The sequence below is a fragment of the Lathamus discolor genome, chromosome 15, assembly GCF_037157495.1.
Source record: "Lathamus discolor isolate bLatDis1 chromosome 15, bLatDis1.hap1, whole genome shotgun sequence".
NCBI classification, from domain to species: Eukaryota; Metazoa; Chordata; class Aves; order Psittaciformes; family Psittacidae; genus Lathamus; species Lathamus discolor.
The window spans coordinates 1,418,212-1,559,142 of NC_088898.1; the positions used below are offsets into that span (position 1 = coordinate 1,418,212).

Sequence of the window (140,931 nt, forward strand, 5' to 3'; positions counted from 1 at the left end):
GTGGGTGCATGCAGCAGTTCAGGATTTGGCCTTTCCAGCTTTGTGCATATTTATACATCCTGTGCCTCTGATGTCCTGAATTTCCTTTTCATTAATGCTCCTCTCAGCCTCAGAAGAGGCAAACAAAGAGGCAGAACTCATCCGCTTCCTTCAGATTTCAAGCTTGACTGAAAACGCTTCATTAAATAAATAATAAGGGACTTAAAATTCCCTTGTCCTCCACCTCATAGTTTGTTTGATGAGATGACACCCTAGCTCCTGGCATTGGCCTGCTTAGTGGATAGGGGTTTTTTAGGCAAGGCTAGAGGGGACTGTCCTGACTTTGTGCTAATGTCACGTATGCTTTGCGTCCAAACAGCCAGCACCTCCTCTTCAGCAAAATCTCACTCTTTACCTCAGAGCACAATGACTGCTTGCACAGTGCCTGAGAAGCTTTTGAACTCAGCACGTTTCAAGCACAGACATTGGTGCATGTTCTAACAGAATCCTCCCTCATGCCAACCTCTTCCTCTGCCCTGGCATTGCTCTCTGAATGCTGCAGGCTAAGGGGAGCCTGGCCCAGCTTGCCCTGGCACTGGCCGCAGTGTGGGAGCGCAGGGGCTCAGCAAACACCCTCATCTTCCCCCTGGACTCAGAGCTGGTTGCTCTGTATCTCAGTTTGGCTTTGCCGCAGCCATGAATTCCCTGAGACCCCAATGGGCCTAAAGGGAGAACAGGGGCTGGCTGCACTGTCCAGGATGGATGATGGCTGATAACCAGCCAGGGGGACAAGAACAGCCTTGCTGTTATTAATTGCCTCTCACATGTGCCCCAGGCACCTCAGTGATGTCTGCAGCAAGCTGGACATGCTCAAGCAACACATGGAATTCTGCTTCCTCATGAGCTCTTGGTAAACTCCCATCCCTTCTCGCTGCTTGGGGGCATGTACTCCCACTGTTCCTGCAGGAGAACGAAGCCTGCACAGTGCCTGCCTGCTTCAGGAGATCCCTTAAGACTTCAACCAAAGCCCTGTGAGGGTGAAGGGACCCAGAAATATGCTGGCTTTTCATGGGCTTGGAAGACTTGGATGGCAGTAACAGAGAGCTTTTCCGGGAGCACTTTGCCAAAGCTTTACTGCTCAGGCAAATACTCCAGAGCTCCCTGTCAGGATCAGCTCCTATTTACAATGGTGGCAGTGGGTTTGTTTAACAGCTTCAATTTCCAACAGTCAACAGACAAAAACCCGATTTCTCCTGGTGGAAGTGTGGGAAAACCTCCTGTTAGCATTAACTGGAATAAGAAGCAATCTTTTGTTATACTTGAAAGCCCGGGGGAAAAACACACATTTTCCCCTTTGAAGGGGGCGTTATTTCCTTTTTAAGTCACAACTGTTGGCAATGCCATTAATGCCAAGCAAACGTGTTTGGGTTTGTTTTGAAACAGTTTCCCAATATTGACACTGTAATTGCGTTGTTTAGTCAGGCTTCTGTGAGTGTTTTTAAACAGCCATAACTGACAGGGTTGATTTCTGTTTAACTCAGAGCATGAGGAGGAGCAGGATGAGCTGGAGAAGTGACTGTCCCCAGCCCCACTACAGGGTGCCAGCGGCTGCTGCGCAGTAGCGGGTGCAGAGCCTCTCACGGTCCCCTTGCTGGCTCCCTATGACAGGAAGCACGTTCTGGTTAGCACCGAAGCTGTGCTCTAACCGCATAAGCCCAGGGCTCAACCCGTTGATTCCTTCATCAGCAATGAAAGCACATCAGCATCCACAGCTCTGCTCAGTGGCTATGGTAGATACACATTTTGTTTCCTACATTTCTTCCACTTGAAGACTGTTCTTGTTATTCTAATGAGCACGATATTATAGCAACTTTAAGCAGCATTTTCTAAAAGTAAGTTATTCTCTTTTTCGGACTGATAACAGGCACACAGCACACTCTCTGCACTATTAATGCTGAATTTTGAGCAAGTAACAGAACACAAGGAAAGTTTCAAAGGCCTGAAAAGAGACTAATAGTGAAATGAAACAGCTTAGTAACTTTAGCCTCTTTGTCTGGTACTGATGCCATGCTAATATGGGACACAGCCAAATGGGCCATGGAATGTCAATCCATTGCTCCAGAAAATTGCTCATCAAACAAGAAATCTTTCTTTTGAGGAGATTATGAATTCAGTTAATAAAGGTAATTCTGCTGACATAATAGATTCAGACTCCTGCAAAGCAGTTGACTTAATCCTGCATGACATCCTGTTAAAAACAGCACTCAACAAAATCAATGTGGCCTATATTAAATGGATGGAAAATTTGGTAACATCATCTAAAAGTAATTATCTGATGGAGGAATTCCTAGTGTGTCCAAAAGGATTTACTCTTGCTGCATATTATCCACTGCTTTTATCAATGATCCGGAGAGTAAGTATAAGGACATTACTGGTGAAGTCTGTGTTAAGAATGAAATCTAGAAGACAGTAATCTGTAAAACCACTCTTCTTGTTTTACTATTGACCACATTTATCTACTGATACTTGGTATTTTTACTGGCTTGGCAAACCCCAGCATCAGGCTGGGCATGGCAGTGGTGTTTCTAGTGCAGCACGTACTAGTATCGATCAGGCTGTGATTAACAACCTGCACCGCCTGGGGACAAAATGAATATTCACATTTGTTCAGTTGTCTATTGGGATCAGATATTTGTGTCTTTGGCTGATGCAGCCAGAAGACTGCCCTGGCCTCTTGGAAAAGAGCAGAGTCCTGATTCTGAGTGAGGTTTGCGACAGGCAAAGCAGAGTATTAGTCTACAATGCCATCCCCTCACTTTTCCTTGGAAAAGGAGAGGGAGTGAAGATGGTGGTGCTCCTCCTCTGAGCAGTGTCTACCTCCCTGCTGCTGCTTTTGGCTTTCACTTGAGAGCTGCTGGATGGCGTTGTCATAGAAACATGAAAGGGGGATCTGGGAACCCTCCAGTTGGGGCTATGCACAAGAGAGCACATTCCACCCCTATGTATCTCAGTCTCTACAAACTCAATGCCTTTCTACCAGACAGCACAATTAACCAAGTCCACTGTGGCGGCAGTCCTTGCTCACAGTGGCCCAGCCCTTAAGTAACCATCATTTCCAGGTGCCCAGGATCTGTTCTTTCCCTCAGGGAAGCAGCACAGCCACCAGCTTTGCTGCAAGCAAGTTAAAATCCTCAGGGACTTCTCTACTTACATAAACTGGGATAGCTGTTTACTGGCTCAGGGCCACACCACATCTGCAAAGGATTTAGCCCACAGACATACGCTGCGTTCATTCTCCACTGAGATGGCTATGCAGTCAGTGTCTGTTTTGCTTTGCATTCAGCTCCATATAGATTAATTTCATCAGTAATGAAGCAATATCTTTGCTGATTGACACTGGGTTTTTACATCGTTATCCACAGAGACAGGGAAAAACCAACCCAGTCAAACAAATTCCAGTCACAGTCATAAATGATCTTTGGTTAACTGAGCGTGCCTTTGAGCATCCCAGGGGATAGCAGCAATGGAACTCTTAGCAAACCTGAGGGCAACCTGACTTGACAGAGCATAACAAGGCAGGACACAGTCTGTTGTGTTAGGTTACTCTGCTGCTTCTCCCTTTTGGCTTGCCTGTTAGTGGTAAACCAAATGTAATCAAGGGGAAATCAAGTGAATTTAGTAACATAGGGTCAATGTCCCTAGGGACTGCTCTTAGGCAGTGGGATATATAAAGCTCTTCTGCTCTCATAACCTCTTACAATTGCCTATACTGGTGTAGATCAGCTCTGCTACAAGACAGATGTGCATCTAGATGAGTTGTGTGGCACATCTGCACACCCATCATTGCACTGCCCTGCTCAAGAACTTCCACCCAGGTGATTAGATAAGCTCCTCATGATGCCATCTGCAGATGATGCAGGTCTGAGATTAACGGGCTGCAAATTGCTGAGTAGATAAAAAGAACTGAAAGGAAGGAGGAGGGCTTTTGAAAGCCACTGAAGGTCCAAAAGAAGTGCTACAGAGAGGAAAAGAAGCAAACAAGGAGTGGAATAGTGGCTGGCAGCATCTGCTGTGTGGGTAGGACTTGATGGCAAAGGAAGAAGCAGCAGCAGAGGTAGGATGGGGGACCCAGTTTCTAGATTTTGATTGACTCTTTAGATTTTGAACATATAACTCTTTGTGAAGGAGGAGGCTGAGATCTTGCCATTCTTGAAAGCTGTTTGATGCTTTGTTGAAAGGTGGAAGCAGAACAAAGTAACAGTTGAGGGAAAAGCTGCAGAGCACAGTAGAACAAGCTTAAAGAGAGTACAGAGCTTGGAGTCTTTGCTGCCAAGTACTCTATTCTCCAGTTCAAAAAGTATTTCCTTTCTTATAATTGATGTAACAAGTACAGCCAGGTGTGTACTAACCTGCATGTTTCCATCCAGTCACACTAAGCCCAGGACACATGGTAAGTCAGAAGATTTTTGAGCTTTGTTACTAGATATGACAACAAGGTGACTTGCTTAAACCCAGGTGGTTGTGGAGGAGCTGATAACCACCCGGCCCTATGGAGTTAATGATGAAATGATTGAAAATAGTCACTTTTTCCTATGTTCTGGAAGAGAATGAAAACTCACTCAGCAAAATGTGCATCTAGTTCAAACCATTCTTTGGCACTAGTGTTTTTGGCAGAAAGTTGTCATTGATTCTGCCATTAAGTGACCATTTTGCAGAGCTACATGTATGAGAGATCAGCAGTGAGAAAAGAAAGCCTGTGAAAGCTGCATGGTGTTGAGATACTGGCCTGTCCTTCCTTAGACATTGGATAGAAGCTCTTCCCTGTGAGGGTGCTGAGGTGCTGGCCCAGGGTGCCCAGAGAAGCAGTGGCTGCCTCATCCCTGGCAGTGTTCAAGGCCAGGTTGGACACAGGGGCTTGCAGCAACCTGCTCCCCACCTTTTTCATTTCACATCACACACAGACCATGTGCAGGGAAATGTGCTGTTTTACCTGTAAACTGTTGATTTCAATGGCCTCTTCCCAGCCCGGTGCTATAAATCCTCTCATGCTGCTGGAGAGCCCATTTACTATGGCAGGTTTCCATGGCAACCTTGCAGGCAGGGTGCAGGCAGCCCCCACCTTCAGATTCACCTCTTGATAGGAAAGCCCCCAGTGGGCCTTGCATAGCTACTCCTACCCTAACGCACTTTCTCCCAGTAAGTGGATGTGTTTTAGCACATCAGAGAACAGTTGCCCTTTTCCAGACTTCATTTGGCATGCAACATGACAGTCAGATATTCTGTAGGTCTAGTTCTTTCCTGACACACATTTCTGTTGTTATTTTAGGACATCAATAGGAAAATGCAAGCTTAATATTTCCTTGTGGTTCTGGCTGTAATCACTGCAAAGGAAGTGTATCTCCTACTGCAGCAAATCCCTCCCTAGGCTTGGGGCAGCCTCCCACCTGCATTTGAGCTGTTCTCTGAGCAGCCCTCAGCACAGCTCGGTGACTGAGGAGATGACACAGGGCATGAGAGATGCATCTGCTTGTTCTAAACAACATGGGAAGAGCAGGAGCTGCTGGGATTAAAAATCAATACAAGAAATAAGATCAGTGGTAGCAGCAAAAACTGCAGCAGGAGTCTGACTCCTCCCTCTGCATCTCTGTTTTATGTTAATGTTATCTTACAACATTACCTGGGGATGAAGAAATTCATGTCTTATATCAGGAGCTGTGGCAAGACATAAGTGGGGGCAATATGTTCAGGTCAGTCTTATTATGCTGCTGATTTGAGAGATAAGAACCCTTAAGAATTACTTCAACATATTGTGGTCAATCTGATGCTCTGCAGGTTCAAATCAAAACCCCATTTATTAAATGTCTTTATCCTTGTCTCTTGTTCTGTCACAGATCCCAGGGGCACAGGATTGGGTGCTGGGCTCTCTGACTTCAGAGCAGTTCACTGTTTTTATCAGTTGCCTCTTCCCACCATATGCTTACTACAAAATTCCTGTCACATCCTGCTTGCAGTTGAAGTCTAGATTTGTGCTTTGATTGTTTGCTAACTGAGAATTGCTGTGAGGAGGGATTTACAATGTGAATTGCTTAGTCAGACAGTGTAAAAAAACCCCAACAAACAAGCACCATTTCCCTTCCTTTTAGCTGGATGAATTTTCCAAAAGCGAGGGAGCTCACAGCACCCTCACAAAGCAAAGCACCAGAGCAAACCAGCTAGAGAAAGAAAGGAGTGTGTCTGCCAGAGCTGCGAGCTATTGCCTGCAAGATCCTTGGGGTGTATGTGGAGGGTGTGAAAGCCCAGCTGTATCGTACACAGCTGCTTCCAAACACAGCCTGAGGAGGAATTTCTGGGCTTGGTTCATGTGCAGATGCACTTCCTGAATTCTGCTGGGCCCTGTGGGTTATTGGTTTAAATAAATAACCCCACCAGTGACAGTGCACAACAGCGGAGGCTGAAGCCTCTGGGAGGTGAGTCTGCTGCCTGGATGATGTCAAACCAAACTCCAAACAGCCTTGCACAGAGTTGAGTAGTCACCAAACCCACTTGCCTTTGCTTTGCCATCCACGCTGGAGCACGCTGAGTGCCATAGTGAGACAGGGCTGTGCACTTCTGGTCCCACTTCATCCTTGTGCACATAAAGGCAGCAGAAACTGCTGGCTGGGAAAAAGCAGAGACTCCTATCTGGACCGTATGCATCCTGTGGGACAATCCCATCGGATCAGTTAGCAGCATTACTCTTGGCAGATTCTTGGCTGCAAGAAATTTTGTAATATCCTTTCCAGAAAAAGCATAAAATGGGTTTGTAAAGCCCCCGCTGGGTATGCGATAGCCTGTAGTCTGGTTTGCTAAAAGAAGTAGGAGTAGTTTTGAGTACCTCTGTAGGAAAATCAGAGTGTGAGGGCTGATGCATCATAAGTGCCATATGAGTGAAAACACAGGGCTAATTCTGTCTCAGTTCCCCGTGATAGGAGCTGTGGAGTCAGCAGGCCAGAACCGTACATGACTGGCTCATTCTGCTCATACACATCTAAAACACCCATCTGAATGGATTTGTTCCTGTCTGCCTTGGCTTCACACACTGCAGAAGTGGGATTTGGTCCAGTGATAGGTTTCTCTTAATTTCTGGGCAGATTTGTGGGCTGACGCTCCAAGATGTGCAGCCTAACATGCTGGCAATCTGTCACTCTCCTGGCTCTTGTCAGCTCCAACAGCTTGCTGGGAAAACACGCTGCCAGAAGAGATGCCAGTGTGATCTGAGGGACTAGGGAAGCTCTGCCTGTCAGCACGTGCGTCCCTGCTCCACTTGGCTCCTCTGTCAACCCATCCAGCTGGGACCAGCCCTAGGCTTTCCTGGTGACTGTCACAGCTTCCCATCTTCCCAGATCTTCACCGGAAGTTGCCTTCCCACTGCTGAGCTCTCACATTACTGCTCTCTCCTCTCTCTGGTGGACCAGTTCACTTGGCATGGTGGCTGCCTGTGAAGCCCGAGGCTGTATTTAGGGCTCTTATCGCTTGCAGACCCTGAATAGCTGTGGCTCCCCTCTTGGACAAGCTCTGCGTTCCTGGCACTGAAACCTCTAATCAGGCCAAAATGGTGGCTTGGTACAGCTTGAAACAAGAACTTTGTGACTCCAGTCTGGAGCTCAGGAATTCCTTGTTTGGTTAGGCTTGAAAAGCTGAACTGCTGGGGATATCTGACCTTTATTAGATTAGCCTGAGTCTGCTGCTTCAGGAGAGCTTCTCTAGAGACCACAGGGATCTGTGTGCATGAGAGGATGTGGTATCAGTGTCTTGCCTCACCAGCAGTACTTTCCAGCTATAATGAACACTTACAATCCTGACATTGCTGCTTAAAGCAAATCTGTAGGATTATAAAGCATGAACAAATGACTGAGGACATAAACCAGAAAAAAAGAGCTCAATTCAATATAGACCAATATGCTGCTGAAACATCAGTCTTTGTTCTGCAGTGCAGTGGGACCTGGAGGATACAGGGCCTCTTCTTGGGGTACTTGCTGGAATCCAGCCCCCAGCAGTATGAAGAATGAGAACGAAGAGGAGAGTGAATCACTGCTCTAGCAGGAGTTTTGCTGCTGCTGCCCACTCCAGGCTCCGATCAAAGTGGCAATGGCAGCTCTGGTTTGTCCTGGCAGAACCTGCTGTCCGGAGCCTCCCTGGGTTTCCTCTCCTGTCTGCGAGCTGAGCTTGCCCTCTGCTGTTTCCTAAGTGAACTGTTCCCTTTCGTTAAAACTGAGGTAAGAGCAGCGAGACCTGAAGAACCGGAGGGGTTGCCCCCAGATTTCAAATACTGAAACTTCAAAATCGTGACACGTCAAAACCTGACACCCACAAAGGGGGAAAAGCCTCATCAGAGACTTCAGCGCATGCTTACTTTATGTTCTCAAGCTTTTCTTTTTCATCACAAAGACCAGAACCCCTTTTCATTTCCCCCTAAATAAAAGCCAGTATTCAGATCTAAGTTCTGTGCTCTCTGGAGACCAGGCATCCAGGTGTGACTGAGTCCTCCTGAGAGCAGGACCAAAGGCAGGATGAGCCCACACTGGGAGATGTGAGGAGAGTTGCCTTGGGACAAGAGGTGTTCTGCAGTGAGGACTCAGGTAGGTCTGGTTTCTCTCCTGCTCTGCACCATACCCTCTCTCCATCCCAGAACCTCAGAGCTGCTTCCACCCGGGCCCCAGGTTGGTCACACTGCTTCTCTGTTGCCCTCTCCTTTGCAGCCAGCCAGCCAGCCCTAGGAACGGTCATGTCCAGGATGTGAGACGCCCTGGAGAGGACTCGAGGGCTTGTCAAGAGAGCTGCTGGCACCTTGCTGCATGTTTGCAAGCTGAGCTGGGTGCTCAGGCCTCTCTTGTTGCTGTTTGTTTTCTCCTCTGCTCATAACAGCCTCTCCCTGACCTGTTGCTCTCACCCTGCACAAAGGGGCTCAAACAAAGGTGTGGTGATGGTTGATGTTCTCCTGGGCTTGTGGGACTCCTCTGGACATCATCCTGCTCCTCCCAGCACTTACGGGCAGGGCAGGGACCGACCTGATGCTGGTCTTATATGAACTTTTGTGTTCCCAGCTGGTACCAGGGAGCTGGTGCCTGTGGATGGTTCAGTCCGGGGAAGGAGCAGTAAATGGGATGTTCAGTGTTCAGATCTTGCTCACACCTCCCTTTGGAAGTGGCTCCTGGGATTAGCCAGCATAGAAAGACTGTAGCCATCCCACGGATCATCTCTAAAGTGCTTTTCTATGTGACTTTGCACAGCTCTTAAGTGAAGACTTTGTTCCATGCATGGGTGACACTTCAAAAGGTAAGTGTTAACTGGGCAGTAACAGGATGGCATAGGAAGGAGTTGTCTGACTGGTCAGAGTCAAAAAGTCATTGCCTCAAGGGAGCGCATTAGACTCACGAGCTCCCAGGGCAGCTCTTCAAGTGCATTGAGCCAGAGCAGGGCTTTTACCAAGGGGTCATATCCCTGTCCCTCCCCAAGATCCATCACAAGGCTGAGAAATTAAATAACAACGGGTCACATTCACAAACGCCACAGATGTGAATGGTGAAGGGGCTTTATTGGCAGTCAGCAATGGTAGATGAGAAAAAGTATATATTTATAGGCATAAAAGTGCCCTCAGCTGTTCTCCAAAGGCAACAATGACCAGTCCTTTCGCATGGTTATTTCAGTCATGGGTATCAAGGAAGCAGAGATATAGCACAGCTGAAAGATGGGACACAGTTTTGCACCTGAGGAATCAGTTTCTCCAGCAATGGGCAATGAGCTGCCATTTTCCTCTGTGTGGTCATAGCAGAGATTTGGGTAACTTGATTTTAAACTGAGGATTTATCACTATTGAAATAATTTAGCACTTGGTTTAATCTGGATTTTTCAAACACAATGGAGCAACTATTTTGAAGTCTGGAGAGTGCTGGATGGTTTTGTAACAGTGTTTGTGGCTCTTACAGCAACACCAAAACTCCCCTTTTCACACTGCTTTCTACAGAAACTTGCTCTATGAATCTTCCCCAGCCTGAAGTTATCAAGATTCAGTTACTGCTCATTGTATGCAATAAGTTCCCATCAAGGCCTTCTCTGTATCTGACGTGTTCCTTTGGTTTTTCTGTAGAAGACATACAGATTTTTACTCTCACATCTTATCCTGTGTGTTGGGTGGTTTTAAAGTAACTGCCAAATAGGACTAACCAGCTAATAGCAGTGAGGATTTTGCTGAATAAGCACTAACATAGCTCAAAGAGCATCAGCTCTGCCAGAATCAAGCACACACTGGAAACAAGCTGTGTGTAAAAGCAGTGCAGAGAGTTTTCAGGAGCAGTTCTGTGTTTCAGCCGCCAGCTCTCTAACCAGTTCTGCCTTGGGCGTGAGGGGAAATTGCCTATAGCAAAGACATGTGAGAACTGATGCTAAAACATGTCTTTGGTCTCTTGCTTCTGCAGATGTGGCCTTGGCTTGGAAGAGTCTCCAGAAAGCCAAAGCAGTGGTATGTGTGCTTTGAGGAACACTTGCTGTCACCTTTATCACTGTATCACCTGCCTGTGCATCACTTCCACAGAGGTTTCTTTCATGGATGTAAACTTGCCATTCAGTTTGTTCTTTTGCAAGGAACATACAACCTCTTTACTCATTTACTAAGTGATAAAAAGAGGGTAAGGGGAAGAGCAAGAAGTATTACCCAATTTCATAACGCTTTTCCACACTAATGACAAGGACAGGTCAAGGTTTGCTTTGCTTGTGGCTGAAGCCCTGAGCAGAGCAATAGCTGACACTCACTGAGCTGGGACATCCTCTCAACTCCTGTCCTACTGTCCGCCTAGTAGGAAACATAATAATGTTTCTGTCAGGCCCAGCAGCTGCAATCCTGGCAGAGGATTTGCTTGGATGAATGCACAATGGTACCCAGCTGCATGACACTGGTATCATGCTGCTGGAGTTGCTGTTGGCTGGGGTACTTCCAGTTTAATGCTGGGTTTAACACCAGAGCAGCTCTGGTACAAATCTGAGGCACACATAGCTGCAGAGTGTAAATAATGGAGAGAGTTTATTTCACCTCTTATCTTCCCAGTGAATTGCATTCTTTCCAACGGTAGGAAATACCGCACGGAACATGCTCAGACATGCCAGTATTTACAGAGTCACTAGGAGCTGCAAAATTAATCAGAACAGTAGCGTGTGCCAGCAAGGGACCATAGAAATAAAACATATGTCTCTCTTCAAAAGAAAAATCTGTCTTTTCACAGCTACAAAAGATTGAAAACAAATTCTATCATCAGACATGGAGATGTGCCAAATCCCAGGCAGCCAGGAGAAAGCTTTGGCATGAAAAAAGCTTTGGTGAGTTCTGAGTTACTGGAAAACTGCTGGGACAGGGGGGACTGTTTTGGTGCTGGAGGGAAGGGAAGGTGGCAAGCGATAGTGAAAGCCCCTCTTTACTGAGGGAAGAGCGTATTTTTATCAGCTTTCTAATATTCCCAGAGGAATGTCACAATGCATGAGGAGTCACCTTGCTGGAAAGAGCTCAGGCAAAGATGCAACATTAATACCCACCAGCTACAGCAAAGCAAAAGCTACTTGTCCTTAGGGTATTTTTTCCTAGAGTTAACTGAAGTGATGTAAAGACAGCAGGTTTTGTTCACTGTCACAGGAAATACAAATGTGTTTAAATTCATCTCTAAGAGACAAAGTGGGATAAGAAAAAAGCAGGAAATTTAACCAGATTCCAGAAGACTCTTAAAAACTAATGACAAGGATAGGCTTCACTTGTTATTTTTGCATCTATTGGGTGTTTATTTGTGAGCTGGTTATTGGCTGGGAGCAGTTTAAACTGCCAGGCTTTGATGTGTATGGATGCTCTTCCCTCCAGAGCAACAGAGCTTTGTACCATGCCCATGGTACACTCACATGGCTCACTGCCTGGGCCCTGCTCTGGGTAACAAGGAGAGCAAGAGAAGTGTGTCGAGTGCATCTGCCAGAAGCTTTGCTGGAGCCTGTGGTTTCACATGTGAATCTCTTTTCTTGCTCCCAAGCCATTTGAATCAGGGAAGGAAAGAGGAGTTGGATGCTTGTAACTGGGTTTAAGTGACAAGGGCACAGTGTGACCTGGTGGAACACACTTCAATACCCAGGGTACCCAAGTAGCTGGGACACAGGATGCTAAAGGTAGCATGGGTTTCTGTGCAAGGTACTAACCAAATGGTCTGTGCTAGTAATCAACCACTGGGTCTGACCTGCAGGACTGGGTGACATGGAGACAGTGTGCACAGGGATTTCTACATCAAAGACTGAACTCTTACTCTTCTCTCCCAGAACTGCAGTGCTGGCAGGCTTTTTACCAAGCAGGAATGAAATTGTACCCAAGTGTCCAAAGGGCCATTTGGTTGGGGATAGTCCCCAGTGAAAACAACCATTTTAATTTAATGGTTAAGGAATATTTTGGACATTTACACGATTTTGCTATGCTGCAGATGGCGAGAGGAACAAAGATGAAACTGCTTTGAATGAGAAAAGCAATGAGATTCCTTCAGCCTACAGGTAAATAACCACCTCAGTGTTCAGCACTTAGGGGATGAAGAGGTGAAGGCACCTAAAGGGATTTGAAATTCTGCGATGCAGGACTTCAGGAAAAGTTTAGCATCTTCCTATTTATTAGAAAAAATTAAAAGTCTCCAAACAATGTCCCCTTGGCAATGTTGGCCAATGAGCCAGAGGAACAAGCCCTTTGACATCAATCCTCTGTATTAGTCTATCTGCCAATGCCTGCAATATCTTATCAAACCACAGTTTGCTTTGTGATTTCCCAGTGTTACCTGTTTGCCAGACTGCTGGCAACTGGTAAAATGCTGATCCTGTGGAGACGCTGAGAGCACCATCAGAACATGCTGTAGGAGCTCAGCTGCCATTCCTATCAGCAGTGTATTGATCAGTTTAATAATACACCCTACGTACTCAGTCATGGTTTTCTCTTTTCTTAAGAAAGGGAAGCTGTATTGCTCTCTGCCCTGCTCAGTCACAGATCTGTTTCCATGAGAGCCCTTCTGTGAGCTCTGGTCCATCCAGCATGACCCCCATGGAGGAATCAAGCTCAGCACCTTGCAGCTCTGCTGGGGAGGAGAATGTGGATGCTGAAGGCACAGCTGGGACATGGTCTTCTGCAAAGTGCTTGTTCAGACCAAGAAGGGACCATTTCAGGGAGCAGACAGATTCAAGAGGTCACACAATACAAAAGAAAACATCTCCCTGCTCTCTGTGTCACCCACCTCAGTGCCCTGCAAAGAGCAGTCCATGCTCAGCTGTCCAAAGTGGCAGCTGGAACAATGTCCTGATTCCTGCATGCCACCTTCCATCAGGCCGCAAGCCCAGTGCTGAGAAGCTGGAAGACTTGTGGAAAAAATCACCCCAGAACAAGTTAGAGCAACTCAAGAAGAGAATCCAGGAGCAGAAGCAAAAGCAGGAAGCAGCACCGCAGGAGAAACGCCTAGTTTCTGCCTACGCTAAAGAGCCACTGCAAAAAAGAGGCCTGAAGAGAAAGGTGTGCAAAGTGATGTCTGCTCCTCCTGCTCCAGCTCACAGAGGTCAGTAGCAGTGTGGCACCTATGGAGAAAGGCTGAAGCTGTGTATTACCCAGCAGTGCTTTGGCACAGCTGAATAACAGACCCCACAGCTCCCACCCCACACTTTGGTGTATGCTGGGCAGCACCATGTTCACATGATAAATTCATTTACTCGTGCAGCCCCTGGGGGAGCTGTGAACCACCCTGCTCTATAGCTATGAACTTGATTCCTGGATTTGCTCCTCCACTGGATTTACTCCCCCGAATGCACAAATTTATACATCTCTTTCCACAAAATAGGAAAGAATTTGTTGCAAATATATATTCTATATCAAGCATGAAATACCAAAGAGCAGCACAGTAGTGTGGAGAGGCATCACAGGTATTTAAAGCAGGAATTGTGGAGTTCAGAGGCGTTAGAGTGGATTTAACAGTTCATTCAGTGGAAATTGTGTTGATCCGGAAGCAAATATTATTAGACTTCCTCATTCTGCTTTGCTGCTAAGTTTGGGCCTGAAGGAGCATCCATCTACAGCTGTCACTTCAGTTTAGAGTGATTTAAGGTCTGAGATTGCTGGGACTAACATGCAGACTCGATAGCAAGGGCTACCCTGTCAGCAGGGGATTACTGCGGGTGTATTAGACTAGAGAGGACAAGCTGCAAAGCTGTGCATAACAAATCTTGTTGCTGTAATAGCCTTAGTGTTAATTCATAGGGCATTATGATCCCTGTCACACAGCACCAGCTTCCACAGGCATTTCCCTTAAGTTTGCTCCAAGTCACCTTTACGGTGGTGTCTGGAGGTATTTGGTGGGTCTGTGGCAGTGCAGGTCTGTGCTGCCATCTCCCATTTTCAGCTGATTCAGGCAGTGCTTTCTGTCACCAATGTGCAGTTACCCCCACCCCTGCTAACGCCCAGCAGCCAAAGCTGCAATCCCCACTGAGCCTCTTTCCAACATACCCTTGGGGAAGGCTGCTTTTGTCTGGGTTTAACCAGGGTCATTTTACACAACTGAGTTAGGGAAGTACCAGGCAAACAGGCAAACAATTCCACTTGCAGAGCAGAGGCAGCCTCTGAGGCTGCACATTAGCAGCTCCAGATGCTCGGCTCAGACACAGTTCAGTTTGTGTGACTGGACTCCACCATGAAACGTGTCCTAGTTGCTTTGCCAGGTATTTCCTCTCATAATACCAGTGGTCTGGCCTAGGAAACCTGCTCCTGCTCTTCACACATACAGGAGCTTGGTGCTATCGTATACTGGCCTTTGCACTGCTCCTGGTAGCCTAACATGTCTCAAGTACCTGTTTGTTCAGGTTTTAGTGTTGTGAACTTGGGGTTTGCCCTCTCCTTGTCTGATGAAGAGCACAGAATACCAGGCAGAGAAGAATTTGCCATCCCTGGACAAGGGAGGGGGTTATAAAAAAGCCCCCCCCCCCCCTCCCCGATCCAGGTTAGCAATGCTGCATCTTAACAGTTTGCTACCTGCACCTTGCCCTAGCATGCGGGGTTTGTGTACTCTGTACAGAAGGTTAGTCTGGATCTCCAGAGAGACATGGAAGGGAAGGTGTCCCATTGCACCCACATTGCCAGTTGGGTTCCATCTGCACAGTTCACTGTTGCACACACAGACAGAGTCACAGATGTAACCCCAGGGATGTAACCAGGCCAGTGCTTGCTTTGCCAGGACATCTGCAGTACCACAAAGAGTTCGGTGACCAGTGTCACTAAAGAGACTTTCACTTTTGTGTTCCAAGTGAACAGAACTGAGTTTGGTTTGGTGGTGACAGCAGTTGTATCTAAAGTTTGATTTTAGGTGCACACCAATTCTTTCCTGTGCTTTTGTTGTTTTGTTTTTTTTCCCTTCTGATTAAAGACCAAAGAGAGAGAAGCTCAGCATGGAGAGTTCGAACACAAAGCCAGAGGCAGCCTTCACCCAAGTCCTCTGCACTCGAGAGAGCAGCAACAGGTAAAGGTAAGGATGAAAAGCATGAGCAATTACATGGATTGATGCACCAAACTGCTAGAGGTCAGTGTCATCCGGGCACCCACCTGCCAAAATCTTTAGCTGGGTGTTAAACCAAATCCCACTGTCAAAGACCAGAGCCAAGTTATACCAAGCAGGTAACAAAGAAAACCACCGAGGGTTATGGTGGTTCTTTCCTGTGAGGGTGGTGGGGCCCTGGCACAGGTTGACCAGAGAAGCTGTGACTGCCCCATCCCTATTCAGTTCTGTGTTCCCCACTGAATTAAGAGTGCCCTCAAAATGCAGGGATTTCCTGGCCTGCAAAATAGGGATTAAACCAAAGTAGTCAGATTAATTATTCCCAGCCTTACTGCAAAGTCAACAGCAGGAGCAGTAGTCCCAGTCCCACATTCTCAGGTTTCTTTGACCAGTATGCTAGCTGCATGTTTGAATTACTGCAGTAATTTACCCATTAAATGCTATTACTTTACATAGGAAATGGTTGTGTTCAAACTTAGTGGGGAGCCAGGCAAAGTAGTGGAAGTGCTGTGGGTGCTGCTCCCTCAAAGTTGTTGTATTTTACACCAGCCAAGGTACCAGGTATGTAACCTGTGTGAACCAGAAAGAAAAAAACCCAAGCTATCTAATCCCATGCAGGTGAAATTATGAACACAGTGGCACCATGTGCTCAACTACCTAAAGATAATATAAAATGCATGAAATATGTAATAATTTCCTCTCCCTCCTCTTTACTTTTTTTTTTTGTTTTAATGGATTGTTTGAAAAATGGCTCCATCTTCCTCCAAGAGAGGGTCATAATAAGAGCATGGCACATGAAGCATTCATCATTGTAACTGCCAGTGTCATGGTGTCTTTATTGGCTATTAGTTTCTGTCAGTGCAAGAGCCAAGGCAGGGCTAGAGGAGATGAATGAGGGGCAGGGGTCAGAGCCAGAGCACTCAGGAATTTGATGAATTAGAAATTTGCTGTAGTTAACAAAAAATTAAGTCACAACAGCTATAAAATATTCATCCGTTCATAGGTAGAAAAACCCCCAGAGGAATATTAAAATCAAAAGATGTTCTTCTAGTGACTGTTTGCATCAGAAATGCAGCTGCTCTTGAACTTTAGCAAAGGAGTTTCTGTAGTTAATAAACACTGCGTAGATAAAAAAGATTTAATTGGAATCGGACAACATGGGAAGTGAAGATTGTGAGATCTGCATTCGGGGAAGCTGAGGCAGCATGCAAAATAAACACTTCCTGCATCGCTAGTTCTGCTAAATTAGAAACCAAAGTAATAGAGCAAGGTGTTCAATAAAGACACTGATGGATCTCGGCCTTCTTCAGCCCACCAGATTCTGGCAATTCCATCCATAGTTACTGCTGTCAGGCACAGGTCTAGTGTATAAGTCCTCTGAAGGGTTCCAGAGTAAATCCACATGATCATAGGGAGTGACTTCAGCTGCTCAGAGTGAAGCTCTTCCTTGTCTTAAAAACTTCATTCTCTTTGTGACATGACCTAAACTGCACGATCAAGATGTGCCTCAGAGCATCTTAGAGTCTGCTGCCAATCCTGCTGCTGTGAGCAGCTGTGACTCTGTCAGGGGCCATGGTCCAGATCCTAGGGCTGTTGGCTGAGATGCTGCTTTACTCCAAGCAATGGGGATCTCAAGATGATCCCACTGACCAGTCTCTGAAGCTGCTCTGTGTTCAGCAGGTGATTCTCAGAGGTGCTGCACACAGCTCAGCTCATGGACAAGTTTACTGAGCAGAAGATAGAAAAGCCTGACTCGGTGACTCAGTACTGAACCACATCTTTGAACTGAGACCGATATTGATTTAAGAGTAAGGTCTGTTCTGTAAAAAATAAGCTTGAATATTTTCAATGGGGAGAATTTCCATGCAAAACCCAAACAAGTACCTGTTTAGTCACCTACAACTGCTGAAGTGTTTGCAATAAATACATGATTATGCCAGTGCAAGTATTGGCATGCTGTGAATGCAGTCTGAAATGCTGAAGCAAAACAGTGATAAATGTCTATTATGTGACACCACCTATTAAGCAGGAAAAATTTGTGCTGCATGATGCATCATTCATTTTTGCATTATACATTGTCCCTCATTCTGTATTGTTCATTGATTCTTCCCCGCTGCATCCTGCTGATTCTCACCAGTTTCAAAATGATTTAGTTTACTCCAGCAAGTTTGAAGTAATCACAGATACCCAGTAAGGACCAGCTGTCTGCGGCTGCCATCAGGGAAGGATGCTCTCAGACACCTGCAGGTTGATGTCCCTACCTCTTAGTATTCCTGAGGGCTCTGGGGGGGGTTCAATGGTTTCTGAATAAAACTTGTAAGAACTATGTGTGTATGCTACAAGTGCTAAATTATATAGATGCTAATGGTAAAGCCTTTGGAAATCACTGAACCTTCATGTGCTGCCCTCATTTGATTCACGAACCAACTCTCTGTCAGCTGGTGAACAGATGTGAGCAGAGTAACAGCCTCCACAGCTAGAGTGCTTTAAAACCTTCTTGTTGCCCAAGCATCAACTCTTTTTGTAAAACCTGCCCTGAAACTTTTTAGATCCGGCAAAATCCCCATTAAAAAGACATACTAGAGTTGCAAACTCCTTACAAAGAACATGTGAGAGTTTAACAGTTAAATACAAATCCCTTGTTTCAGGTGCAAAGCTGCCTGGTGCTTCTGCCTGGAGAGAAGGTCAGAAGTTAGCTAGGAAGTTGCTTGGTCCACCCACTACCTTTCCAAACCTGAGGAGCACAGCTGAAGAGCAGACCACAGCAACTACCCCCAGCAAGGCACCAACCAAGGATACAAAGCACATACTCAGGAGCTTGCACTTGCAAAGCCAGTGTCACAATGAACACAGACACACAAGGCTCCACCAGGACACTGCAAAAGGAAGGGTGGAATCTCTGCAGAGATACCTGGGGATCCATTCTCCTCCACCTGGACCTCAGGACACAGCTCTCTCTGCCTTCAGTGGGGAAAAAATATGCTCTTCAGCAATGAAAGATGGAGCCATGCCCAGGACCTCAAGAAACAGCAGCAGAGGAAAAAGTGCATCCCCTCAGAGACAGAAAAGCTTAAACAGCACTGCACAGAAAGAGTCTGAGAAAGAAAACCTTAAACACTCCTCAAAAAGGAGGGTGAACATTAAGAAACCTCACCCCTACAGCCCTGAAATTATTCAGGAGTTTATGTATCAAAAGAAGGAAGAAAGAAAGAAAAAAAGCCTGGAAGAGAAAAAGTCCTTGGTGCAGGCCACGGAGCTGAGAAATAAGAGATTGCAGGAAGTATATAGGAAACAGAGAGAAGCTGTAGGAAGGAAAACATGTTCTGATCAGATGCAGAAGCTCACGGGTAAAACAGCATCTGCAAAAGGGTGTCCTCAGAGTAAACATGAACGAGTAAGTCATCATTGGTTTTGGAAACTGAAGCCCCTCCAACCTTGATAAGTACAGCAGGAGATGAAACACTTCCTGCAAGTGCTTCAAAGTATCCGTAGAGTTGCGTGATCCAATTATTAACTGGAACAAAAGCCAAATATTACCCTTGTATTGCCCAGGTATTTGATGCTGACACTAATGATCTCTTCTGTTTCAGGAGCAAACCACTGCTGGCATTCCAGAGAGGAGTTTCACGGCCTGGGTGGATAAAACATCCTGGACTCTATTAAGTGAAGACTACACAAGCAGGTACTAGACATAAACAGCACCTTTGAAAGCCTCTTTCTCAGCACTCTGCAGACTTTTCACATTATTCTGTTGTAAACTATAAAAAGCAGAGCAATGGACCAATGGAATACCTCACCTTAAACCAGCCTTGCTGCACCCTGGTCTGGGAGCATCCAGGAGTGCTTTGCAGCATAGGAGGACACCAATGCCCTGGCTCTCCAGGTTGAGGCAAACTTTTCATCCCACTTCTATGTTTTTTTAGTTTTACACAATAATTATTCCTCGCTAGTCCCTGGCTGATTTTTCACCTCATCTGTCAGCAGTTCATGCTCCATCCTGAATCTATAATTTGGCAAAGGTATCTATAGGCAGAGAACTCTTTCTATTGTGAAGTGCTTTAGCTGAAGATATTGGTCTGGGCAGAAAGTTACTGTTACTTTGTCTTTATAACATGGTATTTCTCCTTTCTGTTTAAACAGAAGTCAACTAAAAGCAGTTCAGTCACTTAAAACCAGAGAGGCATCAGCTTCTCCAGCAACACCAGAGTCCAAGTGCTGGTTTGTCAGTCCTCTGAAACGCGAAGACTCGAGGGACTGCTCTCCCCCAGCCTCGCACATGCCTCCCCTGAGCTTCTTTCTTCCTCAGGAAGATACAAAACCTTATTCCAAGGACTTGACTTCTGGTCTTTCTCCACACAGAAGTAAACAGGAACAAGTGAAAGTCATACATAGTCTATCTAAGGAACTTTCAGAGAAGATTGAGATGGCAACCAAGAGACTGAATGCAGTGAGCTGGACTCAAGGCTCCACTGGCAAAACATCGTCAGAGAAAAATCGGGAACTTTACAATGAGTCTTCTTCAGTCCCAGAACCTGACACCTCCAAGCATGAGCAAGACAGCACAATGACCATACAACTGCTTCTGGATGCACCAGATCCTAACACATTAGTTGTGCCATCAGGTAGGGAATTTCAAGGACTGGCCTTGGGGGTAGCACTGGTGGAAGCAGCATCCCTGGAGAAACAGACGGAAATAGCCACTCCTTGACCTAGTGGGCTTAGATGCCCAAGTATTCCAAAGCTTCAAAGCAGTATTTAAGCCTCACCTCCCTTTGGCTATTGGAAGAGTTGTGTCTTGGCAAATCCTTGAGCAGTGGGTCCTCAGAAAGAGCAGTCATGGAGCCTTGAGTGCTGGGAGGCTTGTTCCCTGCTCAGCTCAGATCTAACTTAGAAATAATCTGAGTACTTTCTTCTCCTCTCATTGCACCTGTGAAGCTGTATCTCTGAATTTTATCTGTAGCTTTGCCACTGATTTTGGACATATCACTTCACCTTCTGGTGCTGAGGCTTTCCCAGGAGGGGAGAAAGGAGTTATAAACATAACCCTGTGTACTTAGAAACCCGTGGGTGAGAAGAGCTATATGGAAGTTAAGTGCTCACACATAAGTAGGCAGAAAACAGATGTCACAGCTGGGCCATTTCATTTCTACCAAGAGCATATTTATTAAATGTCTTCATTTGTCTTTTTAAAAGGTTTTGCTGTGAATAAGGGATCCGAGGTGGACACAAGCTTATTGCATGGAAAGCCCATAACTGGCACAGCCACTCCATTTCACAGATTCTTCTCTAGAAGGTAAACAAATTTGCATATATTATTCTCTAAATGCGCCCCCCATACACGTAGTTAAAATAAATGGCACCAATTCAGCACGGAGCCAGCCTCCTCTTTGCTCCTTACCCGGAGAATTGCCAAGTAGGCAGTTTTTGACACAAGATGTATTGAAAGAGGGAACCACCTGTTTGCGGAGAGCTGGAAGGTCGATGGGAGAGGTTCACCCGGGGTTTTTGGACAGATGGATCTCCGCTACAGGGGGGTTTGCCGCAGAGGCAGCCTCCCCGCAACGGGAGGAGGCGGGGAGCCGGGGACAGCGCTCCCCCCCCGTGCAGCCGAGGCTCGGCCCTTACTGCAGCGGCGACAGCACCGGTGGGGACGGGCTGGGGTCAGCGCTGCCCGCCAGGAGGCGCCAGCAGCCCTGCGCGCCCCTCCGCGCCCGCGGAGCTGCCGTAACCCCGAGGTGTCCCAGCAGGCGGCACTGCCAGCAGAGTACATGGGTTATCTTCACCAGTACCTAGTTAAATCTCCACTGATCTCCTTGCGCGGGATTACAGTGATTTAATCAACCGAATACTACACATTCATTTTTAGCAATTGTTTTCACTCTGCTCTGAAATGGGGTGAAGGATTCTGCTTACTACAGCTCTATTGGTTGTGTGTATGTGGAGCAACACCTCCCCACAAACGTGTTTCCTTGAACAGGACACATTGTCATTATTATGGAAAATGGCTTTTGAAGCAGGAAGTTTAGAGGAAAAGGACTGTGCTAACACAGGTTGGTTTCAGCAGCCTACGTTAATGAAATGTTTAATGCAAATGGCAATGAGTAGAAATCCTTCTGGTCTTAAAGAGCAAAGACCTACTCACGTGTCAGCCCAGGTGAGTTGTCTCTGGTGGCAGGAGGACCATGAAGAGACAATCACCATGGCTCAGCCTGTGCCCCCATCCAGCCACAGTGAAGAGCAAAGCCAAGCCCTGCAGGGGCCATGCACCTGCCAAGAGCTCTTCCCTTAGAGAATAAATCCCCCGAGCCCTGGATGATAAAGTATGACCTGGACAGGCATTGCCAAAGAAAGGACCTATGTGCAGCAAACTGGCCTCTGCTTCCCCACGTTCGAATTCAGAGACAAGGATGAGTTGCTGTGGGGATTCCAGCCCAGGTTCTGCTGGCCTGCACAAAGCTCAACTAGGAAAGAAGAGCAGTTTTTAACTGAAGGTGGGATTCAGTGCACAGCATTCTACTTCAGAAGATTGTTTCCAGCTTTATGGTGCGAAATAAACAAGAGCAGAATGAAAATTGGACCAGTAAGTCCAGAGAGCTCAGCTTAAAGAAGTTATGACAAATTATTATTGGAGTTCCTGAGTTAACCCTGTTCTTTGTGTGCAACTGCCACATTCCCAATGGTTGGGCTGGTTTCTGCCCCAAGAGATCATTTGCAAGGATTATAGAGCTGTTTTGCCACAGAAGATGGCAACTGTATAAAACTGGAGCACTTGTCACTCTGTGAGTGCAGTGAAGAGTCAGAGCTGTGTCTGTGCTGCCCCTCAGTGGGGTAGGGAGCATGGTGGGTCCATTACTCTTGCCTCGATGTGCATGTTTACAGGCAACTCTAATTCCCAGTAATGGATGGAAGGTGGTGCAGAACTCCCGCAGGCCCTGCTGGGAACAGCCCCTCAGCTGTAATGAACAAGCATCAAAGCAGAAATAAGACAGATTGTGCTGATCTCCTGAACAATGCAATCACTGAGAAAGTGAAGCACCGTGTGTTTGAGTCAAAGTCCTCAGAGCATCACACAAAAAACACCAATAAAACCTCTCAAACAATAAATCACAGCCCTGTTGCAAGTGCTATTTCAAAAGACGAGGAGAGCTACTTGCAGATAAAATATCACTGTATTTAGACATGGAAAGTGTGTTGCTGTATTGTGAACAGTTCCAGACTCATCACCCTGTGGGGTGAGGGCCCCTCTGATGCAGCATTGGGTGGCAGTAAGGGGATGATATAAAAGAAAGATCACCCTGGGTCTAACCCTTTCTTAGTTACTGGTAAAGTAGATAATACAAAGGTTCAGCGTAAAAGCCCCTCTATGAATTGGTTTTTATTTGCACATGAGCTAGATTCTCACTTTGGACGTAGTCCTGAGTCCTGCACACTCACTCATGGGAAGCAAAAGTGGGTGAAGTCCTTACACACAGGTGGGCATCACAACCAGTAAGGACAACATGAGGCTCCCATCATCCAGAACCAAGAGAACTCCACAAGGGGACTGAAGGAAGCCTGTTCTTCACCTTTACAAGCCTGTGCTAACAGACAGGGACAGTGCCCTGTTCTTAGCGCTCAGTAACCTGTGCCTGTATCACCAGCATAGCCAGAGCTGGGTTAGAAAATGCGAAGCAAAAGCAGCTGAATTGGGCCCTTGCTCTGACTTCCGCTGTTGCTACCAGTGACAATGAGTTATGAGTCTACAGCTGGCCACAACAGATACTGTCTTCAAGAGTTCATCTGAACAAAGCCACCTGTGAAAAGCTGACGGTTTGCTGGCCTCAGTCACAAACACAAACCCTCCTGGTTACAAAACCAGCTCTTGATCATCATCATCTTACCACAGCCCGTTTCAACAGCAGAGGTTTCTGTTTACATGTTTAATTATAGCTGTGAAAACAGTGACTCATGTTCATGCAAGAACTCCTGCAGGTGCCTCTTTCCATGAGAAACGTTCCTATTTCATGCACGGCTGCTCTGCCGGCTGCAGCGCGGCTGATGGAGATGTGTTGCTAATGCAAATGATTCACTGATGGGAATTCTCCAAACCGCCAGTAAATGTGTATGCAATTTCATCCCCACTTTGCTGCAGTCACCTATACAAGTGGCTTCTGTTACATTCCTTAGAGGCAGTGGTTAGATACCAGGTCTGCCTCCCACTGTGGACCCAATAATGCTTTTTAGCCAAATCCAAAGAGCCTCATCTGGGAATTGTGATGGTTTATGCCTGCCACAGAGCTGGTTGTGCCTGGAGGAGAGGGGTTGCTGGCTGCTCCTGTGTAATCCCAATACTGTCTGTAGAATCTGCATTGACTTCCACTGGTGTTGGCAGTAGCCTTCCCAGGAAACTGGCAGGGCTGGATTTGGACCTCTGCATCAGTCTCTCCAAACAGAAGTGGGCATTTCTCAAGAGCCAAAGGAAACAGTGGCATTGGATAAAAACCTCTCACATCACAAAAGCAGAGACAATGCTCAGTGCCTTTACCAAGTTAATACTAGAACTGCTTTTTACCTCCTCTCTTTTTCCTTTCCTCTCACCCACCTTTGCTCCCACTTTCAGAAGACTACATCCAAGGTGCATTAGTGGAAGCTGTTCTAATTGTTTTAGCAGTTTCTGGGTCATGAAAAACAAAGAAAAGCTTATTAAGGAAAAAAACGAGATAAGATTTCCCTAAGCTGATTGCTGATTGAGAAAAATATTCCACATTCATTTTTCTGCATGAAAAAGAAAACATCTGTCACTGTTTCAGTGTGTCTCAGTGTCCTGAGTGTGCTTCAGCTGAGGCTTGATCAATAAATGCCCATTTCACACCTTTCTTCCTAATCTTTTTAGTTAAGCTCAGAGAGTTAGAGATCAAAATAAAACAAAACCAGTTGCTGGGATCTTTGTCAGGACAGCGGAACTTAGTGCTGAGACTGTTGCGAAATATTACAGTATGTACATCAACAAGAAATCACAGCCATGGGTCGCAGCCATGCTCAGCACGAGCCCCAGGAACATGGAACAGAGATCAGTACTCTCTGTTTCTGAAAGATTTCAGAGAGCTTTGCCAAGGTTCAGACCCAGATTGTGCAACCAAGTTCCGGCATGGCACAGATTGTACGATGCAGCCTCATAAATTCAGCTTCAAAACTGCAAGGTTGCTGTTTCTATTTGCCAACAGGTGGAAAACTATCAAGCCCTTTCAGAGCAGTAATTAGAGTAGGTAAAGACAAGTGTTGTTACCTGTACTGACGACATCAAGGTACAGTATGACGTTATAGTGAGCCTTTTGTTTCAATTTAACAAAATGCAATAAATGATAGCTTGGATAAAATAACAATATTTTACTTCAAAAGACTGCTTACACACATGCACCACCTTAAAAACTCTCCGAGTAATTGTTGTTACCTTGGCACAGTCTACAGAGAGAACTCACAGCTCAGAGGAATCACTGCTGGTGGGAGCCTAAAGCTCAGGATGCAGAGGGCACTGCCAATGGATCTCCTGGAGAGAGCCTGAGGACACGGCACAGCCGGGGATTACAGTTCTCCTCCCCTCGGAGTGCTGGAGCTGAGGCTCATGGCAGCTGTGAGCAGGACTATGGTAAGGTGGCATTTCCCAACGTGTAGGGTGTGGTGGTTATCCAGTTGCCCTGCCAAGGTACTTCTTATGCCATTGCTAAAGAATTAATAGTCCTTCATTGTAAGAGAAGTCCTGCTAATGGCTCTGACTAGAACTGAAAGTACTTCTGGGGTGATGGGGAATTTCAAATAGCCAGGTTATGTCAACCTTCTTGATTGTATGATTTTATGTTCCAGACTTTGAAGGTGAAGGATGTTCCCTCAACATTCAAGTCCAATTTGATTACAGCCCACTAAAAAAATGCAGTAGTTCTTTTGCTGTCTCACCAGTGTGACTGCAGCAGAGGGAGAACCTCACAGGTTGCTCCCATGCTGACACACCATGACAGCTATAGACAGTCCCGGATGGAACAAACACTTGTTTAGATTGGACACATTTTCAGCTTCATCTGAAGGTCTCCCAGAGCCCTGCAATAAATTCTTCATAATTTCCACACCACATAAGTGTGGGATATTATCCTACTTGGGCAGCAAGAGGCATCAAGGCACATTTACAGGGATTAGCAAAGGATGCAGGCTGATGGAGAGAAGGACCCTGGAGGGCTGGGCAAGGCAGGGTAACTGCAGGGCTTTGCCTCTTCTGCCCCAACAAACGTTTGCCTGGAAACAAGGGAAAGTTTGTGGCTGAAAGGGTTAAATGGCAAACAGCAGCATGAGCCTCCTCTGTTTGAAGAGATCTCTGCTGGCTTCCACCAAACAGAGCAGATGGTGCATTGTTTTAAGGGCTTTTCTGAGACAAAAGAACAAGATCAGATAACCTTTCCTCAAAGAGGGTACTTACAAAAAGCCTTTGCTCTTATTAAGGATTCTTCATTGTTTTCCCCACAAAATTTCATACTTAATATTGGATTTTGAGGTGGTGTTGATGCCAGCATTGTTTACTAGGCTTCTGCCCAACCCCCAGGGGCTAGGAGGGCATCTCACATGATTGGACAGTGAGTCTGTTGTCTGAAGTGTTTACCACAAGCAAAAGACATTGTATTTGTTTAATATTAATAACTAAGGGCCCTAATTCTGGAAGCTATTTGGCAAAAAGTCCCTGCCATCTACTATTCACTACAGGAACAATAGGAACTGCTGCCTTGTGTCTATGCCAGGAGAGGCCTGAACCTTCTCTGAGTGTTTGCAGGCGCTGACAGCACTGGAGCTTCAGCCCATGGTTTGACTATGAGCCAGCAGGTCCATTCCAGGCCATGCTGCTGCAGATGAGGCACAGAACTGTCATTCTGAAGACAATGTGGGTTTGAAATATGGGTCACAAGTGGATCTGTTCACCACTCTTACCAGGGAAAGGGCATTCAGACACAAGCTTGTATTGTCTGCTTGAGGCGTCACACCAGCAGTTGACTGTTCTGTGTGAACACAGAAGTCACTGTGCACTCGCAGCATAATGCCGTGCAATTATACAGCTGTTGCAAAACGTAAATATCTACCTTTAAAAGGTACCCACATCACCTGCTTGCTGAGCCAAAGACATGAAAAATATTCCGTAGTAAACATACTTGACAAAATAACAAATTTAATTTTTAAACATAATAAAGCAGGGTGTAAGAAGCAGATATTCACAACGTATTTCTAACCGTTTACTGCCTGGAGTAAGACAGTGACCTGTCTGAACTGTTCCATTTTCTTTCTAAACACAGCCAGTATAAACTCCAGAATTGCAACTGCTGTAAGCACACCTGTGATGAACACAGATTGGCTCCACAGGCATCACTGGGAAGTATTTCACATAGCTCCTATGTGCATCTCAAACCAGTTTCAGCACAAAACCTGCTATAACCAAGTGAGCTGGTGAGAAAGTGGTTTGCACATTCTGCTTGCCTCAGAGACAACACTACATAAAATCTTTCCATCATTCCTGCCAGGCCACCAGATCTCTTCCCCAGGGAGCTGAGGAGATGAGGTGGACTTTCCTTGATACTGTAAGGAAAGTCCCCAGTTTCCCTATTGCTATTAAATAAGGGAAGCTGCTGATTTAAAAGAAAAGCATTCTGCTTGTGCCCCTTGCTACAGCCTTGTGATGGGACTAAATGAGCCAGAAAGCTCATTTCATGGGTCGGACTTGTGTTTCCTTTTTTGTATTTGAGAGACAACAAGGTCTAAGCTGAAGTTAATTGTTAAAAAGAAGTATTTTCTAACCGTGGAAGTTTAAGCATGGCAACTGGTTTGAAGTAACTTGCAATAGGAAAGCAAATGGGGTGGTCTCCATTGTTCTCAAAATGCAGAATTTTAACCTGATTACAAAGAAAATATATTTCTATGTAACATCTTTCCCCTCCACTGCAGATTGAAATATTCTCTCACATCACTAGAGGGAGCTGCCTTCTTGCTTCTAACAGAGAGAAACGATTAAATTGGTGGAATCAGGGCAGTGTAAGAGCCTGGTTTCAGCTAATTGTCCACTGATGGATAGTGCTGAGATTAGACGGCTCCTCGTGTTTCGCTTCAAAATCCTACACTGGCTTTTGTATGCTATGAAGTTTCTGCCTGGTGCTGCAGTGAGCTCCATCAGCAACCTCCAAGCGCCTCTCAAGCAGTCTGCAGTGATGGCAGTGTTGACGCTCCTTGGCACTGTGGCAGGCAACAAGAGAATGGCTCAGGAGAATTCCTCTCCCTTCCTTTGGTAGTAGTTTTCTCCCTGTGAACTAGTTTCTTTCCATCCCCACATAGTCTGCATTTGCCTGCTGATTAACCATCCCATAGCCTGGGTGTGCATCAGATTCAGGACTTTGTCCTTTCCATGCTACTTGTGTGTTGTTCTTTGTGAAATACCACTACACAGCATGTGAACGCACACACGCATTTCTTCCTCTGGGCAGTCAGATGTTGCTTTGCCATACAGGCTGAAGCTGTGGTGTCCATACTGCAAGTGTAGTGTGTTGAGAGAATAGAAAGAACATACCATGGAAATTCAGAGCTCTGTTTACTTCCAGATTTGGGCCCAGCTCCCTCCTGCTAGCCTGTGAGCTGCTCTGCTGCTCTGTGTGTGATGTGCCACACGTGGAAGGGGCAGCAGCAGGGTGAGGTATTGCCATGTGCTGCAACATCTGGTTGACAGCTGAACTCTGGCCAACCCTCCACACCAGAGGATTTAGATATAAAAAACCTGCAGAGGACAGGAGGAGCACAGGCCACATTAATCCCCTTGTTTAGCAAGCAACTAGTCTTCAGTGACAAGCAGGATGCCAGATGTATTTATATAGAAGAAACCGATTCAGCAGGAGTGGAGATACAGATTCTCTGAGGTACTCAAGAATGCAGCCCATTGATTTCCCTGAGTAAATGAGCAAAGCTTTCAAGTGTAGAGTCTCGTGCTTAGGGATTGCTCTTGGCCCACAGGTCTTGCTGAAGAAGGGTCAAACTGACATCCTTGTCACCTGAGCTGCAAATCTCAGCTGTGACCAGGGGTTAGCAAACCTCTCTTCTGTGTCTCCACTTACCTGTCATCACTACAGCTCAGTTCCCGCATGCTAACAAGGTACTGAAATGCCTGGGTGTTTTTTCACCCATCCCTTCCCTTCCCTTTGCAATAATGCAATTGAACTAGCACAATAACTCTGGAGAAGGGAAGGATTGCCCTGACCTGGGTATCAAACAGGCCAACTCCTTCTGGATCTGTTCCTCCCTCTCACAGTAGCATTTCAGGACTCTTTACACCCCATCTTCAAACGATTCCAGGCAATGTAGTCAAAGTCGTGCTTACATCTGAAGCTGCAAGTATGTATTTTGGTAATAACCGGTTTGGACTGATTGCTGACACGAGCAGAAAGAGGAAAATCTGTCCTTGAGTAAAGCGGCAGTAAGTGCTTCTGCCTGGCTTCAAGTGATTAGAAAAATGAGACTTTTAGCCCAGCTTTCTTAATTATATGTCACAGATTCTACAGGGCTTTGCTGAGATTCTGCAGGTGCAGCGGAAAGTGATTTAATAAATGGCATTTTTTGAAAGACTGAGTGTGTGTACATTGGAGCTATCTGGGGATGCAGAAACCCCATTCATCACAGAGCAGGAGGACGTGAAGTTTAGCCAGATGGTATTTTCTTTAATGCTGGGTGTTGCAGCACAAGAAATGCATCTGCAAATAGCCACAATTAGGAAAATTATGCTCAAAAAGGAGTGAACACAGGCCAGAACAAACTTCTTACTCACTTTGATATTTGTACCATTGGCCAGGCTTTGAGCGGAACAACAATAACATTGCCCAGTTTGAGGCACAAATTGAAAACACTTGCAGTTTTAAGCTCTATCCTAGTAGATTACCATGCTTCACAATGGCCCACATAGCATTAAAAGCTACTTGGACAACTTGACATCAGTAAGTTTAGCTTGTAGTTTTTTTCTTTACAAAATTACCTTATTTGTTAGGTCTGAAGGAGGCTTCCTCAGCTGGCTTTGAAAGTGATGAGCTGTCTGCATACCCACTGAAGAGCTCTTCACTTCTTTTTCTATTTTTTCTAGTCTTTTTTCTGTTACCTTGGTTAAAACTAGCAATAAACTTCCCTGTAGAAACAACAGTTCTTTCATCCACAGGATTTTCCTAAATATACCATGTCACAAAGTCACCTCTGGTAAGTATATGCATTAAAGAGTCTGAATCAGTCCTCAAAATTGAGGAAACCCAAGGATCTTTTGAAAAGGATGACCTCTTCATTTGGCGTATGATTTCCAGGTAATTCATTGTGATTTTGCCCTTGCAAATAACCCTCCAGAACCAGGACCTATGCATTACTTAAGTAAAAGATGAGATTTTCATCCAGCCTCATAATTCTGAAAAGTAGAGGGTTAAGAAAAAGCTCCATAGTAACAGTCAGAGGTGACTTTTGCAATCAAGCTGTTTATAAAAACACAGCAGCATTCTAATAGAAAATCTGCACCAGGCTTAAAGCATTAACATTTTATTTCACTTACATCCACGTGAAAACAAAAAGCATCCTGGCATGCAAAGAAGCCAACATCTCTGCTCCTTCCATGTTCAAGATCCTTCAGTATTTACAGCAAATTCAAACCTTGCCTGTCATGGGCTTATCCTGAGGCTTGGGGTAATTTGAATTCAGACAATCTGGATGGGGATACAGATTTTATCTCAAGTTTCCAAGTCAAACCTATTTCTATTTATGACCCACATTTCAATTCATTTATGGCTCTGGTTGCTGTGACAGTGGCACGGCACAGAGTAAACACGCAACCTGTTTGCATAAGCTTAGCAATTCATCTGAGGAGCTCAAAGCAGCCAAGAACATATCACTGGTAAACATTACATCACTTGTACTGTAAAAGACAGACAGGAGAGTTACAATAACGAAGCAGCAATGAAATAGGAGCACCCGGAACAAGAGTTCTTTTCCCCACTTAAACTGAAAGTTTTTTTTCCATGGGTTTGTTTCCACCTGTGACAAAAGAGAGAAATCCAGTGGGACCCTGTACAGGGACAAGCTGCAAGATGGAGGGGAGCTTTGGGAGCTCCAGTGATGCTGCTGGAGCTCCCAAAGAAGTGACCAGGTTGAGAAGCTTTTCTTCTTCTGTAACTAGTGCGTCTGGTCTTGTTGGTGCAGTGAAGGAGCAGTGGGAATAGTAAGAGTGGCAATAACCCATGCTCTGAACTTCAGGCTTAGAATAGGAATTATTCCCCACTGCTTCAGTTTCCTGAAATAGGCCCTCTTGAGTCCTACCTCTTCCCCTCTCCCCAGTACTTGCAGGACTTTATGCTAACAGATTTCTTGACAGGACGTAGGTAGAGACATTTTCCTTTTTCAGATATGTTACAAGAAATAAATGCATGCAGGAAAGTTATTCTGGGAATAAAGGCAGATTTGGGAGGCTTCCACAAATAGGCCCAGTGAGGATTCAAAAGGAAAATGCACTTAGGAACAATGTACACATCCACCCTTCCCCTTTTGATGGTCGCCTGTTTATGTCCATGTATTAGGACTCAGGCATGTTTTGAGAAGTACAGTCAGGCCTGAAATTCAGCAGAGTGCTGAGAAGTGTTCTGGGACCACACTGAAAATACCACAATGCTGTTAGATTAGTTACAAGGTCTATGGGTGTCAGTGATGACCCAGGAAGTTGGCCCTGCTGGCAAAACACTTAGCAAATGTTTTAATCCCAAAGGACTTGGACAGCGTAGAAACTGTTTCAGGACAGCAACTGAAGCCTGAAGGAATCTGATTCCACCCCCTCCCTCTGGTTAACTCTGCTACTTTATCCAGCTAGCACTCATTAAACAGAGCACAGATTTGTTAAATTAAGAAGTGGTGACTGTTACCATCTGTTTCCCAAGCTCCTGCAGGTGAGGGACACCCTGGCTGCACAGAACTGGAAAAGAAACACAGGAGCCATCTGGATTATTTGAGGCAAACCTCCCTACTATTGGCTCATAAACTGGAGGTACAGTAAGCAACTGATGTAACAAGCAAAGAGCAATGCAAGTTCTGCTGTCCCACGTAAAAAGGTGCTAGCTCTCACTGAATCCACATGTGTTTAGGATATAATCAGTTGGCATCAGCTGACTGCATCAGCTTTATAAAGCTCATGTACCTGTAAAGGGGAGGTGCCAGCCTTAAACTGGTATTTGGAGATCCTACTCTAGCACTGGTGGGTAAGAATGCATTGCTGTGCAATGTCAGGGCTGCCTTCTCTTGGAGTTTGCTGCCTTTTGCTCCCCAGCTCTGGGGAATCACCTGACTTGGTTGGAAATATCATTTATAGTGTGTCATTTCCTAACATAGGTTCATCAGCTGCAGCAGAGGCAGCAGCTTACGGTGCTGAGGGAGAAAGCAAAGCTAGAGGTTCAAGAAAGCCAGAGGTGTTTGAATGACCTGCTTCAGCACAGTTCAAGGGTAAGTTGTCATTTCAGCTCCTGTGTTGCCACTTCTGACTTCAGCAAAATCTTTCTCCAATCCCCACTGGGGTTTGTTGGGGTTTTTCTGCCCCCCCTCAGTCAAAAGACTAAAAAGTGTAGGTCAGGATAATTTTTTGGAGGTGCCCAGGTCTCTCAGGTAACAGAGTTCCTTAGGTTGTCATTTGGACTGGTGATCTGAAATAATTTGGGTCCTGGAGCTTGTTTACCTTCCGGGCTTAGATTCTGCAGTCAGCTGGGGACTGATGGACTTCAGTGTCTGTTTCTCAGAATAAGAATGCAGCCCCATATGCATAAGCACAAGCTCAGACCTCATGTGCAATTCCAAGCTCTCATTACATGCTTGGGAGTATTTACTTTGGCAGATACTTCAGCTCAATTAATGTCTCTCAATATGTTGAAACGGGTTGGACAGAAGTGATCTCTCTAGGGTTTTGCCTAAGAGCCCTTAGGATGAACGCAGTACCCTGACTCCCATGAAAGCAGCTCTAAATATAAGACAATTTGTGAGCTGTTACACTACCTTACTTCCATATGCCCGCACAGGTTTTTCACTGTGAGTAGTACCCAGCTCATTAGTTAATGCAACTCTAGGATCTCTTGGTGTATGAAAAGCACTATCTACAATGAAGAGCTTTCCCAAGAAAATGAGGGAAGAAGTTCTGCCTTTCAAATAGATCATTCAGGTCTACAGACAGTTTCTGTGTTTGCAGGAGCACAGCAGCTCCAAGGGCAGTTATCCTTTTGTGCCAAGATTGGGCCATACAGAGCCAACACAGAGAGGACACCAACCAGAAGGTGACAACACAGCTGGCAGGTACAGGAGACAGTATACAATGAGGCACTGCAATGGTTTAGCCTGTGCTTTGACTACTTGAATGACGTGGGGCACTAAAGCATTTGCAGTGTGTTTCTAAAATAGATGTTTGTTTCAAGTCATTTAAGAACAGTAATGGCTGGTACATTAACTTTGAAACTTGTGGGGAAAATACAATTTTCCTCATTTGCTTTACCATCATATACCTTGGTGTGAATGACAGTACTGTATGTGCCCATTTTTATGCTCATTTCAAGTGGCATAAAGACTGGAGGATTGCTTTTGGAGCCTTACAGATACAATTACTAGAAAGGTGTCTTTGCACAGGTGAAAACTCCAGTATTGCACAAAAACGAGCACCATTCTCGTTTGAAAAAGATTCAGCCTGCACAGAGGGCTTAACTATGAAAGCTGGAATTGAAAACATATCTCTAACTGCTCTAAGAAAATATTTCCTTTCTTACCTTCAGTAAGCAAGAGATGCATTCACGGAAACCATCTGCATTGAAGACTGAAAGAGACCACAGTCCAGTGGATCCCAAAATAGTGGGAGAAAGGGATTCGTATCCCTCAGTGCTTCAAGAAGGTGAACACCAAGTTAAAGGATTTGGTGGTATTGGGCAAGCAGCACTTTCTAGCATGGCACGAGAAACAGTGCAGCATCCAGGGGCTGGAACACGGAATCACAAAGCTCAGGAACTTGATTTTGAAAGTGTTGACCTAAATACTTCCATTCATTCTGCGTATTTAAACCAGAGCGATCTCCCTTTGTGGTCCTGACTTGTCTACAGAAAATAATCCTCAAAGTTGAGAGTTATTCACCCTACCAGTTACTTACCCTTTCTAACTTTTACCTGTTCGCCATGATCCCACTGGGAAGTGAAGGTTCATGCCCGTAGCTTGTTCCTGTGAGGGAAGGGCTGTGGGGAGATGCTCCTCAGGGTCCTGCTGAGGCCAGCGCATGGGCCAGGCTGCCAGCTCCCTGCAGAGGCTCCTTGAATTCCGGAATGGATGTGAACTCGTACTGCAGGAACTGTTTTGTGGTGATTTGTTTGCCTTCTGTTACAGAGGAATTATCTTTTCCCTCAGGATCCCTGCTGGCGGAGCACAGGGAGCCACTGCACGACCATCAGGCCTTTAACCTGTCATCACCTCCGGTCAGTCTGCACCATGGGGAGACCTTGGCAGGGGATGACTCCCGAGAGAGCAGCGAGCAGGGCAGCTCTGCCAGCCAGGTAACAGCAGCTCTGTCCTGGTCTGTGGGGTGCTTGTTTTGGGGTGGTTTCGCTTGTCGTCCCTATGTCAACCTCTCACCTCACCAATAAAGATGGCGCCTGCTTTGTCCGCAGTGGAGCGAGGTCGCTCGGCACTATGGAGGCTCCAGAACCTTCTGCCGCTTCAGCTTGGCCATGGCGGAGCAGTGCCTGAGGGGAGAGGAGCTGCGAGCTCGGCACCAGGCTGCTCTCCTCCAGCTCCGCAAGAGAGCTCTCCGGGAGAAAGCCAGGGCTGAGCTGGCCTGGCTGGAACACCAGCAACGGTGAGCGGAGGCGCGGGCAGGACACCACAGACCTGCCATGGCGGCTCCTCAGCAGGACAGTTTGTCTTCCTTCGAGGGGACAAGAGCAAATATAAACTCCTTCTCTTACAGAGTAAGTGCAGGAGGAAGGAGGCTGCACAGTTTTATTCAATCCAGAGCACAGTGGAGCTCCATGTTGCAGCTTCGTCCTCATGAGGTGTGAGCCTCCCCTCAGGGCTGGCTGGGCTGAGGCGCCATCATGGCCAGTGTGAGACCCCGTGAGCGCAAGATGTCCCCCGGCACTGACCGGGCTGAGGCACCGGCCGTGATGGCGCAAGGCATCGCTCGGTGCTGCCTGTGCTGAGGTGCTGCCAGGGATGGGGACAGACCCCAGTGCAAGGTGTCCCTCAGTGCTGACCGTGGGGGGCAGTTTGAGCCCCCCGGTTCATGGCGTCCCTCAGCAGCCAGCGCCGATCACTGAGCGCTCGGGGAAGCCTGGCTGCCTCAGGAGAGCTCCTGGCAATATGGCCTCGGCGTGGCGGCGTGTCCCCACGTCTAGCAGAGCCTGCCATAGCCACCATGGCTGTCCCTGGCACTGCTTTCTGAGGAGTGTTAAATTGAGGGCATTCAATGATCCGATTGTGATCCCATCCCTCTCTGGTCTCCAGCTGTCTGGAAAACCTGCAGGATAACGAGGGAGCCTCTGCCATGGCCGCAAAGCAGCGCAGAATCCTGACGGAGCTCAAGCAGGAGCAGGTAAAGCCGCAGCAAGAGGAGCTGGGTTTCATCTCCTAAATGGGGGGAGGATGCGACTGGAGGAGCTGCTGCAGCAAGCGGGGTTTGCTTTCTAAACCAGTCACTGGGGTCTTTTCACAGGCACTGCTCTGCTTTGCTCCCCACATTCAGGGAGGGGGGTTGCGTCCAAGCCAGCAGCCTGTGCATCTCGCAGAAAAGCAGCACACAAAACGGTTCTTTTTCTAATTTTTCCCTATTTTTGTGGTTTTTCTTCTGTTTGTGCCATAACAAAAACCATATAACGCAGAGTTCCACTGATGTGTGCAGGTTTAGGCTTCTGATGTTGAAGTACATTAAATTAATCTGTCAGCTAATTTTATAGTCTCGGTGCTTCCTTTCCTGAGAGGAATGCTGGGCTCATACTTATACTTTGTCCTACTCCTTATGTAGTCCAGGCCTCTCCTTCAGCTCAAGGAATTCCCCTGTGAACAGCAAGCATTCCATAGTTCTGAATGACCTGAAGATGATCAATTTCCGAAGGTCTCACCTCTCAGACACCCCATCTTTCAAGCAGTGAAATATATCCCCTTACTCGCCATTAGTTTTCATGGATATCCTCCAGTCAGCATTGGTGAAGAATAGAACTACAAAATCCTTTACAGAAAAGGAATAAACCTGCACGTTGAATCCTTGGGGTATTTTGAGAGTGGTATTGCCTTGTGTGAAGAAACACTGTACGCATTAAGTGGGGTCTCTCTTCTGTTATCTTAACTCTGATGCTCTTTTCTTTCTTCCCTTTGCATAGGCAGAAATTCAGCACCTGCAAAACATCTACAGGGCTGCCCACCAGGATAGAAAACTAATATTAAAGCAGCAAAAAGAAATCTTAATGATGCAGCATTTGACAGCACAGCTCCAGGAAAAGCTGCGTAATTTGGCAGGGGAGGAAGAGGCTACTAAATCACAGTCACTAGATGCCTCGGTGGGTCCTTTGAGTGAGGAATAGCGAAGTGAAGAGCTGACAGTACAGCTGAGGAACCCAGGTGAAACCTTACATATTGCCTTTTCCTTTTAGCTTACAAGGAGCCCAGCAGCTGAAGAAGAAATAAAGCTGAAGACAGTGAGACTTATTTCTAGCCCTAAGTTACATTCCTCTTCAGCAGAGTCTGTGGCCCACCCAGAAAAGGCTGACCTGTTGGGGAATAGGGACAGTCGTGCCCAGCTAAAGAATAAACGAAGCAAGAAGCATGAGGGGTAAGTAAAACCCTTTCCACAGCAATAGCTGAAGGTAAGAACCAACCCAGTGGAGAAGATGGGCAGCTATGTCCTAGATATTTGTGTGAGCCATAAATGCTCCCAAGAGGGAGTTTTATAATGATAAGTTTTGAAGCCCTTTGTGTTCAAGCAGTTGATGCATCAAGATCCCTGCTCATCATTCTGACCGATTGCCTTATTGTTTATTTGTGTCCTCCATATGTCCAGCCTCCCATCTGGTGTTCAAAATGGTAAGCTCCTTGGGGCAGGGACCAGGTTATTGCAGGGGATATGAACAGCACCAAGTAAACTGAGGTGTGTGGATCCTTTTCACACCACTAAATTCCTCAGGTGGGATACAGTCATCACTTCAATGTATCAACAGGAAATAGTGTATTTATTTCAGATTTTTCCATTCTTTAAAAAGAAGTACTCTTCTGTACGGGGTGGGGGGTGTGTGTGAAGTGTTTTAAGTGAAATCTCGAATTTGATCGGGAAGTTGTTTAAGTCAGTATTTACACCAGCTGCACCATTTATCAGTGTTATTTTTCTCTACCCCAAAACAAACAAAATCCACAATCTCCTGGTGGTTACAGGGAGTTACACTCTGATCTCAGTTCTTCTGTATGTCACAAACAACCGCTCCTTCAGCAGAACAAGCCAAATCTGAGCCTTAATCCTGAAATTTAGTCTGTATCTACATATGCCTCTGTCTGTGTCTGTTCAGACATACAAGCAAATGTGTAGTGCTGTGATTTACCATTAGAAGCTGGACAAGTCTGTTTCATGCTGAAAAAAGCCCTGTTGGTTTGCCACCATAAGCTCACTGCGCGTGGAAGGGGCTGCACTGAGTAATAAACTCTTTAATCCTGCGTGCAAAAGGTGGAGTAACATTTGCTCCCCAGGCAGTGGTGTTTTCATTAGATGGCTCCATGCTCCTGCTTGCAGTGTCACAACCCTCTGGGCTACAAGGAAGCCAGTCTTTGCAGGCTTTATATATTCATTTCAAACTCTGCATTTTTGTGCAAGCAGGTGAACATATTTCACTAGGATTCTCTGCAGTATGAAATGTTAAGTAGCATTATCTAAATCTGTGGGATTGACACCTGTCACTGCAATGTTAGGAACAAATGGAACTTTGACATCAGGCCTAACAAAGTTACTTTACATAGCATTGTGAATATGAAATTATGAAATACTGAATATTTTTTGATGATGCTACACAACTGCTAATGATAGTTCATATTTTCATTTTTTTTAACTACAATCTCAAAACACTTTGCAACTACCTTTTAATTAGACCTCAGGATACCCATACAGAATGAGTGGAAATGTATTGATTTAATACGCTCACTCCTTTGTCTCCTCTGGCTGAGCCTATGTATCGCTTAACCCCTCAGAGGAGGTTTGTGTTTTGCTTAGGATTTAATCACGGAAGGCTTTTGTACTACACAGGGCTTAATTTTATGCTTAAACTGGAGTGTAGGAGTGTCATGTAAAATGCCCAGAGCCAGAGGTAATTCAGGAGTTCAGCACTGCCTCCTGTTCCCTGGGCACTGCATCCCCAGCACCCCCCCTTGCTTCCCACTGAGCTGGAGGAGCTGAGCAGTGTAAGTGAGGACTCAGCAGTACCCACACTGCTCACAACAGCAGTCTTCCAAAGCAGACTCAGATGAACAAAATCTGGTTTGCTTCAGAAAGATAAAATAAGTAGTTAAAGACAAATCCATATCTATATGAATTAGAAACCCCCTTCCACTCGGTGTTACCCAGATCTTTAGCAGACTGGTGAGTCAGGTTTGTGCATTTACTTAAGTCCCCACAGGGAAAGGCTTTCAAATACATCCCTGCACAGAACTGATCTATAATTCATGGGTTTATTGATTACAAGTCACAGAAATCTTTAAAAGGTTTCTTGGCTGTGCTTTCACTTCTTTTTACTGACAAGCCTGCTCATAGGAGAACAGTGAATATTCGCATCAGTCTAGAGCAGAGGGGGCCTGGTGGAACTCATGATACACCCAAAATCTGGCTGCTGTCTGACAGTGCATAGATCTCCCTACATAAAAGTGCAGAGTGGTAATTACACTATTTATCTATCAGTGCAGGTATGTTCATATCCTGATCAGGAAGACAGTTGATAAGCAGGGCTGGAAGGGGCTGGAAAATACTTCTAAAAATTAAAGCAAACTGAAATAATAAATAAATTACCAGCATATAGGAAAAGCTGCTGGTTTAGTCTTGTTAATGGATGGTGCAAGGAATACAGAAGCTTTTAATTGTTATAAATGGACAAGCTTTTAGCTAAGAATTGGGAATGCATCTTCTGAATTGTGGTACTTCATTTGAAGTCCCTAAACACTAGTGGTGGTGAATACTATATAGTCATTAAAAATAAAATAATGAATGAGGATTGAGCTTCTAGCCACTGTCATATTGTTGATCTTCATCTATTCAAGAATATATTTAGCTTTCTAAACTGTTATTGTAGTAAAAAAAGATAATCCCCAAACCCCAACGAAACAAAAACAACCCACATGTAGGTCAACTCTTTTTTTCTGGACTTACTCAACTGTGTATTCTAGAACTTGTGCCACTAACCGAAAAGCCTATGAGTGTGAATTGTGTTGCTTTGTGCTTTTGCAGTAAGCAGGCCGTTTAGAAAGTTCAAAGTCATGATCATGTTCAGTATCTGATGTCCCAAATGTCCATAAAGTTGCAATGCTATGTTTAATGTGGAAAAATTAACGAGATCTGCTGGAATCTGCTACAGTACCACAGACTGGAAACGGGGGAGGCAAACAAGTTCAGAGTTTGACCCTGCTTTTACCTTTTCAATGCTGATGATTTCTTCAGTCTCCTCCTGTTCTCATCTATGAAGATTAGAAACCTGACTCTATAAAATACAATGGCAAGTGAGAGGGAGGGGAAAAGAGAGGAAAAATACACTCTTCAGGATGCTTCTGACTTTACTAATTTGCTGGTTTCAAAACATATGTGCCTGTGAGCACTCTACAGGTACTATCAAGCACTATCAGAAGCATTTAATTCATACCTTTATTGATTTCATCTAGATTTATCATGATTTATTTGGAAACACACAACCAATCCCCAACCATTAATTCCTTGTCTGTTTACAGTTTTCCTTCTGAGAGCAAGGGAACACTGGTACGCTACCAGAAGCAAGCAGAGGAGTTGCCATGTTTGGAGCCATCCTTTGGTGTGCAAGGTCCTGATGTGTCTCAAATGGTGGCCAAGAAAGTGTGTGGTGCTTCTGGTCAAACCACAGGCTCAGTCTTTCTGATTAAAGACTGCAAAACCACAGGTACCAAATAAAGATGGTCTCTGTAGAGATCAGCCATGTTTGTGGCTGGAACTGCATGACTTAGGGCAAAAGTTAAAGTCTCAGCTGTTCTTTGGAGCAGTTCAAGTGATCTTCCAGAAGAGGACAAGCACATGAGAGAGAGCTTGTGATGTTGATCTGTTCCTTGGTTACCTCCAGCATGGGGTCTGGTACCAGGTCCTGTTCAGGATTGGCAAGAAGGTGTCACAAAGGTGTAAGTTCTGTTGTTGACTTAGCAGCCATGCATAGATGAAGAAAGAAAGAGTGTGGAAAATTCTGGAAGTGGGCTTGAGAATTGCTACCATGTAATTGGATGATACCCAAGGTGATAATTGAATAAATATGGTCGTTGCTCATTTCAGCTTCTGTTGTGTGATGAGGAGTGTGTAGGGCAAAACTAAGTTACACAACTATAAATATCTTTAAACCTTCTTGACTGAGCTAAACAAAAAGCTATAGTGAAGTTATTCTTGGAAAAGAAATGCAGGACTGGAAATATTGTAACTCCATGTTGTACCTTTCAGAGCTTAATGCTCAGGATCATGTTTTATTACCTCTGGAACATGCAGATTCAGCTAGAATGGATGAACCTGTATCTACACCATTTACAAGAGAAGGCAGAAAGTGTGCATTTCTGGTAAGGATCACCCCTGCAATTCCATTTCTGCCTAAAGAAAGGGTGCCCTAGGTTATATTTGCCTTAAGATAGGACCAGCACCAGGCTCATTTGACAATTATGAAGATCAAGTAAAAGTCAGTCTTGTGTGTTGGCTGTGTGCCCTTCAGCTAAAGACTGAACAACTTTCCTGCCCCTTCCAGCTTCTCTATGTTACTAACTGATGACTATGTCCTTAAGCCATCTCCTGTGGTGTAGTGCCGCTCCAGGAGGAACTAAACCTGCTGCCCATAGAAGCTGCAGAGACTAGTCCCTTCCTTATTTCCTACACCAGCGACACACTCCCAACATGGGTATATATATGCCCAGGAGTCCATTTGAACTTGTATCTTAGTGTAAACATGTAGATTTAACCTCTGATCTCAACTATTCTTTGTGTCAGCAGAGTCCTTTTCACTTAACAAGATAACTGTCTCTTACATACTCACATTCTAGGAGTTTATGCTGGAGGAAAAGGCACTTCTTTTAAACCCAAAGATAGATCCTAAAGACAATGAAGATATTAATCCATGTGACAGTAAGTTCACAATGAAAAACTTGGGGATGCTTTTCACTTTGTGTAACTTATGCCTGGTTCAGGCAGAAAATACACTTCAAGGAACTGGTAAATCATATTTAATGCTATTATGTCCAATCTGTTTCAACCACTTCAATCAAACTTTAATCCAGACAGAAAGAGAGACAATCTCCTCATTTATTACCTGAGTGTCTTGCTCACTTTACCCAATACATAAATCACTGCTAGGTAAGATGGTGGAGATCTCTCAAAGGTTTATTATCAGATATGATTATACTGCTTCCTCAGAACAAAATCATAACTTATTCTGATTATGTCATTAACAATTTACTCTCTTTTGAGGCATTTTTTTTTCAATAATTTAAGGCTATTCTTTTTAAAAGAACATAGATCAGTTGAAGATAGACTTTGACAGGACATGCTGGAGCTATTTTTGTTTCCAGGTTTTATCCTCAGTTCATATTTCTTGCTCTCAGTAGGCTAGATAATGACTAAAACTGGCTGTTTGTATATGAGCCAGCTATATCATTTACATAGCTCTATGTACGCATAATCTCTTCATTATAAATATTTACATATTGTGACAATATTTCATATTTGTGATAGCTTTCTAATGAACTGCCTTTCTGCATTTACTCCATAGTGAGGGGGACTATAGATTTGTATAAGACAGACTTAACAGTGATTTTGATGATAGAAGTTTGGCATAGGCTGCACCTTCCCTACATTCCCAAGCCTAGTTTAGGATTTGAATCCTAACTTATCTGTCAGCAACCTACAAAAGAATATTGTTCTGAAATCTGATGGGGTTTATTTTATTTTTTTACTTGAATGGTCCGGTTAAAGAAGTGGACGTGCCTGTCCCGTATGAGACCCAGCAGGTGGATGGGAGGCAGTGTTTGAAGCATTTGGACCATATTTCTCATGAAGCTCCTGATGAAGAACTACAAGCATTTTCTGAAGGATCAACTTCCACTGACTCATCACTCAGGTTGAACAACTTCTCCCCAGGATGTCAAAGTGCCAAATCAGACTCTTCACTCCTGGAGTTTCAGCAGGTGTCTGCAGTTCGGATTGACATTTCAGAAAGCTCCAGTTCAGATTCTGAATCAGAGCTGAAAAATGGAGAGGACACAGATGTCAGTATCTCACACGAGTTTGTCTGTGACAATGGTGATGCATTTCCTGATGTTTCAGAAGAGCATCTCATAGCAAGAAGCAATGGAAAGGAAACATTACTTAGTGACAAACACACTGAATATGAAGTGCCTGAAGAGCACAGCACCAAGGCTTCATCATGCTCCCAGAAATACGCTGGAGATGATTCAGATCATGGCTGCACTGATCAGTTGCTTTCTTTCATTGCATTAGACAAAGTAAATGCCTCAGCACATTCCTCCCAATCTGATAACCCTGACAAAGGAATGGATGAGCCACATCTGGATGACTTGGAAAACTACAGTAGAAACAAAATCTATTCCCTGGTCACAAACCAGGGTAAAGCTACGGTCGCCAGCTGCTCATGCAGTGATATTTACTCACCTAAGATCAATGAACTGAAGAAACCTAGTTCTGCAACTAGCAGAGTGAAAAAGGATGCTGGAATTAACAGTTTCTTTGTGGATCAAAATAGAAGCCTAACGGGGTTTCCACTCACAGATTCTTTGAGACACCCAGATTTGGTGACTGACCAGCTTAGGAACACTGTCTCTTTTCCACCTGACAGAGATACTGAAAATAACAAATTACTGACATGTCTATCTTCAAGAAACTCATCTGCTTCAGGAGGTGAAAATAAGCACGCACAACTTTTGAACAAGAGACTCGAATCCAGCAAACCCAGTCAGATTGTATCCTTGTCCACATCCATGCCTGGAATTTCTGAGGAAGTCCCTTTAGAAACCAACTCATTCGAGTCTTTCCAAGGAGTGGCTACAGAAAATCAAAGTATCTCCACAACAGAAAGGCAAGCCATAAAGGAAGAAAGAAAGGGACTGTGTTCTTCTGTCTCCTCAAAACAGCAATTGCTTCAAGCTGAGAACTGCTCTTCCAAAGGTGACGATGGTACAATTTTTATTAGTGATGAGGGTCTCCCTCCAACTGATGAGGAAACCCTGTCAGAAATACTGTCTCCTGTTGATGAAGTATTGTCCTATGGAAGTGCTGACTTGCCATCCTCTAATAAAAAGGATTTGTCATTTCCAAGTGAAGATCTTCTTCCTCCCCCTTTAGGCACAGATGCAATGAAAAATGATGCTCCTAGCTTGAGTATGGATGATCTCCCATCTCCACCAGAACAAATGACAGTCTTGGAGACTAGACACTGTATGGATGAAGATGTATCACTGAAAATGGACACATTGCCCCCATTACCTGATAACATCGTGCCTGAGGAATTTCCCCTGCTCAGTCGAGAGGCAACTGCTGTTTTTTCAACACAGGATAGTACAGTCTCAGAGCAACCTTTAGTTAAAGGTATTTCTGGTGCGAAGGGGAGCTTATCAGAAAACCAACAAGGAGAACATGAGACACCTATGCAGTATTCAGAGTTTCTGCCTGCATCAAATGCTGCTACTTCTGGTCAGGCCAAGGAAAGTCTCAATTTCACAATGAAACAATGTAAAACACACATAGCACTGCCCAAAGATGAGGATAACAGTGCTGACCCATTGTCATCATTTGAAATTGGGGACAGAGTGTTAGTAAAGCAGACCCAACCTGGAACCCTCATGTTCAAAGGACAGACTTATTTTGATAGTGGCCATTGGGCTGGTGTCGCACTTGACAAAGCTAAAGGTGATAACGCTGGCACTTACAAAGGGGTGAAGTATTTTGAGTGTGCTGAGCACTGTGGTGTCTTTGTCAGACCTAATGAGATCTCCCACTTGCTGGGGGCTAGGGAAAATGATTCCAGTTACACTGGGGATGAAGACTCTGACTCATCCTATGATGATGAATCCTTCAAAGGAGACTGCAAATATTCTGAAGGTGATGAGCAGAGAGCAGGGTTTACAGAGGAGAAAGCAGAAGACACAAACAGTGTGGGAGGATCAGAAGTGAAGGAAACCCAGCCCAGGTTACACACTGCCTTGCTGTCTGGAAAAAGACAAAAGTTTCCACGTTGTGACCAGTGTAATGAATTCCTCTGTCAAATTAACTTAATGTGCTTGGGATCAGATACAGAAAACCCAGAACCAACACAAATAAAACAAAGGACCCTTGCAAATGTGATTCCAATGGAAAGTAAGACTGGTAACACAGATGAGGGAAACACAAGCAAAAATATTTCTTGCTTGGTAGAGGATCAGAAAAGGAATAAACCTGTTGGTGATATCACAAGTGAATCTGGTACAAAACTTCTTGACATTTTAATTGTATTTTCTGAACCAGCTCAGCACAAATATAAAAGTGCCTTTGCAACAGACCTAAGACAAGAAGACTCTCAGAAATTGTTTCTCCTTAAAGAAAACTCAGTTTCTTTCTTATCTGAACCATCAGCAAAGGTTTCTAATGTCTTCTTGTGTGACTCTGACATACGCAGCATTCACGGTTGTCACACAGTAGCAGAGAGAATTGCAACTAAATTTGTAGACAATGCAGTTAAAGAATATAAGAAGATTAAGAGAAAACATGGCTCAAAAGCAGACAAGGTATTTCCTTTATCTCCAGAGGCTCCTCCAACCACTTTGCCAGTAAGTACAGTGAGAAGGTTTTTATCTAAGGTCTTGGACCTGAAATTTTGTCTACACAGACAAGCATTTGTGTTGCTCAGTTGTTTTCCACATCCATAAAAATCGTGTCAGCATTTGCAGCCAGATGGCTGACTTAATCTGACCTGTTCCTCTCACCAGCATATGCTGGTGAGACACACACAAAAGCAATACTTGCACAAATTAGATTAGTGGCATTCAGCTCCCTGGAAGGAAACTGTGGAAGTTCCTCTTGTGATACCACATTACAGTTCTTATGTTAAGAAATTGTCTGCATGTGCTGTAGAAGAATTATAGACCCCAGAAAACATATTCAGATTTCAGAAGGATCAATGTGCCAAAGTACTTTGAATGCAATGATCTCCTAGGGAACGATTTGGAAACAGAAAGCAAGAGGATGTATAATCAGGTATTTTTAAAGCAGTAACTGTTATTCAACTCACCCAGTGTTCTGTACACTGATTCATATTAGCTAGTACTTCATATTATTCTGTTAACACTAAATATAGCTAAAAGAGCACTGAAAGCTATTGCAAAGTACTGCTTCTGGGTAATTTGCTGCGAAATAGTTCCACTAAAATGAATGTCCTTGCTGTGATACATGCCTTTTGCTAGAGCTTTTCAATTGTAACTCCCTGGACACATAGCCCAGCATCTGTTTTGGGTCCATTCAGAAAGATCCAAGCTTCTTGGAAAGCTGCAAGTTAAAGGATGGACCTTGGATGGTCCTGCTGAGTTTGAACAGATCTTCATGTTCCTCAGCATCCTGGAACTACTGAGTTCTGTGGACCTCTGCCTACACAAGGAGACTAAAGGCCCCCATCAGTGCCACACTTAGTGAGTGCTCACACATTACTGTCCAATCCCTGCTGTACAGGATGATGTGCTCTTTAGGCAATGATCAGCATAGGAACATCAGTGATGCAGGTGATGTTAGGGTATTTTGCACCAAGATGCAAACCTCTAGTGTCACCTGCCTAACATCCTTCAGAAGGGCTGAGAAACCTCTGAAAGGGCATCAGTGAGGGATTTGGTTTATGCTGGTACTGTGGTTTTGTTGTTGTAGGTTATATTTGATTTGACCTGTGAGTTGCCATGTGCAGAATATCAAGTGACTACAAATCCAAATGCATTTCTGTGGATGCAAGAAAGTTCCAGGCAACTTTGCAGAAGAACGGATGTCAGTGATGTCAAGGTACATTCTGGAAACACTAAGTGTACAATAACAAGTCAGGGAGGACAGCAGACAATTGTCATGGCAAAAAGACAGTGTGAAATGTGGGAGGATTATGGCAGTGTAACTGAGGTGATTAAAGAAGAAAACAGCATTGCTCTGAAATGCTTATAAATATAGACTGAGCTGATTAAAGTGTACGGAGTTCTACAGAATGGGAATGGGGCTTCTAAATCTCCCTGGTTATTACTATGTTGGGTGTAACCTTTAAAGTAATCTTACATCTAAAGCGTGTTGGTTGCCAATATTGATCAGCTACTTCTAGATCAGTTCCCTAAACTCTGGGATGTTTCTAGATTTAAAGCTGGATCTTCACACTGGCACCCTGGCAGCCTTCTCAGTGACAGAATTCCTATGGGAAGAATTCTTTTCAGCCTCTTTTATTTTGTAGACATTTGTTCAAGGCGAAATTTTTAAAAAAATGAGCCTGAAAAAGAATGACTTAGAAATGAAAATCAAATTCCTTAATATGGCCAAGTATGGCAACTGTAAGAGAGACAGAGTGGACCTTATTCTGGTAAGCAGATTCCAACTGGAGATTTGTTTTGATTTTCTCTAGGTTTAAACTAAAAAATCTCATGCTTTTGTGAGAGTTGTGTGCACTCAGAATAACTTCAGAACTTCTTTTTCAGTACACTTGCAATAATAATCCAATACTTCCAGTTCTTGTGAGTGGTTCAAATGAAATACATTAAATCAATGATGCATATCTAAAGTTCTTGGATTAGGTACAATGTCTTGGTACCTGTCAGAACAGACCATGCTCTTATTCTTGAAGTATTACAAACAATTAAAATCTCTGAAATAAAATTGTATCTTAGATTCAGGAACTCTGCAAAGAAGAATCTCAATGGACTTACTATGATGACGATGAATTAACCGTGAAGATGAGAATGACCAAAGACATATTTGATAGCTTGATCCTTGATACAATCAGAGTTCTTAACAAGATCTATCTGAGAAGAGCCTGTGATTCTAAGGTTTCCCTAAAAGATTTTTAAGGAATTTTTATCTCTGATTTTTAAAATATTTCTCTCTTTAGGGAAGGAATTTTTTAGGCATGATTTCAGACTTTTAGTTCTGAACTTGTGCCAAATACCAGTGGGGTATTGACCTAATCCATGTGCTCATGTGTGCTTTGGAAATGCTCATTAAGGTCAATGCTCACCTTTGATGTCACACAGAATCTGAAGGGTGGAAGTTTTATTCTTGTCTGGGTTTTCTTGGTCAAGACAGCACTTTACTCGTGCGTTTTAAGAGCACAACATGTTTTAATATTGTGTCCAAGTCTCTACAAACAGGGTTCAAACCCAATTTACGTGTAAATTATCCCCTTCTTTGTTATCATGTTCAGGCTATGAGTGATGACAGGTGAATCATACTGTGAAAATAATGTTCAGATAATCATAAATGACTCTTCAGAATATAAATGTGCAAATGGAATTAAATCTCCTAGAAATGGAATTGCTGTGTGCCTCTGCAGTTTGGAATAAACTCCTCTAACTGGAACAAGCCTAAAGCTTTTCCTGATGGGTACAGCAGAGTTAAATGTCACTGCACCATTTTTATATGTTCTTATACACTACGGAACTGGTTAAAAGGAGCCCGGAGACGGTTTCAGAGATGTGGCATATGGAATGATCTTGCCCTGACAGAATTTAGATCCAGACATTCAGTTTTAATATCTACAACTTTGTGCAGATGAGACAAACCCTGATGTAATGCTCTTTAAAGGGGATATTTTTTCTATCAGTAACTCCAATTTCTGAAAAATTAGTATGTGCCTGTGATGAGGTTATTTATCATACAATTCACGTGAGCCCTTTGAATCTTACATCTAAACGTGGGCTGCTGAAGGGTGTGCTTTACTGGGCAAACCAGAGGAAATCAATAATCCTATCCTTTTGTTTTGGCAAAACTAGAAAAAAAAAAAATCAACATTCAGGGTGTCTTTCAAATGAAATGAAAAGCAGGACAATTAAATATAAGCCATATATAAACTTCTATTTAAAATCACAATATTTACAATACAGGTTTTATGAGGAAAATAGAAATACATTCTATATTTCTATCTTTAAATATCGATGGCTTAACTTTTCCTACTGAACTGTTTGTTTTCTGAATAAACAAAATAACCCCCCCCAATCTCACTTTTATTTGTTATCACTGAAATCAAGTAGAATTGCAGGCCATAGTGTATGATCTGCTGTTCTCAGTGGTGAATGGGAGTGGTTTTGTTGTTTTGCAGACAGCTTCTGCTCGCTGCCCCTAGTGCATTAACTGTTGATCTTCTATCAACTATTTTCATGTCCCTTGTGGTACCTTTTCCTAAGACTCTGACTCTTATCCTCATTGACGAATTAATCCAGATGAGTTATTTGTTCCAATAATAATGTTTTCTTGTTGTCAGTTTACAGTAGGATTTAACTCAATTTTTTTCCTCCTGGACTTACAGACAAATTGTGGGATACAATGACAAATCCATATATTGAAGCACTGCAGTTTTTCAGTTTACTGTCACTATGGTTTTGCAGCAGCAGCAGGATCCTTGTTGTATTTGGAATGAAAGCTATTAAAAATACCACTTATGTATGTGAATGAGTAGCTGAAGGACTCATTTCAGACTGATGCCTTATGCTACGCTGTATGTTACACTTGAGGAAGATAACCATTATCTTTGCAATTAGGTTTGTGAGTGAAGCCTGAACCCTTGCAAGATGCTATATACAGAAGGACAGAGCTATAAAGTAACTCCTGCTGATGAGAATAAAAAGTGTATACACAGGACATGTCAGACATGTTTAATATCCCCACCATTCTGTGTTCAAAACTTCAGCTTCTGGCACCCAGATATATTGACTTGTTCAGTCAGTGGCAAGACTTCAATATCAAGATTACTCTCCTTCAAGGTCTAATATTTTGTTTGCCTTGGTTTTGATCAATATTAACCTCCTGGGTCAATAAATCTTGATACCAGCCTCAAGAGGAGTCATTATCTTTCATAGAAAATGATTATTTCTCAGTTAAGCCCTACATTTAATTTTCCTGTAATCCATCTCTTTCATCTTCATCCATTTAACAACTCTTCTGAATAAAATGCACTCTCAGGTATCTTTCTTGGGCGCTGCAGGTTCTGAACATCCTAATTAGCAGCTGCCACAGGATTTCTCAGCTCTTTGAAGTGGTTGGACTCTGCCACTGTAACCAGCTCATTTTGTGGCTTACAGTACCCGGGAAAACAGAGACAGGAAAAAACCCTCAGCTGGGATGTAATACAAGCAACCATGTAACTTACAGATGTGGGTATGGATGCAGAAGGTGGCTGAGCTGCTTCAGATGTTAACGGTGAAGAAAAGAGAGGATTGGGAAAGGAAAAGGCAAAGGTGGCAAAATCTGTTACTTGGTTGCCAAAGGAGAACATTTTTATTGTATAGAAGAAACCCACCCTTGTACTGTCTGTGTGTCACTGGCCAGAAACAACGATAAATCGCATTCTAACCGCTGTATTTACACTGTAAGAATCTGGACCCATTTGTTTCCTACTTGTTCTTGAAGGATTAAAAGATGCATTTGTGAGTTTCAGAAGCAAGAATTATCTTTTCAGGGACCTTGCTCTTTCATTGTCTGAGCTTTAGACTCCTCCGAAGTCTCTGTCTGGGGACCTTTTCTGTTGGTTTTCTGCCTCTGTTAATGTAATGAAATTTCTTGAGCCTGAACTTACAAATGGAGACTTTCACGCTGTGGCTGCAGCTCTGAAAGGTGGTAAAATCCATTGTTAGTGCTCAACCACTCCGAACTTACTAAAAGGACAGCGTTTCTTCCATCCACTTGAGAGCTCGCAGCGTCCTGCGCGCAGCCTTTGATCGCCCCTTCAGTCCTGAGGGGAAGCGGCTCTTCCCCACAGCGAGGCACTTCAGGACGAGACGCTTCCCGACCCAAGGCTGCGCTGTTTTAATCTCTTCTCAGCGAGAAGCTTTGTGAAGTTGAAACTTCTGTGTCCACAGCGGATTGCCCACAAGATCGGCCACCAACCCATCGTCATGGTTCGACCCTCGGTTGGTTTTTCCCTCAGGCAGTTCCCTGAGGGAAACGCGGCTCAGAACACAGCGGCGAAGGGTTTAGTTGTGGTGTGCCGCTGCCACCGGGGTCTGGTAACGCTCCAGGCGACCCCGCCGCCTCCACCACCCGCACCTCCCGGGCTGACGGCACCGGGCCGCCCCTCGGGCTGCGGGCCGCCGCGGCGGGGAGGGCCGGGAGGGGGCCGGGCCGCAGCCGGCACTAGGCCGCGTCGCCAGGGCCGGCGCGTTGCTATGGCGCGGCCCCGCCCCGCCCCTCGCCGCTGGCGTCCCAACATGGCGGCGGGCGGCGGCGGGCCGGTGGCGGTGCTGCTGGTGCTGCTGGCGGCGGCGGCGGCGGCGCGGCTGTACCGCGCCGGGCAGGACCCGCTCACCGTGCTGACGGCCGGCTCGGTGCGCCGGGCGCTGCTCAACTCCTCGGCCGCGTGGCTGGTGCAGTTCTACAGCTCGTCCTGCGGCCACTGCATCGCCTTCGCCCCCACCTGGCGGGCTCTGGCGGGGGACGTCAAAGGTGAGGCGCCGCCGCCACCGCTCCGCATCGGGGTCGGGCCGGGGAGCGGTCCCCGCCCCGCCCGGCTCCCTGCAGCTCCGCCCGGCGGGAGGCCAGGCCGCTGCGGGCCTGACCCGCTGTCCCCGCGGCCTCCCTGGGGTCCCCGGGCCGCGAGCGTCAGTCCCCGGTGCCGGGTCCCCGTGTGGGCCGCGGCGGGGCCTTGTCGGTGGCCCGGCGCACGTGGTCACCCGTGGGGCGCTGGGCTGCAGCGGGGCCGCGGCTCGCTGTGTCAGCCCTGGGCTTCGGCGGTGCCTCGACACCCGTGGCCGTGTGTTGCGTGATGTGCAGTGCCTCAGCGCCAGTGTCACCTCTTTGGCACTTTGTTGGGGTGTTCAGCCCGGAGAAGAGAAGGGGAGACCTTAGAGCAGCTCCAGTGCCTAAAGGGGCTGCAGGAAACCTGGAGAGGGGCTTGGGACAAGGGCCTGTAGGGACAGGCCAAGGGGAATGGCTTGAACCTGCCCGAGGGGAGACTGAGCTGAGCTCTTAGGCAGAAGCTCTTCCCTGTGAGGGTGCTGAGGCGCTGGCACAGGGTGCCCAGAGAAGCTGTGGCTGCCCCATCCCTGGCAGTGCTCAAGGCCACGTTGGACACAGGGGCTTGGGGCAAGCTGCTCCAGTGGAAGGGGTCCCTGCCTGTGGCAGGGGTTGGAGCTGGAGGAGCTTCAAGGTCCCTTAACCCAAACCACTCTGGGATTCTGTGATCATGAGAGCCTGAACTGACTCGAGCTTCTGTCAAAAAAGGCCTGTGTTATGTATTGCTACAGCAGCATCATACCTTTGTGGGCGATATTTTTATAACTTTAGTGACTTCTTCAGAGATATCTGTTCTTTTTCATCTGTAGTCACAATAACTGCAAAGGATGTTACACACTTGTATTGCTATAGCCAGTTAAAGGCCTGTCTACTCTTTAATCTATTGTGTTTCTATGAAGACTTTCATTTAAAAAAGTGGGTTTTTATGTTGCGGACATTGGCACCACCAGCGAATGCACTTGGCTTCTGGTGGTGTTTGTCAGCAAAATGTTGCCATTTTAAAGTTGGAATGGGTGGATTTTAGCAGGAGGCTGAGAACAGTCACAGTTTTCATCAGTAGCTTCATCCAGAAATAAAGCCCCAAAAGGTTTTGCCTACTTAAGCTCATAACATTTATTTTTCAGCAATATTTACTCATCTACTAGCGTATTGGAGCTGTCTTTGGGGTGCAGACTCATCTACGCTAGAGAACTCCTCAGTCACTATGGTTGTATTTGCTGATGTGGTACAGCCAAGACAAATGGTGCAACTGCTTTGTCCATTAAAGGCCTGTGCTAATATACTTAATTTCTACTTCGTTTCTCATTTGCTAAATCTTGGCAATACTGTCACTGCAACCATGACAGCAGAACATAATCCCCCCGAAACACAGGAGCAGTGCTTGCTTTTGTGTAATGTACGTTTTGAGTGTGATGCTCCCTCTCAGAACAGGCTTTAAGCTCAGCGTCGTTGCTGCTGCATTCCTAATCACGCATTTAGTTTTATTGCAGTAGTGCCCAAAGCGGCCATTATTGTTAATTGTACTTCTCTATCTTAAAAGATTATTGAATTTATCCACCAAAATGCCTGTGGGCTGGAATGATGTGTTGTAATTTTCCGTGTAGCAGTAACAAACCCTTGGAAATCCCATATACAACAACCCTTGAATTATGTGCAGAAGCAATCTCTGGATTTGGTACAGCTGTCCCAAACCCAGCAACTGTTGTTTCAAATCCAGCCGTAACGATTTCATTCTAGAAACTGTTCTTTGAACATGTTTGGTGGGGAACTTCAGAAACGTGGTCGTTCAGGAAGCAGCCTGTGTGTTACAATACGGAACTCCTGAGTAGCGTGCAGGGAGAGGTTCCTTGTGATGCATCTCTTATCTCCCTGACTAGAACTTTACAGTGGAAAATAACACATGGCATTGCAGCCTCACGCTGAAGGGAGTGCACAAGGTGTATGCACAGGAAGTATCCTTCTGCTGATCTGCTGGGACTGGTGTTGGTATCATAGAATCCCTGACTGATTTGTTTTGGAAGGGACCTTAAAGCTCACCCAGCTCCAATCCCCTGCCATAGGCAGGGACACCTTCCACTAGAGCAGATTGCTCCCAGCCCCGTCCAGCCTGGCCTTGAACACTGCCAGGGATGGAGCAGCCACAGCTTCTCTGGGCAGAGGGAGCATGCTGGTGTTGTGTAGCATGTCTTCAAATGGGAGGTTTGGCCAATCTACTGCATTTCCAGGTGATCTAATGCGTCCATGTCATTCATTGCAACTTGTTTAGCATAGCTGGAACTAGTGTTGGTTGATGTAACACCCATCTACCACTTTCCCAGAGTTTGGGAGTTAGTATTTCAAAAATATCAATGTAAAATTCATGGGTATTTTACAAAGCCAGTCTTTACAGTCCCACTGTAAGCGTGCAGTCTAGGCTGGGCACTTCTGCATCCTTTAGAAAGGAAAAGCTCCTTTGGAAGCAGAAGCTAATGCTGAGCAGCACACAGCCCAGCTGGTGCTCTTTAACCCGAGCCAGGGGTTTGCATTGTTGGTTGTGGGCCATTTGCATTGGGTCCATAGTGCTTCTATTCATGCTATGGAGGAGGATCAAGACAGGTGGAAAAAGGAGGAGGAGTGGTAGAAGTTGAATGGGAGACGCCCAGAAGCCACACTTGGGTTTTTTTATTTTGCATTTTATTTGATGAAATAGACTGTTGCATCTTTTGTGCTCCTGTGAATACATGCCCATCTGCTCCAGCATGCTTGTAGTCGCTCCTGGTGCCTGCTCGGCTCTTGGCACGTTCAGCACAGCCAAAACTCTCCCATCGCTGCCCCATCCTCCTCCTCCAAAGACAAATAAAGGTCAAGCTAAATTTCAAAAGCAGCTAGGCAGGCAAGTGTCAGTCAGAGCTTGAACTTGATGAAGCTTTCGTGCTCTTTGCTATAAAAGCAAGTTTGCTTTTATTGCTTTTTAAATTTTATTGATACTTGGGAATTGTGGTGGGCCTTCAAATTCTGCCCACAGCTGGTTTGATTTAGCTTTGCTTTTAAAAGGAACTGTCTGAGGAGTCTCTGGGAGCAGTTCTTCCTTAAAGTGATTGCTGCAGCCGAACGTGGCGCAAAAAGCTCAGCTCTTAGCAAAATCAGAAGGAAAAAGCTTTAAATGAGCCGAAAGCTTTTATTGAAGTTATATAAACGTATTTATAGAAATACTTGGATTTTGGTGGTTATTGCTATGAAACATTTATAAAGAAAGCTACAGCGAGGTTCAAACTCAGCTATTTAACACTGGTTAAAACTCAGATATTTTTTGAGGTATATCTAATGAATTCCTGTACTAAAAGCTAAAGACACCTTTCAGTGCCAAACTGTGAGCCCTGGCCTGTGGGCAGTCCTGGAGGTCTCTGAGACAACTGGAAATAGTGAGTCCTTGTTAAAACAGCTGTACTAGAAGATGCATTGAATTTATGGTGGTGTAATTGACAGCTGTGTGGATGAGTAACTGTTGCATTAATTTTATTCAGTTCTTTGTATTCTGCATGCTTTATTTTATGAGCTTAGCTGATGGGAAAAGCTTAGGAATACAATCCCATGTCTTGCAAGTGTTGGGGTGGCCCCTTTTTCATCTTCTTGGATTCAGTAAAATGTCTTTGCCCCTGGAACTGCTGCGCTGTGTGTTGGGATTATTCTTATTTAGGTATAGTGAAAATACTCGTGTAGCTAAGAAAACAAGGGAGGTTTTTGTTATTTTAAAAACCAGTATTACACTCGAGGATGGAGATGAATAGCAAATGAGAATCGACCCAGGGCTTGATTTTTATGCCATTGGAATCTCAGAGTTCTGTCGTTGATTTCCATGGGAAGCAGGGTAATCCATCAGCTGGGATCCATGATCACTTCTGCTGAAAATTGAAAGATGCCTTTGTTTTCAGACTGGGAATCTGCAATTAGACTTGGTGTGCTGGATTGTGGGGAAGCAGAAAACTACGAGACGTGCAAAGAATACGGTATTCACTACTACCCAACATTCAGGGTAAGTGGTATAATATATAGCCTTAGGTAAATGATCCATGCTTTATAGGAACTAAAAGCATAACGAACGTGCCTGTGCAGTGCCTGACATGTACCTAGTTGTTCTTTAGCTGGACTTTTGTTTTACTTTTGCTGAAAAAATTAGAGTTTATAGAAGGTGAATTTGAGTTTGTCTCACTGAATGCAATAGCAGACGCGGTTACTTGACCAGTAATTCAGTCCTCGGTTTTGAATCTGAAAGATTCTTATTGAAATGAGATGCCATTTTAGGGAGTACTGGGTTATTGTAGTATATTCACTGGATAATAAGAATTTATGTAAATACTTTGCAAATTCACATTTTCGTGATTATTAATAGTGATTTTAGTTTTGGTATGTGAAAGCGAAGGTAATACATTGAAGTTAAGATCAATTATACATTTTTACACTATTTTTCTAATTGACTTCATAATTTGCTTAAACTACTTTTTAAAAGGGATTTTGTGTTTGCCAAAAGTATCTACAATTGCTTGTTTTCAGGTGTAAATGGAATCTTTAACTTCTTTGTCTTTGCCAGTCTGTATAATCATATTATTAACTGTAAGAATGAGCAGAATGTGATGGAGAAGACTGAATAGACTGTGTGTGTTATAACAGGAGAGGGAGCAAGAGATATTTCTCTGCAGAATTTGTGATTCTACTCTGATAGAAGGAACAATTTTATTTGGTTTTTATCTTCCAAGTTTTGGGTATAAATTGGAAACACCAAATCTTTTCTATTTCATTTTTTATAGCAGAAGGCAGTCAAGCTCTATTATATATCCTGTTTAGCCACTGGAGGGAGTTGAGAAGATGTGAATAGTGTTCTAAGTATGCACACAGCTGGTAGTACTGATTAATCAGTGCTGGTAATCGGTTGTGTTTGGGTTAATGTTTGCAGTAATGGATCAATACACAGTACTGCATTATGCATTAGGGGGTTTTCCTCTAAAAGTAGGCTTTATTGTGTATCAGAGTTTTGACTGGTGCATATGAGCCACTCTCAGATGGTTGAGAATCAAGTCTTTGGAACTCGGGCTAGAAGGGAAAACTGTCTTCTGAACAGATAGAAAACATTCTGTAATTAGAGCTGTGAAAGGTAAAAACTGTTGAAAACCATTTTTGTTTCTAAACTGAGATTTTTATCTGCTACAGTGAGGCGTTTTCAAAGCAATAATACTTTTTTTTTCTCCCACATAGTTCTTCAAAGCATTTACAAAGCAGTTTACTACTGGAGAAAATTACAAAGGTACGAATATCCTACGGTAAGAAGTTCCCAAAGCAGTTATTCTATGAGCCAGGAATGTGGTGCACAAGAAGCAGAAGCCTTTTGCCAGTCAGTTAGTTTAGGCAGCTAGAGATGAGCTGGACACTAAATGGCTCTTTAAGATACGATATTGCAAGCACTGTGTGTAACTGGAATGTCAGGCAGAATTTCAGACAGGCGAAACATTTGTTCAAGGACTGAGAGCTCAGATTCCTCACTTTTTTGGAATGTGGTTCCTAATTTTCACAAATGGCTTGATGGTGTTTGACAATTTCGGGGTTTTTTTCCACCACACACCACATCAGCAGAAGATCCCATTTGCTCAATCCTGACTCTGGGGCTTTTTGATCTATCAGCCACTTTCCAGGCATCCTGAATCTCACTGGGGACAACCCCTATTCAGATGTTGACTGACTGAAAACAGGCTTATCCCCTGTGTCTGACAGGATCACAGCTTGAGGTGGTTTGTCTGGGGACAAAAGTAATGTTGTCTTTTTCAATGGATTAACATTTAGAAAGCCAGAGGTCAGGAGAGAGACCACCTGCACCATTAACCCTTCATGCAGTAGACCATAGTTGTACCTGTTATTTTGGGCATTTGTGAGTGTTTCAGCTTTGAAATTAATTTCTTTTAAAGCAAAGAAGTATTCTCACTGTTTAGTTATTTCCTCACATTGTTACATGGCCTTCGAACCTCACCTGGCTGTTTGGTAAAAACGATCAAAAACCTTTGCAGGTTTTAATACATGATGAATATCCTGATTACAAATAAACCAAGCTACTGAAGTTGCCCACAGCAACAACTGTGAAAATGGGCACAGCTTCAGAATGAAGCATTATTTGAAGAGGAATCAGCAAGGCAGGCAGATGGTTAGAATTGGAAAAGTCGTGAGGTTTTATTAATTTTGGGGTGGAATGACAGCTTTTAAATCTTCTCGACATTCAACTGAAATCCTGCAAGCAAATCCTTAGTTCCTGTTCTTCAGCCAAAAAATATTCTGCTGAAGTCCAAACGTAAAACAAAAACCTGACACAGAAAAGCCGGAGGATGTATAAAAACCTGCATATGGGTCGTGTGGTCCCAGTTTGCTGAAGCACTGTATTTTTTTTGTAACCTGTTCTCAGCAGGAGCTGATCGAGAGCTGCAAACAGTGCGTCAGATGATGATTGACTTCTTACAGAACCATTCCCAAGAGCTGAGACCTCCTGCTTGTCCGCCACTAGATCCCATTCCGTAAGTTCCTTGTTTAAAATACTTCTGCCGTGTGCTTGCTGCATTAATTAAATACAATGCAGGAGGTCCTGTTAAAGTTGAAATGAGCCTTTTTCCTTATTATCAGTTCTGCTGTGAGACTGTAGAAGGAAATTGCATCAGCAACGGTGTGTATACTGCATTCTACTTGTGCTAAATAGCTTTTCTTTTCTCCAAAGGTCCAGTGATATCACTTCTCTTTTCGACAAGAGCAGCCATCATTATACTGCCATTGTGTTCGAAAGTAATAACTCCTATGTTGGACGAGAGGTAATGTGTGAATGACATAATGAATATGAATGAATGTTATCATAACACAGCTGAATTTTATGTTATTTAGCCAAACAACAACATTTTTGTTTATAGAACTGAATTAAAGGGTCGTAAAGGGCAGGTCATGCGTATTTGAGATATCACAAAGGGATTATATAGAGCTGTTGGAGGAACTTGCTTACAAGTGAATGTGAATTCAGGTTAATTTCTTCCATTCATGTTTTAATGGAAGATAACATGAAATAATTACATTGTCAGTTTCATTGTTAGCACAAGTCTTTTCTTTCAAGATTTGGAAGATCACAACAAATGTGTTGTCAGATTCCGTTGTTTTCTCACTGCTAGAGAACCGTTCCTCATACTCGTTCTTCTGGGCAGCTTTTTCTATTTCCGCTGTTTCTAATATAAATTCTCTGGTTCTCTTTCTTCACGTATAGGTTTTAGGAAGTTACATTCTAAGTTAAGTGATAGCATAAAATCATTTTCATAGCTCCGAGGCACTGAGGAAGTGGGAGTCTTTGGCTTTTTGCTTCTCCCACCCCCCCAATAAACTATTTGATTTGGCATCATTTCACCACCTAATGAGCCTGCTGTTAGCTTAGACAACTGTTACTTTTCTCTTCCTGCCAAGATCGAGGATAAGTGAAGAAAATAAATTGCATAATTATCTAGGCATAATCTGTGTAGAAACATCCCATGTCTGTGAAATGCTTCTAATTAGATTTGATGCTGAGACGGCCCAGTTGCATAAGTGGAGGAGACTGTGCTGCCAAAAGCAAGAATCACTTTGAGAAGCAGGTTGTTCCCAGACGTTCATTTTGTAGAAGCTGCTGGGTTGATAGAAATGGACATGACTGAAGAGAAGAAATGGGATGATCATAAAGTTCTTCAGCTTTTGAACACACCTTAATTTTATTACCTGCTCTTATGGAGAAAGACTTGAGTGTCATTTGATTAATAGAAAGTGTAGTCTGCTTTCAGAAGAAAAAATATTTGCTGATGTTGTGTAGCGTCTCTTACATTACAAGTTTGAAAGTGAGGGATAACGTAGCAAAGGTAATATTGACATGAAAGGGAAGAGTATAGCAGAAACTGAAACTAACAACAGGAAAAAGACAGAAGAGGCAGAGAGGGATAAAAGTAAACAAATGGCAAGTAGAAATGTCTGAAGAGGGGAAGCATGGGAGAGCTTGTGAGAATGAAACGTTTGAAATGGTGGTATAAGAGCACAAACTAATGGAAGGATGAGAGGAGTATTCTCATTTGAGCAGCAAAAGAGGGTGCCTTTAGCAGTGGGATCTTGAAGAATTTAAGAAGGGAAGAACTCAGTATTTAAGCTTTTTTAAAAGGCAAATTCTTGTTACTTGTAACTGAGTCATCATATTTGTAGGTGCAGCTTTGGCTGTAGTTGGCAAATAGTTTGAGTAGTCAAGCCCTGGCAAATCTTGCAGGCATCCTGATGTTGCCACCCTCTTCTGCCTCCTCCACCCTTTGCTGAATTTCACACCATGCAAAGAGATTTGTGCCCACTCCCAGCTGCTCTAGTGCAAAAGCCTAGCATCAGGTGTAAAGCAGTTGATGAAGACTGGTTTGAGCTGGGACGCTGGCATCTTGAGATGTGGGCACTTGTCCCTGCAGGGAGTCTCTGCTCGGAGGTTGGCAAACAAGAAGAGCTGAACAGAGAGCTGGGTGCTGTGACACCACAGACTACCCAGCTTGATCTGGCAGGGCTTGCCAGGCAAAGCCTTAACTCCCATGGAGCCTTCGGTTGTTTTCAAAGTCATAGACTTTGACATCAGAATGCCATAAAGTGGTGGGACCAGTGTTTCTTCACTACCTAAAGATTTGCCTTTAGACTCTTACATATAATGTGAAACATAAACCTGCTGGTGCCTGTGGAATATCCTCTGGGCTATTTTGAGGTTTATGAGGGCATTTCATCATTCATTCTCATCTTTTCTTCAGATGTTAGACTTCAAAGGGAAAATATCAGGGTAGACCAGGGGAAAAAAAAAAGGAAGATAGGAGTAATAATTTCCAGAGCAGAGTAAATCTTCTTTAACTGAGATTGTTAGTGTCCACAGAATACTTATAGATGTATTCCTTGGTGAACAGCTTAAAAGATGATGCACTTCACCTATTTATGTCTTGTCCTACAAGATTGCACATTCCTTGAACAATGTATAATTCATGTCATCTTTTCATTACCCAGGTTCTCTTAGACTTGATCCAGTATGAAAACATCGTTGTAAAGAGAGCATTGAATTTTGATAAGCGTTTTCTTGAGAAACTTGGCATTACCTCAGTCCCTTCATGCTACCTGATGCACCCTAATGGGTCCCATGGATTAATTAACAGGTAAGAAGTTATCTCTCAAGGAATACGGGGATGTCCACTTAAGCTGTAAAAGCAGTTTCTACAGCTTGCTTTCATACAAAGGAAATTATTCTATAACCTCCTTTTGCATCTATATAATGAAGTTTTCTCCTGACATGTAATCAATACATTGTACTGACTGAAGTTGTGTGTTACCTGTATTATTAACAAGAGACATAGTACAAATTTTACTTACACTGTTACAGCTTTAACCTATTACTGTGATGCTTCTGAAAGGAAAACACTTTGGAATAAAAGTGGGGAAAAAAAATTAAGTATCAAAGTTCTTAAAAAAGCTTGCTTCTAAGTCAAAATACTTTTCCCTTGTGAACATAGCCTGTAAGGTGAGCTGATAGGATCTTATTTTGGATAGGATTTCAAACCACTAATCCAAATGACTGTTATTACTGTATCTAAATCAAACATTATATGATTTCACTTTGTAGCAAAACATAACATGCTACACTAGGACTGTGAAACATGCAACAAAGTGAATATCTTATTTTATAAATACACTAATTTGCTTTGGATATTCACTTAGTCTGAGATGAAAAGTAATCTTTACTTTGTCCGTTTATATGCAGTTTGAAGCCTCTACGGTCTTTCTTTTCTTCGTATTTAAAGTCACTGCCAGGTGTAAGAAAAAAACTTCTTTTGCCACTTCAGCTGCCTGTTCAAGAAAACAAAGAGGAGAGTACAGAAACCAAGGTGTGGAAGGAGTTCGATAAGTAAGTGATACCTTTGATTTTCAGATCAATGCTTGGCTGTTAAAATTTGCTTGCAGTTTTTTTCTTGCCACATGGAAAGCTGTGCTCTCACTTACTATAAAATCCTCGGTCACCGATTGGAATTGTAGGAAAACTTCAGCAAGTAATCACTGTCCCTGAAAAAATAAATAGTAACAAGCTACAGCATTTCTGTAGAAAACAAGAATGCTCTGTGTGTGTAATACTGAAGCAGTGCCCACTAAAAGGTGCTTGTCAAATGCAAGTGTAATAGAAAATACTAAAGTCAGTGTGAAAGAAGTTTATCATACTAAATCCAGTAAGGTTTATAGCCCTTTTCCCCTCATTGTTTGAGAGATGAATGCAAAGGCTTTGCAGAGAGATAATCCTTCAGCATCTTTAGATAGAAAAGATGTAGGACTAAGTGCTTCAATTATGTACTTACTTTCCTTTCATAGACACTATTAATGTCATCTTCTTGCAAGGACTATTATAAAATACTTTCTACAAAACATTCTGTTATCAAAACAACTTGGTTAAATTGAGCTGCCTTCCAGCAAGACAAAATCTTGTAGATACGAATCTCCAGCCCAAGTATCTTCTAAATAGGATCCTTTGGGAGAACCTCATGCATTCCTATGGATGTCTTTTTATTTAAGAAAGTTGAAGCAGAATTTTGCTGGTTTTTAAGATTTGAGTGAGTACCTTCTTAATTAAGGAGATAAACTCATACGAGTCTGTAGTTTGAGTTGATAAGAATATAGATTATTCTGTATTTTAATATGTTCTTCCTGCATGTTATTTAGGAGTGGGGGCAGTCAGTTTCTTGAATAATAGTTGGTTTTAATTGTTTGGGTTTAGAGATAATAATGCTGCTGAACTCAGTGCTAACTCTATAACTATATGAACTTCTGTTTGTTCCGTTACAATGCTCTATGTCATACTGTCTAAAGGTTGTACTCTGAAAAGCATTAAAGGTCGGGTGCTTTACCTGATGCGTTTGTAGTTTGTAAAGTGGTTTTTGTCGGTATCTTTTTTAAAATGAAGATACTTGGTTGTGAGAAGGAACGCTTTAAAATATTTGATTTGGTTTACATGCTTTACTTATACCTGTTAGGAGGTACCTCAATCTGTCATAAGAACTGGTGTGATTAAAATTGACTGTTATAAGCAAAGAACCACCAGTAAAACTGCTGCATTTGGGAGAGGGTGTCTAGATTCAATCCTTTCCAACACTGTTTGCACTCCTGCTCTGTGTATAATCTGCTTTTGTTTAACAAAAGAAACCAGCTTCAACAAAAGTCTCCCTTTTTTTGTAGCATGTAATTTTTCTGTTTGTGGTCAGGCCTGAAGAGAAGCTGTAATTTCTTTACACTTGCTATTTCCTTACTCACAATGTCAGGGTTATAACTGCATTACAAGGTAAAGCTGGCTGGGAGGCAAAAGTTGACTCAACTGTAAAAGAAATTCTTGTGTGTGGTTGTGCTTCATTTGCCTGAGCTGTGAACAACATGACATAAAATTACACTTTTCAGAGCGTATGGTGAAACTCATTGAACTTGACATTCACCCACCGAGCGCCCGAAGTAGCCACTGTGTCTTCCAGTGCTGGTGTAGGATACACTGCAATCACCGTGGAGTGGCAAACGTGGAGGTTTTAATGACACCCACTATATATCAATTTTACCTTCATGACTGGTGAGAAAATGAGCAAAAGAAACCTGCCACTTTCTAACGTTATATATGTGTCTTTCAGAGCTAAGCTGTACATGGCTGACCTTGAATCAGGATTGCATTACCTGCTCCGGGTAGAGCTTGCTACACACAAGACACTTGAGGGAGCTGAGCTAAAGACCTTCAAGGACTTTGTTACTGTCTGTGCCAAGGTATACACTCCTAATCTTTGATTATTTGTACGAATAAAGTGACTCTAACATAAAATTTATTATGTGACATAAGTCTCTCAAGAAGTCTTTCACAATCCTTAAATATATGCTTCCGCACTAGCTTAAAAATAGTTTTGTGGGTTTCTTTAAATTCTTGAGTTATTCTGTGTTTTTCTGACACACTTAAAGGGTTGAAATGCATTTTAATTTAATCTCGGAGGGCTTGAAATTAAATAAAGCTTAAGTAGTCTGCACCATATTGAACAAACACTGTAAATATAGTCCGTTTATCAGATTTTCAGGGTAAGTAGCTATTGTAACTGGGTGGGATTAGAAACCCCTTTGTTTTTCATTCTTGACTTTTGGATTTCGTTAATGCATACTTGACAATGGTGTTTTATTTAGAGATAGTAGTAACTTCTGTCTATATTTTAATGTAATTGAGGTATTGCATTTAATTAATTGACTATTTTAAAATAATTGAGGTATTATATGTAATCGACTATTTAAAGTTGCTTACGTATTACATTTGGGGGAAGGGACAATCTATGTAACGTGACTTGAAAAAAATCGGAATAATATAACTTTATAATATCAGCCTATGTAATGACCAGTGTCTCTTCATAATTACTGAGCAGCTAACCCTTTGTTTTATTTTAAAGAAAGTGAATCAATTTGAGGGAATAATAAGGCCTATGTGAACTATTTCCAAATTTCTGGATTTATCTGAAAATCAGACAGACAGTTTCTTGCCCCCGCTGTGGCCATCAGAAATCTCTAGCTGGCCTCATTTCTTTAAGAAAGTGTGGTAGTAATCTTTCCATCATATTATCCCTAAAACATCCTCTGTGCTTCCTGATGGCTCCTGGCCAGCTGATGTCATTTGCTTCCCTGGCTATTAGTGCGTAAGTGGGAAATGCTCTCTTTAAGTGGCACACTCGTCTCCAGGCTGCCTTAACACAAGTTGGGGCTGCTGTTGTTGTGAAACACGTGCCTTGTAGTTCTCATTCATGATTCTCAGGTGGTTTCTGAATCCTTGATGAGACCGTTACGTATCTGAGATACTGTACAACTACTGTCTTTTAGATATTCTTTTAGATAGTAGTACATGATATTCTGGGAGTCCTACAGAAGTAAGTGTAATGATAGTATGCAGTTCAGAAGTCTGCTGGTTTATTAGGGACTATTTAAGGGTCTCTGAACCCAAACAATGATTAGGGCCCCTTGTGTTATATACAACAGGAAAAGGGAGTTCCTGCCCTTTTGTGTGGTATCAAGTAAGCAGTCTTTGAATTGGAGATACTATCAATAGTTGGACAGTGACTGTGGAGTCACTGGCATACGTACAGCATGTTCTGTCATAAATTGCTTTATGTATTTAATGTAGCAGGTACAGGGACTTTATTTCTCCATCTGTTAAAATACTGCTCCCTCTGGAAGGATACTTAGAGGATAGTATGCATACACTACTTAATTCTGTAGTAATTACAGCCACCATTAAAGCAAAATACAATTTCTAGTGTGAAGTGATGACATTACCACAGATTTACAGTTCCTCACGCTCATCTGCCGGGCTGTGACTACTTTAAATTGCAAGTTAAGGAAGTCACAATCTCCAGATTGCTTCGGAGATCACTATTACATGAACGGAAAATGCTCTTCTAGGTAACCACCACCTACATTTACAGATACCTGAACATAAGTTTTAGGAGAACTAATTTCTGTGATTAATCCTTCACAAGTGAGAAGGATTTCAGCACCTCTGATTCACTGAGGTCTGATGCTCCATTCTGAGCTACACACAGAACTGAATTACCTTAATCTGAATTCTGTGGAATCTGCCAAAAGTTGCTCTGTCGTTTCTGCCTGCTTTTGAGTAGCTTCATTTTACTAGTTAGCATTTTGTGCCTACAACTTGTTACGTTTTGTAAGCAGAAGTCAGTGTGAGATGGCTTTTTACTGAAAGTGGAACAAGTAATTAATTTGCTCATAACGAAAGAAAATCTGAAGCATTTTAAAGACAGGAATTAAGGCATTTACACCAAGATAAAAGTGTCCTGCTGGTAATGAGATTCGTGCTTTAAATTATGGTGTTTTCTTTCTTTCATTTTCTCAGCTGTTTCCTGGCCGTCAGTCTGTGGTGAAGTTGTTAGAGACCTTGCAGGAGTGGCTGGTGAGCCTTCCATTAGACAAAATCCCTTATGATGCTATCCTAGATCTTGTCAACAACAAAATGCGGGTAAGCTGTTCCTAGTTTCCAGCATAAAATACAGCATTAGTATAGGATAAGATTCTGTATAAATCTAAGACATCACTTACTGATGGCCCCTCAGTCATAATGGACTTATAAGAAGGTTAAAATGGAAATGAAGGGAAATCATTACCAGGAAAAAAAATCCACATGGAGGAATTTATATGAGAGAACTGACACACACAATCCTGGTTCAGTTTAATGAGGAGCAAGCAGTCACTAACATGGACACGTTCCTAATGGGAGCTTCAAATCCTGCAGTGTTCCTGATGAATGTTTTTGAGTTGCCTTTGTTGTGCGTGGTATCAGCAGGATTCTCATGGAGGTCAGAACTTAAGTGATGGGAAATTTACCCCCTGAAATGGAATTTATTCCTGAAGAGTTTCCCCAAATGCTCCTGAATTTCCTGGCACAATAAAGGCTGTGCTAGGAGTTACTTCAGTAACACAAAGCCCTGTTTATGGCCATCTTTGTACAGAAGTTAATATAAGTCTGTCTTCCTGTGAAATAGGAATTGCTATCCAAAATTTGGAGGCCTTCTGTTTGTTTAGGAAGCAGGGAGATAAGCCTCAGAAACTCAAATCTTGCACTGGATTTTAAGCATAACGACGAAGTAATGGTTTTGCTTTAAGAAGAAATAATAATGTATTCTGCATCTTAAGAATTTACACTGTAAGTCATGTAAATCTTGCTGAATAGTATGGTATATTTAATGTACCCAGGGAAACTGTAGCCCTGACAGATTTGCAGGAGTATTTGTGTGTGTTGTGTTCATACTGTGCTTAAAAACAAATTTACAAGTTAAGCTACTTAATTCTGTCAGACTAATCAGACATCCGTGATGTGCCTTTTAGTAGGTCTGGCATCAGTGACTGTATGTTGTATATCTAATATATTTGCGAGAGGCATGAGTTTTATAATGGTGCATTAGAGTGTCTCAGACTTAAGGATGGCTATAAGTTTAAAATTCATTTGCCTGAAACATGAATTCATTAGCAACAAGTGCAAAGAGTCATTTACTCTTTATCCTCGGATCACCTCAACTTCAAGGTAGGCTCAGCTGTGACTGCTGTTACATTGAGGGGCACGTTTATGTCCCAGAGCTGTCTGTCTTACTTACATCTCTCTTCCAGATTTCTGGGATATTTCTCACTAAGAAGGTTCAGTGGGTCGGGTGTCAGGGCAGCAGACCCGAGCTGCGGGGTTATACCTGTTCCCTCTGGAAGCTGTTTCACACCCTCACAGTGCAAGCTGCACTGCAGCCAAAGGCTTTGACAAATATAGGTAAGCAGCTGTTTTGTGGGACACTCGAAGGAAAATACAAATATGAAAAGGCAAAGTTGTGCTGTGCAATGGAAAGGAAACGGATTAGGGCAAATATGTTAGTAAATACTCAAATACGTTAGTGGAGGCCAGTGGCTTTCAGGTTTGCACCAGCAGAGGTCAGAGCAGAGCTTCACTGCAGCAGGAGACGTCAAGGAAAGCAGGTCAGTTTGTCCTTGCTTGGAAAGGAGGTAAATAAAGTGTGTGGCCCTGAAGGTGTGAGCAGTAAAGCAGAAAAAGGAGAGAATTTCAAAGGAAGAAGTGTTGGACTACCTGAAAAGGAAGATTGTTCAGGTTACTTGAGATTACACTGCTAATTGAATTTGAGAAGAATGAGATTGAGCCATACAGTTTAGCAGCTGTAAAAGATACACAGCCATTAGCCAATCCTTCTGTAATATTATTTCTTAAATACTGAATGTTGGGGCTGTTCGGGGTTTTTTCCAGCTGAATGTACTCAGTGACCATCAATCTCGGCAGTGATACACTCCTTTGCAAGCACTCAGTAAAATTGCTTATTTTTAGACTTGCAGCATCTTGTGAAGCAGAGTGTTTATATTTGGGTGATGATTCCTATTTAAGAAACCTGCTGGACATGTAATCTGTTTTCCTCACACGGTGGAAACGGAATTACTAATGCTAAAATATTGGCTTTCATATAGAATCATAGAACAGTTAGGGTTGGAATATGTTTTTGTTCTTGCCAGGATAGTGCTTTGTTTGGTTATTGTTCTATTTAGTTTTCATTTAAAGCTTTTTAATTGTCTTTTCCAAGGAATGTAAGAATGCCAGATGGACTGCTACTAGATCATAAAATTCAGAAATTTGCCATTTGTCAGTTACTGATTGTATGTTAAAGAAAATAATTTATTATTTCAAGTTATGGATGCCTGCACTTGCCCAGCATCACTTGTAATCACAGTGAAAATCTCTCAATTCTTAATATTGAAGCTCCTGCAGAAAAGGGATTTTTTTGGCTAGCTAATCTTGCTGTTGTTTTTTGTTTCCCTTTTGCATCCCTTTAATTTAGTACTGTGCTCTGCCTGGTGAGTTTGGGGGGGTTTGTGCTGGATGACATATTACCTCTTCAGCAGGATCATGCATAAGTTAAATTTCCCATTTTGTCCGAAGTTTTCTAATTAAATCTAAAAATGTTCTTAATATTTAATCATACAAAATTATGTCTTAAATCGCTGCCATGTTTTAATGTTTTAAGTGTGAGCTGTTGTCAGTCTGAAGTTAAAAAGACATTGTAGAACCTGAAAACTCTTTGGCACACTTAGCCATCGATTTAAATCGGGGCAGATATGCGATGATCACTTCTTATGGCGAAAGAATTGGGTCAGTCTGAGACTGTCGGATTATGTCTTGGGAGGTTTTCCTCTCCTTATTGCTTGTTTAAATCCCATCTACTAAAAAGCATGATGTACTCCCTAATCCTTCCCACCACAGGTAGGGTTTTATGGTTCTTGTCCACTTTAAAGATTAGGGTTACCCTGAATTGCAGTAGTTTGGGAGGAAAGAGAAAAGGAGGATTACACGATGATACATGGCAGATGTTAATAGAAGATTCATCTCTGGGCTGATAAAAGAAAAACAAACAAAATGAGCCATTTTGCAATTGTTTGTTTTCTTTTGAAAGCGGCTGTATTTTTCTTGATGGTTTCCTCTTCTGACAGCGTCTGGCAGGCAGAGGGAACCTGCTTAGGCTTTCTCCATAGCATGTTTCTATTGGTTTATATTTGACATGTTCTAATGTGGAACGGTGTAATTTGAACCTGCTCAGCATCAGCGAATCCAAAGGAACTCTGAACAGAACCGCTCACACCTGAGGATGTATAAAATCACTGCAGAAATCTATTCCTGAGCACGCTTAATTGTATGAAATATTGGTTTAGGTAATAGGATCTCTTAGTGTGAATAAGACGGGCTTGTGGGGTTTATAAAAAAATGATCTGGATTCTGTTTAATCTGTTGCTGATTTTCAAAGCAAAATGAATTGTCAAAGAGCATCCCATGGCACAGGAGAACAGATACAATTGAGTTTGTGTATCAGTCTGTTCCTCCACAAGCAGGTTATTTGCTAGTAGTTAATTTTGGTGTGTTTGTTACTGGCTCTTTCTAAATACACATTTTAGTGCATGGTAAAACTGTTCTGCCTGAAATTTGGTTCAACTTTCCAAAATTATTTTTCAGCCTGTCTTTTAATACTGTAATTTAATCTGCTTTTATCTCATAGCTTTTATTATACATGCCAATTCAATCACAGATATTGAATGTCTGAGTAGAGATTTTTTGCTTTTTATGATTTCTTTTTGGCTTTAAAAACTTTCTTTGCTGCCACGGTTAAGAATATAACAGCATTGTTCTAAATAAAGGTGTTTGACAATCTTCATGCATCTCTTATGTAGAAGACAGAGAAATACTCTGATATTTGAATGGGTTTTGTTGAGGATTTTTTCCCTTCCGAAAAATAATGCACGTACAGAGGGGATATGTGCTACCAACCTGTTTGTTACTCACTGCCAGAACAGAGCAGTGAGCAAAGCACTGCAACCCTTTACTGCAGAACCTATGAAACCCATGTTGTAAATTGCTCATGGTAGAGCATTCAGCTGTGTGAGTTGGTAATTTGATCAATCTGCATCATAAAACGTGTTTAGTTTGACAAGTGCATGTTCTTGGTAACATATAGTACATTCGTAAACACATTTGGGCAGAATTTACTAGGTCAATTAAGCATGAATCAGAAAATCTGTGTGACAGAGATGAAACCATTAGGATTTCAATGAGTTATATCTGGTTCTCGAGTCACTTATTGATGTAGGGGCTATCTGCTGCCACAGTAAAGGCCCAGGACAGAGTTCTTAAACCTGTGAAGACCTTAGCTTACTTCTGAATAAAATAAGGATTCTTTTGCATTATCTTCAGTGTAAAAGTGTGTTATAGAAATAAGAATGGGTTTGTATTTATTTTAGGAGGAATTCCTCAGTTACTCATGAAAATTCAGATGCTGCTAAGTAGCTGTTATGTGCATTCGTTCAGTGCCTGCCAAAAAAGTCATGGAATTAGTAACTGTAATGAGATTCTGGAATTCTGTAATGCTTCAGAGTTACGGAGTAACAAACAGGTATCACAGGCACCTTGTGAAATAGTTATCAGAGGGGTTTTGACTCTTGGTTTTTCAGTAGCAAGGTCACCATAACTTTAGTGCCTGAGCATTAAAGCAGTGAGCATAAATGCAATGGTGAATGTGCAACATAAGTATTCATTTAGTTACTTGGCAAAATAGTATAGAAAGTCTCTACTTCCACATGATTTGTGTGAAGTACAGGCAGCGTGGGCTTTGCATGGTTGAACATTTCAAAATGTGCTGTGTTAATGGGCTTCTGAAAAAGCAAGAATATCTGAGTTTCATTTAGCTAAGTTTGTCCCCCCTCAAATTATAAGATACTCCTTGAAGGGAGAGATTTCACTGTAATGAGCACTTGACCTTTAAGTCTTATTAAAATGTGTCGTTCTGCGTAACTGAACACAATTGTATAGACTGTGTTAGTATGTATGGGTATAAATAGCTACTTCACATTTTTAGTAACACTATCACTCACCTAGCATTTCTTGAACATCATGTGTTTGAATTCATTCCTTTGTAGTTGTGTCTAATATCACAGATGACCTTTCAAACCAGTATGTTTTGAAATGTACCATTCGAGATCACTTTAAACTCTACATCTTTTTGCCAAATAATTTGGTTTCTAAATGTCCCACCTCAACTACTTGGGCAATATTATGTATGTATTTTGCTGGGGAAGGGTTTTTCTTCTAAGAACTGTGTGAGGCTTTTAACCCCACTAATATCTTTGTCTTGATTTAACCCCGCTAATATCCTAGGTCTTGAAGACAACCCCCCCCAAATAGTGCTTCAGGTCATGAGGAGATACATTCAGCACTTTTTTGGATGCAAGGCTTGTGCTCAGCATTTTGAAGAAATGGCTAAAGAGTCCATGGATTCCATTAAAACCTTGGACAAGGCTGTTCTCTGGCTCTGGGAGAAACACAATGTTGTGAATAACAGGCTTGCAGGTATGGAAGACCTTGCTTAGGGAAACCCACTGAAGGTAGCTGTGCCCAAAGGACAGGGCTATGGCATCTTATACAATGTGGTTTGTATCTGAACAAAGAGATATGCAACTTAGGCTCTGTAACATGAGTTTAAAACAACAATCATTGTTGTTCCAGCCTAACATTGCTTTATTAAATAGTGACTTCAAAAGACTAACTCCACGTTTACATCAGTGTTCAAAAAAGGGTGCTTGTGTCTGGAGCAAAGCCTCAAGCATCCTAATCAGCTATAACTAAAAACCAGAATGGTAACCGTTGCATGGGTGAGAAATACACGCTTGAGACACAACTGTGTTACTAGAGGATATTGTCTCCTATGATATAGAATGAAAACCTCCATCATTCTTGGATATTGCTTCTTCTGAACTTTCACCTGTTGCTTGAGGAGAGGATTTTTCTGGAGTACAAATCAAAGCCTTTTCAAAAGGAGCAATACAGCAGCTGCTTTTTGGGGGATAAAAATAATTACATTTCTTTATGTAAGAGTTTAACTAGATGATAAAACCTGTCTTCTTTTCACTGTGGAGAGATGCTGCATAGAAAATGATGATAATTGAAGGGGAGACTTCATCGGAATAAAAGAGCCTAAGCTATTAGCAGATCAGCAACAGAATGAAGTAAAATTACTGTATGAAGCAAATCTGTTCCCCCACTAGATTGCTCTGTTTTCAGTTAGACTAAAAGTACTGTTAAAATACTGGTTGTATTTAATCCGTTCTGTTATGGGGATATCAAGTAACTAAAGCACTAAAGAAAATTGGTTTCTGTTTGCACTAAATCCCTGTCTGCTGTTATGGATCTGTATGATGTAGCATTAGTTACTATTTAAATATGCTATATTGTGTTTATATTATGGTTATGCTGAATTCCCAAGATTTATGAAGTATTAAATACTGCTGTGAGTATAAACAGTTTGTCTCCTTTCCTCCAAGGAGGAAAAAGTAAATGGTGAGGTATTAAATAAAAACATCCCTAATGTTTGTTACTACTGCCAGGTTGAACGTGGAGAAAGGTAGTCCTGTTGACTTGGAGTTGCTAAGTAGTGGAGCAATATACTTATTTAGAACATTAAGTTATTGGAAAACTCGTATAGATATTGATTTAGATGATGCAGCAGCCAGCTAAAATACCCTTTTAGTAAGAAGTAGAAACATACTGGAATAAATAATAATGTTAAATTATGCTTTTTAAGTTTGCTAAAATTTCTCTTTGGGACAGTGATAGATTTTAATCCTTAAAAGCTGCATCTGTAGTTCTGGTAATATTATATAGTTTTCCATGAGGAATGATGTTTGACTGGTCAATGAAAACACCTTGGCACAGCCTTCAAGTGTAGGTCATGCGACTGCTGTATATGGCTCTGTTGCTTGAGAGTGTGCAGGATTTATGGCATTCTTCTCTTTGGCAGGAAAACATAAAGTACAGCAAGTTTTCAGTTTGTAATTTTACCATAAGATGTTTTGTTTCTACTTTCTCTACTGAAACAAATTGATTCCTGAGTGATCTTTAAGATATCCCAAACACAGACGTGTTCTCTTACTTGTAAATATCAAAAAGACAAATACTAGAAAGCATTCTTTGAATCCTTAAACACCATCTTGCTTAAAATGCCCAGAGTTTCTTGCCTTAATAATAAAATAAGAACCTAAACTTACCAAAATAGTTTAAGTGTTAATGTACTAACAGTCAGTTAAAGAAATTAGCTTGGGCTTTTACAGGTAGAGATTTGTTCTAAAATTACCTTCATCCACATTTTAAAGTGTTATTTTTTAGAGCAGTGCAACACTAGCTACAGCATTCAGCTCTTTGCTGTCAAGATGGAAAGGTGACCAGAGCTATGAGCAACCAAAAAGTTAAAACTGGATGTAGTTCAAGGTAGCATTATATGTTTAAATGCTAAAATGCAAGGTGAAAAAATACATCTTAAATATGATAATGGCTTTTAAACTGAAAATAGTTTGCTATAGTAATAATGCAAAATAGTACTGAAAATAGTTTGCTTTAGTAATAATGCAAACTATGAAAAAGGCAGCCAGGCTGGAATGGTTCACAGTATAGAAACAGGAAAATATCTGCAAGTCTTTGGCCTTGAAACTGCTGCTGCAAACCAAGCTTCAGGATTAAAGAGCAGTGAGTGCAGAAGAGCAGTTTGTTTTGAACTGTAATTCGAGTTAACCCCTGCACGGCTCAGATGATGGCTTCATGCCTTCTAAAAACAGCAATTGTAGCATCTTGTATTTGAAAGTGGACACAACAGCTGAGAGAAGAGGAAAGTAATTGTGATTTAGTGGTTGTGTTCTGAAACAAGAATCAACATTTCAGAACATAATCGGTGTCCATAAGGAAGCTTATGAAAACACTGTCTCTGGTTTCCAGGGAGGGTTCAGCTTGCCTAGTTCATTCCCTCCTGATACTGTTATTTTCTTCTCCCAATTAGGTGCTTTGACTGAAGACCCAAAATTTCCCAAAGTTCAGTGGCCAACTCCAGACATTTGTCCTACATGTCATGAGGAAATCAAAGGATTACACAGCTGGAATGAAGCCCAAGTTCTGCAGTTCATGAAGTATCACTACAGCAGTGAAAATATTCTGTATAAATACACCGAAAGCCAGACAGACTCCAGTGAAACTGAAGCGGGGGATACAAGGGAGGGGAAGGACAAAAGCCTACAGAAGAAACCAAGTGGAAACAGAGAAAATAAGATCCAGGATAAAGAAAACGTACTAGGTTCAGAATCCAAGGTGTTAGATAAACTAATAGCAAATCATGGACCTGTCAAAGATAGTGATAAAAGCGCGATTCGATCAGCCACCCTTAAAGAGGCGAAGCAGGCCGTGTCCTTCTTGGGGATTGGATTTTCCAACATAGACATGAGCCTGTGTGTCATTCTGTACGTAGCCTCATCCTTGTTTCTGATGATAATGTACTTTTTTTTCCGGATGAGATCCAAACGGTGGAAAGTGAAGTACCATCGGTCGTCTGTGTAGAAGGTTATATCGGAAACAACCTTGTCATTGTACGTGGCTGTTCAGTACCAGATACAGCTTTAATATTTATGATCAGGGATTTTATATACAGTATTCCTTGTTTCAGAACCCTTTCTTCCCAAGTCATTTCACAATTGTTCTAGCTTAATATAGAGAGCTCGCTGTAGGAACCCTCACCGTTCAGAGGCACACAGTGCTATCGTGAAATGTCCACTGAAGGAAGCATTGCATTTGTCAGCTGAGATTGTTCCGTGACTTGCCACCTCCATCCTTTACTCATTTTCAGAGTAAACACTGCATTATGCAATCAGCTGCGCCTGCTTTAGAAGGAAATTGGATATTGTTTTGTGTGCTTCAAGTCCGGTAGTTGTTGGGTTTAGGTCTTTTTAATTTATCCCGAGGTGATTTTGCCTCCCAGAGTACTGAGCGGTGATGCTGTTACTTTGGCTGCTTCATTTGGAGAAGCCCAGATTCAGATATTTTTTTTTCAGGAAGCAAGTTCTCTTCTGATTAAATCAATTCCAAACCCTCTGATGTGACGTTCTGAAATATTATTTATATGGCGTGTTTGAAGGGGAAGGCACTACGTGTCCAAATAAGTCTTCCATTCTCTTGTGCATTCCAGCCAAGGCTGTGTCTGTCTCTGCTAGGATGAGAGTTTTAGGGCAGGTTGTATCTCAATAAGCAGCCAGATTCTGATTGCTAATGCTGTCATCCAGTTTAATGGAGTTTAAACGAAGGCAAAGACAGACTTGGACCCGGTGCTTCACTTCCTCCTCTATCAGAGGAGCATTGGATAACTCACCTCACTCATTTATGAACCAGAAAAGTAGCTGAGCAATTGTTGTGCTATGCAGATGGAAGCCAGTTCTGCTGAACTCTAGAAGAGGGAAACAGGTTTTAGTGAAGGACACAGATTTGCATCAGCAGGAACAAATTTGGAGATTGGGAAACACTGAGTTTCTTGTGATATGGGATAACTCCAGTACAGCGAGGTAATTTTCTTCTTGTAAGGCAGTGCAAACACTTCAGTTCTGAGCTCTCAGCATCACCTGCTCCCTATAATGTGGTCTGTGCAGGACTTGGAAGAACAGCCCATTTCTCTTGCTCTTCTGCTGGAGCACTGCTCTGTTTTCATCACGAAGGGTTTTACTCATTCCAAGAGCTGCTCCATTCTGGGATGGGGCAGCAGTTGGGAATATGGCAGTTGCCTTTACAGGGGTTAGAGAAGCCATGAACATAGTTATAAAATTACCATTCAGAATAGGAGTTCCTTTCTGATCCTGGCTGGGGGATAATTCACGTCCTGGATAGTGAAGTTTATAATCCTATCCTATGTAATTGAGCATGCTGGAGTTATCCATTACCTAATCTTTAGTTAATCCTAATAGGTTTTGGCCTCGATGTTTTCTTGTGGCAGGGAGTTCTACAGATTAATTATGTTATATAAAAAGGCTTTTCCTTTCAATTCTATATTTGCAACTTTTAATTAAATTGAATGTTTGCTGGCTCCCCTGTTACACAGGAAGGAATGAATAGTCCTTGGCCACTTTGTTGTATTTATACTGTTAGTGTGTCCTCCTCAGATTTCCGTCATAAGCCTTAGTGTAGAAAGTTTAAAGCCTGTCCAGAATAGCCTAAAAGCACAAAAGCCCAACAGGGAGATTTTCTCATGATCGAATCTTGTTTGTTCACTGAATGTTTCTGCAGCTTCCAATTGGCATAACAAAAGTGAGCTTCAAAGATTTACTGTCCCTTGTTCCTCAAGTTTCTCAGAGTAACACATAGACAAAGAAATAACCTTCTGTGGTTATTGAACACGTGTGTCAGAGGGAAAAAGCATCTCCTTCACATGGTGCTGTTGGTCTGACGTACATGGTGAGGTGCCAGGTCAGTGCTGTTCTTAACCCATCTTCACTGTTCATTGTGTGCACCCGATGGCTCTTGCTGCTATGGGAGAAACCTGACTCCATGCTCTCTCCACAAGGCTGGAGGCCAGTTCCTGCCTCTGAGAGCTGCAGGAGCACCTCTGAGAGCTGCTGCTGCTGTGGTTGGATGTGACACTGTTTACTGAATCAGTGACACTGATTTAATATCAAAATGTGTCTGTGCTTTGTAAGGACACTTGTTCCAGAGTCCTGTCACAAGGAGCGACTGTGGGTCTCTTTAGGAATTTATAATACCTATAATTACAGCACCTGGGCTTGGATATTAAAACAGTTTGTAGGTAACTAGGCAGAGGATGAAGCGATGTTGCTCAGTGCCACTTAACTTTGTGCTGGAATCCAGAGAGAAGGCCCAGGAGGAGGCTCATTAAGAGGAAAGCCCGGAGTTTCCAAATGGAGTCTTGGAAATCAGGCAGCTTTGAAGTGATCTGCTCTGGGGAGACGCTGGTGTCAGCGGCAAGCGAGGACATTCAGCTTCTCAAACGCCAGCACAGCAAAAACCCCAAACCACAGCACAGCCAGTATTGGATGTGGAGAGCTGCTCCATTTCTGTGGGGGTGCTGAATTCCCTGCTCTCAGTGTTCGTGCATGTTTTGAAGTTGAAATCAGTCATTGCTGCTGTGAGTTGGAGCTCCAGCAAACCTATGAGTGTGTTGGCTTTGATTTGTTCTGCTGCTTTTCACCTGTATACAAGCACAAAAGGTTTGCAGTGATCTTTTGCCATGTAAACAGCAGCAACTGTGGGTTTGGAATAAGGTGGGGTCTTTCTTACTCCACACCATTACTTTTGATTTTGCGGTGACCCTGCTGGAAATACGACAAAATGAACCAATGCTCAACCTGTCAGTGGTCTGGGTTTGTTTCCTAAGAATGAAAAAGTATGGAATTAGGGTGTTAATATCCATATCGATACTCTTAACTGTATAGCCAGTGAAGCAGCCAAGGTATTCACCTCACTGCTGGTAGTGACCTCATCTGGAAATGTCTTCTCGGTTTTCATTCTGGTTGTGCGAGTCTTGGTTTGCTTGTTCTGATTTTCTGTCTTGTGGATGTTGTGGCTGCCCCATCCCTGGCAGTGCTCAAGGCCAGGTTGGACACAGGGGCTTGGAGCAAGCTGCTCCAGTGGAAGGGGTCCCTGCCCGTGGCAGGGGTTGGAGCTGGAGGAGCTTTAAGGTCCCTTAACGCAAACCACTCTGGGATTCTGTGATCTTTATAATGACAAATGACATCCTTGTACACTGACTGTAAAGATCTACTGTGTCTGCTGGGGGATGTGTGATGCTGCTTCGCTGTGGGGAGTTACTGGTGGGTGCATTACAAGAAAATGTTTCCTTTGAAAATTCACCTCACGCGTGCTCAGTCCTGGAGGCTGGATTTGGGAATTGGCTTCTTCCACAGGAGTTTCCGCAGTCCCACTTCCCTGTGGGGGTCCTACCACGCAGGTGGCAGGTGCTTCCAAGGAGGATTTCTTTGCGCATGGAGCCGCCTTTGCTCTTCACATGTTGTTAAAGAGGAAGTACTAAACCTGCCTGGAAAATGGAAGGAGGCCTCTGGAATGTGCCAGGGAAGAGAGAAAAGCTGCGAGTGCTGAAGGAACCTGCTGGAGTTGTTCCTGAGAACTCCCAATTTTCAGCCATTCCTGCTCAGATCTGGCTGGGAGCGACCACCTCACCAAACGGTCCCGGGTGCGTTGTCCAGGGCTGTGCTGCCTCCGCGCTGTTGGAAACAGTGACTGTGCCATTAGAGTGGCTTCAGTGTTTTATTTATTGGAATTCAGTAACCGGACGTTTCCGCGTCCGTTCTGGGTTGGTTCGTTGGTTTTTGCTCAGTCTCATACCTCTGGAGGAAGGAAGTGACCGTTTTGTACTGACCTGTAAACTAATGTGCTTGTTGGAAATAAATCGCAACCATTTGGCACGTTTTGGCTCTTTACCTGTGTCCTCAGGTTCTGTACTGCAGGGAGAGCTGGTGCGCACCTCCCTTCCCAGCGGTAGCGGTCGTGTCATTTGGAAAAGCACCAGGAATGGGTGAACTTGAATTCCATTCCTTTCACTGTTACCCCGTAACTTCACGTCACTGAATGTCTGTGGCAGTGATGGACACAATTGGTGGTTTCTGACCCGTGATTTGCCCGTTTCTCTACACACACAAATCTTCCTTTCCCTTTGCCTTCCATGCCCTTTGGCCAGGATGGCTTTAATGTCCACTGAGGCTTCTGAATCCTTCTGTGGCTTCATCCATACTGACATGGAGAGTGTGGGATGCGTGACCTGGTAAGAGCACCGGTTATCTACCTGCTGAGGTGCTCCAGGGTGTTGTTAGGAATCAAAAGGACTGGGAAGTGTGGGTAAGGACATTGGAAGTTGGGCACTGCCATGCACTGCTCCAGAGCCACGTGCATGTCCTTGCTGGCCCATGACCTTGCCTGGGAAGCAGTGACGTTCCCCTGGGGAGCCTGACGAGTGGCCTCAGCGCCCAAATGTCTTGAGGACAAACGCAGCCAGGGGTAAACGTGCGCTGTCCTCACCACCCTCAAGGGTAACGCAGCTGCTGCCCCTTGGGACCGGGTGCTGGGGGCTGCCCTGGGCCCTGGCTGCTCGATCCAACGCTCTGTAGGTGCGGGGCCAACGTGAGGTTGGGAGCTCGGGGCCGGGCGAAAGTCGCGGTGGTGCCGTCCGGAGGGAGCATCTGTGCGTGCTGGGAGGCTCCCGGCCCTAAGCTGCTTTTATTAATTTGTAATCCCCTGCGAGCAGGAGGTAAAGGGATTCGGGGATTAACGGGCTCACGGTAACAACCACAATTACCAGCTCCGGCTGCCTGGGGCGAGCGGGGCGCACGCACGGGGCTGTCCACCCCGGCACGCGCACACGGGGGGACGCAGACGGGCACAACACGGCCGTGATCGCACCGACGCCTTCACACGCGCAGACACACGAGCACCCGTGGGACAGAGCATGAGCATCCCGCTACAGACACAGCCACGCAGGCTGCATGCAGGGGTGCACGAGTGGGCACAGCCCTGCACACACACAACTACCGCTGCAGCCGCGTGTGTTCTTGTCCCACACCCCCGTGCGCACACGCGTGTTCCTGCACACCCGCACGCAGATACACACACAACGCACACCCGCACGCAGATACACGCACAATGCACACCCGCACGCAGATACACGCACAATGCACACCCGCACGCAGGTACACGCACAATGCACACCCGCGCGCAGGTACACGCACAATGCACACCCGCGCGCAGATACACGCACAGTGCACACCCGCACACACACGTCCGTGTCCGCCCCGTCCTCAGTCAGTGCAACCTCCCCCAGCCGCAGGGCGAGGGTCGCCGTGGGTCAGACTCGAGTCCCCACCGCTACCTCGCTGTTCAGGAACTAATTAGCGGAGGGGGAAGAGCCCCCCCGCTCCCCACGGGCGGTGCTGGGGAGCCCCGGGGGCAAACGAAACGCGGGCCCGGGGGAGGCTCCCCCCTTCCGACGTCGATTCCCCCGGTCCCATCGCGCCGGCCTCGCGTGGGGGACAACGCCCCCCCCCCCCCCTTCCCTCTTTTGTGATGCTAAAGAGCCCCGCGGCCCAGCTGCGGCCCGGCCCGACGGTCCGTGCCCGCCCCCTGCCCGCCCCCCCGCGCCTGCCCCGCTCCGCCCCGGCCGGCGGCGGCCACCCCCGGCGCCGCTCCCTGCGCTCCCCTCCGCGCCGCTCCGCCACTCCTCCGCAGCCACCCGCGCACCTCGGACGGCGCCCGGCGCGCCCGCGGGGGCCGCGATGCTGCTGGAGCGGGTCCGCGCCGGCTCGGAGAAGGCCGCGGAGCTCTGCCCCTTCCCGCGGAGCCCAGGTGAGGGAAGGGGGGAGCGCGGAAACCTCCGCGTGCCCCGGCGGGAGCCGGCCGCCGCCTGCGCCGGTTCCGCGCTCCCCGGGGCGCCCTCGGGGCTGCAGCCGGGGCTGGCCACAGGGAGGGAGGGCGGCCCGGCGGCCCCGAGGGGTCCCTCCCGTCCGGCCCGGTCCGTCCCGGCCGGCCCACGCTCCCTTCCGCCCTTTCCTGCCACCGGACACCCCCCGCTGCCCCCCGCACGCCGGCGGCTGCGGCCCCGTTTGTGTCCCGTCGGGCCGGGCCTGGGGCTCCCCGATAGCTCCCGGGGGGAGGCGGCGGCTGCCCCGGGCTCACGGCGCTGCCCGGCCCCGGCGGGAGCTCTGCCGAGCGGCCGCTGCCTCGGGGCCCCGCCGCTCCCGCACAACGAGGGCAGGGAGGAAACGGGGATTTGCTGCCCGCGGACACCCCCTCCCCGGCGGCGGGAGCCCCCCGCAGCCCCCGCCCGGCTCCGATCGGGCTTTTTCCCCGCCTGGGGAAAGCTCCCGTTGATTCCTTTCCTAAACGTTTTTTCCTCGCGTTTAACGAACGGAGACAGCACCGTCGGGGCGGGGAGAGCCGCGCCGGCCTCCCCTGGCGTATCCGGGGCACCGAGGGTCCCACAGGGGGTGGCAGAGCCGGGTCCCGGGCAGCGGGTCCGGGTCCGGTGCGGGGCCGCCCCGGTTCTGGCCAGCATCGACTGCGGCCGACGGGGCCTTAAAAACACAACGGTGAGGAGCCGGGACGGGCCCCCCCGAGTGCGGGGACCGAGATGTCACCGGGACCGAACCCCCGGGCAGGGCAGCTCCCGCTGTCGGGCCGGTGCCCCCCGTCCTGCCCGGTTTTGTCTTTCTGCGTTTCCGAGGTGCGGGCGTCGCAGCCGCGGTCGTTGCGCGTTTGACGGCTCGCATCGGGAGATGCTTTTGCTATCGGGGGAGCCGGAGGCGACACCGCCGAAAGCGACCCCCGGGGAAAGGAAGGACGCGGAAACGCTGTTTTCCCGTAGGACGCGACCCCCGTTCACGGCCCCGCCGTCCCCGAGCAGGCTCCGTCGGGGCTCGGGGAGGCAGCGGGAAGGGAGCAGCGGGGCGCACCGGGGCGGGGGCCGGGGCAGGGCGGCGGCAGCCGGGCCCGGCTTGGGTTCGGTGCCCGGGGGGGCCGAGCCGCGCTGTGCTTTGCCCGGACCGGGGGCAGATCCCGAGTTTCTGGCTCACAACGAGCCCGGGTCCGCGGCCGGCGCTGCCTCCGCCGCCGCCCGCAGCCGTGGCCCTCCCGCCGTGCCCAAGCAGCCAAGGGGCGGCGGAAGGGGACGCGCCGCCGGCCCGGGGGGATTAAATAAGCTCAGCGCCCGCCCGGCGCTTCAGACCCGCACCGGCTCGAGGGCTGCGGCTCCGAGGGACCCGCTTTAGTGAATTAAACCCCGGCTGCGCAGGGGTGGCCGCGGCCGGGGATGGGGGAGACGGCACCGAACGGCCGCCGTGATGTGGGGGAGCCCGGGGGGGAGTGAGGCTGCTCCGCACCCCGGCAACGGGGCGGTGGATGCGGCCCGGGGGGACCTGGGGAGAGTTGCGGCCGCACCCCGCGGAAGATGCGCCAGTGCCTGCGGCCCGCGTGAGGGAGCGTCCGCGGTGTCGCCATGCAGCGTAAGAGCCGCGGGCCGGGCTGCGCGGGACCCCGCGGGGCTCTGCCGGGTCGCCGTGCCGCTGCCTGCAGCACCGCCGGGGTCTGGGGTTATTTGTTTGGACACGGCGAATTGTTGAGACGGGGAATGCCTACAAGGACATCGTCTGCACCGCTCCCCTCCGCAGAGCTGCGCATCCCTCTGTACCTAGATCGAGTTACTTTTGTATATAGATACTCTACATCTTTATACAGCCGAGCCTATGTTTGTCTCCATCTGTATCTATACCGATATATCTATATTGATCTACCTCTAGATCCACATTTTCACCTACCTATTTCTATCCCTATATACCGATATCTACATATTTATGTCCGCATATCTTTACAGTTTTGTTTTCTGGCGACTGAATCTGTTTAGTCCGATACCCCTATTTCTCTGTACACTTATGTCATCTCTTTCTATGCCATCTCTGTTGGTATCTGCAGGGCGGCGGGGCGAGCCGACCGCGTTTGTATTTTGAGCGCAATCCTCGTGATTTTCGGGAGTTTCTTTCCCTCCCGCCGTTATTTGCGGAGGAATTTCTGGAGTGCAGGGGGGGAATAGAGCGCCTGGAATGAATAACTGAGCAGCAACTTTACGGGCGGGCACGGGGGTAATTGCGTTCCCATCCTTTTCCTCCTTGCTTTCGCCGGTGCTCACGGCTGCTTCCCCCGGGGTGCGCGGTCCGCGGGTTCGCTGCTCTCCGCGGCGCGGCGCGGGGCTCAGGCGGCCCCGCGTCAACGGATTTGAACGAATACGAATCTTTTTCGTCCCAAAACTGGTGTCGGGGGGCGGCGGCTGACGGGGTTTGCCTCCCCGCAGAGATCCCGCTGTGCGCCGGCTGCAACCAGCACATCGTGGACCGGTTCATCCTCAAGGTCCTGGACCGGCACTGGCACAGCAAGTGCCTGAAATGCTCCGACTGCCAGACGCAGCTGGCCGAGAAGTGCTTCAGCCGCGGGGACGGCGTCTACTGCAAGGAAGACTTCTTCAAGTGCGTGGGGACGGGTCGGGGCAGGGGAGAAGCCGGGGAGGGCGCCGGGAGCCGGGGCGGCGGCGGGGCCGGTTCAGCACCGCGGACAGCGGCGGGGCCGGTTCAGCGCCGCGGACAGCGCCGGGGCCCCGCCGCGCTCAGCGGCCGCCGCTTGTCCCCCCCCGCTCAGGCGCTTCGGGACCAAGTGTGCCGCCTGCCAGCAAGGCATCCCCCCGACCCAGGTGGTGCGCCGGGCCCAGGACTTCGTTTACCACCTGCACTGCTTCGCCTGCATCGTCTGCAAACGGCAGCTGGCCACCGGCGACGAGTTCTACCTCATGGAGGACAGCAGGCTGGTCTGCAAGGCGGACTACGAGACGGCCAAGCAGAGAGGTACCCCTCGGCCCGTCCCTCCCTCTCCCCCGAGGGCAGCAGGGAGCCGGCCCTGGGCCCTCCTGCCCTCCGGGACGCGCTCACGCACCGGGCGGGAGGGATGCTGGGGGCACCCCTGGTCGGGGGGCGGCTGGCAGGGGCTCCTTCAGCTCTAACTCTCCCCGTGTCGGCAGAGGCCGAGTCCACGGCCAAGCGGCCCCGCACCACCATCACGGCCAAGCAGCTGGAGACCCTCAAGAACGCGTACAACAACTCGCCCAAACCGGCGCGGCACGTCCGGGAGCAGCTCTCCTCGGAGACGGGGCTGGACATGAGGGTGGTGCAGGTGAGGGGGGCGGCCCTCGGACCCCTCCGGGGCTGCCCGGGCTGCGAGGGGGAGCGGCGGGGAGATGGGGCCCGTTCCGGCAGCGAGGGAGCTCCCCGGCCTGCCCCGCTTGCAGGTCTGGTTCCAGAACCGCAGGGCCAAGGAGAAAAGGCTGAAGAAGGACGCCGGGAGGCAGCGGTGGGGTCAGTACTTCAGGAACATGAAGCGGTCCAGGGGGACCTCCAAGTCCGACAAGGACAGCATCCAGGAGGAGGGACCAGACAGCGACGCCGAGGTCTCCTTCACAGGTCGGTGAAGGGGCTTTGCCCCGTGCGGTCCCTCCCCACGAAGCTGCTTCCCCCCCCGGTGCTGCGCTAATAACCTTCAGCTGTAACACAACGAGTGAAAACGAGCCCGAGGCGGGGGCGCGCAGAGCCGCGCTTTTCACCGCGTTCCGGCCCCTGCTGCCCGGTCCTGGCCGGGATGGGGGGGACCGGAGCCGCTGCAGCGGAACCTGCGCTCCCCCGGGGCTGCGGCAGCACCGACAGGGAGCAGCGGGAGAGCGGGGAGAGCTCCCGGGCAGCGTCGCGGGTGTTGGAGCCGCTGCTCCTGTTCAGCCCTTTCAAAGGGTCTTGGAAGTACAAAACCCGGGGTCCGGAATCGCTGGGCGCTTTAGGGGGAAAGGTGTGCGGAATCTTTCTTCCGCCCTGTTTAAGGGGGTTTGTTTGCGTTAGGACTCCCAGCTCTGCGGGAGCTGTGACCTCTCCACTGGGCTGTAAAAGGGAGATGCTGTGCACCAGGAGGTTTGGGCACCGGAAGGTCTCACCTTTGGAGACAAACCCAGGGCCATGCCTACACCAGCACTTCTCACCCCACACCTATCACCAGCATCTGGTCTGTGCCACCGCTGTGCCCAAACCGGTGTTTGTGCACACCGGTATTGCGAATACGGGAGAGCAGCTGGAACGCAGAACTGTGTGCGTGTTTACACACGCGTACGCCTATTACTTGTGGGTCTTTATACACACACTTTGCATCCCAGCTTCTCCCTCGTGTTCCTAAAATCTATTTGATTTCCAACGCTGTTTATTCACACTGTGCATCAGCTCCATTAAATAGGGATTCACACTGAATAATGACTAAACAGTGTTAAACAATTGTTGCCAGCTTGATGCCACAGACAGGTCTGCAGCCCGGGCAGCACCGCAGCTCCCGCTGCCTCTGACGAATGCAAACGGGGTTTGGTGGTAACTTGAAAAATCCTGGTATTTCCACAAGTGTTTTAAAGTCGTACAAACGCGTTTCACCGGTTCCTGAGCAGAAAATCACTGCTGGGATTTAGCGTCCTTTTCTCCTGAGCAATGGGGAGGTTTTCTCCCATCAATGAATGTTCAGGTAGCTCCTAAAAACGCTATCAAAATTCCAGATAAACCTCACAGCCCAATAGAGGCAGAGCAAAAGGCGCAAAGACGCTGAGCTCACATTCCCCTTTAAGGGATTATCTTTAACTCACAGGCTCATATTCTAATATGTATTTTTGGGGGCTTATTTTTAAAATCCCAAATGTATCAGGTGTTTGCACTCAGAAAAAATAATAATCCCATGGCCTTCTATGAAGATCTGTGGGCAAGAATTGGAATAATAAGGAATTACAAGAGGGAAGTGCATGGCTGCTCAGCTCCCACCCGTTTAATCTCTTTATGCCCAGAGCTTGCAGGAGTTCCCATGCAAACAATGCCAGCCGTGGCCATTGCTCTCCCAGTAAAACCAGTCCGTTTCTCTTTCAGATGAGCCCTCTATGTCTGAGATGAGCCATTCCAATGGGATTTACAGCAATCTCAATGAAGCATCCCCTGCTCTGGGTAGACAGGCTGGGACCAACGGGAGCTTTGCTCTGGATCACAGTGGCATCCCAGCTCAGGACCAGTACCATGACCTGCGATCCAACAGCCCCTATGGGATACCCCAGTCACCAGCTTCCTTGCAAGCACTGCCAGGCCACCAGCCTTTAATCTCCAGCCTGGTTTACCCAGACAACGGCTTGGGCATCATGGGACAAAGCGGACAGGGGGTGCCTCCATCCATGAGGGTCCTGGCTGGGAATGGACCCAGCTCCGACCTCTCCACCGGCAGCAGCGGGGGATACCCGGATTTCCCCGCCAGCCCGGCCTCTTGGCTGGATGAAGTCGACCACGCTCAGTTTTGATAGAGGATTCATCACCACACGGTGGGAAGGGAAAGGACTCGGTGCTGTGAGACGGCATCTGCCCCTGGAAATGAAGGAGGGACAAACCGGGACTGCTGAGTGGGGCAGGGAAGCATCAGGACATGGAGAGAGCTGATGCGCTTTCAGATGGTGACCCAGAGGCAGGGGCTGGAGGCCGGTGGGCAAGGACAGTTATAGTGCAGTGACGGGCACATGGAGCGTCCAAGCCCATTCTTGTGTCTTTACTAAACACCAAGACTTGTGCTTTACAGATTTGATATGAGGTATTTTGCTTTCTGTTGTCGGTGCATTCCCCAAGGCGAGGACTTGTTTCATCACCCATCCACATCGAAACCTTTTTAAGAGAAAATAAAGTCCTCATCCACGGTAAAAGGTGTGACAATGTCTATATTTCTATAGGAGAAATGTTAATAGTGAATCACGTCAGAAACCCATGGTAGGAAACTGTTCTTCCAGCAGGTATTTTATATCCGATGCGGTATGTTATGTTTTATTTCGAATTTACATTAACTTTTCTATAATGAAATGCTCTTTAATTTGCCAATCACTTCCCAGCAACCCTTTTCCTTTGTCAAATGGGAACCATATGTTAATTCTGCTTCTCCTCTCTTTAATTTGTAGATTGCTAGTTTTATTGTTCCAGATAAGCATTGAACCGTGACTAGATGTATTTATTCCAAATAACCACCTTCCATCCCGAGCTCCGGAGGGGTTTGTCCTCACCTGGGAACGCTGTCGGCTCTGGGTTGTGACTCTTCCGCTTCTCCTTCAAATTCCTTTGCAGCAGTTTTCCTGCAAAGTGTCTCGGAAATCACCCTGATGTCTTGTTGCCAAATACCTTCTTAGGGGGTTGCATGTCTGAGTGAGCACACACTTGCCTGGTGGCACTTCTCTGTTCCAGGCATTTGTGTCTTTCCACAGATGTAGGCAAGACAATTGTATATTGTTATCTGTAAAAATATGGCATTAACTGTAGATTATGTGGCTGTCCGGTGTCTTTTATTTATATTCTCGCTTTCTCTCTGGTGATCCAATACTTCAAGATTACAAATAAATTTGTCAGCTAAACTTGAAATAGTCTTCTGCTAAATACACATCAAAAGCATCAGTGCAGGTAAACGCAACACCTGAAACTGAAAGTGAAAGCCCTCAAAGCTCGATGCCACGATGCAACGAAGGGTTGCAATACACTCTGTATCCCTCTTCCCTTTTTATAGAGGAATAATCCCACCATTGCAAAAATGCTTTGATAAACTGAAACAAAAAATGACTGTTTCGGAGGCCGGAAGTCTTTGGGTGATCCAAACAGTATTCACTGCTCTGTGCACGCACAGGCTTTGATCACAGTCAAGCTGGTTTTGATGGGTGATGGTAACTCTTCAGCATCCATTACGAAGGTATAAGCAGAAATCTGTGCTGATAAAGCAACGGCAAATAGCAGAGGGTGATGTTGCCTGTCTGTGAGCAGCAAGTTGTGCACACAAAACACTACAAGTCAGATATGGAATACTTCAAAATCAGAAAGGAAAGAAGAATCCCCTCAGGGATTAAGCTTGGTTGAACACACACATCCCGTGCGTGTTTGCATGCACAAGAGGCTCGTGTGTGCGAACACATCTTCATATCCAGTGTCTGTGGTCTCGCTCCCGAGAGCCAAGTGAAGCACTTTGCTGAAGGCTCTGATTTAGGAATCCGATGGGGGACACTGCAAAGCACATGGGCTTTGATGCTCTCACTCCCCTGGGAAACTGGGGGATATTTGTACTGGGGTCTTCCTTGCATTGAGCATCTTCGAGAGTGTGTGAGTTAGAGAGCAGCAGCACACCTGAGCAGAGGACAGCACCGGGGTTGGGATGCAGCTGCCTCTGGGTCCAGCCCCATCAGTGATGCTCTGGCACACGCTGCCCTCCACTTTGCAGGGATCCTAGGGCAGAGCAATGCAAAATATTTGTTAACCACCAGCACTGCGTAAGCATCTTTAGAGCTTTTCCACCTCCTGTTACAAATTGCACCTGAGGAGAGGGCACACCTCCAGGTCCTGCTCTCAGTGACCTACCAGGAGCCTGCCAAGGCAACACAGGTACATGCACACTGCTTAGTGCTGTAACAGTCACTCAACAGAGAAACACACTCCTTGTCCAGGAGACCCAGCCCAAGAGCTACGGCAGGGAAGGGAGAAACCCCACCGTGTGACACCATGGGGCTGCTGGTGTAAAACCCCCCAGCAGCAGGGACCTGGGGGTGGTACCTGCACGTTTGCTTGTTTCCCTGCTCCTGGGGGAGTTTCCAGATGGGCGAAGCTGCATCTCCTGCAGCCAAGCACAGCTCTGCCCCAGTCGGGTCTGAGCCCTGAGCTGGAGCTGCTTTTTATTCCTTCTCCGGAACGGGGTAATGGAGCCAACTGTTGCTGCCAGCCCACAGGTACACTGCAGGGACATTCCTCATTGAAATGAACGGAGTAATTAGCAAATGATGGGATTTTCAAAAGCACATCGCAGAACTTCACCCAAAGAGAAAACCAGAGTTTGTTTTCTGCTCTCTCGCCCTATGCCCCAGAAACACCCTCACCAAATCTGTGTGTTTTGCATCACAGGATTTTGGCAGTTCAAGTGTAAATACTATTTTACTATAAAAAAGCAAAAAATACTCTGAAAGACTCTGATTTCCTAAAAAAAGACCGAAGTAGGGACGGACAGACGGAACTGTCGTGGATTTTAGGATAACGCTGCCCAGAAAGCGTGGTAATTGAACATGTGTTTTAAACCCCTTTGTTTCACCATGTCCCTCCCCGCAAATAACCGGCGCTGTTGTTCCTCTCTCCCTGGGAATTCCCAGTGGATGGCTGGATTTAAGGAAGAAATGCAAATTCCCCCCCCCCCCCCCCCGCCTTTGTGCTCCGCTCTGGAAGGCAGAACGGGGGGAAAGTTGCCGGCGCTTGTGCTCGCCTGAACACAGCGAAGAGCTCCCTGAATGTCCTGATATAAAATTCAGGGCTTGCATTTCAGCCTCTCCTTTCAGGGCTGAGGCTCCGGGATTCCATTAATATAAATGCTTTCTTCCCGTTAAAAAGAAAACCAATTTGAAAGAAGCAAATAAACCCAACACTATCCGATTGAGTGACAGCTTGTAAAACCCAGGCAGAATTAGGAAGAGGGGTTTTGCATTGCTCAGTTTGCAGGTGAGCTTTATTACCCCCGCTGATTTGTATGAGTGCTTGGCATGGGAGGCAGGAAACCTTTTGTGCTCTCAACGAGGAGAATTTAATGTATGAATCTTTTCCCCTCAACAGCATATTCCTCTTTTAGAAGCAGTCGTGCCTAAACTCGCACTCCCTATGGATGCAGGCAATGATTAGATTTTGTGTCAAACAGTGGATGTCAACTTATTTCTTTCTTATTCTGATTTCCTCTATGAGGCCAACGAAACCAATCCCCTCATGTGGGAGGGACAGGCACCACGTCCTGTTCCACAGCTCCTGCAGTTCCCTTTGCGGACATGGGCCAGGGGAAACCCCTCTCCCAAGGGGAGCAGGGATAGTGGCTGGGATCGGATCCTCCTCTGGGTCCCCTCCAGTGGCTTCTTCCAGGTGCATCGGAGCATCCAAGCAAAGGTGTTCTCACCACCCTGCACATCCCACCTGGGCTCCCCCTGCCCGCACCAAGGTCCCTGGGAAGGGTCCAAGGCAGGGAAGTGCAGAGCTGCACTGTTTGTACACTAAAATAACATTTAAAAGCAGCAAATGACTTCGTTGAAGCCTGACAAGAAAACCAAGGTAGCAAAAATGCACCAGGAAAAAAAGCAGAGGTGTTTAAATTAGGGGTTTTTTCTTCCTTTCTGACATCTGCATCCTGCGTCGAGGTGGGAATGTGTTTTGCACTAAATCACACGTGCAGGTGTGTTTGCTGGCACAGGGGTGTAGGGGATAGGGAGCAGGGCACAGGGAAAACCTTGATACAGAACACAGAAGCACTGCTTTTGTGCTCAGCATTTTGCACTCTGGAGATGAAAAATAATTTAATAGGCAAATAGACAAGGCTTCTAGGTTTAAACAAACTTGTCCATGTTAGAACACAGTTTCTGCCCAGTATTTCTCTTGCAGGATACACACATATGTGTGTGTGTGAGCAGGCTGTCAGGAAGGTGTGTGTACTGCCTGCAGAAACCACAGACTGCGATCCCCGGACAGAAGATGCTATTTATCTCATCTTTTCTGGTTTATAAGCAATAAAACTGCACATTTGCTACCGAGATATTTTGCCTTCTTTCCACTTTGAATGAAGACTCAGGTAGTTTCTAACAAATGAATAAAGGAGCCCTGGTGTAGCCCCAGAGCTCTGGGGCCAAGCAGCTCACAGTGGTGCCAACTCACCCTGGCCGCTGTTTTGGGGCTCTGGGCACACTGATGTTCCACAGGGATAAGTGTCCAAATAAAGGGGACCTGTGTTCCTTCCCCTGACAGATGTGCTGTGTGTGAAGATCCTTGCTCTGAACCCAAGGAAAACACAGAGGGAAGTTAACAACTAGCTCAGTCCTGCTCACCAGAGATGGCTTCGACACTTACACATGCCCCGGACCCTCCTCCTGCAGTGCAGGCTGCAGGGTGAAGGGGAGATCCCAGGGACTGGGACTCAGCAAATATTCCAGCAAAGACGCTGGTGTTTAAGGGGCAGATCCGGTCACCAGCAGCGCACAGTTCACACAGAACCAAACTCCACCTTGTTTTAGCTCTCTGCTGATCTGTCCTCTGCGGCGTCTCCATCCCTCTGGGCAGGGCAGAGCCATTTGCTGCCAGTACCTCCTGGACACACATCCCGCTCCCACCCGGTCACTGGCCTCTTCCAGCTCCGATGCAGGAGCCTGTAAAAAGTCTCGGAGTCAGCTGGAGGCGAGTAAATCATTCCTGACAGCTACATCTCTACAGGGCAGTTAGAATTAATGTAACAATTTGGCGTTTAATGAAGCAACAACACGCTGGGCTGCGGAGAACAGCCGGGACCTGCTGCAGTCACATTATAATCCCTGAGGGACCCAAACGGCAGAGACTTCATCAGATGCTGACTTGTTAGGCAGCAAACGGCCGTGCGGGAGGGAAGCGGCGCGCAGGCAGCAGCGTGGCCAGCTGAGCGCGGCTCCAGGGACCAACCTGCGGCTCCGAGCCCAGGCCCCTGCGTCCCGGCGCCGCGGGGCTGGGCACGGCTCGGAGCAGAAGGAGCAGCCCAGGGGACGCGAGGGTACATTGGAAGCAGAAGGGCACGAGGGGAGCGGCGTGCTGGGGGCTGTGGGGAGCGCCCGTCCTGCGGCAGGTCGCGGGGATGCTGAAGCAAGGGTGTTTGTGAGGGAAAGATCTTGTTGGAAGAGCAGAAAAATAAACCCGTGTCGGAAGCGGCGGGCAGGGGGAACTGGCAGAACAACGCGTTTTGTAAATGAAAACCAGCTCCATCAAGCGCTCTGCACCCAAAGTGTCTGCTTCCCACAGAAGTTAAAGGTCTTTCAGCCATCTCCAGGATCAGGCCTTTTAAAACCCCTCACTGCATGAAGGAGGGAGGGAGGGGAACGAATGCAAATGATTTCGGAGACAATCTCCTGTTCGCCATGTACGTACATATGCTCTCCAAGCATCGCAGTCTGCAGCAGCTTGGATGCTTTAGAATAAACCATGCAGCGCCTTTATTTTTCCTTGCTTTTAAATGAAACCATCGCACCAAACAACATCCCCTTGCTTCCCAAACCAGCCATGGTGCTTCTCCTCTCTGGGGCTGGCTTGGGGGTGTGTGTGTGGCCATAAACCTCAACGTGTTTTGTTGTGAAGCCTCATGGTGGCCGGCTTTAAGGGCTTGACAGGTTTATAAAGTGCTGAGTGTCCCTGCGGGCCCGCGGCACTGTTTGCAGGGAGGATGAAGCGTGCCGCATCCAGCTGGCCTGACAAGGCAGCGGGAAACCTACATTAATTCAGGAATCACTTCTGGTTTTCCAAGGGAGGACGTTGTTCTCGACCCATGGCAATAGCTCATCGGAATACTTATCAACAGGCACAGGGGAGCGATGCCCGGCTCCCCTCTCCTGCTGTGTGTAAATCAGGGGGTGTTTAGCAGAAGTGCAAAGCAACAGAGTGAAACGGGGCCCCAGGGGCTGTGCCCCACACAGGTGCCCCACACAGGGCTGGCAGGACTTGGGTGGAAGGTTATTTCCACCCAAACCAGCTGATTTACCCCGAGGTGCCTGTAAAGAGGAATGGGCCTTAACGAGCCCAATCTGGACTCCGCAGGTGAGGCCAGAGGGATGTTATTTAACAGCTCCTGCCTGACTCCTGGCTTCCCTCAAGCACCATGGAGGCAGTCTGTACTGGCCATCTGGGATCTGGGATGGAGCCTTCCCCCTGTGCTGAAGGTCAGTTGCGTGGGGCTGGGTTTGGGAGAGGTTGTTGCAAGTTCATGGGATGTGAGGCTGGTCTCGTCTTCAGAACGTGGTGCTCGGTGTTTCCTCAGGATTACTCCCGGTGCTTGGGCCATAGACTAAGCAGTATTTGTTTATAGCCATAGGGATGTTGGTTCCCAGTGTGTGATTCATTTCCCAACTAAAAAAACCAACCCAAAACAAGCCTCAGATGATCTCAGCTTGATGTGCATCAAGCCTTTAACACAGCCTTGGTTTGAAGGCTTGGAGTTGTTCACTGGGTCCTTTCTGTGAGGCCACACGATGCTGAGCTGTGGCTGCTTTTCCTTCTGCACGTTGGGCTGGAATTGGTTGGGATTTGGAGCCATTATAATTGGAAAGGTGAAGAAAATTCTGGAGTGTGGATGTTGAAACTCCTGCTTGCCTGCTCCTGAGGCAGTCCTGCCTTGGCTCTGCCGCTGCCATGTCTCTGGGGGCTCTTTGTGTGCTGGGGATGGGGGCGTCCTGGCCGACAAGAGGGACAAACCAAGCCGTGTCTGTGTGCGCAGGAGGGGAGGGATGGTGGCTCCCTTCTGCCTAAGGAAGTGCTGAGCAGCAGGAGTATTGCTCTGTCAGGCAGAGGAGGATGGAGGTGCCACAGCCCAGGTGGTGGCTGGTGGGCTCCTTTGGGGATGCTGGAGCAAAGCAAGGCTGGATGTGCTGAGCAGCCCCGGGCTGGCAGGAGGTGGAGAGCATGTGGTGGTAGTGGTGGTAAAAAGGCATTTGTTGTAACGATGCTCTCTGGAAAGTCAAGTTAAATATCCAGTGTGGTCCTTGCTGCCCTTCTCGTGTTGGTCAGCAGCTGCTCCGATGGCTTTGACCAGCCCTAATCAAGAGCCATGGGGAGCCCTTAGCTAAATGAGGGAGGATTTGGATGCAGACCTCTGTGTTTGGGAACTGGGTTCCAGTTGTTGAGCTGATCGTGTTGAATTGGCTTCATATTAAATGGGGCTTTTATGAGAGCGATTGAGAAGGAGCAGAGCCAGCTCCCGCTTCTGTTCCTTGCCACCAGCAGCACTTAGCACAGCCTTTTCATTTTCATTTTCTGATGTAGCCTCTTCACTGTGGCCTGTTCCTGACAGGAGGCTGCCATCAGCTTCAAAATTAATTTTCCTGGACTATCCTAATCATTCCAGTTGAAACATCCCCTTGTTAGGCCTCTCCTGGAGCCTGGCTCTGGGGGATAAGAGTGTTTTGATGAACCTGCCCGAAATGGCAAAACTAAAACTTATTCTGGTTTTAATTTGTACTAATCACGCACTCAGAAATAAAGAATTGGTCCCCCAAGTGTTCTTCTGGATTAGAGGACCAGGCTCATTTAGTTGTGTGGATTAATATGCTGCATGCTAATTGTGGGATGCTGATATTAGCCGCGCCGCAGCAACCAGAGCAGTGCGACCACAGAGTCTGTCTGGAGACAGAGCTTCAGCCCAGATCCACTGAAATACAGATTTGTGCCGGGGTTTTATCACCGCATTTGCCATCAGGAAAATCATCATTTTCAGAAGTAAATCCCCTTGTGTTAGTTGAGGCACCCCATTAACTCAGAAGAACACTAGTTGCATGTGCTTTGCTCGGGGTGGGGGGGGTATTTCTGGTGCTGCAGGGGCAGGATGGCAGCAGAGCTGGGGCTGTGGGTGCAAGGAGCTCCTGTGTATTTGCAGGGTTTTCGGGCCCCAGCATGGCCCTGGGGTCCAGGTGATCCAGGTTTCTCCTTTGGGCATAGCGCAGCTGGAATACGATCGGTTTTGTGGCTCTGTGGCCTGACACATTACTTGTCATTAATATTATATCAATCCAAGCAGAGATCAGGTTGCAGTGCACGGAGCCTTGATAGAGTTGTGCTTTCCCTGCTGTGCCCAACAGGAAGAAGGTTGGGATACCTGGGGTGGGACTGGGAGTAGGAATACAATGGATGTATGAAGGCTCAGTGCCAGGACTGAGTCTGGCCCTGGCTTGCTGTGTTTATGGGGATAGGATTCACTTGGGGGTCACCTCCTGCTTCCAGTGTGGCAGATGCTTTACTTTCTGCATGTAACATGCATGCTGTGTGTTGAGCACCACGGGCTGTGCGTGCGTTGTGACACTGCCTCTCAGTGAGCTGGCAGTGGGCGGATGCTCCAGTTACAGGTTGCAAAGTAAAGCCAGGACCAACCGGCAACCTGGTGGCAGTTACGAGCCTGGAGGTCAAATTCATCCTTGAAAAGGGGAGCTGCAGGCACACGTGCTGGAGGCAGAAAGACACTGCTGGTTAAAAGACCCCACCACAGGTTGCATTAGCTGTGTTCTGGGGAGCTGCGTCACTTCCCACAGTTCAACTGCCCGTGCTAATGAGAAGGTTTGCTCTCCATTAGTTGAAACTGGTGTGAAGAGGAATTGAGGGAGGGCTCTTGATGAAGTTACACTTCCTGCAGGCGTTGCTGAGTATCCATTATGGCCGGTGAAAGCCTTGTCAACATTTTTCCAAGGAAGAATGAAAATGTAAATAGCTTTAAGATGCTTCAGTGTCACCGTGGTATGGAAAAAGGTCATGCTGCTGGGGACCATTCATCTTTTGGCCGATTGAAAGAGCTTTTTTCCTGTTCCATTTTTTGAAATGGATGTTTTTAAACATTACCCAAAGTGATGTGCCCGATCATGGGGTTTGTGGGATTGATCGTTGCACAGGCTGGGCTTTACAGTGAGAAGATTTGTTTTAGGGAGCTGGTGCTGGGGGTTTAACAGACTTTTGGATTCATTGCTTATAAAAATGTTTGCATGATTCACTGAAAAGGCAAAGCCAGATCCGGAGTTCCCATGCAAATACGAGGGGGGAATAATCTTAAGGAGAGAGTTTAGGATTATGGACGCAGAGCTCGTATGCGCATGTAAATGTTAAAGTACATAAACTGAGGTGATCCTGAAGGGACAGGGTCCCTATCTGCAGATAAGGGATGGAGGGCGCGTAGGTTGCAGACTTGGTTTCCCCTGAACCCCATACAGTGCTGCTCCTCACTGGGAGCGCACCCGCACTTCTGTGCGCTGTGAACCTGGCAGTGTAGCCAAGTCTGTACCTACTAATGCAGCAGCAAAACCAGTCAATAGAGGTGCCAAATGCAGCACAGACACAGAGGATGAGGTGCCTGATGTGAGGAGGGTGGGCTGGCAGGGACCTTGCAAAGAAGGAATGGGTGTTAAAATAGAAGGTTCAGGCTTGTCGGTATGGTTTAAGGGAAATGCTTGGAAAGAAGGATGTAACCACACTGTACGCGTCTGTTCCACACCGGGCAGCAGTGCAGTGGTGACGGGCTGTCAGGGATGATGGGATGTGGCTCCCTGCCTCCTGCAGTGCCGGAGCCCAGCCCATGTTAACAGGGTGGGCCAAGACCCTCTTGTTGCTTGTCTGCCTCAGCTGCCCTGCAGCAATGCTGACACGAAGCTCATCTCCCCTCAAGTCAATCCTGACTGTGAAAACCGGTGACGGTTGCGAGAGTCTTTCTGCTCTTCTGTGCCCGAAGGATTTCAGCAGTGCTGAACCTTGGTTTGGGGAAGGGGGAGGAAATAGCTGTGCTCTTAATAGCAGTGCTTGGCCTGCTGAGATGTACTTGCATTTTTCACCTCTGTTGCCCCTGCTACATCAAGTGTGAGGGAGCAGGGGATGCCACAGCTGGTGCTTTGCATGTAATTTTCACCCTCTTGTTAATGACCTTGCAGGGATTAGCATGGCCTTCTCCATATGCCAGTAGATTATGTCTGTTGGCAGCTGCTACTACTGGAGCAAAATGGGATAGTTTTCATTAGGAGTGCTTGACACTAGGTTGCCCTGGGCGTCGTCAATCCTAAACTGTCAGTGCCTTTGAATAAAGCAGTGTACAGATGTGATTTATTGGATGTGCTGCTGCCTTGCTGAAAAGGTGGCATTCTGAAGGCAGCAAGGTCTTGCAGAAGTGTGAAAGGCACCTTCTTGCTATTCCCTGCTCACTTACCCTCCTACCCCACAGCTTCTGTGGGGCTGTCCAGCAGTGCTGCACGGAAAATCTGCCCTCAAATGGCTGAGGGACATAAGGACTTGGATTAAATACCCCCTCTGTGCTGCTCAGTGTAGCTGCTCACTAGTAAATACGTGTGTGTGTGTGTGGTTAGTGGAGGGACAACTGTATTTGTCAACAGCTGTGGCTTGCAAGTATGTTCTGGATGAGCATTTCTAGCCAACCTGAATGGGGGTGGGAGGAGCAGAGGCTCTATACCTCGGTGTTGAAACATGACTTGACCTTGAAATGATTTTATTCTGATTATTAAGCAAATAGCCAGGTTTACCACGCAGACCGGTCCCCCCGAATTCAAGCAGTGCAGGGACAAGGCAAGTTTCTGTATTTCCTTATTCCTACAACTGGATCCGCAGCGTATCCTGAGCCTGCAGGATGTTCTTGTGGGCTGCATGGTCACAGTGTGTAGGGGCAGGAGGTGGGGAGATCCTCACCCAGCTGCTGGGGAGGATGCTGCAGCGGCTTCCCTGTGCCCTGGGAGGAGCCAGGCTCTCTGTGTTCTGCAAGGTTATTAATCCTCTGTTTCAAATAAGCAGTTTAAGGGAGGCTGTCAAGAAGATAGGCTACAAATCCATGTCATTCCTTTGATTTGCAACAGCAAAGCTAAAGGCTTGTGTGTCCCTCGCTCCATAGAGGGAGGGCTTGTGATGCCCAGCACACTGCAGCAATATCCTTGCCCACCCCGGCTGGAGAAGACTCATTCCTTGGGCAGGACTGCTCATTTGAAAGGGTTGAAGTCTACCCTGATGACACAGGAGGCTCCAGACAGCTACTCCTCAGAGCTCAGCGCTGTTATTCAGGGCTCTGTCCCCCTGACAGACCCATCTATCATTGATGGGATGTGCCTTTATTGAACAGTGGACTTGGGTAAGGGACCAGCTGCTGTGGGACAGACCCTTTGCTCTGCTTGACTTTGTGTCCACTCTCAAGAATGGGCCCACCAGCCCTTCAGAGCAACACTGATTAGAGCAGCTTCCCTGCAGGCTGGCTACGTAATGACTCTTTTTGCAAGTTCAGGAGCCACCCATTAACTCTTTAAGACATGCCAGAGGAGGGTTAACAGCCATGTAATACACCAGGTATGATACATCATCAGTGAATGCCCCTTACAATGAGTAATTATTTGATCAGCAATAGTGCTGCTTGAATCTAAATTAATAGTGCAAGTGGTAATGTGATGTGAATTTTGCTCATTTATTGCAATACAAAAGCTAGTGTTTGTAAGGGCAGCAGAGCTGGGCCAGCACAATGCCCACCAGGCACTGCCAACAACCGGGAAACAGAACCCCCTCAAATCTGAAGCAAGCTGATTTATTTGCTATTATTTATTATGCAGCTACTGTTGAAACCAGGCCAGTGGCCTGAAACCAGTCACAAATATCGTGTGTGGGCAAAGCTCCCCCTTCTCTGGGGCTGAGGAAGGCCTTTGGGCAGGTCTGCATGACCTGGGCTTTGCGGGGGATGTTTCCTGCCCATGTTCCCTAGGGGCAGTCAGGGAGAGGGGCTGTGAGTGCCTGGGGAGCAACTGCTCTGAGCCCTGGGCAATGTCCCAGTCAGAAGAAGACACTGAGGGGTGGTGAGAGGGTGCGGGCAGGGGATGATAAATGAGGGAGGAGGGGCAAAAAAAGAAGCAAGAATGGAGAATGTGAAAAGAAGTGCTTGAACTCTGACTGCAGCAGCATTACACCACAGATGGGCTGGACTTCTGCATTCAGCAGTAGGAATAAAGCATCACCCTTGACAATTAGAGGCAGGAGCAGCACAGATAGCTCTTGGGAGAGGAAAATAAACCAGGTTAGTTAAGTGATAGCCCTGAAAAGCCCATGAGGTAATTGGAACAGCCTCTTATAAGTGAAAACTCCACTGCCAAATACTGAATAGAAACTAATAATCGTAGCTGTTTTGTTGTCGCACGTTACAGCACCAAGTACATGAAGCCTATCAGCATGCGACTGCCTCATAATGATGCTGAGGATCATGTGAATGAGGCTGCAGCCGCGATCCTCGTGGCTGTAGAGCTCCACACGTTTGTGGCTCTTGTGTTCGGTGCCTGTGTGTGCCCGGGCTGGTGCGGGGTGACAGACCCACTCTCAGCCCCCACCATCTGGTGTCTGCCAGCTGGGCAGTGCCCAGGACGTGATTCCCCACATGGAATAAGGAAACTGCTGCTTTCCCCTTCCTGGCAGCCCCACAGGGGTGCTGGGGTCCACGTTGAAGCCCTGCTGTGCTCATGCCTGGAAATCATTCACAGCCATGTTGAAGGGACAAGGAGAGGATGCGGAATCTTTCCCAGCCTCGTGGTCCCGCAGGCTGGCTCAGGTCCACACACGCTTTTGCACCAAGTAGATTGGGGCCCAAAGAAAACCTGGGGATAAAGCCATAATGCTGTTTGCCAATGGGGTTGTTCCACACCTTCCAGGTTGGTAAAGGGTTCCGTTTTCTCCTCCAAAAAGTGAATGAGGAAGGTGAAATCCACTGCAGGAATGTAAGGAGTGGCAGACTTGCTTCCTTCAAAAACGTGGAAGTAATATACGTGTTCAATCACTTTTGCAATAGGATTTTGGGGATTTACAGCAAATGGTGACAGCTACTGAGAGCATTGGGGGGGGCTAGAATTTAATGAGGGAACTTTAATTATTCAAACTCTTTTTTTATTAAGCCAAGCACTCTATCAGTTAAAATATTTGCATATACTGGTATTTGCAAAAGGGAAATGAATAGTTATGGTAGGGAAGTCTTATTGCCTTTCCCCCCCACTTTCATTCTGTTCTCATCAGAGAAAAGCATGTTCCAAAGTTCAGTTAATTATTTAGACGACCGATGTAAACCTTGCTGAAAACATTCTCTTGACAACATAAGTCTAAATTAGAAAGAGAACTGACATGAAAGCAGCTTTAACACATTGGTTGTCAACCCTTGTTAAATATATGGTGTGATTTTTGGCATAGCTAACATTCTGGATACCAGGACCACGATCTCATGCAATGTGACATCAGCCTTGAGGAAGATGCTGGTGATGACAGTGCCCGTGCCCCAGGCACACTGAGATCCCAGTTTAAAACAGCAGAGTGCAACTGGTGTCCACAGCCTGGCTGGCAGGGCCTGTCCTGCGTCAGCCCGAGGTGTGCTGGAGAGCAGCAGGCGTGGGATGAGCTCTCCCGCAGCCGTGTGCCCTGCGGTGGCTGCACACTTGTGCTCTGTGCTCCCTGGCACTGCCTCCCTGCGTCTGTCCTCCCCAGCCCAGTCCCAGGAACTCAGCGCCATGGTGGGCTCAGCCTGGCAAAGGTTTGCTTTGTGGTGCCAGTTTTGGCTACGTGTTTAAGTGAGGGCATCTGGCACTTTGCATTCTCATCTGTCCTTTGCAGTATCTGTGCCTTCTCTCTGTGCATCCCAGAGCATGGGTTTTGTGTTGATGGGGAAGCAGCCTCCTTGCTGCGGCGGTGATGCTCCAAACACTTATTTTCCCAAATTCAGCACATGACATTCACACATGACAGTTTCTGCAGCTAGGTTTATTGGGAATGAAAGCTACCTGGTAGAATATATGGTGAGAAGAAACCACAGGTCCCAAAATACTCCCTGGGGCACTGCCAGGCTGAAGCCCACCCCGAAGTCTCCTGACAAGGCAAAGACTGGGCTTCTGGGTCAGCTCTGGGGTCCTGCAGAGAGCAATACCTTGCTTAATGGGTGCAGAGGTCCCGGTTTCAGGGACTAATTAACTGTAATAACCTCTGGATTAAGATTATCGCTGCGTAGGAGCGGAACCCGAGGGCTGAAAAGCTGCTTTCAAGTTAGGATGCTTTTGATTCTTGACTAGATTTTTTTTAATGAGGTGCAAGTCTGTAACCAGAAGACACTAAAAAGCAATTGCATTCAATCATGAACTACATCTGACTTTACGGATTGTTTATGGGATCTTTCTTTTATTAATTCTTTATCCTTTAATATTATAAAGGATTTGTGTCTACAATAAATAATGTAAAGTTACATTACATCCTCTTTGGCTTAAAATTTTAATATTCCTATTGCCCATGTCCATAAAGAAATTGTATTTGAGGTCATTGCATATGTACAGCTGCAGTCATAACCCTAATGGAATTACTATCCAAGCACAGGCAAGATTACTATGAACGCCAAGGAACTACCCGTCTGTCGGGGGAAAAGGTAAAAGTTCAGAGTTCAGCTTGCATCCAAATTATTTATCTCCCTAATAACTTAATAGATTGAATATATTACTTGGCAGTGACCTTGGTGTACAACAATAAAGACCCCTCGGTTGTGTCAGAAAATATATGAGTGTATAATAAGTAGTACTTATGTAGGGGAATAAAAACATATTCTTTATGATAATGAAGTCTCTTCCCTCAAGGACACCACAAGGACATGAAGCTGTGTAAATATAAACAGCAGCTAGCATCTGACTGTAGCTAAGCAGTGGCTTCTCCCCTGGAGTCAGCTGGAGAGGGGCTGGTGTAGGAGGCTGTGTCCCACCGATGCCCCCACGGCACAGAGGGTCCCTCCTCACACGGTGAGGCTTGGCTTATGCCCTTTGCTGCTCGTCCAGACACACGTTGCACCTCTTACATACACTTCATGCAGAGTTAGCCCTTTGCTTTTTCAGAGCCCTGTTGACTTCCTGGCACTTTTAATTAGTTCCACTCTGGATCTCCCAAGCATTTAAAAGAATCCTCTAAACTGGAGTCCAGGATCAAAGGTAATACCGCAACGAGGCACGTTGTAAATGCGCCTAAAAATAGGAAGGTAGTTTCCCTGAGCATCACAGTCCCTGTGGCAGTGCGATGCAATGTCTCCACTGCTCTCTGCTTCTATGTCTATTTTTCAAGGCTTCACGCTATCTAAAGGGAAAACAAAAAGCTCTTGAAGGATACTGTTCTTTAATAAGGCCTATGATTATGGGGTTTTTTTCTTCCTTAGCCAGCACAGAATCACCATTAATACACTCAAATGGAATGAGTCTCCTCTTTAATAGCTCATTTTCATAATATATTTAAAGTTTCACTTAGTGATGGAGCAGGAGGGTGAGAGGGAAGATTGGGAAACAGAGGAACTTTTTGTTTGGTGTTTTCCCACTAATCCTTGTGGTGTGCCCACCATGCTGCCTCCTCTGAGCTGGTGCAGTGGTGGTTGTGCAGCAGTCACTCGCCCACGCTGAGAGCCATCCTCCTCACCTCCTGGGATACCCTGGATGCAGGCTAGGTGGGAACTTGAAGGGGGTCCCATATCCAAGCCTGAACAGCAAGCTTGGAAAACGAAGTGGCATCCTGTTTCTGAGGTCCCCGAAGTTACACATCCTCCTTTCTTCCTCTATCAGTGATGCTGCCTGCTGGGATGAGCTGCCGGCCCCCTCCCCAAAAGTGCAGCGTCCAGCCCTGGGCTGAGGAAGGTCCTGCAGGCTTGTCCCTGCTCTTGGAAAGCCCACTAGAGCTGGGATGTGTGCGTTGTTGCTCCCATTCCCCAGCCACTTATCCCAGCAGCCTCACGTTTTTGATTGTATTTATGGCCACTTAATCTGTGCTAGTGGCCAGGATCAAATATATCTCCAAGTATTGATCAGCTTTAGGCTGATAGAAGTTCAAGCTCATGAGGTCTCGGTCTTTGACCCTCAAATAGGATATGAATCTCAATCCAATAGACTGATATTCACACGTAGTCGCTGCCCAGGGTTGCAGGCTGCAAGGGAAAAATCAATGAAGAGTGCTAATGATTCACAATTTATAGAGCAGCTGCCATTTTAATATTAGAATAAATGTTATATTGCAAAGGGATGGGAACATAGGTGGTGGCATGGAAAATATTTCTTTGGAGCCTTTTCTGCGAGAAAATGACATGCACAGGCTTTTCTGAAGTATAATTTATTGGCCTCATTTAGACTTATAGTTTAAAACTACTTATGAAAAAGGTATTTAACTAGAGTGGATTGGGTAAGGAAACAGCAAGGTCCGAGCGGGCTGTCTTAGAGTGCTTCAGGCACATGCTGGTGGGGGAAAGGAAGCAATCTCCTAATGATGAGATTGAACTAAGGACTCCCCTTCTGCTCAAAGGTCCCTGCAGCATCTGGCAACAAAGAGGCCTCGTGCTCTGCCCTGGCTCTTCTGAGCACACTTGCAAATGAAAAACCAATATATCGCACACGCTGCTGAGGTGCATGGAGCACACGAAGATTAAATAACGGATCGTGTCAGAGCGGAGGGGCAGGGCAGGGAATTCCTCTGAACGGGTGTGGGGGGGCTAGGGAGAATTACTGAAGCCGTAGGGAAGAGGCAGGTTGGCAGACTGGTTTCAAACCATGGGAAGGCAGGAGCTCTCTGCCCAGGTTGCGCAGGGTTTGTTGTGTTCTCAAATAACGCATTTCTACTCGCAACAAATTCGTTTCCCTTTGAACTTTCCTCACAGTAGCCCCTGGGGACAGGTAATCTCTAGACTGGCAGAGGCAGGGATGACAGGAGGAGCTGTCAGGAAAGAATGGAAGGTAAACTCTACCCCTTGGCCTTCTCCTTGGCTGGGCTACAGTGGGGACTGGAGCTGTGAGTCCTTCTGCAGAGAGCAAGGGGGAGAGAATGGAGCGTGACCAGCAGGTCAAAAGAGGTGATCCTGCCCCTCTACTCTGCTCTTGTGAGACCTCACCTGGAGCATTGTGTGCAGTTCTGGTGGCCTCAACATAAAAAGGACATGGAACTGCTGGAACAAGTCCAGAGGAGGCCACGAGGATGATCAGGGGCTGGAGCACCTCCCGTATGAAGACAGGCTGAGAAAGTTGGGGCTGTTCAGCCTGGAGAAGAGAAGGCTGCGTGGAGACCTCAGAGCAGCCTTCCAGTACCTGAAGGGGGCCTATAGGGATGCTGGGGAGGGACTCTTCGTCAGGGACTGTGGTGACAGGACAAGGGGTAACGGGTTAAAACTGAAACAGGGGAAGTTTAGATTGGATATAAGGAGTATGTTCTTTCCTGTTAGGGTGGTGAGGCACTGGAATGGGTTGCTCAGGGAGGTTGTGAATGCTCCACCCCTGGCAGTGTTCAAGGCCAGGTTGGATGAAGCCTTGGGTGGGATGGTTTAGTGTGAGGTGTCCCTGCCCATGGCAGGGGGGTTGGAACTGGATGATCTTGAGGTCCTTTCCAACCCTAATGATTCTATGATTCTGCTGCTGTTGCAGTTCCCCAGATGCCTCAATAGCTTGGGCCAGGCTGGGGAGCTGGAACCCCTCAGAGGGTCATTCCTGACCCTTTGCTGTGCTGTCCTGCAGGATGGCTGCCAGGACTCTCTTTTAGATGATGGTGCTTTTTATCTCCCTCCAGAGAGCAGTATCCTATGGTGAATTTCAGGCCACTCTTAGCTGACAAGAAAAGGCTTCAACCTGGGAAGACTACATCTTTCTTTCCAGCCTCCAGCAAGAAGTGCACACTTCTGCTTCTTGCCTCTCAGGAGTAGTCAGTCTTCACCTGTAAGCCCAGATCGTGGCACACCATTTCAGTGTATAATAATGTCTTTCCCTGCATGGATGCAAATGGTAAAAGAATTTCCAGTACAAAGAACCCAGGCTTTTTAGAACAGACATGAAAAGATGGAAATCCTACATCAAACCCACAATTTATGGCATCTGTTTTGGCCATCTCTGTATTTATTTTTCATAGAAGTGAAAAGAACTTAATTCATCTGCCTGAGAGCTCATAACTCTCCAGCCTGCATAGAATATCTTTCATATAACTCACAGCCTAGAGCCTATTGACAAACTGTATGAAAAATAACAGCCCTTTCACTTGGAAAAGCAAAATCCAATTTATTGATTGTGATCGTCTAAATAATGGCATTTCTATTGACCAAAAGGTATTGCCCAAACAGGTTAGGGTTTACTTAAGTCGGGGCATGAAGGGTCCCACGCACACCATCATAAATCCAGAACGTACTTGATGCTTTCCCTGCCTTCATTATATTGCCGGTGTGACCAAACTATTTTATGAAGAAACTTGTGCCAGGTGCTTAATGAAATTAAACACAAGATCTTGGGCGGGGGGGGGGGGGGGTGGGGCGGTGGCAAGGGGAGGACCAGACCCAGGGCATGAATGCATTTTTTATAGTGTGACAAGATACAGCAAAGGCTTGTCCATAGCATAAGCCTACAGCTGCTGCAGTAACCATTAGGTGCTCTGAATTCAGACTGGAGCTACAGGGGTTGACCTGTGGCTATTGTGTCTCGGGGGATGCCATAAATGGGGTGCAGCTTATGTGGCGATAGCTGGATGTGCCTGGTGGGGTCCTTAAACTTCCTTTGGGAAGGGCATGGAAGAGCTCGCACACACTGACCTTTCAAGGTGATGAATCTGTATCATCTCATCTGTGGATTTGGGAGAGGGATCGGAGGGAGAGCCAAAGGATCGGCTGTAGCTTAGCTAGGGTGATGACTGGCACTGCCTCCTCTGCGCTCCTCTGGCATCGGTGCTGGGTACACTCCTGCACGCTGCCTGAGCCCACCAGGCAAGTCTTTGCACTGCATCAATGGGTTCTTCATTGGGTTTCAGCCCTCTGGTGCTGCCTCTTTTCTTAGTGGTTGCCCCGGGCTCTGGTGCCTGCCCTGGTATTTTGATGCCATAACAGTCCAGTGGAAGCAAGAACCTCTGGCTGCCATTAGGGTGACAGATACACCCTAATGGTAGTTTGCACCCAGATCCGACCCTGGAACTACCTGAAGTTCAGGGTGGATTTGATCCAGGGCCCTAAATCTGCACTGAGTTTTGCTTTTTCCTCATCTTGACAGATTTCTGCTTTCCTCTGTTTTTTTTCCCCTCGTTCGTGTCAGATTCTCTCTAATTGGGCAGCAAAGATTGTTACAGCCGCATAAAATACTGAAACCCCTTCCCATCAATTCTGCCTGTTGGAAAACGTTGTTCTCCAATCTCAGTCTTGCATACATTCTATTATTTAATTCGCAAATGCTTAAATAGGGGCCTAAGAGATCCCAACTGTGTCTTTTTACATAATGAAATTACAAGGAGTCATATGTTACTACCATCCATAAACTTATCATGCACTTTACATAAAATTCAGGAGGGGTGGCTCTGCATGCATGCATATTTTACATTTTCAACTTTATTAAAGAAATGAATAGTGCTGGAAAGGCTGCTTTGCTCTGGTCAACTCAGATCCTGGGGGCTATAAATCTGAAAGCCTGTGATTTGTTGCTCTTTGCTCGCGATAAATTAAGCCTTTCTTGATGGAAAGGTTGGCCACATTCATTGCAGTTTAGGTCACAGTAGTTGGACAAAGATGCATCTGGATGTGCTGGGAAGGGAGTTTGTGCTGGGTCCAGTGAGGCAGGAAGAATATCCTCATTTTTATCAAGCTATTGGAGCTGGAACCCACAGCTGATTGTGGCACAGGTTTGCAAGGCAGGATGACTGGGATGATGTTCAGCTGAGGGCTCATTGTATTTTAAAGGTTACTGAGGTTTTCTTTGGAGCCTTTTTATTTTGCCTGAAGCAATGGTTTAACTGGGAGAAAGGCAGGGCTGGGTGCTGCTGTGATCTGGACAGCTTCTCCACTGCCTGACCAGACACATGCCACCAGGGCAGTTCTCAGGAGAAAGGAGAAGGCAGTACTGTCTCCTGGGTAAAGCCATCCCTGTACAGCACTCATGACCTGGAATGGCAGATACATGTGGCCATTATAGAAATGGACATGGAACTGTTGGAACAAGTCCAGAGGAGGCCACGAGGATGATCAGGGGACTGGAGCATCTCCCGTATGAAGACAGGCTGAGGAAGTTGGGGCTGTTCAGCCTGGAGAAGAGAAGGCTGCGTGGAGACCTCATAGCAGCCTTCCAGTATCTGAAGGGGGCCTATAGGGATGCTGGGGAGGGACTCTTCATCAGGGACTGTGGTGACAGGACAAGGGGTAACGGGTTCAAACTGAAACAGGGGAAGTTTAGATTGGATATAAGGAGGAAGTTCTTTACTGTGAGGGGGGTGAGGCACTGGAATGGGTTGCCTAGGGAGGCTGGGAGTGCTCCATCCCTGGCAGTGTTCAAGGCCAGGTTGGATAAAGCCCTGGGTGCCATGGTTTAGTATGAGGTGTCCCTGCCCATGGCAGGGGGGTTGGAACTGGATGATCTTGAGGTCCTTTCCAACCCAAACCATTCTATGATTCTATGAAATAAAACATGCAATTAGATGAGATCTTAGGCAGAATTTCTTCCTTGTGATATTGGCATTATTTTTACCACACTGAAACATAAAGGAGTTTAATCTTTTCTGCCATATTGCTGTAACAAAGATTGTAGGTGTGGGTGGCACATCCTAAATCTGCTCGGAATAAGTATTAGGTGAAGAAAATAAATTTTATTTGGACAAGGAATACATTTCAAGTTTACAATTCAAGCGGCCAGGCCATGTCTGTCCTCCAGCCTGGAATTGCCCCTCCCAGAAAGGCAGTACTATTAGTTGGATGCTAATCTGTATTAGCTCCCACATCTGCTCCTCATCAGCATGTGTACTTCTGAATCGAAGTTTAGCCTCAACTCACTGAAGCAGTGCTCGTGCTGAAGAGCCATCCTGTGTCTGCTTAGTGTGCTCAGCACCAGGGAGTGATCTCTGCTAGGGCCCGCGGGGCTCTTCTGGTATCTGCTGCAGGTCCTGCATCCCACCACCACCTAAAACTCCCTGACTGAAGTCTTGTGCAAAAGGCTTTGAGTGATGCCCAGCTGTGGCTGTGAGATGCTGACATGGCAAACCTGCTCTGTGTTTCAGTTCTGACCAAAGGCTTGCACCGTTAATTGCCAGGTTGTAATTGCCAGGCAGGTGCTGGCTGAGGGAGCTGATGTTACTGTTCGCACCAAAGAATGGGGGGATTAATAAAATACAGAAGAGAAAACCAGGAAACCTGAGCTGGTACCTGTGAAATGCTTGTGAGCTTGTGTCCCCGGGGCCATGGGAAAGCTTCCAGCCTCTGCAGTCTGCATACCTCCAGCACCAACACAAAGCACCTGCCAAACTCTCCCAGACACCAGCCTGAACCTGAGGGGAATTGCATTTGCTGACCAGCGATTATGATTCCTGCTGTATATCCAGATTTTGACAAGTAAATCTCATATTTTAAACACAGGATTAAAAAATTTTATTACTACAGTGGGGATTAAGCAGTAAAGCCTCAGAATGTAAGTCTGCAAAGGAGGAAACAGGAAAATAGAGTGAAATCTATTGTTCAAAATAACTCGGGCTTAACCCTTTGTCACCTGGAGCAGACCCAGACTGCAGTTGCTACAGCCCTGTAATAATTATCCCCGGGTCTCCTGTAACGTTTCACAGGACAGGTAGGGGAGATGGGATTTCTCCTTGTTGTTTTCCAAATCCCTCCACTTCCAGACTTGGCTGCACCATCGCTCTCAGAAATAACAGCGGCATTGAAGAACATGTGAATGGGAAACTCAAGCCAGGCAGCCTCATTTGCTGCGCTCACTTGTCTGATTACAAAGGGGTTCATTTCCGTTCCCTCCTGTTTGTTTTGACAGCAAAGTCTCTTTAAGAGCCCCATTGTAGAAGTGCAGTAAATATAATAACTCATCAGGTTTTCAAGCCTTTGGGTGAAACCCTGACCCCCGCAGGAGCCAGCAGTCATCTGCCCCTTGGCTTCAGCGAGCCTGGGCACTCTTGTCACTCTGCTTGCGTTTTCCCCCTGATATTCCCATCCAGGACAATGCTCTCCAGGAGAACAGTGACCTTCAGCACAGGGAAAACTGCAGCTGAAATAGGTACCCGGAGTAACCATCTAATGGAAAGTACATTCTGATTTGGGGTGAATAAAGATACTGCTTGATGCTGACTGTATCTCTGCTTCTCCGCCTGAGCTCATGCATCTTATAAAGCGCATTTCCCACAGGAATGCGGGATATCAGCAGCCAGTTCAGGACGGCTGTAGAGTTTAGAATTTGGGGTTGTGGTGCATTAGGCAAAGCACTATCAAACCAGCAGCTCCTGCTATTCCCAGGATTCAGCTATTTTCTACCAATATTGTTTTCCTGAATTAATGAACACCTAGTATCCAATTAGCTGCCTGTTCCTTCGGATACAGGTTAGGAATCTAATGAACTTACAGGCACAAACCTAGGAAATCCTCACTCTCGGTTCTTTCAGTGAGAGTTCTGACTATTTTTATGGCTTTCCACAAGAATGTCTGTGTCTCCAGCAAGGCCATATGAGCTTTTGACTTGTTTTTACTATTAACAGTGAAACGGCTGACAAATATGAGCTTTCAGCGATTCCCCTGCTTTGTTAAGGGAGGTAAATCTATCCCATCAGAGGTTAATTACCAGCTATTTTCACACTAGCAAAACATTCTTTGGAAACAAATCAGTGTCTAATAAATGATTTGCCCATGGCCAATAATTAAACCCTAATGCTTGGCATTTGCCAACTTTCACCATGCTGAAACTGGCAGAAGCCGCTATTTCATTCTAGCGGTGGCAGCCGCACAACCCTTCTATAGCACAATAACTTCTATATGGATTCATAAGAAAACCAAATTATTGAACATATGATTATTTAAACCCTCTCCAATGCCAAGGGGTTGTAATAGTTGTTGCCATGATAAATGAACTCGGTGTTAGTTTGCTTGCTGGCACCCTCAGCTACGTTCCTATTTCTCTAGGCAGGGAACACAGGGAGTTGGCTGCACCGCATACAAAAGTGAGCTGCAGACAGCAGAGGTCATTCTGGGGCCAGAGAAAATGTAAGTTTTTCTTTCCGTGTAATTTTAGCCTTCTTTTGGTACAGTTCTTAATTAAGCAGGAAACCTGTCTTTTCCTTCCCCATTAAATGTATTGGCTGTGCATTCTGACTTGGCTCGTAATCTGCTATTTTCCCTTTGCTGTAAGCAACAGCGAGATGTCACAAAGCTACAGGTGGCATTAGGAAGAACTTTTCTTTATCCCACATAATTAATTGCCTCTCTTTCTCCATTCCATTATATACCCAGTGTAACAAAATATCTGTAAGGCTGCCTTACAGGGAAGGTGGGCTGAATTTTCTGCTTCTGGTTGAAGCAGAGCTGAAGACAAAAAGGTTTATTGCCTTATATTTGACCCAGGATTTAGCTATTTTCTGTGTTCCACAAAAATGGGGGAGGCGTTCATCGCTCCTTATTTTATAGCGTTTGTGCCAGTGAAATGTCCCTTCACTGCTTCCGAATAACGCAAAGCATGTGGCCAGTGCGTGGCACCCTGGGCAGTTTCAAGATGTGAAGCAAAGGGAAAAGCAGTCACAGCAGCTCTGTCCCAAAGAGTGAGCCCAAGCCTGGTGAGCAGCGCAGGTTTGCAAGTCGGGCATGGAGCAGGTGGATGTAAATCAAACTCGCTGCCCTCAATCAGAGCCAGGTTTCTCTGTGCTCCATGAAGCCCAGCTGCCCTAGAGGAAGAGGGTCAGAGCCTGTGGTGTCGTGCTGCAACCCATGGCATTAGCTCCAGTGCTTCTGTTACCCAGAGGAGAGCTGCAGCTGCAGGGAGAGGAGCTCTGTGTGTGTGCACATGGAATGTGCAGGACCCGCTGGGAATGCAGGACCCGCTCTGCTCCATCAGGCTATTGCCGCCTCAGGTCTGGGGTTCTGGGTTTCTTTCCTAAGCTTAAACTCATTGAAGGTTTATGCCAGCTCCCCAGGGGTGAGCTGGGGTTGGGGCGAAGGGGTGAAGCTGGAGGTGGTTATTGAAGATGAAGGGTTTAGCTTTGCTTGCACTTTATTCCATCAGACTGGGTTGTAAGCTAGGGGCTGAGATCCAGCGCTGGATCCAGAAGCTGCTACTGGAGCTGAAGCCCGGCTTAGGTGCAATTGAAAAGCTATTGGGGAAAAGAGTCCAATTCAGACGTCCTTTATGTGCGACTGTGTCACAGCCCTGCAGAACCCTCACACACGGAATGGGGCCGAATCAAGCTGCTCAACAGGTTGGCTTCACTCTGCTTCCCTTGGCGGCTCGGAGAGTACCTGGTAATAAATAATAGATGAATATTGGAGGATAACGTTGCTCTGCTGCCGTGGGCTGCACCGAGCTTTTATTATCTCCTAATGCAGGCTATGTGGTGGGGGCATTACCTGGGTAAAAGCTTGGGGATTTGGCACAACACAAGGGAAGAACAAAAGATGACAGAAAAGGCAATCGGAGGTTATAGTTTTTGGCTAATTAACTTCCTTCTTGGCCTTTCTTTTCACTGCTGCAGCAATCCAACTCCCTGCTTTGTCCGTAAAGCCCCGTAGTCACAAGTGCCTCATCCTGAGGGGAGTTTGGGTTACAGTTCGGATAAACACCAGGCTCCAGGTAAGCCCGAGGTAACGAGCTCGGAAGCAGCCCCTGCGCAGCTGCCCCCGCACCCACCGGGCGCTGTTGTGCCGGGTTACGGGGAGCAGAGGGGACAGGGGCAGGTAGAGGCGAGCGGAGCCCGCTCCGGCGATGCAGCGCGTCCATGGCCGCCGCGCTGGGCTGAGGGGGAGCCGGCGGCGCGCGTCGGGGCCGCGCTCAACGGTTCTAACGGCTCCCAACGGCCGCGCGGCGCCGGCGCCGTCCCGCAGGCTCTGCTGCCCCCTGTCGGCCGGCGCAAACCGCGTCCCCTGAGGCGGGCGGCGGGGCCGGGCCGGGCCGCATCGATCGCGCCGTTTGTTACCCGGGCACGACCGCTGGCGGGGCCAAACGTCGCGGCTTTAGAACAGGTTCACCAAATTGTCAATTAAGCGCCAATCAATCCCGAGCCATTCATCACCGTGTTAATCCGTCCACGCGGGCCGAGGCGAAAAATCGATCGGTTCCTGTCCCTGGGGAGCGATCGAGGGGAGCTGGAGGAGCAGCATCTGCTGTACCAGGGCAACAGCTCAAATTTGTAATCTCGGAGAAAAATTGCCGCTTGCCAAGAGGCACGTGGGGAAGTTGGGGAAGTTGCGCAGGGGGAAGGGGCCATGGCGGAGGGCACGGCGCAGGAGGGCTCCTGTCGGCCCCGCAAGGAGGGCTCGGCCCGAGGGGCCGCTGATTTGTCAAGGAGCGATGAGCAAAGGCTGCTGCTCCCTCCGAGGCGGGTGCGTTAACACGTGCGGCTCCGAGGCTGCCGGCGGCATCGCTGGAGCTGCTGAGGGGCTCCTCAGGGCGCCCCTGCCCGGTGAAGGGGGCCGCGGTGGCAGCTCTGGACCTGCCGCTGTGCGCTGACGGGCGGCTGTGTCCCCAGAATGAATCCCGCTGAGAGCATCCCCGTTCTCAAATGTGCTTTGAGCCCAGAGAAGCTGTGGCTGCCCCATCCCTGGCAGTGCTCAAGGCCAGGTTGGACACAGGGGCTTGGAGCACCCTGCTCCAGTGGAAGGGGCCCTGCCCGTGGCAGGGGCTGGAGCTGGGTGAGCATTAAGATCTCGTCCAACCGTGCTAGTATGGCTTTGAGCACCCTCTCTCCCACTGCGTAACTGGATGTGAGGAAGCTTTTCCAGGCTGCTGTAATCGCCACACAGAAGAGGGGAATGCCCAGAAAAGGAGGGTGGAAGGAGGCACTCTGTGGCAAGTGCATTGGCTCGGGGTGCACTGAAGAGCATCGCCTGGGTCCAGGTCTGGCCCGCAGCTGACATACAAGGTGTTCACCTGAGCCCTTGTAGGCTCTCTTCCTTATGGAATGACCTCTGATCGGACCAGCTCCTTGTCCTCTCCATCACGAGTTTTGCCTGCAAAGCCTGTGCAGTAACTTCCCACTGATGGATGCAGAACTGGCTGTGCCTGCAGCTGCCAGATGCCTTTGCCATGTTGGTGTACTGCAGAAACCCATGACCATTGCATTTTATAGGAACATCTCAAGGATTCTCCAGAGCAGAGGTAGGAACATCATCATGGTTAGTTTTTTTAAATGCCCACAAAGCAAAGACAGGTCTTTTGCTGGGATATAAAACATCTCAATTATTCTTACATGGGGTTACTAGGATTGCTAGGAAGGTGTCAAAATGCCCTCCCCGGAGGCTTGCTGAAGGTCAGCATAGGCAGAGCTTCTTCTGGTAGAGTTCACAAGGAGAAGTGACTCTGGGGAGCTCATTTCTTGAGCTTCCTTTAGGGTCTTACTGAATGCAAAGCTTGAGATCATAAGCACAAGCCAAGAGCTGGGGAATTAAAGTGGTGAAGTGATTATTAGCTTAAAGAAGTGCACACGCAGTTATTTCCTCTGAAAAGAGTGGCTGGGTGCTGGACAGCCGGGGTGATTCTGGAGCTGTGGGGCCCTGGGCTGGCTTTGCAACAGGACTTTGAGGTTGTGATTTGGTACTTCACAACTGAGGTTGAAACAACTTCCTCCAGCTGCTTTTGGAGGCTGGCATCACTTCTCACTCGAGTGCAGAGCAGTTAGCATAACTGTGCTCCTCTATCAACTGGGGTTCCCTTGGTACAGTACTGGAAATGAGAGAAACTCAGCTCATAAAGGGAAATTGAACCAGACAAAAAAAAAAGCGTAGCCAAAACCCTTGTGGTTTTTACTCCCTTAGTCTGAATCTACCCTTCTTTTTTATAGTGAAAACCTACCCTTCTTTGTTCATAGCTGGGTGAAGGTCAAGTCGTTTCGTTCAAGACTCAGATAAACACTTACAAAACAAAGTTTTGGTTTGAAGTTTTACATCTGTGTTTTCCTGGCTGTAATCGCACTGTGAACCTAACTGAAAACTGCCATTACGTGTCTTAGTTTGCTCCTTGCCAGAGTTGTAATGGCGTAGGTGCTCTTTTCTTGCAGAAAGGAAACTGTGCCCAATGGGGATTTGTATTTTCTGGTGATAGCAGCAGTCTGGCTATAGATAAAAAGCCATAAAAGCTGCTCAATGTATTATTGAACTGTTTAGGAACTTCCATATTTCAACTAAAGCAAGAGGTACTTGCTAGCTTTTGCCACTGAGATGTTCCTTATCCAGAACGCTGCATTCTTATTGGGGTTAATAGGAGAAAGGGAAGTCACATGCGGATCTTCTAACCTCCAGCAACTTCCCCTGGAATGAGAAAAGGTATTGAAAAGAAATCAGCCCCTGCTGGGGTGTGTGTTACATTTTTATTGTAAAATCTGGTAAAATATCACTCAATCAGGTTGGTCTTGGTTCCCAGATTAAGGAATTAAAGATCGACTAAACTCTTCTCAAGTATTTAAGAAATGAACCATCTGTATAAGAATCTAGGACAGATTACACTTAACCTTATTCTGAAGCAAGAGATTAAGATGAGAACGGCTACTGTAATTAAGATGCTGCAGATGCTGTTCACTAAAGATTTGGCAAAGAAGATCCCAGACCCCTGTACTGCAAGAGAGTGAAAAATAACCCAGGAGCTGCTCTGAAAAAGCCTCCATATTTTGTGAAAACCATCTCACTCCAGTGATTCTTTACTGAGGAACCGTTACGTTTTCTCAGGCAGTGCTGTGCCAGATTCACTGCTGGCTTGCTCCCCCCATGTTCTCCCTGAAGCCTCTAAAACAAGGCCAGGTTCTATCCAAAGGTTGTTCTTTTGCTCAACTCCTACTGGAGTTGAGGAAAAGCTTCTGGAAAAGGCTTTATTCTACTTGTGGGAGGTCAGAGGAAGCGGGCAGGCTGTGCCCGCCCAGCCTTAGAGCTTAGTTTGGGATTCCCAGCTACAATGGGCCCTTCTTTCACCTTTTTCTAGGCTAAATTTACAGTTCATAGTAAGGGCTATGACCCAGGAGTAAGGAGCCCTTGAAGATGGGAAAGGATTTGGGTTTGGTTGGGTTTTTTTATTTTAGTTTGCAGTTTTGAAAGGTTAATGCAATAAGAGAGTTGTCCTGAAACCTTTCTTGAAAGTAAAGTAAGTCAACAAGTGACGGTATGAATTACTGCATGACACGTATAGAGTATATCTTGTATTTTGTGGGACAAAAGGACTCCTTGCTGATGCTAGCAAGAAGTCCAGGCTCCTCCTAACTGCAGTGCTACACAAAGCACCTCAGACTGGGAGTACATGGATATTTCTGATTCAGGGATTTTTCATGGGTGGGTGTGAAAATCACTTTCTATGTGACCTTTGTATCTGGTAGCTAAGGAAAGGTTTTGGGCATAAGGTGTAATATCAGAGCATCAATCTAACTGGCGTTGAGAAAGCCTCAAGCAGTAATCTGGTTCCCATCCAGGCCTAGAAGTGAGCAGAGTATTTCCAAGCCCTTGTCTGTAAATTGTGTCATAATGCATCAGTCTGATGCTTAATGAAGTGTTTATTACACAGCAAGCTTCCAGATTGTGCTGGTAAGAGAGAAGGAAATCCCTAGCAGCCTTCCAGCAATGTGGGCTCCCAAAGGAGGTAGGAAGTAGAAAGAAAACCAAGGTGTATTTCTAAGTATGTTTACCTGCACTGGTGCAGAGTTTTAACTATTAGAGTAAGAATTTTCTTTCACTTCCCAAGTGGGAGGTTTTCATTAGAAAAGAGAAAAGACACTGAAGAGTTCCCTGAAGGAACTGAGGTTATTTATCATGTGAGTGAAATTCAGAGACATCCATTGCACACTAGTGAAATCAGCCTAGGAGAATGACCACTGGCTCGTGTTCAGGTGGAATTGCCTGGGATGCTCACATTTATCAAGTGAAGTAATCTGGTTAAACACCACTTCTGCTAGCAGGAGAGCCTTTCCTTATCAATAGACTTGGTCGACTTGACTATTGCCAGAGAGCAAGAATTTTCCTAATCCTTTCCCAGTTCAACAGCAACCATTGCCCTTCTGGCCAAACCAGCTTCCTGGACGAGAGCTGGTCTATTCCCTTGGCCACTCTTAGAAGTGTCTGCAGGGCTATGTTGGTTTTGGGCAATGCTTTTCATGCAGTGATACTTCTAGAAATGCTAATCCCTCACAAAAATACAGGTGCCTTTTGAATGGAGTGGAGTAGCTGCTCTGCCAGCACTGGGAAATAACAGCAACTGATTGCCTTTATACCAAACCCAGAGCTTTTGCAGTCCTGCCTGTGCTTCATGGATGCTTCTCAGCCAAGCATCTGTCCATGATGTACGAGGCAGACCTGTGTTCCTACACTTTGTTATTTCAAAAGCCTCACCTAAAAGGCGGGGGGAACATCTTCGGAATATTATCTGTGCTTAATAGAAAGCAACACATCTGCAAGTGTTCCAGAAATGAGTTGTGCATTATTTAGAAAGGGAAGGTATTACGGCCTGCCTTAGAGCTTGCTCTTCTTGCCTATCAGGTTATTTTTTCTTTCCCTGGCATGGCAGGGAGTTGCTGAAAATGAAAAATTGATCACAGCGAACAGCTGAAAACTGGTTTGCATAAGTCACAGTTATTATTCAGATATTACAATGCAAGGCAGTGAGACCCATGAATACTCGCATAGAAGCATTCAAATATAAAAGCTTAGTACTTCCAAGCCCAAACAATCCCTGCAGCCTGCCAACAAACGAGAATCTTACTGGAATACACATAAATCATCTTGTTTCTGACAAATCCTGAAGAAGCAGGGGGAGGAGGAACAGAATCCCTTGCTAATTCCCCCAAGCTGCTGTTTATTGAAATTAGGCAGCAAGGATAAACTATAGCTGGATCAATAATTATCTGTCTAATATAATCAAGTGCCTCCTATGAGAGTCTGCTGTTAAGCACAACTTCCTGCCAAACCCTTGGACAGTGTTTCATGCAAGGAACCATCAGGCAGTTCAAATGACGGGAATGCAAACCAGGATGTGTCTTGCTGTGTGGCTGCGTTCCTGGAGAGGGGAGCTCCTTTAAGCCCTTGACCACTGGCTTTGTGCTGCTGTTTCCACTGCTATTACTGTTTGCACAATGACAGCATGGTGCTAGGTGCATATAGGAAGAGTCTGATGCACTCCAGGTTATGAATCACCTTGATCCTGCAACAGGCTTTACAGTTGAAGCAGGGCAGGAGTGGGCAATTCCTTCCCATAACACAAAAGGCTCATTTTTCAGTGTGCTTTTCATGTTGCAGCCCTGTTGTTCTGTCCATTCCTGCTCAAGGTGTGTGATTCTCCTGCCACCAGCTAACTTGAATGTTTGCTTAGAGGGGCAGATTTGAGGGCCTGCATCTGTACCCCCATGAGTGACCGGGTATTCTGAGGGAGAGCAACTTCATCCATAGAGATGATAGGAACAGGGAGAGCAGCTGCGGATCCTGAAGCAGAGCCCACTTAACCAGCACTCCTCTCGAAACAAATGATGTGTGAAATAGAAATAAGCAGGAAACATTTCCTATAGTGAGAAAATGAAGGGCAGAATCCATTTTGCCGTATTCTGCCCACAAAGCCCTGTCACTTGAAGCTACAATATTTACTATTCAGAGAACGGAGCTGCTAAGACTGCAGAAAAAAAGTGATTAGATAGTTGTACAGCTAATTGAAACTCCCAGTGATGAGAATGAAAGCAGAGAAGTGTTCTGTTCATTTTCTCCTTCTCTAAAATGCTTTTAACATTCATCAAGTCGTCTCTTGCCTTTTTTTTTTTTTCCTGATTTTGAAGCTTCCTGCTTGAAGTTTCACATCTGAGAGTTATTTTGACAGACAACCCAGTTACATTGCGAATGAGGCATTTACAAGCAACTTTCTTCTGTTTCCCCAGTTCAGCTGTGGAATATTAAAGGCTTGTAGGTGTTACTGATAGTCGTATATTGCAGCAATAATGTGTCCTGCTGCTATGAACATCACCGCAGAATTCATCAGTTCCATGAAAAATAGTTCCGTGTGCATGAGTGTGTAAGTTCACTGCAGTGCTTGTGCCCGGGCTGTGCTGCTGACAGCAAGAGACATAGATCACTTCATGACACTGCTGAATGCCTCCCCGCATGCATAGGAAAATGGCTCTCTGAAATGGAATTCACAATTCTGGACCCTCCCCACCACCCCCGTAGGTACATATGTTCTTGGAGCAATGTAGTGCCTGTTCTTCTGATAGGCACAGCCTTATCTTTAATATCTTTGTTTAAGATAATCCTTCCTTCCTGCCTGTTTTCAGCTTGGCTCAAAGTGTGGTGCAGGGATGGGTGTGAAATCTCCAGACATTTGGGGTTAATACAGGCAGTTCTTATTTGAGAAATTTTAATTTCTTATAAATGCAGGATAATTCTGTAATGAACATGAAATCAAAACGGTATCTGTGATTGAAAAGAAGTGAAAATGCTCTTTATTCCAGAGGCAGAGAAATTAACTTGGATGTCTCCAGCAAAACAGCACTTTGGCTGCACAGACGCCATGGAAGTAGCCTCAGAACTGTTTGTTGTACTTAGACCTGGTGATTTGTGGTTCTGTTCTTGAGAGCTCTTATGCTCAAAATGCTTTATACAGCCAGAGGTCAACTCTGGCTGACTTCTAAGAATATAAGTCAGCAGCAGTAATATGTAAACTGAGAAGGATTTGACCTCTGGGCTGTATTTCCTGATAGGCAGAGGGCATCTTCGGCTCTACCTCAAAGTAGGAATGTGCAAATAATAAGATACATTAAATTAAAGCCTGACAGTCTTTCGTTACTGGATCCTTACTGGCTTATACTGAAAACCCTCTGCAACCAGAAGTTCCATTAACAGTAAAATAACTGAGCTCAGTAGGAATACATGTGAAGTCAAACACACACATGTATATTTAGAGGGTTGAAGCCCTCCGTGAACATCCTACTCAGTGCATGCAGCAGTTGAACCCATGAATAAAAGATCTCCATTTGGCTCAGCAGTCTATCCAGGCTCGGTTCATTTCTACTTCAAGATTATTACTCACCAAATGTATAGTCTATGGAAATCTAACTAACTTGTTGTTGTTTTCTGGTAGCTGCATCCTGCTGCGTTATCGTCTGAACCCAAGGTATGCACGTGATTGTAATGGGCTCCTGAGCTTTAGCACACCACTGAGTCAATATTTCGCTGGAGGAAAAGCCTACTGCCAAGGAATTTCCAGGCACTGGGAGGCTGTAACTGTTGCTCTATATATTTCATTCTTAGCACTTTGAACTCAGAGAAAACTCTTCCAGTTGTTGCCAGAACAACATTTCTTGTTATTATAAGCGGGAAGCTAGTTAAAAAATGAGAGCAAGAGAAGCTCCTCTACTGAAGGGAAGCTTCTAAATGTGTTTTACTGGGTTATCCTATGTTCTCTCTCTTACCCAGCCCCTAAGCGAGGGAAGCAGGTTGTGCTTGTGATTAGAGTGCAGCAGCAGTGAATAAAACCCTTGGCTTTGACCCCAGCTCTGACTTCAGACTCCCACTTCTCAGTGACCCCCAAGTCAGTCCCACGTGAAGTTACTATTTTTCCAAGCCTCAGTTTCCTGATTTCCTGATCAGAATCCTGGTTCTATGACTCCATGTCCACCAACTGGGCTGGCTGACGTAGCTGCCTTGCTGCGGATTTATGCACCGTGACTGTTTAACAATCATTCAGCATTTTGAATTGGAAGGGGTTAGAAGAAGTCCGTTTGCTCTTTGTTTTGCCTTGTACTTCCAGAAAGGAGCTGGAGCTCCACAGTGGAGCTGCTCGGGAGGTGAAGCACAGCCCATGCACCCCTCCTTGCTGGTGGGATTCTCCCCCTGTGAGGCTGTTGCTTGTAGTGCTCCAAAGGAATGTTATTCCCATCGCACAGGATCACATGCAGAGGTTTTCTCACGGAGCAAAGACTGAGTAAGGAGACTGAGCAATCCCTGTGCGCTGGCTTCTTAATTTAGGCACACGGGCAACATTTAGACAATGAGCCTGCAGGTAGCATTTACAGGCGTCTGCTGATGGCCGGGTTCTGCAGCATCGTGGCTGGAGGGTCTCTAACTCCCCACATCCACACCCATGTTCAACCATGGGCTTGACTTTTCTGGGTTTGGTTGGCAGAGAACTTCTTGTAGAGGCTGTAACATCTCCCGTGGAATAAGTGACATCGTGTGGGGTGAGGGCTTTACAGCCCTAAGTAAGGCTCAGCACGTATTTGGTGGCACGGCTGATCCCTTCCCTGTTTCATCACTGATTTTCCAGCTGAGCAACAAAGCCTGCAAGGAACCAACTTCAAAAAAAAAAAAAAAGGCAAAAACCCAACAAAAAGCCCTGCATGAAACTAAAGGAAATCAAAAGCAAATTATTTTCCAGATTATAGCCCTCCAGAGCTGCTGAGATATTGCCCATTTTTCACAGCAGACAAAAACATTTTCCTGGGGATCAATTTAGCTTCCAGAAGTCTGCTCCTTTCAACCCATAATCCATCATATTTCCCCATTTGCAATCTCTCTGTGTCTGAGTGTTTTAAGTTTCCTATGAATTATTTTATAAAGAGTATAAAGAGGCCTTTTTTCCTGCTGAAATGAGGGAGTTGCCTTTCTGCCCTATCAGGTCAGATACCATTAGACTGTTGTACAAGGGGGCCCTGCCATCCATACCTCCATATTGGCAACTACCTTAGTAGGCTCATCTGTCAAAGAGATCTAGTAATCAATCACTGCAGTGATCAATATGCAGCTTATGCATTCATCATTCCTTTGAGGAGACTATTAGGATGAAGTTGTCAGTGAAACAGGAACAAAGGGAGAAATATACTGAGGTGGCTGAGGGGTGTGAATGCGTGTTGGGGCAAGAAAGAGGAGCTTAAAAAGAGGAAATACAGCTCTACTGAAAAATGGAAAGACTTCTGCACCTAGAGGGAAGGAGAAGTTTGTGACAGATTTATCGGGGTGCCCGGGAATGTGGTGCGGAAGGTGACTCATCTTTCAAGAGGCAGAGTGGTGTAAAAATTCCTGGATCTCTTGATTGGTGTGTCACTATGATTTGTGGCTGCTCTGCCAAGGTAAAATGGGTACCATGAGGAGCTGGGCACAAGCAAGCTGAGGAGGAAGACACAGGAAAGCTTGCAAATGAATCCATGAGAAGCACGTTGGGGCAGGGAGAGGACTATGTATTTATTGCTCTGAACTCCTGCCTTTATTCCGTTTAATCTGAGCCCAGGAATTATTGCAAACACTGAGGATCACTTCTGCTTTGAAAAACACACCAGGGTCCCTCCAGGTCTCAGCAGCACAGGCACTTGGAGGCATTTCTGATGAGTATAAGCTACCCGCCTGGGGCACTCTGACCACAGGTCCCCAGGAGCACACATTAAATCTGCCTCTGAGACAGGACTACATGTTTGCTTTGCCAGGCAATGCTCTGTACCCACCCTGGCTCCATCTCTGCAGGAGCAGGGCATGTTTTGCATGCTGGAGGGGTGTGTGAATTAGTGGTGCCAGGGTCAGTACCTTCTGGCTGTGCTTTCCTAGGAGGTGGGTGGCTGCCTTTGACTGGTTCTGTGTCTTCAGGAGTGGGAAATGATGCAAGGAGAAGGGTGTCTCTCACCTGGAGACTGGAAGGATGGATGCTGTGTGTGTCAGCAGGCAGCTGCAGTTACTGTGATTGCTCTGGTGTTGCCCAGACCTTCGTGTATGGTGATGAGAGCATTGGATCAGGCAGATCTGTCTGCTGCAGCCAGAGAAGAGGGGCTGGTACTCAGCTCTCACCTGGTCCAGTGGAGTCAGGGGAAAGGGTTAATTCTGTTGGACATTGGGAACTTGCAGGTTCACTTATGATTATTCCCTTATCTGATGGCAGAGCTGTTATTTAGTCATTGTCATAATTTACATTAATTGGATGTAATGCATAACAAATTTATGAGACTGGGGCTAGGCTCAGCTTCTGCATGAAACTCATCATTGTGATGTGCTGACCGAGCACAGCGGGCTCAGATCTGCTGGTCAGAGGAGGAGGGTGCTGGACGCATTGCCTGGGGACAGAAGGGACTGGAGGGAGATATTTGGCCACTCAGAAACTCATTTCTGATTTCCTTCCTATTCTCCTCCTGTTGTGCTAAGCTGTGAGCACAGCTTGTGTCGTTTGGAGAGAGGGATCTAGTTGTGTTTGCCATCAGTTTTGTCCTGTGTGGTTGCAAATTGAACCAAAAGGGGAAGAAACCTGGAGGTTTCTTCAGCTGAGTGAGAAGCCAGAGGTCTGTCGGCTGGAACACTGCAGGCGAGTGGTGACTGGGAGGCTCTGATCAGGGGTCAGGGAGGACTTGGAAACAAAGAAAAAAAGGAAAAGCCTGTGATGTGATCCTGGTGCTAATTAGCTTGACCCCAGTGATTGTGTCTTAAAGTAACACTGGTGACCTCTGACCGCGAGGTTCTTCAACTGTGATCCAATAAAAGTTGCAGGAATGACTTTTGCTTTGCCTGTGGCCCCAGGGTATTTGTCTCTTAACTAATTTGTAAGAAACCAGGGAAAACATAGAATCCTTCCATTAACCTTCATATCCTTCCTTTACAAGACATAGTTTCCTTCTCAGACCTAATGACCATGCATAAAAACATCAGTCACCTCTAACCTCACGGCTCAGCAGCGAGACACGTGCACAGGCACGGGCTGCTCTGCTGGGAGAGGGCTGTGACGGCTGCTCCAGCATGTCCACCCTGAGAAACCTCCTCCAGAGGCTCAGAACTGGCTTTCTGTGTGGACGGGGGCTGGCAGAGAAGCATCCTTCTGCTCTGAAGTCCAGCATGCCCCAAGGGGCAAGTGCTGCTGTCCTGGTGGCTGTTCCAGTTTGGGTGCTTTCTTTCCCTAGTAATCCCACTCCTTTCCTTCCTGGCATCTCCCTACATTGACTGTTGACTCCAAACTTGAGCTGCAGAACACTGGGGCTACCAGGAGCAGAACTGGCTCTGTAGTCAGCTCTTTCTGGAGGTGTAGCTGTCAGCATCGCTGTGTTCGCACGCAGAGTTTGCCTCCCTGTAGTCTTCTCCAGGCGCCTTAGGGAGCAAAGTGACTATTTTGTTTAAACTTTGTGCTAACTGTAAAACAAACTTTTATCCCTCTCCGACCTTGCTGCACTGATTTCATAGGCTTGGTTTTGTACCTTGCATTACTCCTTTGAATGAGCAGTTCAGTCCCATTAGGATGCTAGCTGGAAAACAGCAAGCGAAACCTCCAGGTCAAGTGGAAGAAAGTATGTATCTTTTAGGGACACTTCTCTTTTGCACTGAGAGAAAGAAACGTCATGCTGGCATTTCTGCAGGCAGAAAGCAATGGAGAAACTGCCTTGGCTTTCCCTGAGCTCTGGAGCAGAAGTGTCATTTGCAAAGATACTGATGTCCCCAGCACAGACAGACTGTCCTGGCCACAGAGTACCACAGAAACCAAGGAGAGGATGTGGCACTACTTCTGCTCCCAGATGGTCCAACAAGTGACCAAGAGTCTGAAGTCAACCTCTCTTGACAGTCTCTTCCAGGGTGCAATGTATCTTAGTCATTCGTGCTAATAATTCATTACAGAATTAAGTGTATTGCATAGGAAGCGCGCCAGTAATGCTTTGCCAGTATATGTACAACACTTTGTTAATTAAAAGTATTAGGCATTGTTGTGAATCAATCAGTTTAATTATGAAGAGGCTGAAGAATCATAGTTAAAAGAGCAACTTTTGTCATACACCAAGGTGAATGCCTCCATGTGATACATATTTTTTTCCTCTAAATAGTAACCCATTACCATATTCACGTTTCCCTTTCTCACCGTGCTGTGTGATCACCACGCTGTTGCCAAGGGGGTGTGAAAAGGAACAGGCTCTGGTTTTCCCCTGTCTTTAGCCCACTCCAACTCTCTTTGGAGCTGCTTTTCAGAGGCTGGACGCACTCTGCCTATTTTCTGTGTACAGGCTGAAGGCTCAAAGCTTTCTGAGTGTGTTGCCTGTTCCAGTGGGTGGCTGTGAGTCTGGGTATGGGGAGAAAGAGGTTCAGGAGCAAACACCCCCCCCCCTCCACTGTAGTGTGCAGGGCTGCTCCTTCCCTGGCCTTTTCTCTTTTGTCCACCCTCCTTCTAAACTAGTAATCAAGGCCATAGACCTTTTCTATTTGGAATAGTGGGATCTTTTTCACTTAAAGAGGAAAAGATCAATTTGTTCTCTTCATTTAAAAAATGATTCATTCTCTTTTTATTTTCCTCATAAATCAACCCTAGTCCAGGCTCCAGGAGGACAGGCTCTAGAAAGAATAAAATGCTGAAGCTTGGGGATGTAAATAAAAACTGAATCTCATAGAAACATAGAATGGTTTGGGTTGGAAAGGACCTCAAGATCATCCAGTTCCAACCCCCCTGCCATGGGCAGGGCCACCTCACACTAAACCATCCCACACAAGGCTTCATCCAACCTGGCCTTGAACACTGCCAGGGATGGAGCACTCCCAGCCTCCCTGGGCAACCCATTCCAGTGCCTCACACCCCTCACAGTAAAGAACTTCCTCCTTATATCCAATCTAAACTTCCCCTGTTTAAGTCTGAACCCGTTACCCTTGTCCTGTCACTACAGTGCCTGATGAAGAGTCCCTCCCCAGCATCCCTATAGGCCCCCTTCAGGTACTGGAAGGCTGCTCTGAGGTCTCCACGCAGCCTTCTCTTCTCCAGGCTGAACAAACAGGTCTCAGGAGCCACAGATTCATGGAACAGGATGGCTTGGGTTCAGGCAGGGACACTTCCCGAGCCATACTGTTGCACTGCTTGCATGAGCAGCTTCCAGCTGCAGTGGCTCTGCGCTGATCCCATCGGTCACTCTGGGGTGACCCTGCTGTCCCAGGTACGGGAGGGAGACAGGAAATGACTCTTAGTGGGAGAGAGCAGCACTGTGGACACCGCTGGTTTGGTAGGAGCTGTGTGTGCCTGAGCTGCAGGGAAGTGCGGGAATAGGGGCTATACCGGGGCTGGGACAAAACCAGAGGCTGCTGGAGCTGGGAAGGGCAAGCATCTCCCCCAGTGCAGGGCTGTGGCTCCTCCTGCACCCTCTTCAGCCCCGCTGGTACCCAGGCGGAGCGCTGGGAGCCCCAGTGACAATCCCCCGGGCCTGCCGGAGGTGTCAAAATCTATTTCCCTTATTTATTTGGGGATTACTCTTCTCTCTCAGGCAGGAGAGGAGCACAGGGGGGTTGGAGGAGGCTTAATCCCCGAGACAAGAGGAAACCTTGGAAAAGGTTAATTGCTGGGCTTTGCGTGTTGTGTAGCGTGGCTGCTCACATTACAGCAGCGATGCCATCTGCTCCGCACCGCCAGGCCCTGCATAATTCACCAGCTTGGCACGTCGGTGTTGGGATGGGGCCTGTGGGCTATTCATGAGGAAGTTACCTTTAGGCAGAGCTCAGGTAACTGGTTACCTGACACCCCAGACTGACTTCTGCTCTCTTGTCCTTTTGCCCTTAGTGTTCCTGCCCCCGGGTTGTGGGAGTTAATGGCCAGGGAGGAGGTGGTGGAGAGGGGCCTGCTGGGTGGTCTGGCTGTACAGGGCATCATCCTGTCCCCACCAGCCCCTCTCAGGCATCACCTCCTCACTGCAGCAGTGCTTGAGTAACTGTTTTGGACTGGAATAGCAGGTTTGATGCTATTCCCTGTTCAACCCATCTCCTTAACCTGGGCATGTGGGCATGGACACATGCCATGCAAGGACACTTCATTCTAATTCCTCCGTGAAAAGCTCAACCTGCTTGGAAATTCTCTCTCACTACTTTAATGGCCACAGGCTCATGCAGGACTTGCTGACAGGGGTGTGCTTTAGGGCTTCAGGCTGCCCTTTTGCTGATGGCTTTGAGGTAATTAACACACTTCCGCAGCACAATGTGATTGGGGTTTGTTCTTGCCTCTCCATGCCCAGGCCTTATGTGGGTAAGGCATTTCCATGAGGGTTTTTAACTTGATATTAAGTTGGCCTTCCCTGCCAGCCACCCTTCTCATCTCTGCTGTGTAACCTGAGTTCTTGCCCCTGGTTTAATAGCTACCTCCCCATGAATATTTAACCAAGGATCTTAGCAGATGAGCTCCAGCTAACATGTGGCAAACAGATTTCCAGTACAATAGGGTCTACTAAAATGGTGATGCATAAAAGAAACCCTGGAATGAAAGGGAAGGTTCACGTTCTGGAAAGGGAAATGCAGTCTGTACACAGCAAGCTTCACTTAGCTGAGCAAGAGGAGAAAGAGGAGCACCAGTGCGCCTGGCAGAGCATGCAAGCAGTGTGCTAGTCAGAGGCAAAGACCAAAACAGCTCTGGCAAATAAACTGGGGCTCTTTTGCTTGGCCTGAAGCCTTATTTACGTGAGCTTGGAGTGGTTTAATTGGTATTGCTGCAAGATATTGCACCCTGCCCTGTGCCAGACCCACATGAGCTTCCACTGGTCCCCCTGGCCCAGGAGCTGTCTCTACTGAGGCAGCAGCAAATGCATAGGGGAAGCGTTTGGGAAAAGGGTGATCCTGTTGCTGTTCATTGCTGCCCTTCAGCAACCCACTGATCAGAGACCTCCTGGGCTGAAAGCAGTAGAGATGGACGTACAACGCACAAATGTGTGTAGGCTTTTTCTAGCTCCTTCGTAAGTGATAACTTACACAGCATCCTCCAGCCATGAATCCTGCAGTTTGTTAATGCTCTGGGGAGAAAAAATCAGCCTACTGCTTGATAATTTTACTGTTCAGCACTTAATTCTTCTACAGAAAGGAACGAAAAATAATTCTTTTTTACTCCTTGTCTTGGTTACAATCTTGATTATTTGCAGACATCTACTGTATACAATCCCTCAATACACTGTACCTGGGTAAATCGGTGGTTCTGGACTTCATTAATCACAAAATCAAGGATTAATTTCAGATCTAACGGCCATGCTCGTGCCTGAATTGCTCTCTAGCCCTGTGCTTGGGTGTGGGGCTCAGAGGACACTGAGAGGTGAAGGTCTCCAGAAGTCTGTGTGCTGTTGAAATATTGGTTGTTTCACCGGGTTTCCCTCGTGAAAAGGATGCGCAGGATTTACAAGGCAGGGCTGATTTGAACTGAAGCAGCCATTTGCACAGAATCATTTCCTTTTCAAGCCCTAAATTCAGACTTTATGGCTTCCCTTGCTCTGTCGTGCGCTCTCCCTCTGCTCCCATTCACACAGCTCGAAGCTGGGGGCTGCCCTGCCAGGGCCAAGGAGAGGTGGCAATAGCCTGCATTCTCAGCCTGGCAAATGTAAATTGGGGTGCTCCTTCCAATTTGTAATCCCTGTATGTGCTTGTATTTAAATGGGAAATCCACCATCAAAGGCAGGCAGTGAGAGCCTGCCTTGAAGCTTTGAACAGAGCTGGGCTTGGGTCTGTGAAGAGACAAACAGCTTCTCGGGATGGGGCTTGGAGCAACCCGGTCTATGTGAAGGTGTCCCTGCCTGAGGCAGGGGGTTGAAACTGGATGATCCTCCAACCCAAACTGTTCTGTGATCCAGCAACTGATGAGATGAAGGTTTGGCCACCTCTTAGCATGCCGAGACAGGAAATCTGGCCCAAAGCCTGGGTTCATTTCCACACTTCTGGGATCAATAAGATTCTCTCTCTCCTAACACACATCTAGGATTTAAGGTAAATCTGTTACGAGAAGGGGTCAAGAAAACCCTCATGCTGTGAGGCTTTGGAAAAGGAGCCTCCGCAGTTAAAGCTCTTGCTCCAAAATAGGGAGCAGGGTCTGATGAGCCCCACCTACTCCGACTCCTCTCCCAGGACCTCCTTGCTCCTCCCCAGCTCCTTGGTCTCCCCAGGGCTAGGGCTCCTGAGGGGCAAACTGGGCTCCTCTGCGCTGCAGAGCCTGGGGTGCTGCTGGAGGGATGCGGGCTGCTCCCTGAGCAGCTCCTCACTTTGCGCGAAGCTCTGCAATTTATTGGTGTTAGTCAGGTCAATGCACTGTTACTGTGCATATTAATAATATCTCACTACATTTGTTCTTAAGAGTGGTATCATGTTGAGGCAATAAGGATTAATGGCACCTCAGTAATATTTACATATTTACATTATTAAAAGGCAATACATCTTTTAGACAGCCTCTTGCATGGTCTAGAATTGCAGATGCTGTTCCTAACCTCACCACAGCCTTCCCCCAGTGGTACCTGTCCTGCAGCCTCCATCCTGGGCGCCCAGCAGGTTTAGTCCCAGTGGGGAGACACGGGCACCCGCTGGGCAGAGCCTGTGGCTCACAACACCCACCTCCTGCAGAGCCCACCCATACCCCTCATGTCTCCTTCCTACTCCATGGTCCCAAGGAAGCCCTCAGCTCTCCTGAATGTCTCTGCCCAAACCATCCAGCCCCTCAGAGGTGGGGAGATGGTGCTTCCCTCCCTGCCATGTCTGAGGACAATGGACAAGGGAGCAAAGCTTTCTCCCTCACCAGCAGCCCACATCGTTTTCCCAGGGAAAGGCTCTGCAACTCAGCTAGAGCCTCCCAGTCACCTCTACAGGCCTAAACTTAATTAAAGATGCCAGCTTCTAATTAAACTACTTAATTAAGTGCCACATTGTCAGTAGGTAAAGATGGAACAGACTTAATTAGTTAACACAATGACACAGAAGAAAAAACCCACTTTAAAAGCATGACACCTCCTGGGTAGGCAGGAGCCCACCCAGCCTTGTCCTGTGCCCTCCCAGGCTGCCAGCAGCCCAGCCAGTGTTCGCAGAAACATCCCAATGTGAGTGAAGCCTTTTGGAGCTATTTTGAGCTCCTGCAGAAAGGAGACATCTAAAATTTCCGATATCCACACTGTACCAGCCCTGCCCGGGACACTGCAAACAGGATCAGCACCCATCTCACCAGCTCTCTGCCCTCCCAAGTCACCCCCAGATATAGATCATTAACCCCAGAGCATGGGGCTGGCATCCTGGCCCTGCTGAATCAAGGAGCAGACTCCAGCTTCCTCCCAAGGTCAGGCCTTTGCCTTCCCAAACTCTCAGAGGCTGCTTGGTGGATGCTCTCCCTGCCTCAGGGCCCAGCAGAGCCCCACTCCTCTTCACCCACCACCTACTTTGTCCTGTTTCCCTCTACCTTTTAAGACTTCTCTGCCTAAACGCTCCTGTCTGACAGGGTGATGTAACCTCAGTGACTCCCAGGCTGGCATTCCGTGGGTAGGATTAATGGCAATGTCTTGTCAATAAATCCATAAAGACCCCAAACCCGGTGATGAACAAGCAGAAGGTGAAGGCAGTGGTTAATATCTTCAAAACAGGCCCCAGAGCCTTCTGAGTGCAGGGAAGAGGAAAGTACCAGTGACCCTTGTTAATCTTTTTATTGGCTCCAGCAGCTATTGGCACCTTTTGCTGGCCAGAAATTTGCAAGTCTTTGGGGAGCAATGATTTCACAGTCGGGGGTTCTCTGAGAGAGAAAAAAATTCCCTTTGCTCCTAAAATGAGACCATTCCTCCAAATGAAAATTGACATTTTGGTTTGAACTTCATGACCTCCAGTAATCACACTAATGGTCTTTGCTGGCTGGGAGGGAGCTGACTGTGGCCAGGACTGATGGGACCTGTATGGATCGCTGGAAATGGGCCGGGAGATGAGGACAGCAGAGGCTGCTAACTGAGCTCTAACTGACCAAGGCACTGCAGGCCTTTCAGCTGCATCAGGTTTGATCACAGGTATTGGCAAAGGCATCGGGAAAGCAGTTACTGAGTGCTCTGAGCCATCCATCCACGCGGCCGTTTGTCCATCCATCCCTGCTGAGCTGTTAAAGGCAATGAGCACCCACAGCCCATGTGATTAGTGGGCATGGTGTCAGGAGCAGGGCTGGCTGGGGCAGTGCTTGATGTGCACTCTCTGGAGAGCAGACCATGGCTCCCAGCCTTCCTTGGACAATGTCAGTGTGTCTTAAGGCCCAGCAATGCTGCCTGAGGCTGCAGAGGGGCTCCTGCCAGCCTCTGGGTCCCGAGTCTGGCTGTACATGGTGGTGGCTGGGAGCAGGACAGGGATATTGCTTCCCACCACTGTGGTATTGCAAAGCAGCGTCAGCAGGGCATAAGCAGACCTGGAGGTGACAAATGCAGCCTTGGGTTAACCTCCTTATGCTCCTTCTTTTCATGGGTGCAGAGGACTTGGAAGACCTCCTGATTGAGGTGTCACAGGTCTGGGCAGGAAAAGTGATGCTATTGCCACTAAACAGAGGGGACATGGTTTGGGAGTCAGGCAGGAGGGAGGCTGGCACCGGCCACCCAGTGCAGCAAATCTGGCAAAGGTGACCTGGGGACCGGGGCACTTGCAGCCAAGAGCAAAGTTTGTCCTTCCTCCTGTTCACACCAGCCTCCCCGTATCTGAAGTGTCTGTCCATCAATCTGCCTAACACAAAGGACTGGGGTTTAAGTAGTATTGAGCAAATTTAAATGAAGTTGCTGCTGTCCAGAGGTGTTATCCAGTGAGCCTCGAGCCGGCTGCTCCGGCGCTCCTGATGGATGGATGCATCCTCCTGGCAGCTCACTAGGACCCAGCACTGAGGCAGCTCTGCTTCTTCAGCGCGGCTGAAACTCCTGGAAATGTTGAGTTCTGGCATCAGATAAAACTGCTTGAAGCATTCAGATGGGAATCCCAACCATACACTCTTGTTACCCACCTGCATCGTGGTGGCCAGGGTCAGGAATTGGCTGGAACTAAGAATGCAAGAGGGTCCTTTTATTTATTTAATTTTATTTAATTTTATTGTATTTTATTGTATTTTATTGTATTTTATTGTATTGTATTTTATTTTATTTTATTTATTTTATTTTATTTTATTTTACTTTATTTTACTTTATTTTATTTTATAATACCCCAGTAGGTTACTATTCTGTGTTATTTTAAGCTATTTTCTCTATACATCTGCCACCCAAGCCCATGCAGATGTTTTAGGATTCTTTAATCCTGACAAAGGACTTAACGTTAAGGAAAAAGGGGTTACATAAAGATCCTTATCTCCTTAAGAAATAAAGCATGTTTTGGGCATATTGTGTACAAAACAAGACTAAAATAGAGGCAGAACATTCTGGGGCCACTTACCAGATGTCCAGGTCGGAGGAGGTGGCTCTGGTTTGCCTGTTGTTCTCCTGCCTGTCTCCTGGACTGGTGCTGCTGCCCCATGGGATCTTCCTGCTCATCCCCCACTCATCCATTGCTGGGGGATGAGTGGGGCATGGCTTTGTAAAGAGGCAAAAGTGCCACCTCTGGCATGCACTGGTGAATTATTGAGCTGTTACAACTTCCCCCTAACAGCAGCATCATGGATTTGGCAGCAGGAGTTTTGGTTGGGAGAGGACTTTTCCCAGGACAGTACTAGCTCAGGCTGATGCTCATTCCGAGGGGTCACTCCTGGCCTGGAGCTCCTGGAGATTCCAGGCTCATAAACAGTATTTCATCCCTGACAATCGACAAAGTTCTCCTGCTTCCCTGACTCCAGTGATTGATCCAGCCCATGTAAATTACAAAAAGGAGTTGCAATCCTCTAGGGTCTGAGGCAGAATATCACAAGAGCACGAGCCCATGCTGCTTTAATTAAAACTTAGTTTAATTAAAAACCTTGAGAGCTTTATTAGACTCAGTAATTGATTTAATTTTCTTGTGGAATTCTATTACAAAACACTTCCAGCACGTTGGCTTTGGGATCCTGGCTCCAGGACCATCCTCTGCTCTGAACTGCACTTTTACCCTCTCCAAAGGGGCAAAACACAAGCCAAGCCCCTAAGCCCCACCAGTATTTCCACACAGTGGGATCTGAGGCTGAAACAAGCAGCAGCCTCAAAGCTTTCACCCTGTAAAATGAAGTCACTCCCCATCTCCCAGGGCAGCCAGACTGGTCTCCTTCAGCAAGGAGCTGCAGGGACCCCTTCCACTGGAGCAGCTTGCTCCAAGCCCCTGTGTCCAACCTGGCCTTGAACACTGCCAGGGATGGGGCAGCCACAGCTTCTCTGGGCACCCTGTGCCAGCGCCTCAGCACCCTCAGCCCAGGCTGTACTTCTGCGGCAGGAAGGACTGGTGAGGGTGAGATGCTGGAGTTGAACCCTTCCTGGCCAGGACACAGGGATAACTGTAAAATGAGAACAATAAAAAAAACCCCACCACACAAGGATTGTCTGATCTGTATTTATTTCATATCATCCAGAATTAATAGGATACAGGAGTTAAAGCAACCATGGCAACTGAATGCAGAAAGGGCTGTCCTAGTAAATAAATGAATTCATAAATAACTCACAAGTGCTGATATAAAAAGTCATGGGAATCTAATGCAATGCTAATGCAATTCCAGCCTTCCCTTTTTTACATGCAGCATTATAATATCAGGTGCGCGTTGCTTTGCTCTGTGCCACAAGTGTCATTCTTAAGATAATAGAACTGCTAATTGTACCAGGAAACAGGCTGTGATTGATGAGGGCTTTGGGGTTTTGTCTCCTCCATGTTCTTCCCAGTAAAGTGTTGCACCATTGAGTTACAGGCAACAAATGCAGGAAAGTTGGGGGGAAAGGAGCAGGACTGACACCCCTGCACTCCGAAAGCAGGGATCTGCAGGGTACCTGCACCTGAAACGTGCCCCTTTATTGGAGTTTAGTGCTGGGTTTTTTGGAAGCAATGTTCTCACTTTCCTGTGCTTCCTGCAGTGACAAAGTGATATTCCTTATTGAAGGAGGTGTAACTTAGTCATGGAGATCCACATTCCCCCCGTTCAGAGGTAATTAGAAGAGGGGTAGTGCTCTACCTACAGCAAAAGCAGCTTTATCTCATTGCAACCCGGTTTGAAAAGGCACTGCTATTGAATGTTGAAATAATTGGGGATAGTTTTGTTTTATAAATCCTTTGTTCCTTTCTTCTTGATCATTTTTATTGATGTGGATGTTGCTGCTGTTATGATGCTGGAAAGTCATTTTCTTGGCGCTACACAGCCTAAGCACAAGCGGTGTCAAACACGCTTCTGAAATGTATTGAGCGCCAGAAGTTTCTGTCAGCAAAGTGCATTTCTAAACTGATGATTCCCCTGCTAAAACAAGGGGAAAATTTGGCTTAGTAAAAGAGACCGGGGCAGCTTTGTCCCACAGGAATGAGAGGGTTTGTTTTATTCCCCTGGCACCAGCGGTAGAGAGGGTTCAGGGGTCTGCAGACAGTGCTGTGGGGTCCCACTGCGGGTCCTTCCCGTGTGCACATCACTCCCACCTGGCATCTTTAGGGCATCGTGACAGGAGGGCACTCAGTACCTGCCTGCTCCCCTCGTCTCTCCCGCAGCCAGGCTCTGTAAAGCTTCCGAGAAGAGACTTCGCGCTGAATCCAAAGCTTTGAATTCATTGGAGTCGCTTCCCCCTCCTCCCCGCATCCTTCTCTGCTGCCGGCGCTGCAGCAGCATCCCTGGGGCAGGAGCACCGCCACGCGGGGCGCGGCCGCAGGCACAGTCCGCGATGGCTGCGGGACCCGCGGGTGGCACAGCGCGGGGCTCGGGGCTGCTCCTCGCCGTGCGGGACCTGCTGCGCTGCGGGTTCGGGTGCCCCGGGGGCTGGAGCAGCTCTGTTCTGGAGCCAGGCTGAGAGAGCTGGGCTGGGTCAGCCTGGACAAGAGAAGGCTCCTGAAGGGGAGACCTGAGAGCAGCTCCAGTGCCTAAAGGGGCTGCAGAAAACCTGGAGAGGGGCTTTGGACAAGGGCCTGTAGGGACAGGCTAAGGGGAATGGCTTGAACCTGCCCGACGGGAGACTGAGATGAGCTCTTAGGCAGAAGCTCTTCCCTGTGAGGGTGCTGAGGCGCTGGCACAGGGTGCCCAGAGAAGCTGTGGCTGCCCCATCCCTGGCAGTGTTCAAGGCCAGGTAGGACACAGGGGCTTGGAGCACCCTGCAGTGGAAGGGGTCCCTGCCCATGGCAGGGGTTGGGGCTGGAGGAACTTTAAGGTCCCTTCCAACTTAAACCATTCTATGATTCCATGATTCAGTGTGGGAGTCGCCTGCTCCTCCTGGCTGCTTTAAAAAGAAAAAGGAACTCTTACAGTAATTTACCTTAAAATATCATGGAGCTATTTTGTGCACCCCAAAGCAAAGCACGGAGGATTCATGGCACAGTGAACCCCTAGTGCTGATCCGATGCCATCACAGCTAATGCCGGCGAGTGAGGGGCTTGGCTACTGACGGATACAGGCAAACTGCTCTCCATTGATGCCAGAAAAATGAACGCTGACTCGAAATTTGACATTTAGCCAATGCCCAGAGTAGATGGCTTCATTGATTCACAGTGAAGGGACGGGGACAGGGGGAGCTCAGGGACACACACCTTTGCCAAGAGCAGGTTTGTCTCCGCTCTCTCCTGTCACTCTCCATCTTTCCCAAGCATCTTCCCTTCCCTTGCATGCAGGTGTTGGATAACTGGGACTTTCGTGTTGGAAAAGGGATAGAAGGAGTAAAATTCAAGTCTGCCTGGGTATCTTGGTGGTGTTTCTGTTTTTTTTTCCAGGGAATTGTTGGGGATGATGGTGTGAGAAGGGGTCTGTGTTTTCTCAATGCAGAGCTCAAGCTGAGCCCTCCCACTTCACCCAGCACAGGGCTTTGGGGCAGTTATCAGCCTTCAACTGCTGCCCTTTCCCTGCAGAGCCATGGTGTGCTCCTGTCACATGAGGGGCTGTGCAAACTCCCTGCCCCAAAGTGCTGGTGTGGTGTTGAGCACCCTCATGGGCTGCTGAAGTACCTCTGGAAACAGAGACAGGGGCACTGGAAATGCTGGAGATGAGACATGTCCCAGCCCTGCTGCTGCCCAGGGGCAGTGAGACCAGCACGGAGCTGGTGGAGCTACACAATGAGTTTAAAAGGACCCATCTGCTACTACCATGGTTTGAGATACGTTATTGATGAATGGGAAAACAGGAAACCGAGATTCCCAGAGAAAAGGTGTTACTTTGCCCTGAAATATCACCTCTGAGAAGAGCTTGGCAGAGCCTGAGGAGGCAGGAGGCTTCCCGGGCCTGGCCACCAAACCTCAGCTCCGCAGGGCAGACTGGGACTGGGGCTGGTTTAACGCCTCGTGCCTACGTTAGAGCACAGATGAACAGAAGGCAATAATGACACTTCTGCATGAGGTTTTTCTGCACAATCGGCAGTTTCTGACATCAGGCAGACCGGGGGTAGCCAACATGATGCAGCAACAAGCGTTGGCAAGAGGCCTGTCCCTGGCAAAGCGTCCAAGTCTATTTTCATTTGTTTTAGAGACAGTTTCTCACTCACCATATGTGTGCAGCTGGCTCCTGCGCCAGCCCCGCAGGTCAGCAGGAATCTTTCCATGACTCCAGCATCGCTAAAATAACAACCTGCTGTTCTGCAGAGGTGGGGGGAACGGCTGGGAGTGAGGCTCTGTCCTGGGCTATGGTATCAGAGCAGGTGAGTGTCCCCACCATAGGATGACGCATTTAACCCAACCTGTTGTGGGGTAACTGGGATCCCACCACACTGAGGCTGGTCCTTCTGCCCCGTTCCCTGTGGCAGGTGGGAGCAGTTTGCAGAGTGGTGGGGGGCAGGCTGCCCCCAGCTCCCTGGGCACCCCCAGGCTCTTCAGTGCGGCAAATGCTGGTGGCAGCAGAGGGCAGATTATTATGCCAGAGCACACGCCGAGGTGTCATGTATATTGAATACATCAAACATTACTGTCTCACCAAGCCTCACACGGACCATTTATTTCTTTAGAAACTGCAGACTGCTCTAGTTTTATATTTCACAAGTCACCTGTAAAATATCTACCTATAAAAGTGTTCCAGGAGCAGGAATTCCTGCAGGGACACGGCAGCCTGCCCTCCTCGTGCTCTGTAGCCTTACCCACTGAGCTGGGATATCTGTTTGTGCTGGGCACTGCTGCAGTGTGGATTTTACTTGGGGGTGTGGATGCATATACATCACTCCCTTGGTTTCCAGCGCTATTGAAATCCCAAATAACACCCCAAGCCTTCCCGAGCAGGTGAGAGGACCGGAGAGATAGGGATTCTGAGTGCTGCAGTATTGCAGTGCTGCAGAAGTGGGAATTAGTTCCACTTTCTGCTACATAGGTTTTTATTTGATTAGTCTAATATACTGCATTATTATTTACCACATGCAAATCCCTCCAAACAGATTAAAGCTGACGTTTCAGCTAAGAGACGAGATCTGGAGAGAAGAAATAAGGAAAAATTATTTCACAAGCTTTTGCACTTGAGATTTGTAGGGAGGATCGATTATGTTTAAAATTTAAAGCCCAGACCTGATCCTAAATCTCCTTTAAGGAAAAGGAAAGAATTAATTCCTTAATTTGTTATATTTCAGCTCTACAGGCTGGTTCAGCAAACCCCAAGGGAGTTTGCCCAGGACACTTTGTTTTGAATGGTGGGTTTGGATATGACTGGAAGGCAGCAGTGAATGCAAGGCTGAAAAATACCATGTTAACACATTTATTATCTTTAAGACCTTACGAATTATGGCTCTCTGAATGGCTCTAGCAGCACTGAGCAAGGAGTTGTTTTCTGGGTCAGTGGAGGAAATTTGTTAGCGAGCTCTCTGGCTGTCCTTTTCAGCACACACAGTTTTATTTACTGATTTCTGCTGGGGACCAAACTGCGCTGAGTGCTCGACGTTTATAAAGCACAACCCCCATTTCAAATGAACGGTGACAGAAAGGGGCAGCCAGCCTGTGGGAAGTCTGGTTTGCAGTGGGAGAGAGGAAAAGGGAGAGTTTTGCAGTGCTGAGATCAGTCCCACAGCAGCTATAGGGACACGGTTATTGTTTTGTTAAACAGGTGTGGAAAGGTTAAAGAGCAGCTAAGGGTGTGATTTCCAGAGGTGCAGGTATTTGATGGGGTTGAATACCTTACAGCCTCCTTCACGTGGACCTGTAAATGAGAACCTCCCCATAAAACCTTGCTTATGCTTGCAAAATGGAGATGTTTAGCTCTCCACAAGTAATACTATCGAAGGCTTTTTCTAGACAGGGGTCAGACCCATTTTCTTGTAAGTGCAGATCCGTCCAGAGTGCAAAAGGATTGAGCAAAACGACATCTCAACATTACAGGGTTGTTACTCCAGCTCCAGCCTAAATGACTTGACCCAGGCTAAAGTCTGAGCTGGTGCCAGAAAGCAGGGCTGGAACTCGCAGATCTCTGTGCTCAGAGCAAAAGATGACAGTCACAAAATGAGTTCAAAATGTGGAGAGAATGTCTGCGTCAGTTTGAGTTCCTCGTTCAGCTCAGATGGAAATGAGATGGACTCAAGTCATTCTTCCAGAGCAGGTCTAGCAATGACAGGCATTTAAAACCATCACTGGACAAAATTCCCCCCCAAAATGGGAATAAGAAGATGTTTTTATTATAAACCAATGGTGGCAACTCAGCTGTTATTTTCTTGCTCTCAGCCTTGAGAGCATGTCTCGCGTCCCCATCTCAGCACGTGCCTCAGCGGCCCCTCGTGTGCCGCACCACAGTAATTCATCATTACCCAGGCTCCAAATTATTCTGGTGTTGATTAAATTAGTAAATGCAATCACAATCTGAAGCAAGTTAATTGAGAGAATTTATTTGGCCCTGACAGTTTTATGCATGTTTGATTAAGTATTATAAGGTTTGGTTTTGATTTTGCATAATTTCACTTTAAATCCTGCACTGGGGGGGGGGCCATCAACTATTAATGACCAAAACAAACTCTTTTAAGATGCATATATTCGTGATTTATTCCTAAACGCAATATCTTCCCAATTTGTTTTGTTCTGTTGCCAAAGTGACAAATATGTTGAAAGCAATATTTTGAGCCGTTGGCTTCACGCTATAAATCTTCGGAAATGTGTACAATTCATTAAAAGTTTTGAAAGAAGTACAAGTTAGAATTTATAGTGCAACAAGTGACATATAAATGTGTATGTTTGTCTTCGGAGCCTGCCATAAAATACATCAGCTCTGGCTGGGCGCTGTGACTGGGACTAATGGCCGCTCTCTGGGCTGATGATAAGTTTCATCACAAATCTTCACCGCTGTCAGCACAAAACTGTTCAATCAACAGGAATATGAGTTGTGTCTTTAGTAAAATTAGCACAGGGAAGAAATACAGCCCCGAGCGCTGCCGGGTGCTGTGGGCGGGCTCCCTGCGGGCTGAGCCACCGGCACTCCTTGAGGACCTTACCTCTGTGAATGTCAAAGCTTTACTTCATGCCTGGCCTGAGGACAGGTTGTTCTTTGTGAAGGTATGTGTGCATTTAAAGCAGGAAAGGGGTCAGGATGTGTCAGGCACCTTGCTTTTTTGTCATGCTGACCTAAGAAACCAAACAGGTCAGTTTTGACATGGACGCTGCTGCACCACACCCTTGCACACATTTAGGTTGTGGGGCTGCTCACCGGAGCTGCCTGGGTGTTTTTGGAGGACGGGAAAGACCTTTCCTACCCCAAGGGGATCCTGCAGGATGCCAGGACCCCCCTTTCCAGAGTTACAGCATCCCTGCCATTCTCCGACAAAGGCAAAGCTGGAAAGCCAAAGTCCTTTCATCCCTGTGCTGCTTGGGCTGGAATTCCCAGCCCTGGGCTGTGGCTCCAGTCCCAGGCAATGGCAGAGGGACAAGCGGAACGTGGCCCTCCTGCTCATCTTAGTCACTGAACAGATGTTCCCAGTTTCAGGCTGTTGAGGAAGCATACCAGCTTCGCCTCCCTTCTCCCTCCCACCGGGCCGCGTGTGGGAGACACACGGCAGCAGTCTGCTGGGAGTGCAGCAGCACTTGGTACCTCGCCTGTCACCTCCCTTCGATGCACGTCCTGCACCTCAGGCCCTGCGTTGTACACGCTAAGGAGAACTGCTCTGCAGGCACAGGGACACACCAGCACCGAGCACGGACACTGGTGGGCAGCGCCGCGGGTCTCAGCACTGGCAGATGGACCCGGTTGTGATTATTTAATGTTATTCCACACAACAGTGCCGGGACAGCGAGCGGGGCAGGGAGCCAACGAGACACTTCTGTGTGCCTTCCAGGACGGAAAGCCGTTCCTACTTAAATTCAACGGAAGACAGCAGAGAGGACGCTTCTTTTCCTCCCCTTTATTTTGCTTTTCAATACCGCTCCACCTGTTTGTGTCGTAGGAACCTTCTGGCTCCTTCTGCCCTCCCCAGACACCTGGGTGTGTGCGCATGTGATGTTACCGCCTAAGCGCGTTCGAGCTCCTCCGGCGGGGTGAGAAGCACCACGGGCTCTCCCGGGACGCAGACTCCTCTAACGTGCAACTGCCCCCGGTGCAGGAGCCGAGCCCGGAGCCGAGCGCGACCCTGCAGGCTCCGCACACCCGGCCCGGCCGCCATCGGCCCCGGCGCAGGCCTCGCCCCTCGCACCCAGCCGCGTTACCCCGGTAACGCAGCGCCCTCCCGCTTCCGGCCGGCGTGGGCGGTGCGGCGCGATGACGCCATCGCCGCGCGCCTCCGCGGCCGCTCCCTGACCGTCGCCGCCGCCGCTGCCGCCACCGGCCGGACCGGCGCGCCGCTGCCCCCCCGCACATGCGCATTGCGGCGCTCGCCCGTAGGCCCGGGCCTTCCACCAGCCCGGGCCCGGGGCGCCTGGGCTGGGCGGGCGCCGCACGGCGGGAGGCCATGGGCAGGACGGTGAGTGCGGGGCAGCGCCCCGGGGCTGCAGCGGGGAGGCCCCGCGGGGATCGCCCTCGCGCTGCCTCAGCCCCCGTCTGCGCCGGGGCCCGCAGCGGGGGGTTCAGGTGCGCCGGGCCCGGGCGGGGCGGCAGCGCCAGGTCCCCTTCCGGGCCTCGCGGGGCAGCGTGGCCCGCGGGGTGGGGGCGGGCGCGGGGCCTGCGGCCGCCGGGGCCGCTGCGAGGTCCGGTCTCCGGAGGGGGCTGTCGGCCGGGCCCGGTGGCCGGGGGCGCTGTCGCTGCTCCCCCGCCCGCTCCGCGTTGTCTGAGCCGGGCTTCCGACCTCGCCAGCCACCGGGAAGTCCGGGCCGCGCTTCCTGCCTGCGGTTCTGTTGCCAAGTCGATGCGGTTTGGTTTAGGATCTGGTAGGATGTAGGAGGAGTTGGAATTTCCCCTCCTTCCGGCGCTCCCTGCTTTCTGTTATCAGCGCTAACCTTTATTTGTCATTGTCCCCAACCTTCTGGGGCTCCTGGAACACTTGGGTCCCGTGGGACATGCCCGATGGGCCTGTTTGTGACCGTGAAGGCCCTTCCATCATTCCTTCTCCTCCTCCACGAAGTACCCGAGTAACAGCAGACCTGCCTGGAATGTGAGATAGAGGAAGGGAAGTGGGGCTGTGTTTCCATAGCTTCCTCCTCACCCACTCCATTTTGAAGGAGAGGAAGTGAAAATTCACCCAAGTGAATAATTCCTCGGATTTATGACCTCCTCGTGAGGCCGTTGTTAATGTGACGCTTTGCGTGACAGCAGCATGGCTGGCACGGGTTGCTTGGGCCTTAGAGTTGAAGTCCTTTGAGCGGTAGGATGACATCCAGAAGAGCCTGATGCAGCTTTCCAACCTCACAGCAAGGTGCTTTAAAACAAAAGGGCCCCTAAAAAGATGATTGTGAGGAACTGGGTCTCTAGATCTGTATCTAGGCATTGTGTGCCAAAGTACAGCTGGGGGCGGGGTGGGGGGGCTGCTTTTCCATATTCTGTTTGGAAGATGTTGGCAGTGGGTGCTCTGCATCGTGTTTCCTACACCCTAGATGGATGTTGATGGCTCTGGTAGGAGAAAGGGACTGACAAGAGTATTCTGTGATTTTCCTGTCTTTATCTGGCATTGAGTACAAGCTGGGTGATTCTCTCTGGCACATGTCAGCAAGCTGTAAGACGTGTTATTGAGTGTGGGATTCCTCTGGGAATCTTTATGGGATTAACAGTTTGTGCTTGGGGAGGGGCCTTGTCATTCTGAACTTCCTAACACACAAAATGAGCAAATTGAAACTCACTCTCTTGTTTTATCTTTTAGATCAACTCATATGTAAAGTGTTGTGAGTCTCTGAAGCACCTTAGCAGTTTGTTTCCCTCTTCCTAGAAGGCCAGGTGTCCCAGGAAAACCTCACTTGTCTTGGCACAAGAATTAAGTGGCCTCAGGACCGGCAGTGGATTCCTGACCTCCTGCTGAGTGGCTGCAGCACCCTTAAAATGTAATATTTCAGAGAGTTTATTTTATTCTGACCATGTCCCTCTGCTCGTGGCTGTCCCAGTGTTGATACTGGAGTTTGTCTAAAGAGCATGAACCTGCCAAAGACCTGTTGGTTATTTGATGGGCAGAGTACATGGGAACAAGCTGCTGCTGTTCCCAACAGGAGCTCTCCGCAGCTGAGCTGTTCAAGTGCTTCTCTTGGGTTCATCTACTGAAGGTTTTTTCAGGATGAAAACTCTTCCAAAGCAGGGCTCAGACGTGAAGCCAAGGTGTTGGGTTCACTTCCACACACTGCACCTTAGGCGGGCAGGGTTTGGCTCCTCACACAGGCACAGTGGTGCTGAGTGCCCTCATAGTGGGTGCTCTGATTTCCCTGTGGCTCATGGGGACTTGGCTTCGGGAGCTGTGTAAGAGTTTGCTGGAGATGTTAACTGTCCTTTGCGGCCTGGAAAAGAGGTTGGAAGGAGGCTGTATCAACAGAAATAGCATGTTCTGAGTCCAGAGTATATGAATTTTAACCTATCTTGCTAATTTAGTCCACCAAAAATGCCTTTGAAGGCAAACACAGAGCAGTATATACAGAGCATGTGGGAAGCATGTTTGGTTGCAGGCTCCAGGCACAAAACTGTGTTGATTTTAAGTAGTGTTGGTTTAGTATCTGACCAAATTACATGTCTTGCAAAATACATTCTTGTAACACACTTCCGAGCTGATGGCATTTCCTTTCTACAGGCAGGAAATTATGGCAAAGCAGTGCTTAAAATTACGAGGGTGTCTTTGAGAACTGAGAACAGACCTCAATTTCCTAAATTCCTTAATCATAAGTTAATCCAGGCTCCTTTTTATTCACCCCTGATTCATGCAGAGCCAGCAGGTTGCCTGCTGATTCCTGGCAAAAAGGAGTTGAAACCTGGGGCCACGCAGAGAGCAGAGCTGCAATTTCTATTTGCAGGGAATTTAAGGCAGGAAGCAGTGAAGACTTAGGCAGTGATGCACATTGTATCAGACGAGGGTTTTGCTATCAAAGTGCAGTTTCCTGCAGCCTCGTAATTTACTCTCTGATGAGTTTTGTTAGTAGCAAAGTAAAAACTTCTTGAAGTCAGCTTCATATTAGTTTTAATTTGAAGTGTAAGAGGATTTCTAGTTCAACAAAGGCAAGATCTGCCCAGCTCTGCAGCCTGGGTGTGCGAGGAGGCCGGGGAAGTCCCCGTCGTTTTCAGCATTATCTGATGAGTGCATTGTCATTGTATAATTCCCGGAATTTGGCACATTGTGAGCCTGGGGTGAAGCAGAGAGCAGCTAAGGGGCTGCTGCTCATCACTCACACAACAACAATGGGTGTGTGGAAGGATGTTAAGATTATAAATCCTAAACACTCCAGAAGATCAAGATATTTCACTTATCTCTGCAGGTCCCAAAGGGAGAAAGAAACTAGTGGATGTCTTTGAAAGGCTGTTTGCCATGGGAGGCAATGACAGGGAGAGCAAGGGGAGGTACATCCTGCAGAGTGTGAAAAACACGATTGCCTCATTGTTCTTGCAGGACCTGCCATTCTTTTCAATTTGTTTATTTGGTGAAGCTTTGCCAAGTTTAGAAATGAGCAGGAATCTAAACTCACCGCTGGGGCTGGGCGGTGGAATTCACTTGCAGAAGTACCTGGAAAATTGGTATTTTCCTTTCAAAGAAACATGAATTAATATTACATTATTACGTTAATATTACTACATGCATGGGTGAACTGCTGCAGGGTGGCTCTTTGCTTAAGAAGGATCTGTGATTTATTCCAGAACAAAGTTGCTCACTTTCCTGCGGTAACACTGTGAAGCTTCTAACAGGTTACAGCTAGTGCTGACATTGCATGTGACTAGGGAGCTGTGTGCAGTCTGACTTGGTGACGATGACTTGTATCTCTGTATGGCTGGTAAACAGTAACCAAAGAAGCAAAGTGAAGTTGCTGAGTTTTGCAAAGCAGTTGTAAGTCACAGCTGAGCCTGGAGTATCTGCTGTGCTGCTCTCCTCCTGCTGGGGCTACTTAAATGTGTTTTCCTTCTCTGCCTTCCTGCAGGTCTCTTCCTTCCTGGAAATTCAGCAAAGAGTTAGTGTTCCCGGGCTGTTGGAGCTCTTCCATGTTCATGGATAATATTTGATATGTGCCCTGTAAATCCTGCCCTGGGACTCGCTGACCGGTGGGGTGCCTGATGCCGGTAATCCCCATTCCCCGCCGGGTCCGCTCGTTCCACGGCCCCCACACGACCT

The 140,931-nt window shown here is 46.8% G+C and overlaps 5 protein-coding genes and 1 long non-coding RNA gene across 11 annotated transcripts in view; all 6 read left to right on the forward strand.

Annotated features, from left to right (window-relative positions):
- Window positions 1-3,991: 3,991 nt before the first annotated feature.
- LOC136022309 (centrosome-associated protein 350-like) lies at window positions 3,992-20,883 on the forward strand. 4 transcript variants are annotated; one of them, XM_065695429.1, is made up of 12 exons: window positions 3,992-4,093; window positions 6,123-8,597; window positions 9,249-9,294; window positions 10,434-10,477; window positions 11,235-11,328; window positions 12,459-12,525; window positions 12,967-13,565; window positions 15,420-15,518; window positions 18,197-18,942; window positions 19,139-19,230; window positions 19,689-20,170; window positions 20,742-20,883. In XM_065695429.1, the coding sequence occupies exons 3-12, from the start codon at window positions 9,276-9,278 to the stop codon at window positions 20,843-20,845; spliced, it is 2,346 nt and encodes a 781-aa protein (XP_065551501.1). In that variant the 5' UTR covers window positions 3,992-4,093; window positions 6,123-8,597; window positions 9,249-9,275; the 3' UTR covers window positions 20,846-20,883. The 4 variants fall into 4 exon arrangements, with proteins under 4 accessions (XP_065551501.1, XP_065551502.1, XP_065551503.1 ...); XM_065695430.1 differs by having other exon boundaries at window positions 6,935-8,597; XM_065695431.1 differs by having other exon boundaries at window positions 7,110-8,597.
- A 3,865-nt stretch (window positions 20,884-24,748) lies between these two features.
- LOC136022573 (uncharacterized) lies at window positions 24,749-31,595 on the forward strand. Its single transcript, XR_010616209.1, has 3 exons — window positions 24,749-24,832; window positions 24,989-25,173; window positions 31,493-31,595. It is a non-coding gene; the product is annotated as an uncharacterized LOC136022573 (long non-coding RNA).
- Window positions 31,596-31,776: 181 nt separating this feature from the next.
- LOC136022238 (uncharacterized) lies at window positions 31,777-49,571 on the forward strand. The gene is made up of 15 exons (XM_065695253.1): window positions 31,777-31,806; window positions 31,941-32,051; window positions 32,785-32,888; window positions 33,359-33,474; window positions 33,978-34,123; window positions 34,238-34,425; window positions 35,073-35,160; window positions 35,945-36,121; window positions 36,215-36,393; window positions 39,534-39,718; window positions 40,261-40,373; window positions 40,848-40,929; window positions 41,776-44,621; window positions 45,706-45,834; window positions 46,695-49,571. Exons 4-15 carry the CDS (start codon window positions 33,369-33,371, stop codon window positions 46,872-46,874), a joined length of 4,419 nt encoding a protein of 1,472 aa, XP_065551325.1. The 5' UTR covers window positions 31,777-31,806; window positions 31,941-32,051; window positions 32,785-32,888; window positions 33,359-33,368; the 3' UTR covers window positions 46,875-49,571.
- Window positions 49,572-50,220: 649 nt separating this feature from the next.
- QSOX2 (quiescin sulfhydryl oxidase 2) lies at window positions 50,221-76,884 on the forward strand. Its single transcript, XM_065695254.1, has 12 exons — window positions 50,221-50,460; window positions 54,441-54,541; window positions 55,759-55,807; window positions 56,954-57,059; window positions 57,257-57,347; window positions 59,563-59,708; window positions 60,311-60,454; window positions 62,208-62,337; window positions 64,454-64,576; window positions 65,722-65,872; window positions 69,803-69,994; window positions 72,471-76,884. Exons 1-12 carry the CDS (start codon window positions 50,226-50,228, stop codon window positions 73,019-73,021), a joined length of 2,019 nt encoding a protein of 672 aa, XP_065551326.1. The 5' UTR covers window positions 50,221-50,225; the 3' UTR covers window positions 73,022-76,884.
- Window positions 76,885-78,744: 1,860 nt separating this feature from the next.
- Window positions 78,745-84,365, forward strand: LHX3 (LIM homeobox 3). Its single transcript, XM_065695255.1, has 6 exons — window positions 78,745-78,814; window positions 81,312-81,483; window positions 81,653-81,855; window positions 82,029-82,180; window positions 82,296-82,467; window positions 83,947-84,365. Exons 1-6 carry the CDS (start codon window positions 78,745-78,747, stop codon window positions 84,363-84,365), a joined length of 1,188 nt encoding a protein of 395 aa, XP_065551327.1.
- A 52,605-nt stretch (window positions 84,366-136,970) lies between these two features.
- The window catches only part of TMEM250 (transmembrane protein 250), a 4,379-nt gene continuing 418 nt past the window's right edge, over window positions 136,971-140,931 (forward strand). Inside the window, exons 1-3 of one of the 3 annotated variants that reach the window (XM_065695615.1) lie at window positions 136,971-137,169; window positions 138,499-138,676; window positions 140,741-140,931. The exon at window positions 140,741-140,931 is cut by the window's right edge and continues 418 nt beyond it. In XM_065695615.1, the coding sequence (XP_065551687.1) occupies window positions 140,874-140,931 (58 nt within the window). In that variant the 5' untranslated portion in view covers window positions 136,971-137,169; window positions 138,499-138,676; window positions 140,741-140,873. The remainder of the gene's footprint in view (window positions 137,170-138,498; window positions 138,677-140,740) is intronic. The other 2 variants (XM_065695616.1, XM_065695617.1) reach the window with 2 other exon arrangements.

What these genes read in the sequence shown, in the direction of transcription:
- LOC136022309 (XM_065695429.1), top strand. An exon ending in GAGATTCCTTCAGCCTACAG is followed by an intron (nt 12,526 to 12,966) that starts GTAAATAACCAC and finishes TCTTTTCTTAAG; the next exon opens with AAAGGGAAGCTGTATTGCTC. An exon ending in GAGAGCAGCAACAGGTAAAG is followed by an intron (nt 15,519 to 18,196) that starts GTAAGGATGAAA and finishes CCCTTGTTTCAG; the next exon opens with GTGCAAAGCTGCCTGGTGCT.
- LHX3 (XM_065695255.1), top strand. Translation starts at nt 78,745, where the DNA reads ATGCTGCTGGAGCGGGTCCGCGCCGGCTCGGAGAAGGCCGCGGAGCTC. An exon ending in TGGACATGAGGGTGGTGCAG is followed by an intron (nt 82,181 to 82,295) that starts GTGAGGGGGGCG and finishes CCCCGCTTGCAG; the next exon opens with GTCTGGTTCCAGAACCGCAG. An exon ending in CGCCGAGGTCTCCTTCACAG is followed by an intron (nt 82,468 to 83,946) that starts GTCGGTGAAGGG and finishes TTTCTCTTTCAG; the next exon opens with ATGAGCCCTCTATGTCTGAG.
- LOC136022238 (XM_065695253.1), top strand. Translation starts at nt 33,369, where the DNA reads ATGCATTCACGGAAACCATCTGCATTGAAGACTGAAAGAGACCACAGT. An exon ending in AGGGCAGCTCTGCCAGCCAG is followed by an intron (nt 34,124 to 34,237) that starts GTAACAGCAGCT and finishes CTTTGTCCGCAG; the next exon opens with TGGAGCGAGGTCGCTCGGCA. An exon ending in TAAAGACTGCAAAACCACAG is followed by an intron (nt 39,719 to 40,260) that starts GTACCAAATAAA and finishes TGTACCTTTCAG; the next exon opens with AGCTTAATGCTCAGGATCAT.
- QSOX2 (XM_065695254.1), top strand. Translation starts at nt 50,226, where the DNA reads ATGGCGGCGGGCGGCGGCGGGCCGGTGGCGGTGCTGCTGGTGCTGCTG. An exon ending in ACTCCTATGTTGGACGAGAG is followed by an intron (nt 57,348 to 59,562) that starts GTAATGTGTGAA and finishes TTCATTACCCAG; the next exon opens with GTTCTCTTAGACTTGATCCA. An exon ending in TTGTCAACAACAAAATGCGG is followed by an intron (nt 64,577 to 65,721) that starts GTAAGCTGTTCC and finishes TCTCTCTTCCAG; the next exon opens with ATTTCTGGGATATTTCTCAC.